The sequence below is a fragment of the Urocitellus parryii genome, chromosome 10 (assembly GCF_045843805.1).
Source record: "Urocitellus parryii isolate mUroPar1 chromosome 10, mUroPar1.hap1, whole genome shotgun sequence".
NCBI lineage: Eukaryota > Metazoa > Chordata > Mammalia > Rodentia > Sciuridae > Urocitellus > Urocitellus parryii.
Window position 1 is genome coordinate 54,801,883 of NC_135540.1, and position 144,179 is coordinate 54,946,061.

The 144,179-nt window shown below is 40.7% G+C and overlaps 1 protein-coding gene and 1 non-coding gene across 3 annotated transcripts; both read right to left on the reverse strand.

Moving 5' to 3' along the window:
* Positions 1-1,418: 1,418 nt before the first annotated feature.
* On the reverse strand, positions 1,419-113,884 carry Lef1 (lymphoid enhancer binding factor 1). Of its 2 annotated transcripts, XM_026403194.2 has the most exons (12): positions 113,665-113,884; positions 111,469-111,535; positions 110,010-110,143; positions 36,749-36,881; positions 31,044-31,134; positions 29,324-29,407; positions 26,952-27,074; positions 25,888-26,050; positions 20,552-20,659; positions 15,970-16,018; positions 15,276-15,316; positions 1,419-1,503 (listed from the first exon to the last, which is right to left on the reverse strand). In XM_026403194.2, exons 1-11 carry the CDS (start codon positions 113,875-113,877, stop codon positions 15,282-15,284), a joined length of 1,200 nt encoding a protein of 399 aa, XP_026258979.2. In that variant the 5' UTR covers positions 113,878-113,884; the 3' UTR covers positions 1,419-1,503; positions 15,276-15,281. The 2 variants fall into 2 exon arrangements, with proteins under 2 accessions (XP_026258979.2, XP_077659291.1); XM_077803165.1 differs by lacking the exon at positions 15,276-15,316 and having other exon boundaries at positions 1,424-1,503.
* A 17,738-nt stretch (positions 113,885-131,622) lies between these two features.
* Positions 131,623-131,695, reverse strand: Trnav-cac (transfer RNA valine (anticodon CAC)). Its single transcript has one exon. It is a non-coding gene; the product is annotated as a tRNA-Val (tRNA).
* Between the last annotated feature and the right edge of the window lie 12,484 nt (positions 131,696-144,179).

Genomic DNA, 144,179 nt, shown 5'->3' on the forward strand with positions numbered 1-144,179 from the left:
GGGACCCCATGATTTGGGGAGCCCAGGCTGGAAACCAAAGCAAGTTGTGAAGAGGAAACAGCTTGTCTTCAGGAAGGGACTCACTACCATCTGGATCAGGTGACTCTTCTTTCTGCTAACCCTGTTTTATATCTATACCAAGCAACGAGGGGAGGCCTCAGTAGTACAACTGCTCTTGAGGATGCAGGCCTAGGAGATAGGTGAAGCCATGCCAGCAACACCCCTCTGACATGGTCTGCTGCTGTAGATTTAGTTCATTACCAACTCTGATCATCAGGAACTTTACTCTTAATAAAATGACACTTTTAAAAAAATGTTTTATTACAAAGCTTCTTTTAAAAAATGCTCAGCACGTTAACTCAAACTGGAATGACAAATGTTAGATGACAATTTGGGGCAAAGGCTGTGCCTTGCTATTTAAAAAAAAAAAATGGGTACATCAATGCTCATTTTAACAACTGGCATAAAATCCCACTAATTGGCTAATAAAAACAGATACAAATACAGAACATTTAAAGTAATAACAATTCAAGTGCTGGGCTTTTTACAACAAGGGAGTGAAAAGGAAAGAAATAAAAATTCACTGCAAACCAGTCTGCTGACAGTATCTGTTAAGGTTTACCATTTAAAAAAAGAAAAAAAGAAGAAAAAGTGAGTGAAATAGGATTGCCAATTGCTACCAACAGTGGATTTGGCTATTATGTTTATTTAGCTCTATCGAACACCTTACAAGGACAGAGAGGCCATTATTCATTACAGGCAATTCACAGAGAAGCCACTTATTAGACAAGATGTCTCAGAAGAGGCTTCTTTTCATTTTGTTTTTATTTCAAACTTTTCCAGACCTTTGAATTTTTTTTAAAGCTCATAGCTAGCAAAATATACAGGAAAATTAAAACTAAGAAGTGTAATTTTTAAAAATTCAAGTTTAAAAAAAAAAGAAGCAAACATAAGATTGATCTTTTGCACTGTTAAATAAAAGCTTTAGAAGAAAGGAAGAGAAAGAAAAATGAAGACAGAAACAAAGGGGAACTCTTCCACAAATTCCTCCACTGGGGTGCTGATGGATGTGCTGGTTGCTGGCTCCAGTTGCTCATGGCAGGCACACGCAGCCAAGTTACTGTCCTTGCCAAAAGGTACAGGTATGGACGCAAGATGCTCTGGGACGTGCACTCAGAGACGAGGGGAGAAAAGCTGCTCAGCTGACCAGGGCCTGCTAGCATTCTCATGTGCTTTTTAATTTCTTTTTCTAAAAAACAACCTTTTTATGCTTTCTTTTGGAAATTGGCTCTTGCAGTAGACAAAAGGTGAGTTGGCAGTGATTGTCTCTATGGATCAGCGTCTCTAGCAATGACCTCAGGGTAACATTGGTGTCAGTGCTCCTTTGGGGTCGACTGGGCAAGCCGTGGAGACAGTCTGGGTTTTAACAAGCTTCCATCTCCAGAAGAGGTCCTGGGGTCGCTGCCTTGGCTTTGCACGTTGGGAATGAGCTTCGTTTTCCACCTCGGAAAGAAACAAATGAAATGCTATTAATATGAATTTGCCACTGGCCTTTAAAAGACTGTTGTAAATAATTTTTATTACATACAGCATATGTAGGCTTTGATTCATTCATTTTGTTGCTTTGATGATGGCTAAAATGGATTGCCCTATGGTAGGCAAAACCCCTCAGAATTATATCACAAAGTATAGTGTATTGAACATTTTACTTTAGCTCCACGTATGTGTATGTACAGGGATGTGACTTGAGAGGTATTTAATATGTTGGGTCATGGTTACATATCACATTTAAAAACACCAATAGGAAGGGGCCAAACATGAATTGGAAAGGTGGGCAATACAGCCAAACCAGGGAAAGGTTAGTCTTTCCCAAGTGTTTGGTGGTTTCAGTCCACTGAGGGGAGCCATTGTAAGATACTACGCAGGACTAAAACAGATTCAAATTATCAGATGTGTCACCAACTCCCTCAATAGCAAGCCCAACACAAACTGGATGTACTGTGTCCACTCGATCACAGTTCAAGGCACGTAAACCTCTCAACTTTTCCTTCAGGTGATGTTTTTTAAAAAAAAAACAAACAAACAAACAAACAAAAAAACAGTCCTCAGGACTGTTCCTCCCCCCACCCCAACCTGGAACTTCTCTAATGTTAGCCTGGGAACAGACCCTCAGCAAATATTTTAAAGTAACTGTTGCTAGATACTGGTAGCAATGATGACTTTCAAAAAGGAAAACCCCATTCTCAAAATGATATAATGATTTGAGATGTTAAAAAGTGATGAAAAGTAAAATTTAACATAAGGAGAAGAGATGAAAGCAAAAGAACAGAACATTGTGGCACAGTGCAGAGCATTCCCCCACGGCTCCGTCTGGCCACTGAGGTCCAGAGAAGGCAGAGCACTTCATCCAGAGTCCGCAATAACCTCACATGAGCCCATCTCTCACTGTGGTGGCATCCTCAGTACAAGCACAAGTTTCCTCTCAATTAATTCTACATAAGACTGGGCTTCTGTATGCTTTGCAAGTAAAGAGAAATTGGAGGAGAAAGAAAAAGGAGCTGTGATTTTGTTTAATAATGAACACACAACTCTGGAAGGCTCTTCCACAGGACAGTGATCTACAGATGGGCTGTGGATCTGTTCTCGGGCTGCTGTTAGCAGTAGTTTGCCCCAGACATTTAAATACCTTAAGTACACCAAGCCTGTGAGCATGTTCTCTAATATTACTGCAATTACTACCAGCAGTGTCTCTAAAAATGCCTGATCTGAAATGTGAAGACACTATTTGTGTACCTGGGTAGCTACTGAAATAAAAACAAAATGAATACTACGAGAAAGTAGTCTCAACTGAGGAGGTGAACTTCAGTGACAATTCTAATTCCTATTCTTTAAAATTAACCTTTGTTTAGTCAGAAAACATAGTACAGCATTTTTTTTTCTTTAACTGAATAGGGGGTACCTATCCCTCTTCACTCAGGAGGATCAAAGAGCTCCCAAGGACCCCACCTTTCCAAGGACTTCAGCAGAGCTTGAGATGGGCGGTGGGGCTGCCCAGATTCCTATTTACACTGTACTTTTTGCATCACAGATTATCAAAGGCTTCGTCCAGGTTGTCCTTCCTGGGAAGGCTGTCCTCTCTGACATGAAAATGTTGAGTTTCCAAATAAGGTATGTCCTTGAAGTCCTGGGCTTTGGGCCTGAAACAAGCTGCTGTAATTCAAAATTAGCCACTCACAGTCAGGAAGGCCTGTCACTGAAACAACTTGTCCCTCCATGAGGGTCTGTCCCTTCCCTCAGCTGCAGGCTGACTGATATTTCTGCGGTAGACTTGCTGGGACCCCCACTCTGAATCAGAGCTTTACACTTCCCAGTCTATAACACCAGATACTTCCTACTTACCCAGAATCCTCCTGACTCCTTGCCTCACATCTAAAAATGCTTCCCTTCCCCCATTCTTGAGTATAAATGATAACATAATTAAGACAAACACGGCAACTTGCCTAGAAAGTGATTCCTTTCTACAATCACATTTTTGCCCCCATTATTTCATCATTCCATAGTGTCACCTTGCAAATCCTCATGAAAAGTTGGCTTTGGAGAACCTCTGTTCCACAGCCTTCCAAAAATCACCTCATTCCCTCCAGGGGCACTTTGCTAGTGGTGAACCAGTGCTTAAAAAGCAGTGAAGAAATGTGCTCGCTGTCCAACAGGCAGTTTGTCCTTGGTCACTCTGTGGAGACACAGGGTCCTCACGGTGGACTCACTCTTACCTCCAGATGGGGGAAATGGGGCTTTACAGTATTGTCTGACAGATACAGAATGGCTCAAACCAAGATTCTTTTCAAGAAACCACAGGCATGAGGCTCGGAGACTGGAGACTTCCCACATGTAAGGCTTCAGTAGGGGGCTGTGGCAGGGGCTGGGCAGGGCCAGGCAAGCCCCAACACAGCCCAACCTACCAGCAAAGTCCACGCCATCAAAGCCATCAATTACTGCTCTGGCTGCAGGTTGGCTTCAAAGGGGGAGCAGCAAGTCCCATCCTCTGTATGTTAAGGCCCAGAGTCCTTCCACTAGGAGTCACCATGTGACCATCTATGCAGTGGGTTAAGCACAGGTCCCCAACCCAAACTGGAACCCTACTGCTTTTGGACCATGCTCCAAAACTGGCAAGACAGCTCACTAACCAACTGGAACCAGGAATCCAAGCATGGCCTGAATGGTGCAGGCAAATCCATATACTTCAAGGGTAGACCCGTTTCGAGGAGGTGAAGAGCACTGACCCCCAGCTTTCAGGCCTTGACAAAAAAGAAGTGAAGAAAGGGGGAGGGGGGAATTCCATCAAAAGCTGAGTAGCTGGCCAGACCATATTATGGGGGTCCTGTAGCCCAGCCTCCCCAGGCTGCCTTCTGCTTACCAGTGAAGCCTGAGGTTGAGAGGGGGGCAGGATAGGGAGGTCTCCCTGCATGCCCCACCCCCTAGGGCTCACTGGGTCAACAGAGGCTGGCCAGGCCAGGCCAGGTGCAGCAGAGCGGGGCTCTGGAGACAAAATGCAACTTCTGCCACAATATTGTATAATTTCACTTGTTCAGAATTGGTGAGGAACCAAAAAAAAGTGAGTTAGAATAAAAGGCCTTTTCCCCCTCCACCTCACTCCCAGTTGCTATTAGCAGGGAGCAGGAACCTGAAAATGTTCTTAGCTATGACATGGAATTTGAGGAGAGATAGAGATTAGTTTTGTGAGAGGTGAAGAGACAGATTTTAACTGCAAGAATTGGTTCACAGCAGCACAACACACACCTCATGCCAACTGCCTGTTTTTCTGCCTTGGGGAAAACTGACAAAAGCCTGTTATCCAAGGGCGTGAACTCCTCTGTTGCACAATGTTATGTGTGTGTGAAGAAAGGGAAGCACAGGCTTCCAGAGTGGGGAAACAGGCATGACAGAGCCAGTCTGATCTTGTCCTTTTAGTGGAGGCCTAAGGTCATAAAGTGATTGGCCCAAGGAGACCCATGGAATGGCAGTGCTGGGCCAGTCTGCAGGCCTCCTGGTTCCACTTGGGCCACTTGCCTTGTTGACTTCAAGGTGGCCTCGTCTATGAGAAGCTTGTAAAGAGGAAGAAAAACAGTGTCTGCTGAGTGCTGATGCACCAGGCATAGGGACACAGACTTCACACAAACTATTTTCATGTCATCACCAGGATGGCTCTGCATGTTCATACCCATTTACAGGTAAGGAAATCAAGCCTGCATGCAGCTGAATAACTTGCTAAGTCATCCATCCAATAGGTGGTAGATCCTTGCCACCATATCTGGGAGCTAAATTATCATTCATTTTCCTCTTTTCTTCCTCCTACCTTCCCTCTGTCTGTCCATCACTAGGCCACAGTACCTTGATGCTAGTGGAGGTGATACATATCTAGAACACTGCAGCCACCCCCAGATATCAGGATCTGATCAAAAGCCAGTGATAAAGAGAACCAAACACTTCAGTAAATTTTGAAATATAAATCTCCTAAGAGTTAAACCATAACCTACACAAGCCAGCTTTAGCTCCTTGGCAGTAACATGATCCAGTGGTTGACAAAAGGAAGAATGAAAACATCTAGTGATGCAGGTTAAAAAAGTTTTGTTTCTGCAGCTGATTTAGTCCTTAGCCCCATGTTCAGGACCAGTCAGTCCCTAACCACAGAGCTCTGAAGCAGATTTCCAGAAGCCAGAGGAGGGAGAAAAGCTGGGACTATTAGCCCTGTCCTTGGATTCAGGTCAGATGGAAACTTAGGTTGTACAAAGCTTTCTCCCTGTGATTACTCACAAGTGAATTATGACCATCAGTGATGTCAAGATGACTGAAATAGGCCTGTGACAGACAGACTGTAACTCCAGGGCAATTTCTGGTTTCCATCCATATCTATGATAGTCCTGATCCATCCATAGGATGTACAGCCTATGAGGAGGCGAGGGTTCCAGGACATCAGACCTACTACCTTCTCCTACCACCAGACACGGAAGCCATGTTCTTGAGCAGACTTCTGAATAAGACAGCCTCAAAGCATATCAAGAGGACAACTAACTAGGCAGACGCACCTCCAAATTCTTTATCCAGTCCACATTTCTCTCAATGTAAGGGAAGTTCTCCCACAGGAAAGACGCTAACTACACTTCCTAGAAATGAGGCAACAGGATCAGAACATTCTCACCTTTTATTTTCAAAACAGTATTTCCGCTTTCATGCAAGTGCACATGCATATGTGAATGCACAAATAATGTAGGGAGGGGAACCCTTAGGGCCGATGGTCCTGGGTCAGGTGGGAATCCTGGCTCTACCAGGTTATCTTGGAAAAGTTACTCAGACATAAAACCCCAGTTTCCTCATGTATAAGATGGAGATATTAAGGGCCTCAATGCATTGAGGGGATGAAGAGAGACTGTACCTAAAAATGTAGAAAACTTAAGGCTAAATATGAATTAAGTAAAAAAGTAAGCACTCTTGTTCAGCTGAACTGCTTTCAATTTTTCTTTCATTCTGTCAAAGGGGATGAAATTCATCTGCTAAAGCTCCCACAAGTTCTGGGTGGCTTCAGTTATAGAGAATGTAGCTGAGAAAAAGGAAGCTAAAAAGCCTCAAGGTGTTAGTGACCTCATGAAATTCATGCACAACATAGTAGCTCATTTTACCCTCTTACTAGAGTGCGCCCTATGCTGTTTAACTTACATATTAAGTTAAGCTTCATTTTCTGGTGCCTAAACCTTCAGAGCAGATCTGAGGGAACAAATTCCTATGTGGAAGGGGAATAGTACCAGAAAGCAGAGAGACATAGAAAAATTACAAAAAGTCATTTTTTAAAAATTCTTCATTATCTGAGGTATTTTAAAACAGTGGCAACCCACCACACTCCTTGTTAGAATATACTATAGGTGTATTATATGCCCCATAAATTGAGGCATGAAGTATTAATACTTAATTTCATGTGCTCAAAAGTTATGAGTTGCATCCAAAATTGTTTTTTAAAATTCCATGTTTTGATCCAGCAGGAAATCATTTTCCCAGAGTTCCAGTCATCAGCTCAGCAATAAAAACATTTTAATGAACAAAATTCATCAAAAAAACTTTTTTTCTATAAATTATATTAATGCATTGATCTTAATTCACTTTTAGGGAGTTCTGAACAATACAAATATCCTAAGTCTCAAGGAGGGGGTCTTTTGTGTCTCCTGCACTTTCCTCCCTTCAGGTATTTTTTTTTTTTTTTTTAATGGTACCTGATCAGCCTTGCCTGCTGAGTGTCTGTTTCCCTATTTCTGTTTCCGAAGGCAGGTGAACCACACTTGATCATTAAGGAGAGAAAAAAAAATTGACAGATACTGCAGAAGACATTTAATAAAAAAGAAACTTTCACCAATATGTATGACTCTCCCTCAATTCCTTCATTAACACACAGCTATCCAGATACAACAACTGCCTTGTTGCTAATCTGACAGACCCCAACGATCAGTTCTCAGTAAGCCATCAAAGACACATGCTAGGAACTGCCCAAGTTCCCTCTAAGTTATTCCAACCTCAACATACCCACGGTAGAAGTAGTAAGCCTCTGAGAGCCATTTTGTACAATGTGACCTCTCTTCTAGCAAGTTGATTCTGGACTGGGTGACAAGTTTGACCCAATCTGGGTTCATGAGATTCTCTTCTGTGAAATTTGAAAGAGTCATCCTCTCCCAAAGAGGCATTGATATTGATTCCCAAGCAGTATTGATATAACAACACATAAATGTGGGAACTCAGGACATGCAGCTCCAAGAACTGAGAAAGTCACTTTCAGAGAGTGGCAGGAACAGCTTTCCAAGCCTCTCTCTAGCCCAACTGTATTGTCCTTGTCTGCAAGATGTTGTGTATCCCTAAAATCAATACTCCCATCTCCTTAAGCTACTGTGGGTAAAGGTTTCTGGTACAGTTACCCCTTGGCTTCCACTGCTGAATGAGTTCCAGGACCCACCATGGATACCAAACCCACAGATGCTTGAGTCCCACAAATAAAATGGCTTATAATGTTTGCATACAGCCAATGCAATACCCTCACATAAACTTGAAATCGTCTTTAGATGCTTTTAATACCTAACACAACTTAAATGCTATGAAAATAATTATACTGTATTATTTTGGCAATAATGACAAGGAAAACAGTATGTACATCTTTGGTATAGATGCATTCATCACTACATAGTGATGGTAACTACATAGTGCCCAAAGGAGGTGCAAGGCAAATAATGCTCCAACAATGAGTACTGAATAAAGATGGAGGACCCCTGAGGTGGTGAGAGGCCACAGCACATCAACCTCACAGATTCCACATGGTGCTCAGCATGTGGCAAGTTCAAGTTTTGCTTTTTGGAATTTTCTGCCCCACTCCCACACACGTTTAAAATCCACCATTGGTGAGACCAGCAGAGGTCTGGTTGAACTTTCTATCCAAAGGCTCCATCATAGGAGTGCATATACAGCATCCTCAACAAACTTCCAGAACTGGAAAACATAGCCTGCACATAATTTAGTCTAGCCATACTGTGTTGTTATGCTGCCACCTCTTTTTAAGACAATGTGATCAAGTCTGACCTTACTTGTCAGATGTCCAAATTTTCTAAGGCACATTTAATCAAGTGTCATTGCCTTGTGGATTCTCTACAAGTTTTCTACTAATCTGTGACAGGTGTAACAACAAGGATTTATAAACACAAGTCTAATAGGGAAGATACAGGTAAGCTACCCTTCAGCCTGGAACCTTCCCAAGGAAGGAGTCATTAGGGAGCCCTCTGGGCTAGGAGACCTCCATCTCTTGGGCAGAGTGAGCTGGCAATCCTAAGCAAGGCAAAAACATACCAGCAATCTCTTGTAGGATTTAACTACTATAAGAAAGTGACAGGAAAAAGGAGCCCTGTGGCTGGGCCTCTACTTAAAGGACATTGCTGAATAGGGTGCAGATGTGTTCCCATGAGATGCCAACTGGGCCCCATAGGAGCTGCTGCTACTGCATGCCACACTGGTTCTCCCTTACGTGACAGCCAACCATCCCAGACTTAGGCTCCCTTCCCCAAAGTTCTTATCCACTGAGACCTTCTGCTTTTTAGTAACAATTCCACATCAGGCGCTCCGTGTGTTCCAAAAAGAAAAATGGAACACAGGATGTCATTTTTTCACTTTCTAGTTGGGACAAGCCTTAAGATTTCTCCTGTTACCTCTAAATTCCTTTCAAATTTTACTGTTTTTAAGAAACTTAGCTTTGTTTTCTAACTAAAGATACCAACTCAGAAGCAGACATGCAGGAGCTTATTGATACCTAGTGTGGGTTATGACATTCATACTAATGGAGCAGAATCCGAGCAAAGGTTAGGAAAAAGTGTCAAACTTACTAGGGTGGGCCTCAAAACTTATAGAAAATAAACATTTTTCTCAATAAGACCACTGGAAATATTTTCTCTCTTTAACTCTTTGGGTCCAGGGCAGCTCCTGGCAGACCGTCAAGGTTAGTCTTTCCACCAGTGCAGATGTCTGTCTCGACTCTGCAACTGGTTTGCTCTGTGGGAGGCTTCATGGAACCCAGGGGCCCCAAGTTCCAAGTCCCAACCACCTCATCAGGTTCTCAATCACCATCATCAAATGGAAGCTACAAGCAATTTTTTTTTTTAAAGATGTAAATCCAAGCAAGGCACAATTACCTACTGTATTCTATACTGCACTCAGCAATTAGCTCTCCCACACAGCTCTCAGCCCCAGGGCAAAAAAGGCTCAACTTTTTACTTAGTAAAAAACACCTTGTAGTTCTTCATTTAATTTAACAGGTCTACAAAGATAAAGATTATGCCAAAGCCAAAAAACACAGTGTGAAGGTGTGTCTGTGTGTCTCTATGTTTAACCAGAGGATTTTTCTGCCTTCCAAACATAGCTTCTTTCTACTTTTAAATTAACTCTTTGATATTACATCATCAAAGGTAATACATCAAAGTATCTGAAAATATCTTTTCAATTTATGTAATTTTGAGATGATAGCTTTTTGTATTTGCTTTGCTAGAGGAAATATTTATAAAGTGATTTAGAAAGTTGTTTTTTTACTCAAGTGGTCATTTTTCTCAATGTTTCAAGATCTCTAGTCTTTGCTTAATTCCTTATTAATCTTAAGTCGGGGAAAAAATGGAATTTGAAAATTGATAATCATCTCTGGCCTCTGACAATCTCTTGAGATGTTATATGTTCCAAATCAAACATGTATCAAAATACTAGAAACTCATAGCAACTCAATCACTGTGCTATTGAACCCAACAATCCCTCTCCAACCTCATAGCCCAGTGCCATCTGCTCTGGGAAGCCTTCCTTGATCTCATTGACTTACATACTACTAATTCTCTTTATTTCTATATGAGGTGCTGTATAAAACTCATTCACAGGATGAAATGTATTATTTTATAATGATCCATTCATATGTCTGTATCTCTTAAGAACTGGAGGATCCCCCAAGCAGGGTAGGGTCTCACTCACTTAGCAGTATTCCCCTCTGCTCCCCTGCCTAGTGCAGTTTTTTGTTTTTGTTTTAATTGCCTGTAGTGCTAGAGATCAAACCCAGAGCCTTGCACATGCTAAGCAAGCACTTTACCCCTGAGCTACATCCCTAGCCCCCTAATGCAGGTCCTTACTTGCAGGAGGCCCTCACTGGTTGTTTGCAGAGCTAACAAACAAATGATTGGTTTCTGTGATTCCAATAGACACTGTGGAGTGTGTGTACTCTCATTCCCTAAGGTCCTGGGCTCCCAGCATCCCATGATTAATCCAAAATTCTGAAAGGATGAATCTGGCTTGTTCAAAAGATCCCACAGCTTGGGGAATCACCTACAACCTAGGGGGTGATGTTTATGGAACCCATTATCCTACAGGTCTCTCGGAAGTTGAGGCTGGGCTAACCGGAATTTGTTTCAACCTGACTTCACTTGAGTGTCTATTCTTCTAGTGCAACAGAGTAGAAACACAAGGAGATAGGAACAAAGGTGGATGTCTGAGGATCTGCTTGACGGGCCAACTTCCACATCGGGCTGCATGAGGCAACGACAACAGCATTTCCCCCCAGAACCATGAGAGCATTAGATGAAAACCAGATATCTTTAAGGCATGGAGACCCAAGTTTTTAGAGGGTTTTTTTTTTTTTTTAAGAATTTCAGCTATATATACTGAGATCTAAGCTCAAAGATCTTTCTCATTTAATAGGAATTTTCTTCAAGGACACAAAGATAGAGTTAAGTTTCGCTGTGTACATAGAAGGATAAACTCTCTCAATCCCGTCTCCTCCCTGCTGGGCCCAGGACTCCCTTAGCTTCACCTCTTTTTGCCATCTTCCCCCCAGAACTGAAAACCAGCTATGTGAGATTCACCTCACTCTTCACAGGACTCATTCTGATCAACCATTTTTCTGTCCCTGGCTTTTTTGTAAGGTGATGTCAGCTCTAGAGGTACTGTAGGTTGGCAAACAGGGAGCTATATTCCATAGTGAAAATCAAACCTCCACACTAACACTCCTGAGCCTCCAGGACACAAGGCAGCCACTCTGGAGGGGAAAGGGCACAGATGATCTGTAGAGAGTGAACAACACCACGTCTGAGCCATTGCCAAGACCACCAATGCTGGAAGATTATACAGAACCACTCACAGTGATGACCACAAATAGCCATCAGGGAGACCTGCATCTCCTTAATTGCACCAGGAGGCAGTGCAGACCAGGCAATGGGACCTGAAGGAGGAGCAGCCAGGGATCTCACCCTCCAGCTCAAGCCCAAGAAAGCCCAAGCTTGACGGCTGAGGGCCTTGCTCCCAGTCCACGCAGTCCATGGCAGGACATTGTCTCACCCTTGTCTGTCAGTTTTTTGCCCTGCTCTGTTCCAGAGGAGAATGCCCTGTCACTGTCCATGGTCATTTCCAAGTGTTCCCTCCTCAAAGGAGCTTTTCCTGACCGACATAAAGCAAACCTCCAGGTCAATCCCTTTTTTAATCTTATGCCACTTAAAATTTCCCTGTTTATTTTTGATCCACTATCCTCACAGCAAAGCAGTGAGCACAGGGGGTGCAGGGCCCTTCTTTGACTCATCCAGCGCTGCATTTCCAGGACTTCAGATTCTACCTGGAATTTACTAGATACTCAGCCAATGCTGAATGATGACTAAAAAAGCCAGACACTACACACATGGAAAAGCTTCTGAATTCCTAAAACAAAGAAAAGGGCAGAGGAACAATTGTCATTTCCAATTTATTGAAATCTTTCTAAATGCAAATCTGAGCTCCTCTCTGATTCATCATTCTTACAGAATGACTGCCAGTCCTGCTCTTTACAACAGGATGGTGTGGGGACAAGGGTGCATAACTGACCCAGCAAAGAGAGGGAGAGGAACGCTAGAGGTCTGACGAAGGGAGGCCACAACTGGAGCCTCACCCAGTGGCTGCTGGCTTGATGAGAACACTTTGGGGGGGTGGGACTTTGTATTTCTGTGTAGAGAGGACACCGTAACCTTTAGAAAAAGTGAGTAACCCCCCCCCCAAAAAAAAGCACAATCATAGCAATGACTTGTTATTAAAAGAAGAGGTATGTGAGCTAGGGGAAGTGGGCCATGCCTGTAATACCAGCTACCAGGGAGGCTGAGGCAAGAGGATCCAAGTTTGAAGCCAGGCTGGGAAACTCAGAGAAACTATCTAAAATAAAAAAATAAAAAGGGCTGAGGGTGTAGCGCAGTGGTAGAGTACCACTGGATTCAATACTAGTAACACACACACACACAGGATGTAGGATAGACTCAGCTGAAGCTTTTGCATCAAAATAAATGATGCTATTTATGAAGAACACCAAATCAAATACAAAACTCTCAGGAACTGAAATATATTTTTGCATGGTTTGTAAAAGAAATAGTTGGCTTTAAAGATTCTGGTGCAAACAGAACATGGAGTATATCACTAAGCAGCAGCCCTTGGCACATGGCACTGCTGAGGGTCTTCCATGTATAGGCAGGACACAAAAAGGACTAAAAGGTCAGTAATGAAAAGGACAACATAAAAAAAAATACAAAGTGTGTGCTTTTTACTAGATTGACTCCTTTTGAGGTGAAGATGGTAAGATGATCTTACCATAGCCCTGGGGAGGGCTATGGTAAGATCATCTCTGTGATCCTAAAAACCTGAGCTAAGTAAGCCAGCTCAGCAGAAGACCCCAAACAATAGCTGTAAGTTAAATTCAATGTGGTCATCATTTGTGATCATTTTATTTTTTGAATGTGTTATATGGACACCCAGGTGAAGAGATGGTATTTTCACTGGGAGAAAAGTCAGCTAACTTGGTGTTAAGAGAGTTTTGCACAGTGAGGGTAGATAGAAGAGTTGTGATAAGGTAATGTGACGGGATTTGAGAAACCTGAGGAGACAGAATGGAGATCAAGAAAGTTTCTCAGAGGAGAGGGCCACTGACCCTAGGGAAGAGGAAGAAACTGTTGGGCTCCAGGTGTGTGCAGAGACATATTACCACCAGAGGCATTCGTCACCCATCAACCACCAAGGGTGGGAGGTAGCATTATTCCCATTTTACAGATGAGGGAAACAAAAGATTTAAAAAAGTATATGGCTTAGACAGATGATTTGAAATGCAGATCTATTTGGTACTGAAATCTCTGTTGGGAGACTTCTAGGAGGAAGTTGTTTGAAATGTCAGTACAGGATTAAGTTCTAAAAGCTTAGGCAAGTTTCACCTTGTTTAGCCAAGAGCCAAATGTTCTGCGGGCTGATGATCTCCTAGGGTCCTCTGCACAGGTCTGTCTATTCTTTGGTAGAGGCAACAGGCCTTTCCAAGTACGGGAGCAGCAAGGGGGCAGCTCATGCCTTCCATGTATTTGGAGAACTGCTAATAACTATGGACAGAGCACAGGTCTCACGAGCTATTTTGGAAATGAGGAGAGAGAACAAGAGTGACCAAAGGCAAGACCATGGAGGTGGGTAGTGGTACAGCCATGCTAAGTGGCATATGCTGTGTCCCTCAGGCATGAAATACTGATGGTTTCTAAGTGGTTAGTGATCAGTTTGTGTTTCAGGAAATACCTCTGGTAGTAATATGGAGGATAAAAACTGGCAGATAAAAAGTTCCTGAGGCAGGATAATTCTCCAAAGGCTGTGACCATGGTCCCAGTGTGAAGTGTGAGCACCTGGTGAGGGCTGTGGAGTGACAAATCAGAGAGACCCAAGGAAGGCCTGGAAGGGAAGCACCCCAGGACCTAGAGACTGACTAGACGTGGGTTTCTAGAGACTAGAATCAAAGGTGACTTCTTTGAAAGGAACTGCTACTCTGAGAAAACACAGACTTGCTGCAAGTTCAAAGCGTGACAGAGACCAAGCCTTAATTTGCAAAGCCAGATTCCCTGGGTGAGTGGTCATGTGGATAAAAATAAAAGAATTATAGTAATAAGAAGTGAAATGAATATTATGTATAAACACAAGAGGGAAAATAAGGGTTATTAATAAAGAAACACACTTGACAACAGAAATACAGTTAATCAAACAGGTGCCCATGCCATAATTTTAAATAACAACAACAACAAAAAAAATAAAGCAAATGAGTCTTTCTCACCAGCAACAGATAATCAAGTATATGCATATCATTTCAACTGACAGTCTCTACTGGGAAACAGCTTTGAGCAGGGTTAGTATGGTGCTCCTCAGATCTGCCTCGGGCTTGCTGAGTAGGGTGGCATTTTGCTTACTGTTTAGTTTTTATTTTCTTGGTACTGGGGACTGAATTAAACCCAGGAACACTCTACCACTGAGCTACATCTCCAGCCCTTTTTATTTTAAGACAGAGTCTTGGTAAGTTGCCAAGACTGACCTTGAACTTTCGATCCTCCTGCCTCAGTCTACTGAGTTGCTGGGATCTCAGGTGTGTGCCACCTCTCCTGGCTGCTGTTTGTTCTTTTTTTTTTAAACATACAGATTTGCCACTAGTCAGTAAGAAATGATTGGGAATAAAGAGGGGGAAAGGGATGGAGAAAGAATAAATGGGACAAAAAGGATAGAAAAGATCAAAAGCACACTATATTGCAAATATATAGCCGGTATAAAAACCATCACACTTTTAAAAGCATTAATTCGATTTTGGTGGAGTTTTCCTCTTTCAGGAGCAGTGCTGAATGAAATTGGTATGAGCAAGAAGATTCATAAGCAAATGCCTCTTTTTATAGCTAACGTCAGCAGTAGGACCAGAGAGTCGTTCTTACCATGTTTCAGATGTAGGCAGCTGTCATTCTTGGACCTGTACCTGCAGAAAATTGTGTCTTTAACAAATTTTTATGGAAGAGGGTTCTGTACATTCCAAATACGTAGTAGCTACAACATCATGTGGACTTGTTTGCTTTACTTTTTTGGTTCTTATACCAGCCATTTTTATTTGTACGGTACAAGTAGTGGCCTTATTTTAAATGGAAGAAAAAAGGGAACTAAAATAGGATCTCATTGATGCCGTGAATCAATGCACAAGAAAGATAAACCCTATCATCATGTTTTCTAGTCTTAAAAACCCAAATCACAGCAAAGACTCTCAAGGGAATGTAAGGTAGTATAATCATCATAAAAAGTTATGTTTTTAAAGAGTTATGCAAATATAAATAAAGCGGAAGTGTTAAAGCAAGAACACAGACAACAGAGGCAAAAGAAAAAAAAAAAAGGAAAACCAACCACAATTCCCAAACAGGATTCCAGGTGACAGGGCTGGGAAGGAGTTTTTACATGTACCTTTACGTAGCCACATTTAAAAGAAAGGCCTTTCTAAATATTTCAAGAATTTAAGGAAGAAAAGCAGAGTTAAAGAATGACACAGGACAGTCACAATAAAGCAGTGTGTAGGAAGACGCCCGCCACTTTCACAAGGGTCTGCCAGGAGTGCGAGGGCGACGGGAGAGCCGCGGCACCTACCTGATGCAGACTCCTGCAGCTTCTCCCTCTTCCTCTTCTTCTTCTTACCCTGGAAGAAGAAAGCAGGTGGTCAGGTCATAGCACACTGTGAACACATGGATGAACAGCATATGAAAGTATGAGCAGGCGGCCAAGAGTGGAGCCAACTCATTGTCTTTCCTGGTGTCCAGAAGAGAGTCCAAACATGCAAGATGGAGAGAGCCAGTGCTGCATAAATGACTTCCCTACAGCTTCAAGTTCACCCCCATCAGCACTGACACTGAGTGGTCTACAGTATGTCCGTCTTCATCTCTGCTTTGTGTGTGTGTGTGTGTCTCTCTCTCTTCCCCTGAGGTCCTAGGGCTGTGGCCACAGCATACTGTCCAAGGAAGGGCAGCTTCCTGAGCATTCTTGCTCCTGCTAACCATCACACTCAGAACCCACTTCTGGCAGTGCTGTGAACTGCACTGTACACCTGAAAGACCCCTGGAACTCAGGGCCCTCAGCCCTGTGGCAAAGGCAGGGCATAATCAAGGTCAAGGGTAGAAGAGAGAACCTCAGAAAACTCAGGAGAATTTTGAAGACTTACTTCCAGTAACCAAAGACCTGGCATCTTAAGACAAACACAATAACAGATATGTATGCAATTTTAAATACATTCCAAAGTCAACTCAGTGACAAATTTCTAAAAATTATACCCCTCTTTACAGTGGTTTTCTGTTTTTCTTCACCACTACTTTTCCCTTCAAAATATAACTCATAAAATAACCAATTTGTACTAGCTATTTCAATTAACTACCAAGGAATACATATCATATTCAATGTCTCTACCTGTGTCTCCTATAATAATCATATTAACTAATAACAAAAAATAAAACTAAAACTGTACTGAATCTACTGTGTGGCTCTATAATAGTGCATATATACTATATATTTATTTACCTCAAAATAGTTTTTCTTCTAGTCACCTGGCCATTGTCTTAATCCTTTAGAAAGTTGACTAAAACCTATCCTCATGAGCACTAAGGCCACAATCAGTGACCCTGGAAAATGGCTTATCAAAAGTAACAGAGTCATCCTTAATATTATTGAAGGTGTTCTGGGAGAGAGAGGTGCATCTTTTTAAATGGAATTACTTAAGATTTTAAAAGTTGCTATAAGCTTGTTTCCTGTATGGAATCTTCTTCACTTTCTTCTCCAGCTTCCATTTGCTCTTTGACATGCATCCCAAGTGTCACCTCTTGTAGGGAACTTCTCTGCCCTACCCTCTCTCTTTCCCTTTCTGGCAGAGAGCTGTGACTCTTCATCTGAAATGGCTCCCTGACCACCCTGAGCTCATGATCATGACCTCCTCACAGGCACTACAGTGGGTTCTGCCCTGGCCACTCCTGCCCCGACATGGCCACGGTAGAGAGCAATCATCTGAGGTTATGCCTCTAATGCCCAAGTAACATCTAAGAGAACCTGCATTTACTGTAGACAAAAAGAACTTAAGTTGTTTGGATGTACTAATGTCAACTTACACGAAAACCAAAATCATTTGTGATAAACACAAAAATATTTTTTATTATTACATAAGATATCCAGTACTGGGAAGCCTGGAGCACTGAATTTTAAGTTCTAATAAGATAAATTTTGGCTACTCTCACCCAAGAAAATCTATGCACTGTTGATTCATGAAAACCTCATTTATTAGCCAAAGCCATAAAAGCAAATTGTAATTGTGAAATCTCTGATCCCACAAAATAGGGCATTTTAATATTAAGTCACTGAGGTATATGTTTAATATGATATCAGTGAGGATCAGGATAGCATTCTGGCTCTAAATGCTTTGTTTTTATCTTTTAGATTCTGTTTCTGTATTGTTATTTTTAAAACAATACTGTTAGCTAAAGCATTATCACTTGATTGATTCTGATGACCCTAATAATTGATAGGTTTTTTTATTCCATAAAAATCATATGAAAGAAGCTGAGACTTCCCTTCATATGTAAAACTTTTAAAAATTATATAGGGGAAAAAAAAGCTTTAAAGGTAAATTACATTACATTAGCTTTCTTTAAAATACTTTCTTTTTATCCCTGTACAGGGAGAAAAGAAAAGAGAGCAAGATGGGGAAAAAGAAGAGGGAGAGAATATGTGTGTTTCTTTTATGTTAAAACTCATTACTTAAGAATCAGAACAAAAATTTAAAGACACTAAACAAGCAATGCAAGTCTACACAAATTCACAGCATGGCAAACTCTCAGACAGGCACAGGGGAAGGCCAGCACTCCCCCACTAGGCAAACCACATCGGAAGATGTCCAGGACAGGATTAGAAGACGACACTTTTGCAGCCCTTTAGGGTTGAGGATTGATCTTCCCACTTCAAGGGCATAGAAAAGGCTCTACACAGGGAGATGGTAATTACTGCTCAGAGAACAGAAGCCCAGTTCAGGGGCAAAAATTCTTCAACTAAGCAGTCTTCTTAAGAAGGCACTGAGAGATGGAGCTAATCCACTCAGGAGGAGGGAAGCTGTGCAGATTCTCAAGTCAGGGAGACCTGGGTGTAAATTACAGCTTAGCCACCTACTACACGGCCTTGGACAAATTACTTAACCTCTCCAACCTCTCATTTCCTCACCTGAAAAATGGAATAATGGTATTTATGCCACTGGACTGATGTAAGGATTAACGAGTAACAGAGGGAATTCCTGACGATCAGCATATGGTGGTTATTAAAACAACTCAAACAACTCAGTGAGCTGACCGCGCTATTGCTCATAAGTAAAGAACAGTAGGACTCTTGTTTCCTGTGTGGAAGTTGAACCCAATGTTTAAGCTCCAAATCCTACCCAGTCAAGTGACTTTTTCTGCAGAGCACATTATAGAAAGCAAACTAAATGAAGCTGAGACTTCATGCAATCCATTTCCACAAATAAGTTTACATGTTTTTTCAAAAAGCTTTGGACTCTCTTATGGGATGTATGACCTTAGACATGCATCCTTGTCATCTTCTCTGTGGGAATCAAGCCCCACAGGAGCTTCTGCAGCAGTGACCACCAGTTAAATTATATACTGATTAACTATGTCCCTGCTCTTTTCTGAAGGGACAGTTCCACTTACAGTAAGACTGTCCTGATGGCATTCCCAACAGTAGCCTCACATGGAACATTCGACTCGCTATAGACTGAATGTCTGTGTTCCCCAAACTCATAATCCTAGCCCCAAAGTGATAGGATAAGGAGCTTTTGCAGGTGTTTAGGGCACAGACCTCAAGAATGGAATTAGTGCCCATATAAAAGTGACCTAGAGCATTCCTTCACCTCCACCCAGCACAACTATAGCAAGACTATTACAGCGGCCCTCCCCAGACACGGAACATGCCAGCCTTGGTTTCAGACTCTCCAGCCTCCAGAACTATGAGCAATACATTCTATTGTTTTCAAGCCACCAGCCTACATGGGGGTACATTAATATGTAAGAACAAATTTTTACACAGTCCTAATTTGTCTATGGGAAAATAGTCATCTGAAATAAAATGCTTATAAGAATTATAAAATAATATAATCCTTTGAAAAGAAATCTGACAGTATGTATAAGAACTTTAAAATGTTTATTTCCTTTGCTGGGTACATTGCCCTAGAAATTGAGACAGGAAGATTGCAAGTTTGAGTCCAATCCCAACAATGTAGCCAAGACCCTGTCTCAAAATAAAAAATAAAAAAGGACTGGGGATGTAGCTCGGTGGTAAAGTGCTCCAAGTTCAATCACCACTACCAAAATATAAAAAATAAAGTTCAAGATAAGCCTGGGCAACTTGGACCCTGTCTCAAAATTTTAAAGATTGCTAAAAAACCAAAAACAAACAAACAAAACAAAAAATTTGGCGTGGCTCAGTGGTAGAGTGCTTGCCTAGCATGAGTGAGGCCTGGGTTCCATCCCAGCACCAGGGGGAAAAAATGGAATCCTTTAACTCAACATTTACACTGCCATGAATCTATCCTACAGAAAATAATAATCCTATATACGGCAGGGAAAAAGCCTATTATGCGCAGACATGTTCACTGTAGGATTATTTGTAAGGAAAAAAGCAGCAATTTAAATGTCTGAAAACAGGATAAATGATTATTTAAACTGAGACACTCATTCAATGGAAAACTGACATCCATAAATGCTATGCCATAAAATAAAAAATGCTTTTTATATATAACAGTGAGAAGCATGACACAAAATGTATGTACACACACCCACCCACACACTTATATCCAAGTAAAAAAATAAAAACTAGGAAAATATACTAGAGAATAATGTAAGTAGTTATTTCTAATCTTGCTTTACATGGAAAAATCATGGGCTTTTCTTTTTTTAATCTTTATAATTTTAACAATAAGTTTATATTTTTATTTTAAAAAAGGCACTAGCATCCATAGCAAAAAATATGATCCTTCAAAGCTTTCACAATGCAATATGCCATACAATCTTCATTATAAAATTCATTACCTTCCAACATAAGAAAGAGTCTCAGCATTATACACACCCTAAAACACACTCCTTCTCAAGCACAAGACAGAATGAGCGAATGAGCGCCAGCACAGCCACTGGCGGAGAGAGGGGCTTACATAATTGTCTCTTGCAGACCAGCCGGGATAAAGCTGCATATGTAGCTGTCTTTCTTTCCGCGCTAATTCATAATATTTAGCCTGCTCTTCACGGGACAAGGCATGCCACTGAAACAAAAAGGGGAAGGAGGAAAGAACAGAAATAAGCCAGAGAGCAACAGTATATTTCATGTTTCAAACTCTGAGACGCGCTAATATTAACCACTTGAACTTCTATTTATTTCTAAATGGCAGAAGACCAAGTGCCGCTCAGATCCACTTGGAGTCTGGTGGCTGCAGTGAAACTCAAGCTTTGGTTTTTCTATCCTGTTCTCCAATATCACATGAAACACATCAAAGTTCATCAAAGTGTTCGAAGTACAGTCATCTCTGTCACCCACCCTTTCTCTTTACCAATATAAATTAAAAGGACTTTCACTGGTGAACCTCAATAGCCGACTTCCCCCTTATTCATCGTTTGTAGCATATTCTGGTATCCAAGCCCAACTACCATTTATTTAAGCAAAATGTGATAATTTCCAGATGTCTCCTCAGACACACCCTCTCTTCAGACTCTCCCACTCTGTCCTAGGGAAAGTCTGGACCAGAGTCACATGATCCTCTGTATCAGGCAAGACATCAAAAGTCAGCCTGTCTCCATCTCCTCGCTGTCTCCTCACGCTCGCACACATGCCCACTGTCTACGCCGAGAACACTGACAACATTGTGCCTTGCCCAGCACGCTTTGGGCTGTGGGTTTGAGCTTCCTCTGATGGGAGGCAAGAGGCCTCATCTGTTTATTTTGCCATCTACGATTTGGTTGAGATTGCAGGTTCTAAGATGGAGAATGAAGCTGCTGATAATCCTTTATGCATGACTGATATGCTTATATGTCATAAAGCAACAAATTTATGTAGGCAAGACACCGTTTGGGATTCCAAGGGTGGGCATCTGCATACGGCTTTGTGTACATTTGCACACAGCTTGCCCCAGGTCCCCAGCAAACACCATTAAAGCATTTTCCCTATTTCCCCAGAGGACAGGATCTGCCAGCAGAACCTTCTGCAGAGAAGTGGCCGGGCCCTGGGGCACCCACTGTCAGTGGGGTGAAGCCACAAAGGCAATGGCGGCTGTAAGAGGAGACCTCCTGAACCCTGCCCACACACACACGTCCTCGTTGACCAGGGAGCCTGCCGGCCTGCTCTGCCCTGCTCTCAGATGGGAAGCTTCCAGTTTGCTTCCTTCCCATTCATAGCTATTCTGCTTATTAATTTTAATCTCCCTGATCTTATTTTTTTAAATGGTTTTAAAAAAGGGGGGAAGAAAAGGAAGGTATGGGTGGGCTAGGGGAAGGAAAGAGAAGTTGAGGAGGCTTTTTCGAAGTCCTCAACAACCTGGATTCAGCCTTACAGTATGACTAAGAAGCTTTCCTTCAGAAAAAGAAAACACACCTGCTGCCCTGATTTGACAGAGCAAGAAGCTGATCTCACAAAACACATGAGAGCGCCTTCCTGCCACACCCACTCCCGTCTCCAGAGCAGAGGCAGCGGGGCCCACGGGCAGCGGGCCCACGGGCAGCGGGCCCACGGGCAGCGCCAGGAGTTCACTTGGTTCGAAAGCCCCTCAAGAGCCAGGCCCTCTGTGTTGGACAGAGTGGATGATTTATTCTCTAATTGCTTTAGAAGTGCAGAGGGAAAGTTAAAAAGCAGGACAGAGTAGGATCTGGTGTGAGCCTGAAGGCAAATCAGACAATAAGCTTTGAGAGAAAGAGAGACAGAAAGAAAGAGAGAGAGAGAGAGAGAGAGAGAGAGAGAGAGAGAGAGAGAAGAGAGAGAGAGAGAGAGAGAGAGAGAGAGAAACCTTTGAGGAGGTGGCAGAAAATAAAAAACAATCCTGAAAGAGAAAGTTCCACGAAACACAGATTTTTGCAGCAGTGGACTAAACAAATTCGACCAATCCAGCCCTAGAAGGCATGTCTGGGGCAGGGGTGAAGCCAAGGCAGCTGACAGCTTTTCTAAATCTGAGATGCTGACCTAGTGCTGCAGATTCACAGGAAGCAACGACCAAACTGGACACAATAAAAAAGATCATCTTTGATTTTTTTTTTTTTTGAGAAAACACTGATCATTGGTATTTATACTATTAACTCTCTCACTAAATAAATGTGATCTAATAAGACACAAAGTGTCACCAAAAAGGGGGGAAAAGACAAGAAAGAAGTCTTCCATTTTAAGTTGATGAATATTATTTCCCTACATACCAACATCATTTATTACTGCAATATAGTAATAGAGTTTTATATAACTTATGGCAGCTTTATAACTCACTGAAGAAACCTGGGATTGTAAATAAAAATCAACTCCCAAAATACATACTGAGGTTGGGTCTTCTACCCAAACAATCAGCTATTTTTCAGTTAAAGCAGGAAATTCAGGTTGACCAAAAGACTCCAAATAATAAAACATAGGAGAAAGCAGCAGGGCACAAACTAACCTATCTGTCTGCATTTTAAATTGTTTTTAGCTTCCTGATATTTCTATTGCACAAAACCTGCTCACAAATAAAAGATAATTTACCAGACAAAAAGTGGGAAATAAAATGCTGTTGATCCTCAGCACCACATAAAAATAAAGGCATTGTGTTGTGTCCATCTACACCTAAAAAATAAATATTAAAAAAAAAAATGCTGTTGAGCCAAGTGCAGTGGCACGTGCCTGGAATCTCAGTGCCAGGAGGCTGAGGCTGAAGGATCGCCAAGTTCAAAGCCAGCCTCAGCAAATTAGACAGGCACTTAGCAACTCAGTGATACCCTGTCTCTAAATAAAATATAAAAAAGGGCTGGGGATGTGGGTCAGTGGTTAAGTACCCCGGGTTCTATCTTCAGTATCAAAAAAAAAAAAAAAATGGTGTTGAAAATAAAGTCCAGCACAGATTAGAAAGATGGTCTTTCCTTACAAGAATTTCTGAAACACAGTTGACTAAAAATGCTTCTTTTTCTCTTGCTCTGTTTACTGAAAAATATGAAGTATTTTTAAAGATCAAAAAATTGTCCAAGTTTGACCAAGTTGTGGGGAAAAACACTCATTTAATTTTAAGTCACACTGAATTCTGATGATAAATGTGTGACAAATGGACTTTCTGTAATAGCTTGAAAGGTCTGAGAAGTAATAATTTATTTTAAAATAATAGTTGTCCAATATTTATTTACAACATGAATTAGGAGAACTCTGGTTAATTCATATGAATAAACATTTCTTAGAGATATAGTAGAGATGGATTTTTTAAAAATCCAAAGATAAAATATTCTGAGATGGATTTCAGATCACTTTTAAGAATTCCAATCACCCCAGTGTAAAACTTCATGATTTTAAAGCCAGGACTTTAAAGAGATAGCAAGAACGGCCCTGCCAGAGGGGAGTTATGGAAGAATAGAAAACCTGATCTTAATCAAAGAGCTCAGAGGCCTATAAATAGAAACAGGTGTCCAAATCAAAGACAGAGAAAGTCCAAATGACAACCATCCCTTCAGATATAATGCTTGGGTCTGGGGATCGTTCAGGGAGCTGAGAAAGTAGCAATTTTTGGAAATGTGCATTAAAAATAGGAAGCATACCTCCAGATTATATCCTTCCTTATTCTCTTGAGCAGGAAAATAATTCTTACTAGAGGGACAGGGGTCCTTTAACTCAAAGAAGAAAAAAATAAAAATCTGAGCGTTACATGAGCTGAAATAAAAATGTTAATCCTTCTTTTCCTCTGGTTTCTTCTTTTAAAAAAGAGGGAAAATGGTCCTCGGCCTTTAGGCTTTTAAGGCGGAGTTCTTCAAAGATGATGGGGAAATGCTCATTTGCTATGAACTGGCTTGGGAAACCATCACAATTATTGTCTTTAGTGTTTAAGATTCCATAGGGAAATAGGATATTCACCCAGGACACCAAAGGAACTATAATCTACCACTGTGCCCTACCCGGGAAACCCTGGAGCCTGGCAGATTGGAAATAGTTGCATTTTAAGGTTATTCAGTGGGAATCGATAATGCAAGAAACTTGCTTCCCTCCTGTTCACATGCACTGCTAGTCTCCTCAACATTCTTTTATGAATGCTCAAATGTGATAAGTTTGGACAAATCCAGTAAAAATTATCATCAACAAAGGCTAACATGTGATCCTCTCTGCTTCACAAGGGTGGATAGACTCTCCTGACCTGGATGTTCGATTAACCATCGATTTCTTGAAAAGTTGTGAAAACAAACACATAGGAGTCATAAATTAAGAAGCTACCACACTTACATAAAGAGCATCAACAAATTAAGATGAAGTGTTTCTAAAATTATAATGTATATATAGCGAAATGTAATTTGAGTTAGATAAATTCAAATTTGTTCCACTGTTCTTCAGACACCCAATTAAAAACTTTCAATCCTGCAAAAGGTTACTTGGAAGGGCTGCCAAGTCTTTTGGCTAGTATTGGCTAAAGGATGTTGGAGCATCTAGCCTAGTTATAACCTACAGGCTCATTCATAACAGAATGAGGGCTAAGAAAAATAGCATACCCTGGGTGGAAAAAGGAATGAAAAGCAAAGAAGAAATCTGGAAACCTGACACATTAGCACTTTAAGAATCAGAGAACAATCTTTCTAAAAACAGGTTCACATAAATTCTCCCATTTAAATCCTTACAGTAGAATGGATCTGCTTCTGTCTAGGAAGGAGTGGCCATTCTGTGGGCCTAGTCTCCCATGGGTCCTGCTGCTGCTCTCTCCAAGGGCTTGAGCTATCTGTCCCCTGCCACTTGTCACACATGCTGCTCCAGCAGGGGAGTCCCCCCATTTCTACTAACTGCTACTCATCTCTCAGGTTTCAGATTAAATATGATTTTCTCAGAGAGGCTTTCCCTAGTGCCTGCTGTTCTTTCTCACAGAATCTTGCCAATAATATTTACAGTATTTATCACAATTTGAGTTATAGATTTATTAAGTGACTACTTGTCCAATGTCTATATCTTTGTCACAAAACTTTATGCTCCAGAAAGGCAAGGACTGTATCTATTTTATTCAGCAACTGTTACTTAATGCCAAGCATCATGCCTGGCACATAAAGACACTCAATAAATATTTGTTTAAAGAATGACAGTAAAAACAGTTATCCGTTCCAGGAAGTTTCCTGCGTGCCAAGTACCCTCTAAGTTATTTACACCACATTATATCACTAAATCCTCCCAAATGTTATCACTTCCTGAAATGCCTGCTCATTATACAAATACACTCTGTGACTACCTGATATGTAACTAAATTGGGGCCGATTCTATGAAGCCATTCCATGGTCACCATACACATTTATATACCATCCTGCCACTTACCCTTCTGCCGAGGATCTGGTTGATAGCTGCGCTTTCCTTTAAGGTACACTCAGCTACGACATTCGCTCTCATTTCTTTCATGTATAACATAAAAGCATTCAGAGGCTTCTTAATGTGAGGTCTTTTTGGCTCCTGCTCCTTTCTCTGTTCATGCTGAGGCTTCCTGAAAGGTGGTTGTGGTGGTGAGTAGAGGAAGAAGGTGGAAGGAATAAGGAAGACGAGAGAGGAGGAGAGAAGCAGAGCATCTGTTCCCACTGCTCAGCTCAGGCTGGGGATCCCCCACCCCCACCCCCTGCAACACCAGTGCACCGTCCACTTGGAACAACAGCCTTGGCTCATTTGATGCAACACTGAGTAGCAAATGACCAAACTATGGAGCTCTTTATCCACTTAGTGACTCTTTGTGAATAAGGACCTTCTGAAGTAGATGTATTGAACAACACAAATGGTAATGGACTTGGAATTGTGAAGGTGCTCCACTCAGGGACCTGAGGCTCCATTCCTCTATCACCTCAGAAGCTGAACTCACATTCGGGTGATCTTTCCTTTTGTGGGTAGGCTAAGGACCACTTTGAGAAGCTAATCAAAGCTTCTGACCCTACTTCCAAACAAATACATATTGCCTTTGAATACATCTAAGGGGCTTTGTGGAATATCACACACCGCCTGCCACTAGCACCCGCTCCTCTGCAGACCCTAAAAGAAGATTCAGAAGCACAGAATGGAGATTTCTAACGTCTCCAGGGGAAAGTAATTCAGGCCTGCTCTGACAATGTGCACAACCGTGGAGCAGCAGGGCCTCTAGGGCTTGGCAGCTTTCCCCTTGAATTCTATACTCTCAGGGTCTGCAGTCAGGGTCACTGGATTTCCAGAAGGCAGTCCATTCAACCCCTCCCTCTACTTCACTGGTGGGTGAGTGGCTGAGCAGCTCAGGATTCTTCATGCCTGTGTTCTGAATGTCCCTCCATTCTGGGGAAGTCTCCATGATCTTGTAAGGCCTCGGCAACAGACAGGGAGCGAGTGTTCAGAGGCTCATCCACAGATGAGCCCAGAAGCCTACTTACACGTGCATTAGGTCACTGTCAGTGTGGGGATGCTCCTGTTTGACCTGAGGCGTTACAATGGCTGGATGAGGGATGCCAGTTGTGTGGGGACCAGGAGGACCAGGAATCATATGATGGGAAAACCTAAAAGAAGGGAAAAGAAGAAGAGTATGTTATGGCTGGCTGCTGTAGCCAAGCTAGATGGAACTTCACAACATTCCACCAAGTGTAACGGGCTACATGGCGAAATAGATCTTTATGCACAGGAATGTTAAATATAATTATTAAAGTGGGCTGATAATTATTTTTCTCTTCCTGAATTCACATGGAAAATATTACTATTTTCTGTAACTTTTTTAAACTAATAGCAGAATGTGACATTTTTCTTGGGAGGGCAGTAAGCCATTTGATAAGGAAAAAAGTAAATCATTTTTCTTGCAAAGCAATTTTCAAATAAGAATTTTTCTTTTTTCATTCTGTTGTTTTTTATTCTTTTTTAGTTATACATGACAATAGAATGTATTTTTGACACATCATACATACATGGAGAATAACTTCCCATTCTTGTGGTTGTACATGATGATGTGGAGCTATATGCTGGCTGGGTATTCACATATGAACATTCGAAAGTTATGTCCAATGCATGCTACTGTTTGTTTTTCCCTTTTCAAATAAGAATTTCGGTAACAGAAATTATTAGAAATATGACACTTTATTAAGATTTACTTTTTAAATGCCATTTAAATTAAGCTAAATACATCACATTTTTAAAAAATCTCTGCCTACATTCTTAAGCAAATCATCACATGAAGAGTTTCTTATATTACTATCAGAGGACACAACTGTGAAAAGGGACAGGAAAACTTTTTTCTGTACCCTATTTAATAAGGTTTTCATTACTGTCATCCAAAATTATCTTCTATGCAAAAATTAAATTATGTTTGGGAGATCTAACTTTGTTGAAAACTGAAAAATATTAAGGGAAAGAATTTAATTAAAAGTAAGGACACAGTTCTGTATCACGGTAAAAACTACACCTGTAAAGGCTTTTTCCTGTGTACATTTTCATGGCATTAAAAAAAAAAAAGTCTTAAAGTAACCACCATCATCCAACACAAAGGAGGGAAACTGCCATGCCAGAAAAATAAAATAAAGTACTCTGAGCAAGCACTTTGAATAAATTTGGATGTTTTAGAATTTTTTACTTTCCAAACTGTTTTAAAGTACACATTAGATTCCATAAAAACAATGTTCTCAGGTCTTTCATAGTAGCTGGTAAAATTAATTCTTTATCTGGAAAAGAAAAAAGGAACTCTGCTTGAATATGCGGTATTCCAAAAATATTTTTTTTAAATATTAAGGAGGCACGATAAAATTGCAAATATTTGACCAATATCTGTACTTTTTACAAAAATATACAATACTGGTTATTTGCCTGTAAGAAAATCCTGTCATCAAATAGTGTTAAAAAATGTAAAAATGTACTTTAGGGGGAGAAATATTAACTCCATTCCCCCAGACCAGCCAGCTAAATTTATAATTTACTGATTAATATATAAATACATGTATATATATGAAATATGTATACATATAACACCCACACACATATATTCAAAGCTGAAATTCACCAAAGAAACTGCAAATTTCGTACCCATACAAAAAAAATTAAAAATAAAAAAAGCCAGACAGATTCACAACCAGTTAATAGTTTGGCTTCCAGCATGATAATGCTAGCTCCCTTGAAAAAGCCACGTGGAACACACAGATGATACACCACAGGTGTGTACATCAAGCACAGGGCACAGAAGCCATCCTTTCCAGAAGCAAAAGCATTACACAGAGCAGCCTCAAGTGTGGCACGGCAGATCTCACAGAGCTTTGCTTGCACTAACATGTCCACTCAGGGCCTGATTCACACACTAGGACGCACACCCTGGATGGCTGGACAGCCTGGGAGCGCTGTCCTGTCTGTCCCAACAGCCTTGGTCCAGGAAGACTCTCCTTGGTTATCGGGGCATTTTCGAACACCACCATATTAAATGGATACAACTCTCCTCAAAGGAAGCAAATAAAACTTAGACCAAACTAGTTTTTGTCCTCCTCCCTTACCCCACCCCCAGCATATTTTGCATCAAATAGGCTCTTTTCATGTCCACTCTGGGGACATTTCTCATCTCAGGGAGGTGGCCATCAACTCTTTAGGGGGGCAGTATTCCCCAGTGTGGCTGGTCCTGCTGGGCACGGCCTGTGGCTCCTACCTTGGGTGGCCCAGACACCTAGTGTGGGAGCCAGGCACACTGCACAGACACGCACCCTCCTACCCGGCGACCCAGAGGCAAGCAGGGCACAGGATGCAAGCACGAGAAGAGCGACTGGCCTCCACCTCCACCTACCTGGACATGGAAGTGTCGACTGACAGTGAGGACGGGTAGGGCTGCCTGAATCCACCCGAGACCGGGTATACAGGCTGACCTTGCCTGAGGTCGAAGAAAGGAGCCCGTCAATGACAGAAAACCAGTTACCAACCAGCAGGAGCGTTTGGTGAGGGGAGGAGGGAGTATTCAAATGAGTCTTGTGGGAGGATTACAAACCACCGGATTTCTTCCGATGCTTCCCCTTCCTTGCCCTCCACCCAATCAAAGCACCCTTTGCCCTGAAGAGAAGTCTCCCTTCCTCAACTGCAAACCAGCCAGTCAATTATCCTTTTATCACTTCCCCTCTCCCAGCCCGGTGGTTAATGCTTGGAACAAAATAGGAACTTAATAAAATGCTTATTGAATATAACATGACCCAGAGAATGGTGAAATAAAAAAATTCCTTCAGAGAAGCAGTTCAATGATTTTTTTTATCAGAATCTTTGATAATTCCAAAGAAGGGAATAAAGGAGGACATCATATTTTTTATTTTAATAAAAGTGCATAAACATTCCAGAAACACTGCACCATTTCCCCTTTGAATACCTGTGTTAAAGTCAAGAAATAAAAGATCCACCCTAAGAAGTCCATCTATCCCTGTGTTCTTCCTGAATCTCACACTTTTCATTTACACAGTCTTTATTTCCAGCTGCCAGTGATGCCACTCGGCACAGGATCATTGCCCTAAGTAGCTAAGTTCGGAACAGCTGATCTAGGCTTAGAAGCATACATATCATCAATTAGAAGGAGTTATTGACCCAAAGGTTCAATACTAAAGAGAGATAGGGAGGAAGGGCGAGAGCAAGCAAGCTGACACTTCCTTGGCAGGGTGGCCCTCTCTTGGTAAAGAAGAGAGAACGTCAGCATGTCCAGGCAGGGAGACAGAGGCCATAGGACATGGTTGTGGTGACAGCAGGCTGGTGGAGAAAGGAGAGAAACCTCTGCTGAAGCTCAGCACTGTTCCCACGGAGGGCGGAGGGAAGGCTGAGAGGGCTTGGGATGGGAGGGAAAGCTGTGTGCTAAGGAGAAAGTCATCAAGATAGTCGATGTCACACACCTTTCTTCCCTCAATACATTTCCCCCCTTTACCTTTATGGTCTAAAATATCTGAAGGGAGCGGTAAGAATGTTTTAAGAAAATTAATACCACAAAAGAAAGAGCATTAGTATTGGGAATCTAAACAAAATAAAAGCCCCCAATTTTGGTTTTGTTCCTCTGAACTGAAGTTGGATGTTTATTTTATTAACATTCAAAAGATGTTTTTATTTTGTTGAATTTCTCTCTACTTAGTGCCACTTGCCAAATTAGAAGCAAAGGTGGATACTCAGTGTCTAAATTCATGTTTCAAAAAGACAAGTTGTTCATTAAGAAAAAAAAAAACTAGAAAGCCACACTTAAAAACTAACTTTATATAGGCATAGCAAATGCCCAAAGCCACAAATTGAATCCATAAAACTGTAAGCTTCAAAGCAATTGCTACACAGTCATTTTCTACACATATTAGCAAGCCGATTCAATTCCTTTCAAAGTCTGCACATTTTTTAATCTTTTAAATTGAAATGAAATAAAGTTAGCACCTTGCTTGTTGTAAATTTCCTCAACTCCACAAATGTTCCCATTCACAAAGCTAATTTCCGTGAATAAAAAGTGGGAGAAGATGTGTTCAAAGTCTGGCTGAAGGTTGCAGGGAGGATCTTACCAGCCAAGAGGTGGGGTGATCTGGCCAACACCGCCAGGAGACAGCGGGTAGAAGGTGGGGATGTCAGGAGCTGGCGGGTGTCTGGACATGCCTGGGAACAGGACAACACAGAGGTGTCATTTTCAGACTCACGGCACACGTGACCAGAAGAGCAACAGAAAGCATTAAGAAGTTTTATGCCATTAATACTTATGATCTAGAAACAGCATTTATTAATCAGAGCCAATGAATGCAAGTCAGCTTCTGAACTTTTCTCCAGATTTCAACACAATTTCAACATTTCTCCAGATTCAGTATGTCTTGAATTCCTAAAGGAATAAATGTGCTGCCAGGAAAGCAGTCATCCAAAGAGACTTTTAAATAATTTATTTTGCCCTCATTATTTCACTTTGCTTAAGAAAATGGCAGGCAATTGTTTTTGTGTAGAATGGAAAATGACGCCCTTCACAAGTAGATGGCCTGCCATGGGCTCAAGGATTAGGTAAATTGCCACTTTCATATTTTCACTGGTTCCCTAATGGACACACAGATTTGGGGAATGTGATACCTCAGAGGATCAGAGATTAATTAGGAATCATCTTCAGCCCCATAATGGTCACACTTGATATGATTCATTTGGTCTCTGTCTGCCACTTCAGCTCCCTCTAAGCTCTTCATCAAGTTGAGTCCTCTGCGCTCCAAGGTCAGGCTGTTCTGGATTAGTTGTATTCCACAGAAAAGGAGAGTGCCACCAAACTGTTTCTCACACTCACACTCCCTGGAGCACACTGTCCTAGGGCTGTGCAAACCACCTAACGATTACACCTAATCCTGGTCCCAAATGACATCCCTTTGTTTGTACCTGACCTTAGGTACAGGAAAAAAAAAAAAAATTCAGACAGGACAAGACAAATGCATAAAATGTAAAGTTTAATATATTTGGGTGTAGTGATTCTGAAGAGAGCCATTTAAGTTGCTTCACACAGCTAATCATAGCTTTAAAAGGTCATGTTCATAGTATAAACATGTATTTCAAGCTTCAACACCAGGCAACTGTAAATATATATACTGGCTGATATGTAAAGTCAGGTGAACAGCATGAAGATGCTCTTTAAATATTCTGCCTTTTTTTTTTTTTTTTTTTTTTTTACTACTTAGGATGCCTATGAATTTCATTTGGATCTTGAAAGAAACTGAAGGCCTTGAATATATGGCAATGACTTAAGAAGTGCCGCCTTCAAAGTTTATGTTAATTTGACTTTGAAGTTAAAACAAACTATCTCTCCATTCTTACAGAAAGTAGGTAGGGAGGAGAAAGGTCTTCATTTCTCTCAACAGAGTGCTTACATGAGATCAGCTCACGTTTTGCTGTTTTTACAAGTGTTATCTCAAATCTCCCTTTTATAAACAATATATTTTTGCTAGAAATACTGATCCTTTTGATCCCAGTGGACCCCAAATTTTATACCCTGACATTTCTTTCTTTAAGTCTGGGAAGTTTTGGGTGGCAGGGTGGTTCTAAAAGAGCCTGCTGTGGTGCTTCATAATGCCTCAGGATCACTGGGGAAGTTTTTTCACTTGCTGCTTTTCTCATTCTGAGATCCAGAAATCCCCAAACCTCTGCAGGGAGACTGCTCAGGTTTGAAAAAACAAAAGAAAAAACAACATAGCTAGACCAACTCAATAGAACGTTAGAAACTTAGTTGGAATCTGAGTATTTTATTACAGTAACTTGGAAATCAATGCTTGAAGTCTTAAATGATATACTTCAACCCTATTATTTTGCAGTAGAATTAAGGTCTTAGGGGGCTAAGCCACTGTTCATGTTTGGGTTCATATAAAGTAGGTGTTGTGCTGGGCCTCTGACTGTCACAAGGACGCAAAGAGGTAAGCTGCTTGCAATCACTTGGGTCTCCACATGAGTCTATACTCCAACTCTGCTTGGGTTCTGTGCAAAAATGATTCAGCAGAACAGAAATACAAACTAGTTGGATTTGGTTTGTTGCTGGAAGGAAGGAGGAACGAACCACTCTTTATGTAGCACCTGCAGCATTTCAGGTCTCTCATAAGGTAAGTTGACCCTGTCTATTGAAATCATACTCATCTTTCAAATGTCCCACTGCCAGGAAATCTTCTCAACTTTTATAAGTAGGTACATGACGTGGCTTAGCTCATAAATAAACCTGGGTCTTCTAAATGGCTTGTGGTCCCACTAAGATCCTATTCCCAAAAGATTCCTATAAGTCTATGCCTTATGCCTCTCCTCCAACTGCCCTGCAATCGAAGATATAGTTCTGTCATCTGCTCAACTAGTATTCACGGAACACTCACTATGTACGTTGAAGGATACACTCAGCAGAGCCTTAAAGATTTTTAAGCTTTTATAAGTAACTTCTACATAAATGTAGATAAAATAATTCTGGAGTCAGACTGTGTAGATATGCCAGTCACTGGCTACACGTGTTTGAGGAAGTTATTTGTTTTTGAATACTCAAATGATAACAGTAGAGAGGTTGTTGTAAAGGATAAATGCATTAACACAGGTCCTGCAGCACAGTGCCCAGCACAAGTATAAATGCTATGTGAGTGACTGTTGTTATATATAAGGATAAAATGGATAACACATAGATATAGGTAGTATTTTGTAAAAAGCTCTTTCCTTTTAACATTTCAACCATACTTGACTACAAGTTAGACAAATAAGTGGTATGAACTTTCTTTCCCTTTCCTACATATACACAAAGGAAGGGAGGGAGAGGAGGAGAAAAGGGCAGAAACTAATGTGGTCTCCAACAGGAAATGAAACTGAACTTATTTTATTTTTTTACAAATGAGAATGGGTATCAAAGACAAACCATTTATATTTACTGAATAACTCTGCCTAGGGTAAGAATAAGGACATGCTACTCTTTAGGGTTCCCCAGTCCCCCTTAGATAAAAGTTGATTTGCCTACTCTGAACAAAGAGATCAGCAACTCTGGGCCTCAGTACCATCATGTTCTAACCAGCTGAACTACACAATAGACCCAAAAGGGAGGCAGCAGCAAAGAAAGAAACCAAGAGGCCTACTGAGCTTATTTTTTTGGCAATAAAAATACCCAAATGGGATATTATAATCTCAATATCATGTAAATGAGTGCTTCCCAAACCAGAGTTTACATCCCCAGAGGTACATGATGATGAGGTACATGAAGCCCTGGACAAACATGAAATTAAAAACAGGATCTTCATATTAAAATAAAAACGAAGAGTGTAAGGAAGAAAAATAAAATCACAACATTTTTCAAACAAAGACTAAAGAAACTACGCAGAGAACTTCTGGTCCATTCTCTGTAGGTCTGCAGTTTGTTAAGGGAAAAAAAAAAGTTTAAGAAGCAATGATATAAATTACAATTAGGCAGAACAAGATAGGAGGGCAGTTGAGATGAAAACAGAAGAGAAAAATATAAATGTAATTAGTAGCCAGTCATAAACCTGTCTTTTTTAAAAAAAGTGAACTGTCTTAGAATTCTCGAGAGAAAAACTAATAAACCATGACGTGTTATTAGTTAATGTTTCAAAGTGCTTTGAACAGGACCTAGGACATAGTAAGCACTATTTAATTGTTAAATAAATAAATACAGTGAAATAAAACACACTGTGAGATTCTTTTTGCTAGTTCTTAGTTGAAACTTTTGCATCTAGGTCTGTCCTCCACATATTTATGCTTCCTAGATATATGTTCCAACTCAGTCCCTGGCCGGAGGTTGTGACCCACATGTTTAAATTTGCCTGCCTGCGTCAAGTCTCCCCAGAGACATCTCAAAGACACTTCAACTCACCATGACCAAGATCATATTACTGATCTTCCCTCTCAAAGTCAGCCCTCCTTCTAAAATCCCTTAATTCTCCTCCTCACTATAGACCCACAGGCCTGTCTTTTTGAAGGTTTGTATTCTTGGAAGCTGTTAACAAAAGGAAGCAGGGTGGAGAAAGGACTGGGAAGGAGAATTGGAACAGGCAGACCTAGAAATGTCCACACAGGTGATTTTGGCAGCTGGCCTCTTTATTCGAGTTCAAGTGCAACAGTAACAAGTCTTCAACTAAGTGTTGTGGTCTAAGGACAGAGAAACTGAAAGTGAAGGGTTTCATCTAGATACGATAAGAGTGGTAGAAAGGACAACTGCCTTCTGAATACTTTTTTACACATTTTAAATGTTGTTGCCCACAACAGGGCAGAGCCTGGGCGGACACACAGGTGAAATGCAGGTGGAGAAAAATTTTACCCCTTCATATTCTGTTTTCAAGTGGTTTTAAAGGACTTATTTTGAACCTTCAAATACCCTGCTGAAGTCCAACTGTGCGTATGCTCTCAGAAAGAGGTACAGGCTATCCTGAGAGCAAAGCCATTCCGAGGCTGGCCCTGAGACAATGGGACCAGAAGGCCTGGAGAACACAGCTCAGTCCCACTCCCAACCATACCTGTACACACTGGGTAAAAATTGGACATTTTGATTTTTCAGACCTCTTATAACATGTCTGTTTTTCTGAAACTGCAGCAGAAGCAGAGTTTGGTATGGGAGCCAAACAGAATGCAGCTGCTTTTTCTTTCCGTAGATGATTTATTTATGATTATAAGCTAGTGCTAGTGCACAGAAAGGATAAAATATAATAGGAATATAGCTGAATAATAAATTCACAAGAGGCTCAGAAAAATATTTGAAGTGAAAATCTCCCAATTTTCCCCTTTTCTACTTTTTAATAAAAATCACCATCAACACCTTGTATAGTAGTCCCCTGAACCCCCCAGCCACAGTTTCCTTTTCTATGGTTTCAGTTACGCATGGTCAACCAAAGTCTAAAAATATTAAGTAGGAAATTCCAGAAATAAACAATGTTATGGGTTTTAAATTAAGCACTGTTCTGTGCACCAGGATGAAATTTTGTACTCTCCCACTGTCCCTGCCTGGGATATAGATCATCCCTGGGTCCCATAACCATGCTGTACTAACCCAATTACTCACCTAGAAGCTATCTACCATCATGGTACTGCAGTGTCTGTGTTCAAATAACACTTATTTTACATATTTAAGTGAAAAATAATAGTTTTTAAGGAAAGAAAAGTTACGCTGACAATTCAGACAAAGTCACAAAGTAACCCCTTCAAGTGAAAAGGTGAAAGTTCTGCACTTAAGGGAAATCAAAATAATCATACCATGAGGTTGCTGTGATCTACAGTAAGAACTAACCTTCTGTCCAAGATATTCTGAAGAAGAAAAAAGAAATCTGCACTAATTTTGTTATCCTGCCTCAAATTGCAAAAGTTTCAGCCATAGTTTGTGATAAGTGCTCAGCTGTGATATAAAAGGCATTAACTCTGCAGCTCAGTGTGACCCACTGTATAAAGCACCCAGAGGAGAATGGAATATATCCCCTAAGATATGGTGGTGGGGGACATGCTGAAATAATGACCGAACATTTAGTCTGTTTGTGTGACATACTGGTTTATATTGTGACTCTCAGATTTTCACAGCTGTCATGTGGAAAATCACCCTACTAAGTGTTTCTTGTTTCTTAACACTGAAAAATTAAAGAAGCAACAACAAATTCTTGCTAACCAATAAATTATTCTTATTCTCTACAAATGTACTTTGGTCCACCCAGTGACCTGGAGCAAAGGGCCACTGAGACTCAGGCAACTTTGACTCCTCAATTAGCAAAGAGGCTGGGCAGGCCTGGGCTCTCACCTTGTTTGGAGCTGACATCTGATGGGATGTGTGACGGGTGCGATCCTGGAGAAAAGTGCTCGTCGCTGTAAGTGATGAGGGGGGTGAGCGGGTGGACCGCATGGGACGGCTGCACCACGGGCACTTTATTTGACTGCAAAAATAATCACAAGGTCAACCGTTAATATGGATGTCCAACTCGTGTCTCCTCTCCCAAAGGAAATGTCACACAATTACAGTAACCAGTCATCGGTATAACCCAAGAATCATCTGCAGACCTTGACTGAAGTCACCTCTTTGATTCTTTGCAGTTTTCCATGTTAAACACTCCTGGAGTACATCACTATCCCACCATGAGACCATGCAGTTACCTGCTTAGAGGGGCCCTTAGAAACTGAGGTGGATCACTGATTCCCTATGCCACGAAACCCAGTTTATACATATTTATCCTCCCTTTTGGATTATATCCTAAGGTTAAGGTCAATAAAGGGTTAATGGAACAAAAGTTATAAATGTTTTATAAGCTCTTTATTGACAAGAAAAAAGCATGCAATAAAAAATTCTTATGAACATATAAATGAATAAATGTTGCCAATCTTAAGGGCAAATTTTTAAATAACTCAACAGCTATAGATTTATAGTTTATAAATTCATAATTCTGTAGTTGTGCATCTTTAAGAACCACGTGACACCATTTTTTCACATCTTACAGCTCTGTCAGACATCAATGTGCATCACGCTTCAGCCTCTACTCAAGTTTATCTTCTGTTTCTCTAGTTTCCAGAAGTACTGATAAACTCCTCCTTATTTAAATAATATATAATTTGAAAGTACATTTTTAAGTTGGTGACATTTTATATTTTAACATACTTTATAGATCTTGTGCTTTACAAATTTTTAAATTTAATTTGGAATCTCAAAACTATACAACAATAACACATGTTCAAGGTTCAGATTATCTCTTAGGACTCCATCAATTTGGAATCTATGACTGTTCTGTCTGCAAAGTTGAAGCCCTCCTCCATCCTCCAAGAAAGAACTAAGTAAATCAATAATGTAAACCAGACTTAAGCACCTATAACCTAACTAGGGGATCATTTCAGTGAAACTCTAGTTAATGACAATATAGTACATTCTTGAAAAAATGTTCAGTGTTTTCACCATAAAAATAACTTGGTGAGCTAATTTACACATTAGCTATATTTCCATTCCACAATGTAATAGTCAAAACATCATGTTCTACAGGATAAATACATACAAATTTATCTGTCAACTTCAAAAACAATAAAGAAGAGAAACTCCCCCCTCCCCACAAAGAAAGGAAGCAGCAGTTATAAACACGTGCACGACGGCCCTGACTTTAAACCCATCTACTAATTAAAGCTGTCTCAGGAACAGTCTCCATTTAGAAACACTGCTGTAATGAGTAATGCGGATTTAAGAGGAATCGAATATAATGATTTCACTAGTTCAGGCATGCCTTCACCATGATTAGTTTGAATTAGAGATTTTACTGTACTATAGTCTAAGATATATGTGAAATTAGTTTCTTCAAAAGTGAATATTCATGTTTAAAAAAAAAAGAAACTGAGGAAGAACATGAAATGCACACAACGTGAATTGCCCATGACACAGGTGTATACCAGAAGGTTAAAAGACCCAAGCACACCTGTGTATGGTGGCTGCACTGAAGGTGCACAAAGGTGCACACTCATTTTGAATTTGATGGTTTTTTTGTTTGTTTGGTTTTTTTTTTTTTTTTTTCCAAATTAGATGTAAAAAGTATGTGGTTCCAGTGGAAAAGAAGTACCCTCAGGAAAATTAGGAACAATCATCCTAGCAATACTTAATTTTCTTTACACCCTATCATTACAACCTCAGTCCAAAAGAAACTGGGGGCGGGGGGTAAAGGGAAAAAAAATCGCATGTTTTTGGACAGTGGTATAATTTCCATACTAGATTTTCTCTATAATTATCAGCTTCTGTCTAATGGCAAAACCTGCATAGCTTATATAGCCACTGGCATTTATTAAATAGAGTGCCATTATCAAAGCCGCACAGTTTTTCTCTACACACCTCAGCACACAAACATCTATGAATATAAATGTTTAAAAAGGTTTAAAAAGACCTTTTAATGCTTTTCAAGTGTTAATGATGTAGTTTGCCAAGTATACAGAATGAGCCTCTTAAATACATGGAATTTACAATGCTAGAGGAGGTGGGATGAGGGTGGGAGTGGGGATATGAGGATATTATTATAAACCCTTTTGCAAATGAAGAAAAAAATTCTCAACACCCAAATGCTAAAATGAATACATTTCAACTGCAGTTTAGAATAACCACTTTGACTCATCTGAAAGTCTCAAGGGAGGTAATAATTGCCAAATAATTCACAAAGATATTTTCTTAGGGTGGTCATAATAAGCACTGCAGAAATATTCTGGAAGGGTGTATGTATTTTTTACATGCCTTTCCTGTTTCCAGAGCACCACCTTAAGGAACCTGCATTAGCAGGCAGCATCTTCTTAATGTCTGACCTGTCCCTCCAGTCATATAGCTCAGAATCTGGTGCCATGAATTTTTGCTAAATTATGCTATCCTTGCTCTCCTCTTAATTTTACGGTTTTCAACACAGATTTGCTTTCCTGTGGGAAGGAGATAAGAAGCTGAGGATTTTAATTTAAGCTCTGGCCTTGTCTTATATTTTGCAAGATGGATAGCGAAAGCAATACTAGTAGGTATGTTAAAGCCAACAAGGATTACGTCCATTTTGTGGCCAAATAATAAGAGTAATATGAAATCTCAGTAATATGTGCGAGCAGAATTCTAAGGGTTATATTTTGCCTCCTGCCGACCATTTCTACCATGTATATAGACGGAACAAAGTGGATTCCAACCTACGCTGCAGATACTTGGCACGGTGCCATTATGGTCAACTGTCCTCAGCCCTAAGCTTGTGGGCTTGCTCTGATTTTAGGAGTTAAAACTGTCCTTTGATAATACATGTACACACAGGTGAGAACTCTGGGTCTGCTACTTTGGTTCAGTTTTAAGACAGTACGACCATTCTTAATTCAATTCTTTAAATCTCCAAATAAGAATGTGGTATATTTTCAGGTGGGGAATAGAGAAGAATAAACAACCCACTCCCTAAATCTCTGTAGACAAATTTATTTAGCTACATTATAATGCAGTCTTACATGTCTATATGTGCATGCGTATATTTATTAAGCAACTAAAATAGTCCACACAAGGTCCCTATTCTCATGCAGTTTACTTTCTAGGGGCCCCAAAGTAGGGACAGGCAGCAGGGGGTGGGTAAAAAAAATAAAACAAATAAAAACTGAACAGAAAGCATCAAGTATTGTGGAGAAAATGAACTGGGTGATGGGAAAGACAGAGTGGGTCTAATTCCATGTCCTTATATCATGGTAAGGCTGTAAGAAACCTAAAGCTCAGTTAGTCCAAGCTCCATATTCTGTAAGATGGGAAGGCGAGAAAGAGAGGTCACCAGGGAATGGATTGTCAAGCCAGGACAACTGACAGCACTTGTCAGAGTGCACAATCACTACCCAACTCCTGTAAAGTAGGGTGCTGCAAGTATCACAGGAACAGAGCCCCCGGGTTGCCCAACACACTGGAATCCAGCAGTAGAGAAATTCAATCTTTTTAGCTCTTACTCTGGGCTGGGTACCCAACACACACATCCTAAGCAGGTGCTTCTCCCACTCTCCTCTAAGGGAGGGTGGAGAGAAAACCAGTAAAAGTTGTCTGGATTCCTTTTCACTCAAAGGTATGGCCAGGTCAGTCTTTCTTTCCAGTGGAGAATCACCAAGTATTTCCAATTTGTTTCCTTATGCCAGGTGAATAGAATGCATGATCACTCCACCTTTATGAGACAGTCAGCAGCTTTGTGTATCCCAAATTCTCCACTTCTGCTCAAGGAGGTTCAGTAACCTGTTTATGCTCACATGGCAGCAAGTGGCTGAGCTGGGCTGATAACTGTGGTTGTGCAATTTTAACTGCACATCCTTTGCTCCTGGGCAGGGGACTGGTGGATAAGCAAAGGAGATTCAGATAAAAAGAATAGGTATTGGGAAAGGAGAGAAAATATAAAGAATAGACTCTGGAAGACAACTCTCTTGCTCACACTCAGCACTCACACATGGCTATTTAGTAGGATGACTGAAATCCCTTCCTAAACTTGACAGACTCGCCATTAGGCCATCGCACCCATATACCACCCAATAATTACAACAAGGAATACTGACCAAGCGCTTACTGTATGCAAAACATTTTATCTTTACAGCTACCTTCTAGGCAAGTACTACTGTCATCCTCCTTTTCCAGATGAGGCGCAGAGAAGCTGAGTAACTTTCCTAAGGGTGTGTTGCTCAGGAGTGGCAGAGCCAGGATTCAAATGCACAAAGTCTGCCTCTAGAGCCGAATTTCATTACCAGCACACCACGCAGCCTCCTTGAAGAGCCAAGTTTGTAAAATCTTGGACACTGAGTTGACCATCTGGGCCATACCTGATAGTATGTGACATCTATGAAAGTGTGTGGTCTCTGTCACAGGCACAGGAATCACATCAGACAAAGAGGCACCTCAGTATAAGTGGTCAGAACTGCAGAGACTCAACAGCCGCCTTCTTCTCTGGGACTAGAAAACATTCCAAGGAGCTTGGTTGGCTGCCACCCAGGCTGGTCCCTGCAGGTAAGAACCTCCTTGGCATCACAGCCAATAAAACCCACACCTCCTGTGGACACGAAGTGGGTGCCACTTAGGGATCCTGAGAGCTATCCCCAAAGCCGCGTTCCCAGAAATGACCCACTCACCACTGGCAGGATCTCAAAGTATCGTGAAAGTTGTCAGCTTCTGAGGATGTGGTTCTGGGAAGGACTGAAGTGGTTCAGCTCCCTCCTGGCTAAGGCCGTGGGCCTGCTGGTAAATAGAAGACCTGGGGGAGCAGCCTGCTGACCTGACAGCCAGTCCCCACTGCATCTCCAGACTTGAGCGAAATCCACAGCACGGGATCTGGCTGTGCATAAGGGTCTCAAGTTCCATTTCAATTGGCTGTGCATTTTATCAATGGTGCTCTTGGGAGTAACCTAATACATGGGAATTTAACACTCTGCCCACTAACTGAGATGAGGAATTTCATCTGGCCTCAACCATTATGATAGCATTTTGCTTTTTATTAAAATATGAAGATGTCTGGTCTTCATAAAATAAAGCCATGAAATGTCCCTTTCCCTTCTCAGAAGAGAACCCTTCTGAAGCCTTCTCTCACAGAGGGGCAGAATTACATTATCCAAAAGGATGTCCTTATGTTTGCATCCACTAACCTCAAAAATAACATTCAGTACTGGAAATATTTACTCCCATCCACCAAATCTGAACACCTGGTTCAGGTGTGACCTGGCTTTCCAATCTGAGAGCACCCCTGGGTAGGATGCTGCAGGTATTTCCAGGTCATGAGGAAGCCTTGGGCTCTAAAGGTTCCAACATTCACAGGGCCCGACTCCGGAGCGAAGGGATGGTCTACAGACCTTCAATAGCAACTTACAAACACCATGTCCTCCTAGGAGGGGGAGGACCAGTCACAGGGGAAGGAATTAATATTGACTGGACACCTGGTAAGTGCCAGTCATCACAGCAGTGCTTTCATATGAGCTCTGGCCCGCCTTCTCACAGTGGGTACTACTACCCCGTGTTTACAGACGAGGAGGCCCAGGCCCTTTGAACGCAGAGCGAAGTAATCATTAGTGGGCAGATGGGCTGTGCTGGTGTTGGTTTGACACCAAGGCCCCTCTCGTACTGTCCACACTGTGGTCCCTAGCTTCTCTCTCCACCTCTGTTCCAAACCATCCTGCCAGCCAAGTGTGGCCTGTCATGGACTCAACTATAATGAAATAGCTAGACAGAAACAACTGACCACTTGGAGAAGACTGATGTCACCAGCAGGACTCCAAACAGACTGCTGGAGAGCAGCTTTCAAACAAGAAACCACAGAGTGCCCACTCCTCTTATTTCTCTACAAGGCGATGATTCTACACATCACATCAGCTAATCATGAAACCACCCCTAAGTTAGGCATTGTGAGTTTTGTTTTATAGAGAACACAGAGCTTCTGACTGGTTAAGTAATTTATGTAGGTTTACATAGGATGTTAAGTAGCAGAGACAGGTTGTGAACCCAAGTCCACCAAATACACAGCTCTGGTATCCTTTGGCTGTCAAGTCGAAGACACCACCAATAATAAAGAGTTTAATACTCAAATACATAGCACCAAGGCCAAGAGTTCAAATCCTAAACATCCAAATGCTACTTAGTTGCTAACCTTATGTAATCCACTTACTTTTTTAGGACCTTAGTTTCTTCATTTGTCACATGGATAGAATACTCACAGGATTAAAATGAGAATTAATATTAGTGAGTAATACAAATAAAACATGTAACTCAGGTCTTGCCATATGTGCTCAATAAATACTGATAGAATGGATAAAGGAGACCGGGGAAAGAGGGCCTGCAGATGTATTATTATACTCTAATCATTTAACATCACTCATCTCTAAGACGCATATTAAGTTAGGGAGCCTCTGGGACTTAGGGGTCTAAACCACACTTTGAGAACTGCTCCCTTATAGCAAAGTAATAATATATAAAATAGCTATTGATTATGGATGATCCCAGCCAAATAACTGAAAAGAATTTTTTCAGTTGACTTCGGAGAGAAACAGATGTATGGGTTACAGATACAGAATGGTTGCATGATACACTAATCTATCATTTCTTTTTGCTCTTATTTGCTAGGACACTGAATGTATAAATGAAGATAAACCTTAAAGATAAATAAAAATAAGCATATATACCACATCCATTTACATGATAATTAAAGTGTTTTAAAACCTTGATTCATTTAGCTTAGTACAGAATCATAGAGTTATATTCTTTTGTGCAATGTTGAATATTTTTTTCAAATGTATTCTTGACATTCAATAGCTGGAAATGTGGATTTGTACCCGTTGGCACTAAGACGCCTTACTTCAGTTCCCTAAGGTAAAGTCAGCCATAATCTTCTCTGTCCTTACAGGCCCCAGGCCAGGACTCTTTATGCATTTACCATATAGTCTTGTTGCTATTTGTGCATCTGTTTTCTCTCACTGGATGGAGATTTTAACTTGGTGACTTGTCCCCAGCATCTAATACAGGTCCTGGCAAAGCAGAGACATTCAATACCTATCTCTTATGACTCACTGTCTGAATAAGTTTTAACACTAGGAAGCCAGCTGCTTTTAAAAGAATTCATAGCCTTATATTAAAAGTAGGGAGTGATGGCATTTTCTTTTACTGCATGAAAAACTCACTGCAAATTTAGGAGCTTAACGCATCCCAGTTCATTGACAGCTTCAACTGGGCAGGATTCTGGCACAGTGTGACCAGTTCCCTGTTCAGCGTACCTGTCACAAGGCCCAGATCCAGGTCCTGACTGGTTGGGTTCCGTTCCTGTGTTTGTTCCCATTTTGCTGCTGGCTGTTGGGTGGGGGGCACCCACAGTACATGACAAGCAGTCCCTTCCACCTTAAGCCACCAGTGGCCTGTGGAATCTTCCTGCGATGGGAACCTCTGACTTCCTCTTCTATGTCAGGAGAGAAAGCTCTCTGCTTTTGAAGGGCTCATGTGACTGTCCCAGGCCCACCTAATGATCCATTTTCCTCTGTCAAAGGTGACAGTAGGGGAGGCGGAGGGAGGGGCTCATGATACTGCAAGGCTACTCTCATCTGTTAAAACAAAGATAAGACATTTCACTCGCCCATTTTTTTCTCTCCTTGACAAAAAGTTATCACCAAAGACTCCTCTGCGGGTAAGATTTATTATTCTGATTGCCCTATAAGGTTCTGAGTCTGGCTCGTTTTGTGTTGTCTTTTCTTTCCCCAACGCTGTAACATCCTGTGTGCAGACTCACACCCAACAGAGCTTCAGTTCAGAGGGAAGGACCCCAAATTTAGCACACTGTGCCCTTTTCTCCTCCCACATCAGGGAGACCAGGGAGAATCATGTGGAAGCAAAGGTCCACAAAACCTCAGGGGCAGGGCTTAAGAAACTTCAGAGGGCAATCATTCAGTGGAGATGAGGAGCAAAGTAAACTTATTTTGAAGAAAATTTTGAAAGAGTTTGCTTTTCAACATTAACAATCAATAATTCAAAGTTTGGACAATCACTTGCCTTTTTAGAAAAGTTTTCAGATAATAATTATTTTAAGTACAATTATTCTATTAAAAATCATGAGAACCTTAAGCTTTATTTTAACTTAATTATCTGGCCTTTTGGGGTAACTAAAGAATTCTTTAATTGCTTTACCATTTGTTAGTCACTAATAATAATGCCCCAAGTGTTCTATGAAATAAAGATGCGAGAAGGGAAATAAACCAAGGGAAGATAATTAGAGCAAGAGAGAGGACCAAGACGTGACGGGAGAGTGAAAAAGACAAAGGAGGGACATTTGCTGAATATCGACTATTCTAGAAACAATGAATGACAAATTTGTGACCAAATTTATTTCCCCATTTTCAAATAAAGAAACTGGGGCTCAGAAAGATTGTTTTACCAAGGTTACCTAGGCTGGACTGTCAGAGGGAGAACACGCATCAGCTACAGATCTGTGTAATTCTGAACACTTGAGCTTTACACAGTGAACTTCTGAAAAGAAATGATAACAATGGGGAACAATTCCTCTGGGAGCCAAAAGGGAACCCACTGTTTTCAGTAACTGGACTCTAAGTACAGAGATTGGGTCAAGGTCAAAAGCTGAGGAAAGAATAGAGGAAAAAAAGAAAAAACAAAATGACACCTAATGGTGTAAAGTTGCAATATTTATCATCCGACTGATTTCAAAACACCTTCAGCACACCCCGAATCCCTATGCACTCCATTTATTTTTCATGTTAAAGACTGTCTTTGAAAACTAAGAGAAGGAACTGGAGTCAGTCAAGATAAACAAGCCCAAAAAATGGACCAAAACAGATCTGTGAGGTACATTTTACCCCCGTGGTAAAATGTTACAAGTAAGGTGATGCAGCGCCTAGTGGAGGTGGAATAAGGGAGGGTATATTGGTGAGAGAAAGGCTTGCCAGGTTCCCAGAAGGCAATAAGCAGGAGAGAGGCCTGCCTGGGCTGGCTGAGGAGCACAGGGGCTCCACCAGGCACAGATGTGTAAGCATTTTACAGTAGAAGTGACAGCAGGCAGAGTCCAAAGGGTCACACACTTTCTGGATTACAGACACTGAAAATCTGGGAAAGCTGTGCATAGATCCACAAACACAATCGCACATCAATGGACTGGCTACGGTGTGTACTGGGGAGGGCAGAGCACTTAATGGTCCATGATCCCTAGGAAAGAGCTGCTGCCCTGTTCCAAAAGGGCAGAGCTTTTACCAATCACTGCGTAACTTATGTAAGATCCACTTCAGTCAGTTGGTGAAAGCAGTATTTGTGTGGATCAGTGGGTGTGAGGGTGGGTGAGGAGTCAGGGGCAAGTGCCTTCTTTGTCTGTCACAAGAGTGCCCAGAGCAGGGGCAGCAGACCAGTTTCTTCTATAGTCCAGAGACAAGGCTTTATGACGAGGCATCAGGAAAGAACGGAATTGGAGGCAACTCCACAGGCTCCAGAACCAGAGAGGAAGGGCCCTGCTTGGAGATGGGGGAAGGAGTTGGAGCAAAGTCTGAAGCTCAGCAGCCATCAATCCTGAATAGACCCACCCAGGTATCCTGGTGCTGGTCTGAATACAGGTTTAAAAGTGGGGTAGGGGGACTCCCTCCACTGTCCAGGGATGGCACACTTGAGGCAGGGTCATCCTGCAGCCACCACATTACCAGTTTCTATTACCCAGTTTCAGAGGTGAAAGATATCTTAAGGCACTAGCAATGTACAGCAGGAAAGGAAGAATGTTTGGGGCTTGAGAGATGGACTTAAGATCCCCTGGGGCGGGAGAGCTAGCTGAAGTCTGCAGAGGGTCAAGGTCAGGGAAGTCCCACAGCTACCCAGATGGGGAGTGCCAGTTCATGTTTATATCCTCAGACTGCAGAGAGATGGTGCGAAATTCCATGGAGGCAAAGCCAACAGACTTACACCTAATTATTTCGTATTGAAAAGGGACCCTTCCCCCTTGACGTGAAGTAATTGTGAAAAGCATTTGCCTATTTTAGTTTAAATAAAATTAATTTTTAAGATCAATGTGAAGCATTTACAGAACAGTACTGGGAATGCTTACATGCCAATTTTGTTCCGCTAAGCCTTTCTGATTTTAACAAGTGCTGCTATGTGTAAAATATTCTTTGCTTAAAACTAGGTGTTCCAGTAAGCGAAAAGAGTAACATCAAGTCTTTGGGAGCCCTCATTTTGCTGAAGGAGTTGCTGAAGAGCCTTTCAGAAATTGAAAAGGAAAAATACAACAAATAAACTATTTTGGGTTCAACCCTTATCAGTAAGATTAGAGCTAAAAGTATAAATAATTGTGAGCTGAAGTTCATTGGGAAATTCAAATTATTTTCCATCAATGTATAAATGTGACATTTACATACATACATACATACACACACACACACACACACCCGTATAGCTCTTCTATAGACTTGCACTGTCCCGTATGGCAGCTTGAGCCCTTAATGTCGATAGTCCAGATTCGGATGTGCTGTAGGTGCAAAACACTGGATTTCTTTTCAGTATGAAAAGAATGTAAAATATTTCAATGTTTTATACTGGTTAAATGTTGAGATCATATTTTGATATAGTATATGAAATAAAATTATTATTAAAACTAATGTTACCTATTTGTCTTTACTTTTTTATTTTTATTTTATTTTTTTTAGTTGTAGATGGACACAATACCTTTATTTTATTTATTTATCTTTATGTGGTGCCGAGATTGAACCCAGGGCCTCACACGTGCTAGGCAAGCGCTCTACCACTGAGCTACAGCCCCAGCCCCTGTCTTTACTTTTTTGGTGTAGCTATGAGAAAATTTTAAATTATAGACATCATGGATTTGTGACTTGAATTTTACACCTCTCAGAAAATTATTCTTAAAGTTTAAAAATTTATGAGTAGGACTGCTCCCTTTCTCTCCTGAACTCCAATTTGATTAAAATAAAAAGTAGGTATATAACCCTTTTCCCCTCACATTTTTTTATTGGTATATTACAGGCATACATAATGATTAGAGTTGTTACATATTCGTACATGCACAAAATATGTCATGTATAATTTTGACCAATATCACTTCTCTCCAGTATATGACCTTTTATATAACGATTCCTTTTATGGAAAAGAAAACTATGTATAAAGAAACTTAAAATCAAAAAAAGTGGGAGAACTGGCACTCCAAGTTGAGTTTCAATAACACATTCCGAGGGCCAAGTCAGTAAGTTTAAAACCAAATATTTATATAATAAGCAGTAATGAAACTCAAAAATATTCATTTTATGTTGTGAAAAAAATTACTAAATGATATCAGTGTTTTATAACAGGTTAGAATCACCCTTATGAATAAGTGGTATGTTGTAGAGCAGTTATATATAATTTCTTCAACTTGTCAGCTCGATTTTAAAATACCAATACACACATATTGTGTGTATTGGTATTTTAAAATCACAAGTTACTGATGAACTCATCCTTGGTAGCAACCATCTTTTCCATTCCATATGTTGTTTGGAAAGAAAAAGCAAAGCTTATCTCAAGTGAAAACAGTGCTGTAAGACATCACTATCCGCAGGACATATTTATATGAGTCAAGGAAAAAGAACCTTTTGTTTTGGATTTAAAAAACAAAGTCCTGAAATGAGTCGGAAATTGAGGTTGAAAACTTAAAATGACAAAGCAGATTACATAAATCAGGTTCAACATAATTTTGCACATTTTGATCCATTTTAAATGCCGAAATAAGTCAAGCTAGAAAACTTTCCTTGAAAACATTTGTTTCAATGGTACAAAAAGAGGAAGCAAAATGTAAAATCTTTTTAAAAGACTTTCAATTCTCTTTATGTATTATGAAAGAGAAACTTTCTATATCCTGTGGAAAGTTATAGTAGCAAAGATGACAATATTATTCTTTGCTAGTGAAAGGAACACTTACGTGAATACAAAAATCAAAGATAAACTGAATTTTGCATCATTTATTGTAGTGGGAAATTTCCTTCCTGAATTTTACTTTGCATTTCCATCCTTCATCATGGGAATGCGCTGATGAACTCCAGGCAGATACTGAAGGCCTGACCTACATATCTTTCCCAAAAGCAATCTACATGACCCTGAAATTACCATAATGTGTTGGAGCTGGCTTGTTCTAGCTTGAGAGTTGATTGCAAGATTTTCAGGTACTTTGAGAGCCTGTTATTATGGGTTGGTAGCTTGAGATTGGTCATGGTGGGATTATTTACACCATGGAAATTGGTAAATGTGAAAAGTCCCTCCTCCCCAAAGCTGTTTGGTTGTTAAACATGTAACAGCACACCACTGGCAAATACAGAGTCCCTTCCTAAATTACTAGGGAAATACTCTTTTTCTCCCTTTCTTATTTCTCTTTGACAAGCAACAGAGCCATAAACTTGATCTTTATCTGAAACCATTTCAGAATGAGAAATTTCAAAGATGGTCATTTTGCATGATCTAGAATGACCTGATTCATGACCCACTTCTTGCTGACGCTGAGGGATGTGCGGCCATCAGTCAGTAATTATTTTGCCTGGTTCCTTGCTGATGGGCCTAAACAGCAGTAGGTTTGAGTCACTGGGTGGAAGGAGCTCAACGCACAGCAATGAGAAGAGATGTGCAGATTTATGGGCTTTTTCTTCCTTTTTTTTTTTTAACTTCTCAAAAAAAAAATAGTTAATGCACACAAAAAGTGTAAAATACTTGATGGAATGATTTTAGAAAGTTATCCCTAAGAAATGATTTTTACACAGAAAAACTAACAATCGAGACAGTTTCACATGTGCGCTGAAGAATGGATGAATGCCACTTTCAACATGGGGCAGTATATCGGAGGGCAGCTGTCCAGGCCATAGGCAAAACCCTGGCATGGGGCTAAATATGAAAAAAGAGAAAGATTCTCTGTTGTTCCACATACATTCCCTCCAGAAACATAATCAGTTCATTCTATGGAATATGAAAATTGGTTTAGGGATTTTTTTTAAGCCAATTTTGGATTCTGGAAAAAAGAATAAAAGATCCAAGGGCCAATTCAAGAATGTTAGTTCTCCAAGCACTTTACTCCAACAATACTCTTCCTGGGTTTCTCAACCAATGCTGCAAGAGAAGCCTGGTTCTTAAGAAAATAATAGCATTCTGGATTTCAAGTCTAAGGGCCTGGGTCCCGCCTGCTACTTGCTATGTGCACTGGGTAAATGACTTACCCTTTCTGTTTCAGATTCTTCACTAAGATGGGTAAGCATTTTCCCTGGCTAAGTTTGTGTAAGGATCAAATAAGATCATGCATGGAAACACCCTAAGCAAACGGTAAGACACTGTGTAAATACAATGTTAATTCCACTTTGGAATGACAGAAGTCATTAAGTTTACTTATTCCATTGAGAGTATTTTTACCAGAGTCAACATGTATGACTTCAGTGAACACCAAATGAATGTAACTGAAATCTGATGAAACAGTTATAATGACCTCAAAGAGTCCTCTGAATCCCTGTGCTTCACTATTGACCTGCTGCCTAGAAGAAATCTCTGCTTTCTTACTGAGATCCCTTCAAGCAAGAATGTTTTTCCACTGGGCGCAGTGGTACACGCCTATAATCTCAGCAACTCAGGAGGCTGAGACGGGAGGATCAAAAGTTCGAGGCCAGTCTCAGCAACTTAACAAAACCCTGTTGCAAAATGAAAATAAAACAGACTCAGGATGTAGCTCAATGGTACAACACCCCTGGGTTCAATCCCCAATACCCCAAATTAATATTTTTCTTATGCTACAATATTGTCCACCCTAATACTTGAAGGGATATTTCAATTTACTTCCCTAATATGTATCAGCTGCTCTATCTGAATTTCAAGATTTTAATGGTGTTTGAATGGAAATAGGTCAGTGGATGATTGGCCACGTAAGCTTATCCAGAAAGTGGGAAAAAATATAAATACTGAGGGCCAAGAAACACTGAAATGATCCACATCCGTAGGCAGCAAAAAGATACAGGCAAGTGAGAAGAATGGGCAGGCAAGACCCTGTGCGAAAACTTGGCCTTTGTGACCCCCGAGCGCTGGATCACTGCCACCAACAAATGACATAGTGTGGGACTGAGTAGGCCCTTCAGGGCCCTTTTCAGCTCCAGTGACCCCGAGATCCCAAGGGTTCTAAAGCTCTGAACACTAGCATGCTCTCTTTCTGACACTACATCTAGAAGTGACTTCAGAAGTAGGAAGTCAGGAGAGCAAAAGAAAAAAACTGCCTATGGCCAAAAATGACTTATTAGTCAATTAAATTTTTAAAAATCATCTTTCAGACGGCTCAATAATGTACTGCTGATGGTGGGTAATAGTTTGGTGGCCCGTGAGCACTGGTAATCTGAAGTAACATCATTAACGTTTACAGAGTAGATGTAAGCAGCAGAATTTAAAACATCATTAAAAATATTAGTAATCAGGCGGGGCACAGTGGCCCACACCAATAATCCCATTGGCTCCAAAGGCTGAGGCAGGGGGATGGAGAGTTCAAAGCCAGCCTCAGCAACTGAGCAATGCCCTTTCTCTAAATAAAATACAAGAAAGAATTGGGGATGTGCCTCAGTGGTCGAGCAACCCTGGGTTCAATAGCTGGTACCAAAAAAAAAAAAAAATAGAAATATTACTAATCAGATTTCTTCCAGTGCAAGGATCTACCTGCCTTGCGTCTCCAAGGCTAAATTAACCTTCACCAACCAACGTAGTTGGATAAGCCTGTGACCAGGGAAGAGACAGATGGTAGCCACCAGAGTGAGTTGCAGAGGTACAGGAAATCTAGCCTGACATCTCCCACGAGTGGAAGGCACTGATTTTCAGGGTCTAAGCCCCAAGACTTGTATACAGAAACTGTGGAGGAACTGTCCTGCCATCTTCCAGGAATCGGGGTTCCTGGTCTTCTCTAAGTACTTTGTTTCAAGGTAACACATTGTTGGCAGCTTTCACTAGCTATGAGGAAGCTACCCCAAGGAAAGACTGATATTTTGGGAAGAAAACCAGAACTGAACCATAACAAAAAAAACCCATTTACATTAGTTTACAAAGTGTTTTTATACACCGTGTCTCAGCTGAATTTCGCCATCCTTCGGTAAGAAGGTACTAATTAAGGTATTTCAGAGAAGAACACGAAATTCAAAACATCCAAAATCATAGAGTAAAAACACAAGAACTCAATTTTGTCTTCTTTTCACCAAACTATGATGCATCCCAATTTCTGGCAGGGCCCTAGAGCCCTTCTCACTACGCAGGTCTCGGAGTTGAGCTGGAGCCAGCCACAGGCTTCAGAGGCAGATGTGACAGGTGTCAACTGAGCTGATGGATCAACAAGTTGTGGTATATACGTGCAACGGAACACCCAGACCAGCAAGAACTTCCACAAGCCTCCTTCCTCCTAAAACGCCTTCATCGTCTGTGTTTTTCTAACAGATGGTTGGACAGTATCATTTGAACAAGCCAAAGAATACTAATAAGTTACGCAGAAGTCTCACAGTTCCCAAACCAGACTGACTGATGCAGGAAAGACCGTAAGCTATTCTTCTTCCATACTGAGTAAACCCCATCCATAAAACAAAAAAATTATCGTTTTAAGGGTGAATCTATGTGCCTGTTTTTTACTTTCTCCTTAATGCTCCAGTTTATGCTAATAATGGCCTTTCTTCAGGTTTCCAACTTTTCCAACTAATGACAATGCTCAAGATAATCTTGCCAACCTTGACTATAATTGCTAATCGTTAAAAAATAATTCAACCTTTTTCACCAGAATTTGAATGTGTCTATGAAGAGAATTTATAGGAATTCATTTTTTTCCACCCACTCTATATAATCCAGCTTCAATCTGTAAATGTGATATGCCATGAATCAATATACATATTTTCTTTCATTTAACATGATGTGATATTTTCCCCCTTCTGCTTATTAATAATTTAGTTGTTTTCACAACCAAATGAGTTAACTTGTTGAGCCCCTCTGACCTTTCAATTTAAAAAAAAAACTAGTTGGTATTTAGGGCTTTCAAAAATTCAAAAGAAACAGGAAAACAGTTTTGTAGTTCCTCAAAAAGTTAAACATAATGTTCACAGAAGCATTATTCATAATAAACAAAATGTGGAAATACCCCAAAAGGTCCATCAACTACTGAACAGTTAATAAACTGTGGTATAAACATGCAATGGAATATTATTCAGCTGTGAAAAGAAATGATACTAACACACAACAGATAAACCTGAAAACATGCTAAATGAAATAAACCAGACACACAAAGGCCACATATTATATGGTTCTTTTCATATAAAATTCCAGAATAGGCAAATCCAAAGACAGTGTAGATAAAAGGTTGCTAGGGACTGAGAAGCAGGAGAAATTGAGACTGACTAATAATGGATATGAACTTTCTTTCTGGAGTAATGGGAATGTTCTGGAATTAGACAGTGGTGACAGTTATATACTTAAAAACCACTGAATTGCACACTTTAAATGGTGAATTTTAAGTTATGTGAACCATGTTTGATTTTTAAGAAACAATCTAAAGGTGCAAAAACGAATATGGACTAAACAAGGAAAACAATGTATGAGGCAAACCCAGGTGACATTTCACTGTGTTCCTTGTAACTTTATATGCAGTAACAGGCTGCAACTGGGATTAGAGACAACTCTCAGCAAAAGTGTGACATGCCTTGTTTAGGGACATGGATGGCACCCACAATGTCATATGGATGACATGTCTAGGGGCTCTCCTCCCCCCTCCCACCTTCCTGGGCCTGTCCCAGTGATGGCACAAAGGCAGTTCCACCCCTCCTTTTGCTGCTTCCTCCCTGGCGCTCTCTGGAGTTGCTCCACCGCTCTGACCCCCTGGGCCTGCCAGCACACGGCCTGAAGGAGTGGATGTGCTGACCCAGGTATCCTCCAACCTCTGGGAGCCAGCACTGTGTTCTCAGCTTACTCGGGGCTGTCAGGTAGACAGGTGGGCATGTGCCATGGCTGCTGAAGGGAACACTCCTTGCAGACTCTAAACCTAGACATGCAAGGGCATCCTGCTGGGCTTGCTACCAGGCTCATATTTTCATCAATAACCTGGAAATTACACATATTTAACTGAATGCTTGGGACTATGGTTTCTATTTTCCTATACTTTAAAATAACAGCATTTAAAAAAACGTTTCCACATTTATTTACTTACTTAATTACTTATTTATTTATGCTGAGAATTGAACCCAGGAACAATTAACCACTGAGCCACATCCCCAGCCCTTCTATCTTTTTATTTTGAGAAGGGTCTCATCAAGTTGCTTAGGGCCTCATTAAATTGCTGAGGCTGGCTTTGAACTTGTGATCCTCCTGCCTCAACCTCCCAAGTGGCTAGGACTACAGGCATGCACCAAAATGGCTGGTAAATACAGCATTTTTTTTTAAACTAAAAAGTGCACAAAGAATCCACTTCAATGTGATATCCACTCCTTAAGAGGACTATGAAGTTCTAATAAAACATTTAAAATCACTCTTAGAATTTCAATAATTTTTTTCTTAAATATTTCCATTTTCCCAAATGATTTCAAAATTAACTTCAATATTGTTTCAAATCATGTGTTTTATAAATTTAAGTTAAATTTTTCAATCCTGTCTCTCATTTCTCTACAGAGGATGTTGTGGGAAGCCATTCTCGCACATGATTGAGCACCTCCCTGACTGGGCGTGAGGCGTCCCGGCCAAGCTGTGTCAGAACTAATCCCTACCCTTTTTAGGTGCAAGAGCCCACCCATGTGGGGGTATGACTGACCATTGACCCTGAGACCAATCACTGACCCTGACCTTGGAATGCTGTCCCCCTCGAACTTCATTGGATAGAATTTTCCCCTGAATTTCTTATTCCCCAATAAAAGGCCACTCTCTGGCATGCCCTGCCTCTCTCTCTCTCCTGCTAGTCTCTTGTGTAAACCTCGCTACCCCACTGGGTGGCACGAGGCAGGAGCCAGAGGGGGAGTCGTCTCAGACCTGGTCAAAGAAAAAGGTAAGTTGAGTTTATGTGTGTTTATTTTGATCCCACTAGTTAACTTCTATGCTTAGAACCTGTAGTATGAAGCTAGCGTGCTGGTCGCGCGGTTGAGGATGTGGCCAAAATCTTCATATGACAGAGCTGTGGTTACAATCCCATTGCCTCTTCCTTTTGTGGGTTTGAGATGGGATGCTCATTTACTTCATATGAAAGAGGGAAAACTGCCACTTCCAAGTGAACAAGAACAAAGCAGTTTATCAGAGTGGACTCTGCAGGGTTTGACTATTCCAGTCAGCCAACGAGGAGCACGGTGTTCAGAAGCCAGGCTAACAGGTCTGCAATCCAGCTCCAGATGCTGCCACTCAGAATCCAGTGTCCCACATGGACTCCAAGCTACCACCACCTAGTCATAAATGCTCAGATGTGAGCCCACATCTGGTTCGGAGAGATTAAATCGTCCAATCAATTCAGTTTGAGTCTATCCAACTCAATAAACACTTCAATGAATGTCTTCTGAGTAAGGAAGGAAAGAACAAAGATAAGGAAAATCCCACCACCAATCCCAAGGAACAGAGTACCTACTCAGGGAGGTAAGACGAACATACAGATAACTATAATCTGGAATGTTAAAAGCAAAACCAGGCAATTGGAAGACAAAAGGCTAGGCTGGAGATAGGAATGATGGAAGGAGGGCAGTGATGGTAGGAATGTTCACAAACATGAGTGCTGCTGGGGAAGCAGAGGAGATAGCACAACTGTGTGACACTCTGGACTTGTCAGGGAGGGGGAAGTCCAGGAGAGCAGTGAGACTGCCCGGATGGACTAGCACAGGGAAGGCAGATGGGAAAGCAATGCCGATGAGCTCTTCTAGTTCAGTGTGCAGTGGAAGCAAATCAGCAGTAATACTACTATACATCCATGTAAATAATTCTTTTTAAAAAAAGTTGATGTTTCTTGCAACAAAATTAACAAAAGTGACTTATACAAGGTCAGTGGGCTACCAACTGGTAGAATCAATGCCAGACTCCAAGGCAGTGCTTCTGGTTCCAGACCATCCTAGAGCTCCATAATGCTAGCAATCGTGGATATGTTTCAAAGATTAGTCACAGAAATTTATATATTTTTCCAAAATCTGAGCAAGCTGGCTAAAAATATATAAGAAACAATGACATTAGATGATCATGGAAAAAAAAAAACAAACATTCTCTGTGCTGATGAATGGGAGCTTACACATTTATATTCCTTTGTGGTTTTTTTTTTTTTTTTTTGGGGGGGGATGCTCAGAGAGGCAGCAGACAGGCTGAAAAGTATGTAAAGACCGAGGAGGAGGAGAAATCAGACAGCCAATGAGACACGAGCTGTGTCACCCAGAACTGGCTGGTCACTTGAGCATGACTGGAGGCCCTGGCAGCTCACAGGCCTCTTGAGAGAGAAGGGCCCACTGATCCTGGTGGAAAGGACCTGGGCCTTTGGATAACTCCCTCTCTGCCCCTCCCATGACTTTCATCATCTCTGTTCACACAAACACGCCTTGGAAGAAGGGCCAAGCTCAGTAACCTCTGCAGGCAAACATGATGGACTGCATGAACCCAGAGGAGAAAAGGGGATTTTTTAGTTTCTGTTTTTATAGATAATACAGATTTAACAGACTTGGTTGTGATGAAAAAAAAAAAAAAAAAAAAAACTACAAAGAGTAAAAGGGCTAGAAATAAATACACCAAAACGTTAACCACAATGTTAACTTATAAGACGATGGGTGGTATTTCTCTCCTATGCTTTGATGTATTTTCTAAAAATTTCTGCCTAGAATATTACACACTCTTATAATCAGAGAAAACGTCTTATTTGGAGAAAAATAGAAATGGCCATGCTATCCGAGATGGCTTGCATGAAAGAAACTGCATACTTTGAATCTTATTTTTGGATGGCCGCTGAAGTTAGACCCGCGGGTAGGTTTTTTGTTTTTGTTTTTTTCATAGCATTTCCCCATGTTGTTGCACGGAAGAGAATATGTTCACACACACACTCAGAGATACTTTAGGTACACTGAAGGGAAGAGAGGGGAGCGTCTTTGCCTCCAACTGGCATGAAGTCACGGAGGACTGCTTCACTCCTAGCCACCACCCTGCTGCTTCTCAGTGCCATGGACCCTGTTCCGGAGAAGGGAAAGAACACCACACAGAAAACCCAGGACAGGAACATAAGGGTAGGGACGATTACCACAAGAAGGCTCCTCCAGTGGGAGGCAGGAGCTCCCTGGAGAGCACAACTCTGAGCGCTAAGCTGGCTAAATGGGAGCAGGTCCCCTGGGAAGGGGAATAACAGGGAAAGGCAATGCCAGCCATGACAAGAGACTCATCTTCACTTTAATTCAAGAAAGGAATGGAGGTTTCCACCTTGAGTCCCAGCCATCCTTTGGAAGGAATGCAGCTGCAAGGGACCTTGGCCTTGATACACAGCTTCATGAGGGTGTGCTTCAACTCTGAGGCTTCCTCTCCAGATTGCTCAGATTTTCCATATCAACCTTTAGGTGCTTTGCAAGAGATGAGTGTTTGAACCGAGCTATGACACTGTGCAGGTATGAGAAGGTCTTCCTTTATCATTGTCTTATCTGCAATCAGTTTGTCACAGCACCTCTTTCTCACTTTCGGCTTCTTCTACATTTGACTCATTCATCATAAACCCTTTCTCCTTGCAATCTGACCTGGTTAAGAGGTACAGCACTAATGATATTTTTGGGGGAACTCAGTTTTTGCAATGCAGATTAAAACATGGCATGGATAAAGACTGCTGCTTTTCTTCTGTATGTGTGCAATAAACTACATTAAAATGTCAGAGATGTTCAATAGCCTTGGAACTGGAGACGGCTGCATCAAAGCAAGAGTAGCCACACTGTCGGGAGAAGCCCTCAAGCACTGGAAAGGTATTTTCTTTGCTCATTTTACCAGATCTTTCCCAAGTAGTAAATTAGGATCACCTGTGAAACCAATAAAAAATATTAGCTTCTCAGGTCCCCTATTTACAAGGTACACTTTGCTGTGGGTTAGGATCAAGTTAAATATGAGGTTTACAAATAAACAGAAAATAAGCAAACAAGCCCTGTTTCACTGCAAATTTCTCCTCTCCTCCCTCGATCTCTACCCCTATTAACCCTTTTAATTACATTATGAAGAATCTGAAGTGAAGATCTTACAGATAATTAGAGTTGACTTACGTGGGTTTTCTATTTTCTATCTTCAACCAGGAATACAGGATTGGATTCAGACCAAGTATCAAATTCAATGGGTCTCTCCTGTGTCACCAGTTTAGCAAGAAAACTCAGATGTGTCAAAACTTAACATTTCCACCTAAGGATATAGTTTTGTTAACAAAGGAGTTTGGCAGGCAAAGGTAATTTGTTAATCTGCTAGAAACTACTTATCTGCTGTGGGCATGCAATCTGTAGGCACATTTGAGTTAGCACCTGTGTAGAAGAACTAATTAAACGGGAGGCAAGAAGCACGATCATCATAAGGCCATCCATATTAGGCCTTGGTGTTCGAGCCTGAGCACTCCCCTGGTGCTCAATTTGTTTCCATTATTAACAGACTGAAAACTAAATGCTCTTGACTTGCTGGAGGCTGCAGTCTTCTAGAAAGGCTTCTAAAACTGAAGAGGGGCAGGGCATTTTTCAGAACAGAAAGCACAAACTCCAGAGCCACGCTGCCATGGTGTTAAAGTCATTATGCCACTTACCAACCGAGTGACCTTTGGCAAATCACTCTATCACCATGTGCCCAGTTTCCTCCTTGGAAAAATGGGAATAACAACTGGAGTATCCTCAAGGGCTATGTGAGGAGTACATGTGTTAATATTTGCAAAACACTTGGAACAGTGCCTGGCACATGGTAAGAGTTAAAAATAAAGATTATGTGAAGTGCTAAGAATGGAAGCCAAGAAGCATTAGTATATTACTGCTTTTGACTAATGTCAATTTTAATCTAGAAAACAAAGCTCAAACTTCCAGGGTCCTGAATACTCAGATATCCTCTGAGGTTCCAAACCATGGCCTCCTATAGTATCTCCACCCCCCCCCCCTCACACACACACACACAGTGTTGAAAACCCAGAAGTTATTTTCCATCATCAATTCCAGGCTCTGCGGGCAGGGTGCAGGTGCTGAGGTCCACAGAAACACACATCTGCCCAGCCCCATAATTAAAAATAAGTCACCACTAGAGGACACAGATTCGTTTGAAGTTCACCGGAGCTTTACCAATACAAATTACTTTCTCCCAATATTTCAAGCAATTATCACTTTTAAAGTCTAGTGGGGGAGGGGTGTGAAAGGGAAAGTAATGAGGATCTGCACAGAACTGCTCTTCCTTCAACCGTTAATCTTCAGCAAGGGCCAGCAGCCTCTGGTGGGGAGGGGAGATGAGGAAGAAAAGCAGGTAGCACTGCTGGCTGAACAGTTTTCCAAGTAGAAAATTCACATCCTCCAAACAATACTTAATTGTTAAGATTTTCTATCTCTGCTGTTTTGAGTACAGCAACAGGAGTCGCTATGTATTACAATAATCTCTGTGCCAGCATGTCTTCACTTTCTAAAATTAACACGTTTCTTTATTTTATACTCATGTCTCTGAAGTCAGAATTTTTCTTAAGCATCACACATTACAGGCATTAACTCTCTACAACTTAATAGCTTCAATCTGTCCCTAGTGAGACAACGGTCTGTCTGCTGCTTAAAAGATGGTTAATAGTATGGTTACAATTGGCTTTGAGAATGAACTTGTGCTAATGGCATATAAAACAACTCAAAGGAGACATTCTTCCCTGAATAAACAGACAGACGTATCAACATTTTTTATTTCCTGGCCCTCCTAAAGTGCCCCACTCAGCACTCTGCTGAGGACACCATCCCAGCTGCCATGTCCTCCCCCAGCACGGGCTGCTTGCAGGCCTCCTGCTGGGCAAGACTGACCATCTGGGTTCAAATCTTGGCCCTGCTTCCTTTGCAAACCTTGTCTGTGTACTAACCTCTGCTTCCTCAACTGTAAATGGGAGATACCTTAGGGGGATATGGTAAGAACTGAAGAAAATGTGTGTGAAATTCACAGCCCTAGCGCTTAGTAGGGATACAGCAATCCATATTGTTGCAAACCTTGGGAGGGTCCCATACCCATAACATCTCTGAAATCCGTCTAGACTCTGGGCTACAATTCATTTTGCAGCATTTCAGTGAAATCGAGCATTGATTAAATTGAGGGAAAGATGGGTCATCTTTCCATATGCTGAATTACTTAGCAACTGGGTAAATACAGTAATTTCTTCAAAGTGTTTCAAAAACAAAGGATTAATGAACAACTGTCCCTAAATTCCACAGGGCACACCAAACAACAAAAAGGAAAAAGAAAAGATTATTTGTGATTGGTGATCTGAAGAAAACTTATAAGATCTAATGAAGAAAGTCTACCTGTAAGTTGTGCCCAAGTGGAAGTGATTGTCCCTGCCTGCCTTCCAACCCCACTGATTTTTTTTCCTGAATGCATCTAAAGCAGTGACAACTTCACAGAACTATATTTTTATCTTGATCAGCAGCACACAGGCCTGTGACTAAATTTTGAAAGCAACACCTGCTGAGCGTAGCCAGGAACCCATCCAATAAACTGCACTGATGGTTAGGCCACCTTGCAGTGAACAGGCCATCCTACAGTCCCCACAACTCCTACCTGAGGAGAGCAGAGAAAGAGATGTCTGCAAAAGGTATTTTTCTTCCTTTTGTAACTGCCATGTAAATTTCCAGCCCTGACCCTGTCTTAGCAAGCGAAGGGAGAATGAAGACAGGATGATGTGGAGGAAGACATGAGAAGCAAGAAAGGTGCTGGCACAGGAAGTGCAGTCGCAGCCTGGGGACACAGCTCAGTGGTGGAGAGTGTGTCTAGTCCCAGCACCTCTGGGGGAAAAAAAGGGGGAAATAAGAGTGGCCAATGGATTTAGTCGTATGCCTTGTGCAGAGCTCAGAGCTCTCAATGTGGAAATCAGACTTGAGGTTTTGATTAAAACAGGACGAATGTGGGAGAGGTCCAGAGCACTAAGCATTGCCATGAGCATGTACCACAGAGGAGAGCCACGTGGGTTGCACTAAGGGAACTGTGTGTCCAGCCGGGTGTGTCCAGGTGAGAAAGGAACAATGACCAAATGACTGTCCTTTGATGAGTCAGGTGACAAACCCAAACACAAAGAAAGTGAACTGTTGTGGGGTGGGGCAGAGTGGGGACCAAAGTCAGGGAGCACCCACCCTGCCACAAGCCCACTGCCTGTACAGCAAGGCTCACCTAAAACATCCTGTTTTTGCCACAGATCATAAGCACCCGCAACCAAGTCTGCATTAGAGCTGTTAAAATACCAGCCTGCTGTTCGAAGAACTCAGCAGGACTTCCCTGGCACTCTTTCAGAGAAGAGGAAGGACAAATGCAAAACAGCACTTAGGTGTTGGGAGGTCAGGGCCTCGGAGAAGTCATAGGCATATGTGAGAGAGGCTTCTGTCACGGGGTCGAGGTAGCAGCCAGCCACTACCACTCAGACACCCACTGTCATTTTGAGTGGGGAAAAAAAAAAAAAGACAGAACCAGATTGAAAGTTGGTTTGTTCTGCTTTCACCTGTGGCCCCTAAACTCAATGAAGAAAACCAAAAAGACTGGGTGCAGAGACACATGCCTGTAATCCCAGAGACTCTGGAGGCCAAGGCAAGAGGATCACACCGTCAAAGCCAGCCTCAGCAACTAACAGAGGCAGAGGACATAAGCAATTTAGTGAGACCCTGACTCAAAAACAAACAAACAAGAGGACAACACTATGTGAAGACAAAGGAAGGACAGGCAGTAAGTTAAAAGGAATCTGGTTTCCAGCTTTTGTTCTTTTCTTTAACTGCAAATGTGTCAGAGAAACTTAGGAAATTTTAATTACTCAAAATCTTGGGCCCTATTTTTATTAAAAGTTATCAAAAACCATTCTCTTCACTGCAGAAATTCAGCAAATTTAAGTTGGTAGTTATAAGCATGTGATTCTATAATGGACCAGAGTTATTTAAAATTCAGGAAAAACAAAAAACACAAAAGAAAAACTTCCAAGATTTTGCTCTTCTATGGTCTGTCCACTTGGTAAACAAGCTACAAACCAGGGAGGAAGGCCAAGCGTTCTGCACGCCAAAAGCCATACGAACACCATCACCACCGCAGGTGTCAATCTAGCAACATGTGGACCATCGACTGGGCTCTCCCAGAATTTGGTATGGCAGAAAGAAGCTTCTCACTACTAACTACCCCCACTCCCAGGTCCTGTGTTAAAGGGAAAAAGTCACAGTGGGAAACCAACAAAGACTCAGTGTGCAATGGTGAACCCTGTGGGAAACCACCCGAGAGTAATGTGGAAACAAGCGTGCACTCTGAGCGTGGACATGATCTGGGGGCCTGTGAGCAAATCCACGGACTAAAGACACAGGATTTAATGTTTGGGGAGAGAGCACCAAAATGAGTGATGGACACCAAAGAGCAAGGAAAACACTTTGCCTAAGGAAAAGGGCTTAAAGGGGAGGTCACAACTGGGGTCAGGGGCTGTCCAATTATGTCAAATTGAACCAGATCTGCAGGTTAAGAACTACCTGTCCATGGGTTTAAGGAGAAGAGCTGACATCTGCAGAAACTCCAAAGACCTGGGCCCCTGACTTGCCTAGGATTCAGTCATCCCAGGCAGCAGTCCTGGGGCGTGGTGAGGGCAGGTGGCTGCCTGCCTAGGAAGAAAGGGACAGGAGGAAAATGATATGTGAACTGTGTTCCCACTCAACTTGCAGACAGCCGAAGAGTCCAAGAGGCTGAATTTATTGTCCATTTAGGTTAAAAGCCTTCAACTAAAGGTTCCTCTCCATATACTCCATTCACACGTCATTCCTGTGTTGGAGACGGAAATTTCGTATCTTCTGGCCATGAAAATACCAAGGCACAGTCTTATGAACCCATCAACCTGAGGACAAGAATGGAAGTAAGTAGAGCCAGTACACGGACCTGACGAAGAGAAATTACCTATAACTCTGTTTACTGTTGGGAAGCTACCCTTCCCTCGGTGCTATGATGAGCCCATGCCATTTCTCTGCAAATAACCCTAAGAAAATTTCTATTTAAATATTATTTCACATCAATTCACTTTGAAGATGTCTTTCTAGACACAAGTTTGCTAATAACCCAAGAATCAGTAACTCTTTCCATCAAAAGTAAATTAGAAACTTATGCCACGGTACAGATGAATGCTATCACCACAAACTGGCCAAAGCTGGACAGGAAGAGAGCTTTGGAGCTGCTGTTGTGGAAATATGTAATTCTAACTCTATGCTTCTGGCATGTACAGAAAAAGGAATCTAATGGAAAAATTTGACACTGAGGCTTTTCAAAGAATCAGAGCAGTGAGACCCTGGGAGTCACCCAATTCAGTGCTTCATTTTGACAGAAGAGGAAACTGAGGCCCACAAAGGTCACGATGTCTGCCTATAATGCACATGCACACACAGGTGTGAGACCTGTGCTCTGAAGGCGGCAGGCAGGGGTGCCCATTCCTCTTTGCTTTCTTTCCTCTACTAAGGAGCCATTATCTAAAGCTATTTTTGTACAGAAAATTGAAGTCCCTGACTATGACACAAGGAAAATAGAGGTTTTGATTCCAATAGATTCAATGCTATGCTCATACCCAGGAAAAGATTTTGATTCCCAGGTAATATTAGGAGTAGAAGCTGGTATCAAAGGTGGCTGTGTGGGAGTTGGATTAGGGTCCAAACTGTTAAAAGGATAGGGGAACACGAGGTCGATGCAGGTGACAGAAAAAGGGAAAAAGGCCCAAGGAGCCTTGTATCCGAGTATCAAAGATATTTGAGTATGGTACCCCAATTCATCTTCACCAGGGCTGCACATACAAAATTCAACTTGACCACTTGCTGCTCTGAGGGTTAATTGGAATCTTAGCTCAGGGAAGGAGGAGCAGTGCGTGGTGGGAGTGTAGATTCTGGGGTCAGAGCAGCCTGGGTCTGAATCTTGGATTTGCTTCTCCCTGGTGATGCGCCCCCAGCTGTATTCACCCCCTGCGTCTCAGTTTCCTATAAAATAAGAACACGGGCTGGGTGCCATAGTGTGTGCTTATAAATCTGGCAGCTCAGGAGGCTGAGGCGGGAGGATTGCAAGTTCAAAGCCAGCCTCAGCAATTGAGCAAGGCCCTAAGCAAGTTAGCAAGACCCTGTCTCCAAATGAAAAATAAAAATGGGCTGGGGATGTGGCTCCGTGGTTAGGTGCCCCTGGGTTCAATTCCTGGTACCAAATTCTTCATCATCATCATCATCATCATCATCATCATCATCCCAGGATCTGCTTCACAAAGTCGTGAAGAGGAATCAGTGAATCCATACGTCTAGACCACTGACAACAGCGCAGGTGCTTTCACAGTGTCAAGCCCACAAGTCTTCAAGGGTGGCAGTGCATAAGAACAGGAGCCCTCACCACAAGGCGGCACCGCACACATCCACACGCACACTTCCTCTCTTCTCTGAAGAGGTTACCTTTTTCCTGAAAATTTTGTTCTTAAAACAAAAAACAACATCATAAAAAAAACCCCAACAATACTTCTTTTTTTAATATTAGACCTCAACTCATGTAAAACATTTAGAAAATTCAAAAAAATAAAATTTCTTGCACTACCACTCAGAAAAAACCAACTGTAAGAGATGAATTTCTCTCCAATCTTGTATCTGTTATAATTTCACACACCCATTTATTAAAAACAAAAGCCTGTGATGTTTTTAAAATCTATCTTTTTTACTCAAAATGTTGTGAATTTTTCCTTGATTATATATTTTATGACATTTTTGATGGATGCTCCATTTGACTGTACTGTGACCATCTTTATGACAAGATTTGACCCCTACCTTTCTACATCCACCTTTTGCACATCCCAAAAGAAAACAAGAGCTTAACAAAACTTTTGACAGTGACCCCAAACAGGTGTCTTCTCTGAAATCCCCCACACCCCAGCTCTCAGAACACGGTTCCTAGAAATGACTGCTGAAGCTGGAGCTGCTGCAGCACAATATGCAAGAAGGGACGCCCCTATGGCCAGTCCAGTGTCCTGGTTCCAGAAATGCCTGACCCTCCCCAGGGCTTTGATCAAGCAACCTCCTGTGGAGTAATGACTGGCCAGGGGAGCTGTGCAGACAAGGGGAAGTTAGTGGGGAGGGACCAGGGTGCGTGTGAAAGACCCTCCTCGGGGCCAAGCTCCTGAGAGGATGGCTCAGGCTGACTGGCCATGTCCAGCTGGAAGACTGTTGGAGCTCACCCACCACCTCCCCATTTCAGAGATAAGGAAACCAACGCTCAGGAAGATAGCAGGGCTTAATTAGCACTTGTGAAATATAACTTCATATTAGCAGTGATAAAGGCCACAATTACTATTACTACCATCTGGGCATTTACTGTGACCAAGAAGTGTGGTAAATAAATGTTCAGTTCCAATGACAACCCTGGGAGATGGCTATCATTACCCCCATTTAAAGGAGGGAGAATGAGGAGGCTTGGAAAGATTAAACGAGTTGCCTAGGATCCCATAGCATAAATGGTAGGAGGAGGAGTCACATCCAACTCTCTTTCACCAAAGCCCACGTTCCAGTCAAGCATGTTAAAAGAGTGAAACGATCATTTTTATTTCCACTGTATCATTTTTAAAAGATAAACTTACCAGTACTTTTTGCTAATTCAGAAGGTAGCAAAGAATTTATGCTTTCGTCTCTAGTCAGCGTCTTACAAATCTGCATTTCTGCCTTTGTAAAAAATGACAAAAAATACTCAACACAAATCCATCTGCTGGTGGTCAACCTCCACATCCTTCACATGGAAAGGACTGTGGGAAAGGCCCAAGACGAAGCTTTGGCTGACTGTGAACTGGCAAGTGCAATGCCACAGCTGAACTAGCAGGGAGGCGGAAGACTGGTGAGGCACTGTCCAGCCGTGAGTGACAAAGCAAAGGACAGTTCTTCTACACCTCTCCATGAGACTGCTTGGCTTCAGGTTTAGAGAGGCCTCAGGCCAGGGACTCTCCCTGGTAGTACATAATTACAATGCTTCTCCTAGATGATTATCAGGTAGAAGACAAAGATTTCAAATAGTTTGTTTACTTATTTTTTTAAAGGCTCTTTCTCAGAATGACTCATGCAAACAATTTAAACAAACAGCTATGGCAGGCAGGAGAGGGCCACTGCTTCAGCGGGTGAAATGTGCTGAATCTGTGTGAGTTAATTAGATCAATCTTGACTCATTTTCTTTAATGAGACAGTGCAACACACAACATCCACCAGACCTGTTTTCTGGGTTTTGTTTTACATGCATTTGTTATTATGGTCTAATCCATTCCTGAGCTTGTTTTTGGCTGAAGTAAAAACTTCATGCTACTTTTTCACAAACAGATTTTTTGTGTGTGTGTGTGTATACACAATAGCTGTGCAGCCTTGTGAGGGAGCTGTACATCATGCATGTGCTTTGTGATCAATTATATTAGTAACTTAGACCTAAATAAAATTTTAAAAGGAAGATTGGAGTTGACGTTTTTCTATTTATTTTGCCTTCTGAACAGGTCAGTTATATAAATAAATTATAGAGGCAAATTCTGCTTAAAAGTGGGGTTAATAGTATTAATGTGGTTTTTCCCCCACTTTCTTGTAGTATTATGGATACATGGTAAGATGATTTTCTTTTTTCTCTAATCCTTCCCAACTGTGTTCTGTATAATTCTGAGGTCCAGAGGTCAAGAGGAAAAGTGATCACAGTCGATGTAAAGGCAACTCTCAGGAACAAGACAGAAGCCCAATACCAGGTCTCAGAGTACTATATACTAAAGAGAAAAAGCAAGCTTTGGGTTTGAAGTCATTTGTTTTTGTTTTCTCAGAAAATGAAGGAAAATTTTCTCTATATTTCCCCCTTCACTTACCATAGATCATTTCCATTTCTGAGTTCCTTTGTCTGAACAAACTGAAGTTTTGTTTTAATTGAGTAAGAGCTAAGGACTGCAACCACCTATAATCCCAGTGATTCTGGAGGCTGAGGCAGGAGGATTGCAAATCTGAGGCTAGCCTGCTTTAATTTATCAAGACACTGTTTCAAAATAAAAATTAAAAATGGCTGAGGATGTAGCACAGTGGTAGAATGCCCTTCAATTCAATCCCCAGTACTGGGGGCGGCGGGGAGGCTAAGGACATGACTGTTGTCATAAACGTTCACTCGGGAAATCTCTGAATCTACTTATAAACACATAATGGAGAGGATGTGGTATGCATGGTAGAGTGCATGCTTAGTACGTGAGAAGCCCCAGGTTCAATCCCCAGCACCAAAATAATGATGATGATGATGATAATAATAATAATTATTATTATTATTATATGATAAAGCTGAGATCTATAATGCTCAAATTGTCATTTAAGAATATCAGTTGGGACTAGCAGTGTGGTAGACCACTTGCCTAGCATGTGCAAGGCTTTGGATCCAACCTCTACCACTATGTAAATAATCATAAAACAATATTATAGCCATGTACCCATGTACAAAATGACAGTAAGAATCCCCATACTTTAAAATTAGTTTTACTGTCACATAGAAAAGAAGGAAGGAAAAAAAAAACTCAAAAGCTGTGCCAATCCAGAATCTGGGATTGTACTGATGATGTGGTTTGTTGCTTAAAACATTCAGAATAAAAAGAAGTGTGTCTATCTGTGTATTTGGCAGCCTCAAGTCTTAGGGAAAAGCTTTCCTAAAAGTCCAAGTTACTATAAGTCAGATTTTTTCATCGCTGGGACCAAAGTACTGGACAACAACAACTTAGAGGAGGGAAAGTTTATTTGGGCGCAGGATTTAGAGGTCTCAGTCCATGGATGGCCAACTCCATTGCTCTGGACCTAAGGTGAGGCAGCACATCACGGCAAAAGGGCAGGGTGGAGGAAAGCAGCCCATCTCATGGTGGTCAGGAAGCAGGGAGATGGGGGAAGATGTCACAGGAAAGATGCACCTCTCCCAAGGCAAGCCCCCAGTGGCCCTCCTTGTACAACCACACCAAACTGCCTGCTGTTAACCATGCAGTCTGTTCAAACAAGAATGGACTGATCAGGTTATAGATCTCACCATCCAATCACTTCAACTCCAAACATTTCTGAATCAACACAGGAACTCTTCTGGGGACACTCCATATTCAAATCACAACACTGATCTAGTAGTACTCAAATTTTCTGGTTTCAGGATCTCTTTATACTCCTCAAGTTGTGAAGGATCCCAGAGAGCTTTTATTTATGAGGATTTTATCTGTCAACATTTAACATTTGAAATTTAAACTGAAAAAGTTTTAAAATATTAATTTGTTTAAAATCAGTAATAATAAATTCATTACATGAGAATATAATGTGTGTTTATAGGAAGTACATAGCACCATTTTATATTTTTTTAAAAAATCTCTTTCACACCTGGCTTAAGACAGCTAGATCTTCATATCTGATTCTGCTAAAATCTGTTGTAAGGGATATTTAGAAAATCTGGCCTCATACGTTATTCCAAGAGAGAGGATTATATAGTAGCTTTTAAAGATATGCATATTCTTTGATACCACACCAGACAAAGCAATAATTTTTTAAAGATTGGCTGCAATGTAGAATCTGAAACCATGTCAGCAAATGTTTCCTGCTGTGCTGCATTAAAATCCATGAGTCTATCCTGCACTTTGAGTGGATCTCTCACCATGCATGATTTTGTAACTAGCCCTGACCACTTGAAGAATGTTGCTCTACTGAGTTATGCAGACTCCCAAATGTTGATAATTCATTATAAAATATCATAATTATATTTGTAAAATCACCATGGATCTCATAAGAAATGAGTCTTTAAGAATAAAAAAGCTTTCAAGCTTATACAAGATTTCCAAAATTCTAAATTTTGCTTGAAAGCCTGAATTTTATTCTTGGTGATAACTGTTTTCCTTAAAGAAGCAGGTTTATTTCATTTTGTTGTGTTTTTTTTTAATTTTTTATTTTTTTAAGTTGTTGATAATCCTTTATTTATTTTACGTGGTGCTGAGAATCGAACCCAGTGCCTCACACAGGCCAGGCAAGTGCGCTACCGCTGAGCCCAAGCCCCAGCCCTTCATTTAGTTTTGATAAGAATGTCAATCATTCCACAAAGTAAAAACTCAATCCCATGGGTGTTTTCCTGGATACAACCATGGTGCTTCTCTATACCACAAAGTGCTTTACAAGTACTTCCCATTTCATTACCAGAATATGAAAAAGATAAGTACTGAGAGCCTGGGTTTAATAAAACTAATACTTCTGCTACTTTACTAAGTGACACTAGCATTTTTTTAAGCAACAGTATAGGACAGTGAAGAATGTGATAAATACTACTACTAACTTGGTGCCATGATTTGTACTACATCACCATCTTACAACCAGTACAGATTTCAACACAAAGAAAATGGCAAAAATTGACTATTATGATGAAGACAGTTTTGAGCTCATGAATTCCCTGAAAATGTCCAAGGACCCCAAAGGTTCAGAGATCACACTTTGATCATCTATATATTAAACTAAACCTGCAATACTGATTCATTTTTACTTTCAGGGTCCCAGGGCTAGGGATGTAGCCCAGAGGTAACAGCCCTGGCCTAGCACATAAGAAGCCATGGGTTTGATCCCCAGTACTGCCCCCCCACCAAAAAAAAAAAGTTGCTGAGTGCTTTTGTTTGGTTGTTTTTTTATACTCTTTACAAAGAATTGGGATACCAAGTGCAAGGCAACCATGCCACAGTATGGTTCCCTGAATAACATTTTCTAAGCAAGATCCTGACTGATGTCTAACAAATTTATGAGGGCTCCTCAAAACATCGGGGCTGACGGCCGCCAGCAGCAAAGGACAGCTGCACCGCACTCCAGTCACTCCTCAAGCCTCAGTCACTCTTTAATTTACCCTATTTTTGCTCTACCTTTTAGTTTTCTTGTTATTGTAAACATTGATGGGTATAAATTACCCTGTAATAAGTACCCTTTTGGCTGCATACCACAAATTTTTACTCAGTCATGAATATTATCTTTGACCTTTGAGATCTTTTCTTTATTGATAAAATAAGGGTTTTTTTCCTAGTTGTTTTCTTGCAAATTAATGGCTTTGTGGTCCGAGAATATGAGGGGGTGACAATAAATCCTTTTAAGTTTGTTAACGCCTTACCCCATATTTTAGTTACATTCTGAAATGGTTCGATAGAGCAAACCATGTAATCCATTTAATCAAGCAGATAATTGCTATTCAAATCTTTTATATGCTATTTACCTTTTATTGGGGGGGTTGCTTGGGGATTTTTCATTTATTGAAGAGATAAGCTAAAATCTCTTAGCAGAAAGTAGATTTGTCTGTTATTTCCTAGTTTGTCTGTATTTATTCTGAAACTATATCATTATGTGGGCAACGTTTCAGAATTACATCTTCCTTTGTCTGATATTACTATAGTTCCATCAGCTTATTCTGTTTTTCTTTTTAAATACAACACCTTTATTTAATTTATTTTTATGTGATGCTGAGGATTGAACCCAGTGCCTCACACATGCTAGGCAAGCGCTCTACCACTGAGCTACAGCCCCAGCCCCTGGGTTGGTCTTGATAGGCAACATATCTTTATACCTTAGCTTTCATAATGTCCCTCTCTTTGCGTCTCTGTATGTGGCTCCAGATTTTTCTTCCACTCATTATTTCAACTAAATCTAATCTGCTGTTAAATCCATTCATTTTAGTTTTTACTTAGAAATAGTTTTTCCTCTCTAGAAATTGTTTGATTCCTTTTCAAAATGTATAGTCATTTTATTCATATTTTTAATTGCTTTTTCTACTTCTTAAGCATACATTCTAAACCTGAACAAGTAACAATTCTGTTTTCTAAAGCTGCACTAATACACTCGTTATTCTCTATGTGGCTGTGTGGCTATTTTAATTTAACAAAACTTAACTGAATTTTTTCAGTTTGTCAGGTGTACTAGTTAAGTGCTCAATAGCCAAATGCATGTCTAGCGTACTGGACAAAATACATGACAACATTGATTTAAAGACCTTGGCATCTGACTCAGTGAATAGGCTGACTCTATTTGTTTGTGGGGCTGTTTCTAATGTGTTGCAATTATCTCTGTCTCTCTTTCTCTCTTTCTGTACTACCAGTGCCCCCTTCTTACAAGTTACTCTACAGAAATTATTTGAGGCCCTACACAGAAAGTAAGTGCTTCCAGAGGGGATCTGTCTTTGCCTCTGCCACATGCTGGGAAATGTTATCAAACTAAATATTCATTATAGGAAATTCTCAGCTTGTGATCATTCATTTTCCCTTGGGAATTTGAGTGAAAGCCAGTTGTGGTTTCAATGCTCAGGAGTGTTCTTCCCCTTCTAGTCAGGGCCAATATTTGAAACAGGAAGGTTTATTTCCAGTTTACCTTTACACTAATCTTTGGGGTCCCAGATTTCTGCTGCGGTTGCGTTGTTTTCATCTGTTAGACTCTACTCTGTCCCTAGTACCCTGTGATATAGAAATCGAAGCCTGGTTCACTGCATTCAACAAAAGCCCACTCCAGTGGTCCCTTCATATCACTGGGCTCCCACTCTCACTTCTTTACTGGCCTCTGTATACCCCTTACTTTCTAGTCAGCTCATGGACACATTAATAATGTATGTTTTTGGAAAAAAAAGTCTCACAGATTGGCTATGTGAATACATACTAGCTCTCTGTGTGTGCATATGTAAGTCAAATACATCTCCATAATTTTTGTTTGGGGTATCCCATCTCCAGTGATCTGGACCATACCTATTTTTAACAAAACTTATGTCAGTTTAAAATCTAAAATTATCAAAGTCACCAAGAATTAGATATCTGGGCTTATCATCTATAAAATACTATTCTAGGAAATTTTAAAACAAAATCCTACAAACTAAGAATTATCATTTCAGAAGCTGAATAACCTGTTCACAGTCGTGCAGTTAAAAAGCAAAATCAAGACTCAAACCCAGATCTGTCTAATATCAGAAACTTCTCTGTTAGTAAAATCGTATGGTATGTGAGGTAACTAATATTCTGGTTCACATATTTATATCAAACTCTCAGGGCCAGATACTTTTCCATTTTCAAAACATTCAGACGTATGAAAAGTAATTCAGGATGAACTGTGTGTATTATGTAACACCCTCAGCTAAGTCTGGGGACTGTGCATCCCTTAATTAGATACTTGAACATTTCCTCAGTGAAATTCAGCAGCAACAACACTACGTGGGACAGATAAAGACTATTAAAAAGTCTCACAGCAATTTTGTTCAGCTCTGGCCACCAAATAAACTACAAAAAAAAAAAAACAACTTTTTGTCGATTTCCACATTCTTTTATCTGCAAGCCCATCTGTCCATAGTCCAAATTTGACCTAAATATGTTTTCTCAATACTCCTCTCTAGACATCACCAGATTTGTTCCATATAATTTAATGGAGTACTACTGGTACACCAAGCTATGGGAGACATTATTCTTGACTTGTTAAATCTGAACTGAATTTTCTACTGAAAAGCTAACCATAAGAATCTCAGCTCCCAGCCAGGTACACTGGCTCATGCCTGCAATCCCAGTGATGCAGGAGGCTGAGGCAGGAAGATCATAAGTTCAAGGGCAGCCTCTGCAATTTAGTGAGTCCCTAAGCAACTTATGGAGAGCCTGTCTCAAAAACAGCTGGAGATATGGCTCAGTGATTAAGCACCCCTGGTTAAATTCCCAGTGCTCAAACAAAAACAAACAAAAAACCTTCGCTCCTCCTGACTTAGAATTATAACAGTTATTTATCTTCCCACAACAGACTAGCAATTATTTCTTTTGGGATTAATGTACTGAACTTACTAGCATTCAGTGCCCTTATCAATTCAATAAATTCAGCTATCAATTTATCAATATTCATTACACAATACTCAATATGTATAACTAAAGCAAACAAACAAAAACACCCCTTTGATATTATTGACAGTGCTGGGACACCAATTCTTTTAAACATTTTTCTCTATATGCTATCATGTTCCAGTTTTCCCCATTAGAGGTGAAATGTTTTATTTAATATTTTAGAATATATCTAGATAAATGGGTGAAAATCTGTACAGGTTCAGAAGATATCTACAAATTACTGATAGCTGATATGTTAGTGGGATTTCTACAACTTTGGGTCTTACAAAAATTCATTTGTTGTATAGTATCAGTTCAGAGTTCCTTTTTTTTCTTTTTTTCTCCTTAGTTTTTTAAAGCACATGTGTTTGAAAAATAGTCTAGTATTCAAATTTTTGGAAAAAAAACAACAACATGTAACAGATTGTTTGAGATATAGCTCAGTTGGAAGAATGCTTGCCTTGCATGCATAAGGCCCTGGGTTCAATCCCCAGCACCCCCCCCCCCCCCACACACACACCCCCCCAAAAAAAAAAAAAAAAAAAAGAAAAAAACCTCAGATTGTTTGAGACAGTCTAAGTGCAGCTGTGTGACAGTCCAGACTCACTACCAGAAAAGAGACACCATGGTTGCCCAGGTTTTCCATAAAGATTGTAATTATGAAGTGGTCCTAAATGTTTTACTTAAAACTCTTTAAGAAGTCACAAATGTTAACAAAGTCTACATTCAGACTTTTTTTTTTCACCATCAAAATTCACAAAACCCACCACAGCCTACCAGTTAGAATGTTCCAGCACCTGGGATGTGCAGCAGACAACTATACGGGCAGGACTGAGGTAGTGCTTTGTGGTTTTGGGAAATGGTCTTTATTATGTTTCAAAATTCACTCTCATTTTCCACTAAGGACTTAAAGCTCCAATTTTAATAGGGTTTAAACTAAGATGCCAACTCCAGATTTTTGACAATAATGAAGAACAGAGATATCATGGATATTTTTAGTAAGTACTCCCAAGTTATTTTAGCCAGTTGTATCAACCTCTTCAATTAAAACTTTTCATCTAAGTCTCTAACCAGGACTTAAAATGAAGAGTGAAAATGTGACCTTACTGTGCCTTTTGATATGCACGGCAAGGATAAAGGAAAAGTGGATAAAAGAATCATAGTTCTGCTGGGCTGGGCAGCTGGGTGCTATACTGCACGCCTATAATCCCAGCATTTGGGGAGGCTGAGGCAGGAGGTTGGAAATCCCAGGTCAGCCTGTGCAATTCAGTAAGGCTCCATCTCAAAAGAAAAGCTAAATGGGCTGGGGATGTAGCTCAGTGGTAGAGGGCTTGCCTAAAATGTGCAAGGCTCTGGGATCCCTGAAAGAAAGGAGGAAAGGGAAAGGAAAGGACTGAATCACATCTACACATAGTCTAATGAGGGGAAAGAAATGTAATGAACTTTCAATAAAATGTGGAAAAGGCTGTGTGTGATGTGTGTATAAAATAACACAGAGCTGGGCACAGTGGCACTCACCTGCAGTCCTAGCAGCTCTGGAGGCTGACGCAGAAGGATCACACGTTTGAACCTAGCCCCAGCAATTTAGTGAGGTCCTAGGCAACTTAGTGAGACCCTGTTTCAAAGAAATAAAAGGACTGGGGATGTGGCATAGTGATAAATTAATCCTGGTGCCAAAATATAAACAAATAAAAAATAAAATAGCAGAAGTATAATTAAGACCAAACTGGGGTCCAGGAAGGGCTCTTTAGGACAGGTGACAGTGTAAGCTAGTTCTAAGGCTTCACAGGAGTTTTCCATATACATGGGGCATTTTGGCAGAAAGAACAGTGCAGGTCCAGAGGATGAGAAACAGGGCACAGAAACCAAGGAGAACCAAGGTTCTGGCTTAGGATATCTTATTTGAAAAGGAGATTCCCGGGGTGACATTTTGGGGAAAATCCCTATGTTACCCCAGAGTTCTGAGTTTGGGGGAGTTTGTAGAAAACTATCTACAAATTACTTACATCGTTTATCAAGTTGTGCACCCAAGGAAACTCTCCTCCTTGAAGACTGCTACTTCAATTACTGAAGCTTAGCTAACATGTGAATCTCCAGGGCGAGGCTGAAGAGAACCAGAGGGAGAGCTGGCAAGAAAGGACACCCAGGGGCTGGCTGATGATAACTTACTACTGGGTTGTCATAAATTTTGTTCTCTCTCCTCTGTACTTAAAAACTACCTGTGGAGCAACCTCATAGAGTAGTCTCCAGAACAGGGTGGGCAGCACATCTCCCTTATTGAAGCCAAGTATCTACTGTAGCCATTTCTTGCTGTTAAGTAGAAAATGCATTACTTGTCAATAAAATAAAAAAAGAAAATTACAGGCTGGGCACAGTGGCACACACCTGAAGTCCCCACACTCAGGAGACTGAGGAGAGAGGATCACTTGAGCCTAGAAGTTCAAAACAGCCTGGGCAACAGGCAACATAGCAAGATTCCATCCTAAATAAAAAAATCCATAAAATCTCGAAAAAAATCATTAAGTCACTTAAGCATGTGGGATTAAAATGCGCAAAGAAAGAGGACAGGATGCTCTTTTTTTCTTTAAAGGTCAAACTGGAAAAGACTTGAAAAAGTTGGATTTTCTTTTATGCTTTGGAAAGGCATCATTTAAGGCTAAATCTAAAGGAGTCCTTTTCTAAATGGTGAAATATGTTAATTTAAACTAGAAAAGTTAAGATTCAGCACCCATACTTATCAGAAAGATAATCTGTATGATCCAACAGATAACTGTAATCCTAGTCAGAAGGATCACAAAAATGTAAAAAATACATGTGTATATGGTCAAGGACTAGATTGTGTATAATGAAGAGGGATTAGTTTATTAGAGTGATAATGCTTTGTATGAATGAGCTAATTTATTGTTGCCTTAACACAGATTGAAAGATAAAAAAGAGGAAGAGAAGTCCATAAAAAATGCCTATCACAAATGGTTGTTTATAGCAATCAATTAAATATTATCACAGATAAAAGAGCTAACTTTCACCCTGGATACAAAAGCCCAATATAGCCCAAGAATACCCACTGGATACTCCCACCACTCAGAGTAACAGGACATTACTTCTGGTTCTAGTCTTTTTTCCAGTTCCTCATGCTACCAAACCTGCTACTTTAAGAGCCAAAGAATATTGAGAAATAAATCTCCTTGAATAGTTCTTCAAGATTCTGAACACGTCAGTCTTTCTGATTATATGGAACTCTAGTCAGTCCCAAATTGGTTCTACTATATATAAAATGTGCTAGTTAATCTAGTATCTAGTCTAGGTAAAATCTACCCGTCAACCAACTAACTAAAAGGAGGTAGAAAATACGAACCCTTCCCGTTTCCAAGAACCAGTGGCCAATTAGCATGCTTTCTTTACCTACAGCATTCCAAGGGCACTGGAATTTCAAAGAAAGTTATAATTTTAGGAAGAAAAAATATCACTGAATCATAGTTTATCTAAGCCTCAGAGTAATCATTTCTCTTGTAAGGAGCAGTTAGAAGCTCAAACCATGTATAGATTGCATGAATTTTGAAAGCTTTATTCTAAAAAAAACATGGTCCTTCATGAATAATGGAAAGGGAGAAGGACAGAGAAGAATCCAAGTTAAAACAACACTTTTGGGGAATTCTGAGAAAATTCTAGCTAGAGAACAAAAACCTGACCAGGATGCTCCATTTAAACAACAAAACTACCTATGGTTGTTCCCTTCATTATCTATAAGTTTTAACAACAAACATTTCTTAGTAACAAGGTCATACCTTACTATTCTGATCGTTTAATAAAGCTATCTCCTTCATGAAAGTTGGCTATAGCTCCTAAGTATAAAAAAAAATGATGTAAATATTGGGTACTTACTAGGTTTAATCCCATTGTAAATATACTTAGGAATCATGTTGTACATTCTTTGAACAATTTTTTTAGTGTTTCTCAAGTACCAGTAATAAATGGTATCTATTTAGGAAAGAAACATGGTCCTCTTATGCTGTACTATGGGTAGTGATGCTATTTTCAGAGTGAATAGTAGCCAAAGTATTAAACAGAGTTCCCTTTTTTTTTCATTTATTTTCTTCCATAACATCCTCAGTTCCAATGATCACTGATAGAAAACACTACTTCACACACTTCCCTTCTCAGGATGAGTTTAAACAGCTCTTCAAATCTCTCCCTTCACACACGAATTTTTCAAGCAGCAGCTAGAATTTAGGTTTAAAAAATTAGGAAAGACAGACTGCAATAATAGTACCAGAACCAATTATGAAGCCTGCTTATATGGTTCTCCTTAGATGAAACCCTTAAGAACTTGGCAGACCACTATCGGCCTGGATAACTCAGACGAGATCCTTGCAGCGGTCATTGGCCTGAGATCATGTTATCAACTTCTTGCAGCTCATCACAAGACTTTCCAGTTAGTTCTGCTGCTATGAGAAAATAATGTGTTCCTTCCCTTCCTTCCCATGTTCCTCCCTAGAGAAGCTTAAGGCTCTTCCTTGAGCAGGGAAAAAGCAAATTGATGGCATTTACTTTTTTTTTTTTTTTTTTGTCTGAAACAATATTAAACTATTTCATGGTGGTGATGCTGGTGAGGTGTTATACAGAAATATTTTTATTTAAACCACTCAAGAATACATCCACAATGCCAAAGTGCTGCACAGTCTCCTTTTTAGATCACAAAAACATACTTCTATGTATCAGTAAGCAATCTTGACCAAAGGAAAGACATTTGGAAGCAGGGAGAACTCTCAAGTAGCAGCATCAAAGTCAATCTCCACAAATTGCCTCTACAAAGGAGGCTGCTGAAGATCTGTGCCTTTGTTTTGGGTGGTAATCTGAGACAAGGAAACATAGGTTGTTGGTCACAATTATAGCTTCTATGAGGTGTGCAATCTTTGGGAACATGAAAAAACTTTGAAATTTTTGACAGGCTAAAAGTCCTACATAGAATTCTACCTTTAAGCAGCTTATCACACAGTGTAAAGTATATCTATTAATGAACAGATTAAAATGTGAAAAGTTCCCAGTTTTAAAAAACTTAAGAGTTGGCTTCTACACAAACCAGTTTTTTAAAACTACACAAGAAATCATGGTTATTTCTTTCTAGTTTAGAAAATGCACAGAAATAGTATTAAAATTTAGGTCAACCTGGGAGGGAAATTTCAAATGCAAGGTCAAGATTTTTACTAATGATTTGGATGATTTAATTAAGTGATGGGACTTGCAAATTCAGGAATCAAAAAATCCAGCCTGACATGGCTCCCCTTAAGAAGAATAGATAGGGTAAGGCCCTTGGGCCCCTAAAAAATTAATTTTATATCCACATTATTAAAAAAAAAAAGAGTAGTCTGGCTGATAGAACTGTTTTAGCTTTCCTACATTCATACTATATCCCACTGACATTCTAGAGACAATGAGGAGATAAAACTGATCTTTCCCTCACCCAGGAATCCTACCCATTCCATACCCCTCAAAATCCTACCCATCTTTTAAAGCAAAACAAAACAAAACAAAACAAAAGCCTCTTTTCTCACTGTCACACTCTTATTCTTCTCCTGTTGTCCTCCTTGCATTTTAAGCCTCACTTACAGCCCTATTGGGAGAGCATTTAGACAGAGGAACCTGGGCCTCTCTCCCAACCATGCTTTGAGACCCATGGCTTCCTCCAAGTGCTTCTTCATGAAGATGAGTCACTAATGCTGAATTTGCACGCCTGAGAATCACCTGGTTAGATTAATAAAGCACAGGTTTTTCAGCCCTCACCTAAGAAGTCTCCAGGTGATGCTGATCTTGAGAACCTCACTTGGAGAACCACCAGGTAAGATCAACTTCTTAAATGGAAGTTCATCATACAACCAGTATTTAAACTTTGCAGTGACTACATGAGACTACATGAGACACAGGTGATAAACAGAAAGTGATGACAGCTCCTACTCCATAAGGAGCCTGTGTCACCAGCAGGGTGCCTTATTGTTCAGTTTACATCCTAATTCTCAGAATGGGCCAGGGCTATGGTTCATTATCCCAGAGAAACTCCTGATGGAGCCTTATCTAGAGCTTATCCCAGAGCTGAACTATTTTTTAAGTTAATAAATGAAAGGTTGGAAGAGACCTTGGAGGTCCAGTTTCCTACTCAATAAACTTTTCTGACAACATCCTTAAATAGTTTCACAGCACCTCCAAACCCCTACCATGAATCATCTTTGTCTGAGAAGTCATCACATTGGAAAATAATCTCATCTTATTGTCAAGTATGTGAGAAAGTCTTTAAACAAGGCTGGCATTTGTCTTGTCAATATGTCTATCTAACCACTGATACTGGCCCACATAATCTCTCACCTGAAACCCTGGAAGCCATACATCGTAACTTAAAATTTCAGGTTTTAGAAAAGTAACACGACACACATTCTTTATATTATATATTGTCCCCATTGGGATCCAAGGCAGCACTCTATAATCAAACACATTTATATTTCAGGAGTGAAGCACGTAAGTACTCACAGTCAGAAGAACAGAGTATAAATAACTTCCCATTACAGGTGAATTTTGTCACCAAATTTTCAAGAAACTCCATTTCCAGGTATCTTTCAATTGCAAATTTATACATAAAGGACTGTGGACCTGTATTGTTTTGATTTCAGTGAATCTGCCAGTAAGTCTACTTTCTCCTCCACACCAGCAGTCAGTCCCTCAACTACCTGAAGGTGGCTCCCCATAGGCCAGTGTTCTATATTATCTATCAACTGATACGTAAATCCAGCATGAGGAAAGAGGGCGAGGGAAAAGCCCAACTACTCATCCAAATGTGCAGTGGGGTACAGGAGCCATCCAAAGAATGGCACTCCATACTAGAAAAGAGAAGACTTGTGAAGCCAAGGGGTGACATCGTTGCTGCAACACTTCAAAATTATGAGGAAGGATTCAAAATACAAGAGAGGGAGATCGTGTGGCCACTAGGATGTGCTGGGCTCCTCGGGATGATTTACTCATAGGAGGCCCCATCCCTGCGCTGCTCTGCGCAGTGAGATCGTTTTATACAGGAGGAAATTAAGACCCTGAAGTGAACTTTTAAGATTACAGAGCAAGACAAAGGCAGATTCAGGATTCTTAGCCTACGGTTTAACTAGAACACGTCCAACACACCAAACCCATCTGGGTGAAAGGCTCAGGAGGTCTGTTTTTAGCTCTGTCTCTACACACATTTTACATGATTACTTTAAAGAGGATACAGATGCCCCAATGACAAGAAAATAAGTGACACTGGGCTGGGGTTGTGGCTCAGCGGTAGAACGCTCGCCAGCACGTGTGAGGCCCTGGGTTTGATCCTCAGCACCACGTTAAAAAAAAAAAAAAAAAAAGATTGTGTCCGTCTACAACTTAAAAATAAAAATAAAATAAAATAAGTAACACTACATCACTGGATTCAGAAAGACCCCAAATGTCTAAACAACCAAGTGACTCTGAGGTAGGGGTATTTAATATGGGTTAGTGTAAAAACTCTCCCAGTTGATGAGTTCAATGATTAATATTATATTGGAAGAAGACAGAAGTTTTAGTTGCCCAAAATTTACTTTGAGTCCCAGTGTCTAGAGGCCATTAAAACCCTTAAACTTGCAGCTACATTAATTGAACTCTAGTGTCCAGAGGAGGGTCCCTACACACCAGTCTTCCCTGGAGTAGTCTGAGGAATCGGAAAAGCTAAATATAGTTCAAAACCCAAGCTTTTGCTGAACCCAAACAGAGAAAGACAATGAGAAGGGGGGATCAGAGAGTAAGTTTTGAAACCAGAAAGCCTGGAAGAAGTAAGAATGATAGTTCTGCCTGGGAAAAGTGAAGTGGGTGGTGGGGAGGAAGGAGACAGGGTAATATACATACGGAGCTGACTCCATTTATCTTTATTTTGGCCCTAAAATGCAGGTACCCTTACTAGCTGGGTTTCAGGATGATGGTGAGGGAGTTCCTCTTAGAACTGGCTTCATCCTGGGGTGAGGTAAAATACTGTCTACTGGTCACTCGGCCTCCAAGGCCCTTCCTGACCCTTCCTGACCCACGTCTATCATGCAGGCTTGAGCAGGGCCGGTAGTGGACAAGGCCTGCTCCAGTGGACAAGGCCTGCTCTGTCTATAGAGAGCCTCTCTCTCTCCCAGTGGGAACTGGGGGCAAGTGAGCTGGCTGAGTGACATTTCAATGAACTGCCAGCAGGGGAGATATTTTTAGGCAAGTGGAGACTTGTCGCCCTCCTCCAGCCATCTAGTGTAGGTAATTATCCACTGTGTCCTTCAGGGGCTCACCAGATTGGATCTGCAATTCCTTCAACCCTCCTCCCTCTGACTCCAAGGAACTTTTTTGGGGGGTGGGGTGGGGGTGGGGGAGGGAAGCTTCACTCTCCTCCCTCACCCTGCCCAAATGCCCAAATGGGAAATGTACAGCACATTGTATATGACTCAAACTGCTTGAGCTGGCTTCTTCCTTACCCTTCCTAAAGAAAATCCATCACAAAAAATGGCCAAACTGGCCAAGGGAACAAAACCTTATTTTGCTAGAGGCAGAACAACTGCTCACAGGAAGGTCACAATGCGGTGAAAAGAATTAAATCCTCAGGAGTTGAAGTTTAGACAGAAAAACAAAATAGACATGGTAGACAAAGAGAAGAAAAAAGGGAAAACTCTGAACTCAAGTGAAAAACAATTTTCAGGTTATGATATTTTAAAAATTTTAAATTATGAAGCATAGTTCATCTTTTCTAAAACCCATAAGCAAACATCATTAAGTTCCACAGGAACCCTCACCTATAAAATTTCCATGTAGCATTGGCATACAGCTGGGCACAGGTATAGACAACCTGGAAGGCTGACGCAGGAGGATGGGGAAGTTCAATGCTAGGTTAGGTCTTGAAAATAAAAAGTTAAAAGGGCTAGGGGTAGCGCTTAGTGGTAGAGTGCCCTTAGGTTTAATTCCCAGTATTGCAAAGACCTGTTATTTATTTATTAACAGGTATATATGTTCTATACAGCACATTATTGGGATTCCAGTACTTCTAACAACAACAAAAAATGCATCTCATGCATCTCCTTAAATTTCCTAATTTTAAACATTTTAATAACTTCAGTTATTCTGCTGCACAGTAACAATCCCATACTTAAGATACCCAACCCCAAATCCAGGAACTTCAGCAATACATATGATTGGATACTATAGTTTGCCTTACAGGGTTCTTAAAACTGCTCAATTAGAGTTATGATTTACCTGTTGTAGACAACATCCTATTTAATTCTTAGAATGCATGAATAATAAAATTAAATAATATAGAGTCATTTCCCCCCCAATAAAGTTTGTTCTTTAGAAAATATGAATATTTGTGATTATTTATCTTATTATATTTAAGATTTTGAAAATAGTGTTCTAAATACCAAATATCTGAGGGCAAAAGGGAAATAAACTCCTATAATTGATGAAGTTATTATATATCGGTATATAGTCACTGAAAATTACATTGCTACCCATAAGAGCTCTAAGTCTTCCTTTAAATTTCTGAGAAGTTCTCTGGTCCAACTTCCGTTAAGGATAAAGTCATCTAGACTAGGTTTCTCTAGGCTTGTCAAAAAATTTTTAAACATTTTTAAATTGACTCTAATATCAATTAAAATATATTTTGGTGCTCCTCCCCTAATTAATTAGAATTGTTCTTCAAAAAACACAGAATTTTGAAGCTAAAAATAAAACAGGTCTTTACACAGTTATTTTTCAACATTTTTTTTTTAAAGAGCCATTGCCTTTTTTTTTTTTTTAAAGAGAGAGTGAGAGAGAGAGAGAGAGGGAGAGAGAGAGAATTTTAATATTTATTTTTTAGTTATCAGCGGACACAACATCTTTGTTTGTATGTGGTGCTGAGGATCGAACCCAGGCCGCACGCATGCCAGGCGAGCGCGCTACCGCTTGAGCCACATCCCCAGCCCCATTTTTCAACATTTTTAATGAAATGACACAAATTATTAAAGGTAGTGATTTCTCCTATTAAAACAAAGCCCAAGTAACATTTTAAAGAGCATAAAGCTACATTCACACTGTAACTTAGATCTTCGGTCTGGAAGCTATGAGGGGAGAGCAGCAGCACTGACCCGCAGATTGGAGTCAAGGGGCTGGCAGCAAAGAACACAAGCCCAAGGGCCGAAAGGGAGATGTTGGTTCCTCTGCCGTCCACCATCCAGTTTCATCCCAGAGGCCTTCAATAATCTGTTAACCCGACTCTTGCTCATCTCCATCCACCATATCCCAAATATTATACATTTTAGGTCCTTAACTCATTTTCTTGTAATTTAAAATATTTGGCTTTCCTTTTAACCATTCCAAATGCTCTTGAGTTACATATGCATAGATTAATAAAATCTTAATATTATCTAGAATATATCCAACTATACATAATGTGCCAAAAGTTAACATTCATGTAATTTTAACATTTTTCTGATGAAAGATAGCTAATTTCCCTTAATAAATGAAAAAGGCTAGGGGAAATGTAAATTACAGTTGTACTGCTTTCCTAAATTCCAAATTATTGAAACCTAAGAGTTAACCATACATATTTCTCTTAGAGTCATGCAGCCCTTAGGACCTACCAACCACAAACCTCTATCTTCTGCTTCTACAATAGAAATACAGGCTTAGACGAGACATGCTGGCCTCAACATTTTCCCATCACCCTCTGAGACCTCTACTCTGGGATCAAACATGGAAATTAAAATACCCAACATGCATAAATAATTGAGGCAATATTCCAAAAAAGATCAGTAACAGGGGCCAGGGTTGTGGCTGAGTGGTAGAGTGCTTGCCTACCATGTGTGAGGCACTGGGTTCGATCCCCAGAAAGACATAAAAACAAAAACAAATAAAGTCCTCTTTAAAAAAAAAAAGTCAGTGACAAAGTGATAATTACATGATGAACAGATTTGTCTTTTTCAACAAGAACTAACATTTATTAGCACCTAAATATCAGGTATGCTTTGCATTTGCACAAGCCCATGGGTAGCTACTGTTATTCCCATTATACAGATAAGGAAACTGAGGATTAGAATTTGTAAATAGTTTGCATTAGGCCCCACAGCTATTAAGTGGTAGAACTGGGATTGAGTACAGGCAGTCCAACTCATGCACTTTAAACACTGTTTTATAAGTACAAGTGCATGTGTGCATGCGTACACACCCCCCCCACACACACACACACACACCCCAACACGGTACCTAGCATGCACAGTCCTCTATAAAAGGGACTTTAAAACAGCAATTTGGTTAGAACAAGGGATTAGATGTTATACCTTAAGAATGCTTAGCAGAGTTATTTATTGGGAGTGCTTGAGGTTCTTGCTCCCATCACCCCCACCCTCTTGGAGCTGCCACTGCCTGTATTAAGTTAAAGAGTTCAGAATTTAGGCTGAGAATGTCAGGAATTCAAAGGTGCTTCCACAGAGGACAGAAGGGAGCTTGCTGAGGCAGGGTACCTATGTGCCACGTATACTGCCTTGTCCCACTTCCTTCCTTGCATGTCAACATGAAGCCACTTACAACAACATCCTCTAAGCAGCCTGGAAGGATAACAAGAAGGGATTAAGGATAGGAAATGGTAGAGGGAGACTGGAGTGGAAATGCTAGCTGAACCCAGCCTGAAGGACAGTCAGAGGACAAAGACCTAAAAATACAGACGGAGATTTCCTACCACAGCTTAATTCTAAGAATCCAGAAAGAATCTCCATTCCACTTCTCTCAGGGGCCACAGTACATACTGCTAAGTTTCCAAGTTTACAGTAATGCACATTCATTAATAGTTGAAAAAACAATGTCTTAGATGTGCAGAACGGGCTCTGCCATTATTCTGCTCATTAATTCTACAGTAGGAAATAAAAGTTGCACTCAGCAGTGCCTGGTTGTTTCTCATTTGTGTTTATTTAATTTTCAAAACAGTGAGTCATCTGACTTTATGCAAATGAAAGTTACAATGGTTTTATTCAAATGATGAACTATAGTTTATATACAGAAGGGCAACTACTTCTGCAATAGTAAGCAAACTTCCTTATCTCCCATAAAACCTAGAAACTGAAATTCCATAGGGCTGTGAAGTTATGACCACGTCCAGCAGATTCACAGCAAAGCACAGATGGGGCTCTGCAGTGCTTACAGAGGTGGATGCAGAGCCCGTGCCCCCATGCTGGGTGGTGCACAGACACTCAGGAGCATTACCCTACCAGCAAGGATAATAAGGAAGAGCCAAAGGGAAGAATGGGAATGAGACCCACGCTGCGCTTTGTGCAAGACCTCCGGGAGGCTCATGAAGCAACTGGATCTTGGATAATCTCAGAAATGTTCACAGTTTAAAAATTATTGCGCAAAACAGTTACCATTCCATAACAAAATCTAAAAGTACAAGCCTTTTTTTTTTTTTTTAACTGTAATTTGGACTTAAAAAATTCACACTGGCTCATGCATCAAATTTTGGCCAAATTGCTTCAGATAGTTAATCTCCAGAAATATCTGACATAACCCACAAGAAACAGAGGAAAAACACAGACTTCTTACCTCAAAAAGAATGCAGGGGGCTTTCCAGTTCTCCTTAGAAATTTGGCTTGAAGAAAGAATATACACTATAGAGATTTGCCTTACTTTTCATGTAAATCTCAGCTTTCAATAAACATATATATATATATAAACACATATGCACACACCCCTCAATTTATATTCAAAATATCAAGGGATTATCAAAACCTCTAATTTGCTGTTGAAGTCTGTGGCAACTTTTATACCTTGAATGAAATGCAGTCTAATTCCTATGCGGTTATGTTTAAGGATGGGGAAAGGCAACTTTATTAAAGCCAACGCTCCAGGCAGCCCTGGAGCAGACTGGATCCAGTCTGAAAAGAACTGGCAACCCTAAAACTTTTTTGATAAGATAAAAATTCATTGATGTTGGCTCACATGAGGCCCACTTCAACTCTGCACTTGTCCTCCGTGTTTCCTTGGCATATCTGCTCCTCTCCTCTATCTGCTTTAGCATAACTTTATTTTTCTCTTTTATCTTTCGATAACTGCACCCAGGGACCGGAGGGGATTGATTTTTTGTTTTGACTTATTGTTTGAAGATCTGTAACTCAAAGCAGCTCTCACGCCTCTGATGTCTAAGCTGGAGCGGCATAAAAGGTAAACCCGGGGCCTGGGTATCAAACTGAGCAGCAGCGATACCATTTTATAATCAGCCATCTAGGTTTTCATCTTACACCACCCCCTACGCCCCCCCCCCCCAACACTCGGGCTAGCTAGCAAAGTGCGAGGTTACTCCTACGCCTTTGTTAGGTGACAAGAGCAAGTTAAAGCAAAAATAAATGCCTCGACAGCTTTGCGTGCCAGGGCTCTGAGATTAAATACACTTCTACTTGAAGCAAAAAGTTATTTCCTACCCAGAAAAAAAAAAAGCCTTGCTTTTATTCACAATGAAAGGAAACTTCAACACATTTCAGAAGCCTGCTTTAGAAAAATAACCCATGAGAACAAGGGAAGATGGTACAACTGACAAAAATCATTTCCCCAAAAAGATGAAAAACACATAAAGCTTCTATGCCACAGATTAACAGATTCAAAACAAAAATGTTGTGCCTGAACCAGAATATGTTTAACAACAGACCCACACAGATTAGGCTGGAAACTTAGATGTGTTTTCAGAGTTCGGTACTGGCAGTGTATACTCCAAATGAGCAAACGTGATAACCCAAAACTAAAGTCACTGTCTTCTTCTTTCCCAGTATGATCCTCAAATTATTTGGATAATTTTTTTCTTTAATTTAGCTAATGGCAAAGTCCCAGGCTAATCTCTGTATCTATACAAATATCCACAAGAGTTTTTTAAGGGTCTATTCCCCGAAGTTGTTCAGCTTGCTGAAATATGGTTACATATGCAAACATTATCTCCCAATTGTAACCTCATTTTCTGCTCTGCTGGACAGCGTGACCAGCATTTGTCATCGTGCCTCCCCCGCCCGCAACATCATTCATATGTCTATAATTGTCATCAAGATGTGGCATGTCAGCAGGACTCCAGTGTTCTCTGCTCCCCGTCTCCACACAGTCACTCAGGTAACAAACCCGTAATCTCGTCCTGTTTTCATGATGGTTGAATTACACATAATTGTTTCTGCACAGTGATTGATTTCTGCCTGAATAGAGACCTCTGCCTTTTTTCAATGCAAGCGAGTGGCAGCCAAGTCTCTCCATCTAGGAGGAGGCAGCAGCCTTTGAAGAGATCAAAGCCAAGGCCGCAAGCAGTTGTGCGCCCTGGGAATATGGAAAGCCTTTATGCTCTCAACCCCATTTCCAGCATCATGTTGGATTGCAGCTGCATTACATTCTGCCAGCATTCTTAATGCTTTTAGTATTGACTCTGACATCACCGATAGCTGTTTTAAAGTAACAAAAGCCGAAAGATGACTTATTTTCACAACTCTGTAATTGGAACATGCAAAGATGGGGGTGGGGAAGCAAGAACGAAGGGGAGGGAAATACATTTGCTTTTAATTTAAAGCAGCACAAAAGAAATCCCAGGCAAAAAAAATTATATAAGTTTCCACAAATGAAAAACATGTTTTTCATATGGAAAAAACCAGCAGGGGCCTTTTATAACTCAGACCACACAAAATGAACTGATGGCTAAATACACACTTTTTCAAGCTAAAAGGGTAAAATGAAAACGATGGGGTAAGTGATTCCAATTGGGAAAGGAACTCTAACCCGCATTTGGGCTGACAACTTTGCAGACACCTGATGCAAGGTGAACCTGCAGAGCAGCTCAAGACCTGCCCCTCCCCCTCACCTGCTCCCTTTTCCATCAACCAAGCAGAGAAGACATTTGCATTTTTAATAAATCACAGGTTTATCTGGGAAATTGTAAATGCAAGGTTCCTTATTGACAGGAGAGGAAGAGCAGAAAAGTCAAGGGAGGTTTTTAATTCTGGCTCCAGATGCAGAGATGCAAACCAAACCAGTCTGCCAGGATCACACCTTGACACATGAATCAAGCTCAAGCCATGAAAATTCTTAAGGACATAATAACCAAAATACATCAATACCAGTATTTTATGTTTTCTTAAAATGGAAAAATATGACTGCACTATTTTTTCTACAAGAAGACATGGACTCTATTATTAGATATACTATATAAATAATGTCACAACATTTAGAATCAACACAGAAAAGCAGGTCAACCATAAATCATTACACTTTATCTCTAGTGTTATGTTATTTATGTCCAGTTAGCACCTTTCTCTAGTAAGAAAATCTGATAATCCAATTCAATTTTAAATTCTTGCTTTTGAAAATGCCTCCCCCTTAAATGGAACATCTCTCTTCTCTCCTACTCTTAATGTCCTGAAGTAAATAAAACATGTTTTATTTTTAAAAAAAAGGAAAAGAAAAAGAAAATGCCAGCCCCAATTAACATATATAGCTTAGTACAGAAACTCCAAATATAATGAAAAGACAAGACTTTAGGATGAAAGAGCAGGAAAGAAAAATTTTAAAGGAATTTACCAAATTAAATGCACCTCATTTAATAAAAGTCTCCTTTCCATGTAGATTTATTATTGTTTATATAGACAGCAATCAATGAACCATCAGTGTCTTACTGTTCCAAGTCAAAAGTTCTAAAACTTACTGACATTGAAGAAATGACTGAAATAACTGTCTCTTTTCATTCTGTGAAAAACCTCTTAGTTCTGAAACACCAAGTAATTGGTGAACAAAAGCTGCCTTTGTTTGACAGGATTTTGAATCAACAAACCTGGTTGTAAGGTACCCAACTGTAAATTTTCTTTGAAAAATTTGTCTGTAACTGCATGAACCAGAAAACTTTTTAAATTATTTTTTTATTTATATATGACAGCAAAATGCATTACAGTTCACATCACACATATAGAGCACATTTTTTTCGTATCTCTGGTTGTATGCAAAGTATATACACACCAATTCCTATCTTTGAACTAGAAAACTTTTTAGCAGCCTTCCCACCTCAGTTTACTGGATTGCAGTTTTGATGTTTGTTTTGTTGGGTTTTCGTATTTTGTTGTTTTAGGGGAAAGGTGCACAAATTCAGAATTGCAAAAGGAAAATTCAGCCAGAAAATGTGAATCATGACATTTCAAAGTCTAAATCTTTTGCTGTTGGTAAAATGCCATCTTTCCTTAATTTTACCATCTTCAGAAAACACTGAAATTAGCTCCAGTGTTATTAGATACTTTTCTCTAGATTGCATTCCTTATAAGCTTATGACGTTTTCTATATCCCAGGGCCCCAATCTAATTTCACATTATCAGGCAAAAGCCATTTCTTTTGTGATTCTGTCATTAGCCCTCTTTCACAAAGTAACAAGCAAAACAGTCACTGGAAGAAGCATCCTGGGCTCTCATTCACACCTAAGGAGAGAGTTCAGTACACAGCTGGCTGAGCCTAGGCCAGGCCCCCTGATCACAAACAAGCCATCAGATTTTCCTACACCCTTTCCAGCTGGTGTTCTTTAGCATTCTCCTCACAGAAACCTGAATTTACAACTTGAACAGCATGTGAGAGAAGACAGCACCATTTGCTCAGCAACCAACCTTGAGAGAAACGCGGCAAAGCTAAGCAGAGGCAGACTAAAAGCTTCCAGAGTCTGAGGAGCCTTGGGCTCCACACACGCCTAAGACTGCCCCTCAGCAAAAATTGCCATAATTGAGTACGGAGGTGACAACACTATAATAATACACAGGAGACTCGTTATATACCATAATCTATATGCTGGCCCATTTATTTCTCCCTTCAGGAAGGAATATAATCTCTTGAAGGCCCTGGAGGGTTCCTATGCTGCTTACTGAAAAGAAAATAAAACTGCCTGGGAGGTGAGGAGTGGGGGAGGCAGGCTGGGCGGGGACGGGGGTCCCAGGCACAGCCCACAGTCTGGGGTCCCTCCAGGTGAGGCATTTCAATCACTTCACATAAGCAAACATTTATTCCTAAAACCTTCAAATAATCAGATTCCATGCTTTCCTTTGATAAACCATTCCAATGTTCATTAATCCCTCTCTCTGAAGTAATTCTTCCAACTTAAATTCTTGCAATAATTTCAGCCCATTTCCTTTGGTTATTTCTTCAGTGAAGAACAAAGCTGGTCACAGACTCCTGTTAAAGAAACAGTCCTTATAATTTAGAGTTGATTTCCAACTGCCCTCCTGTCTATTCCAAGGCAAGTGACCAGCTTCTCATGTGGCCGATCCTTCTGGGGACTAGATCATCAAGACCCACAAGGATATGTCAAGAATTGGACAGTGCCCAATTTTCAATATGCTCACGAAAGACTGTCTCCATAGCAGAGAGCTTTCTTTTCAAGCAGTTTCATCACTTTCACACACAGTACATTTTGGTTTAAAATAGCAAGCACCCTACTGCAGACATCTAATCCAGGGGGAAGGAAGGCAGCAGAATTCCCACACAGCTGCTAGGGGGCAAGACCACAAGAAGGCTAAGTAGGAGACACCACAAAGTCAGTGTGAAGGACAATCTCAGATGATGTAATCCAGCTGGGCTACCCAGGTACAGCCTCACAGCCTGCCATGCAGCAAACCCAGGTGATCCTATACAATCTGCAAGCAACCAAAACAGCAAAGAACCACCGACCCAACCAGTCAAAAAGAGTAGTCTTGTGAATGCTGTATGGTTTGCCGGTCTCATAAAAACCCTTCATATGAAACATAAAACAGCTAGATTATCATAAGTATCTTATCGGAACAAATAAGAATATGATTCTCCAACCACCAGTCTAGAGCAGTGGGCTGTAATATACTACACAAAGATTACACAGTATTATCCATTGGAGTGCAGGATGAAAATGCTACTATTTTAATATATATTTTCACATGAAAAATTTTAAGCTCCACAAAAATATGTAACACACAATTGTCACTGGGGCCCCCATTTGCACTTGATGTCTGATGGTCAAGGAATGCCAGACAAGCTGAAGTGATGTTAATAATGCAAACACTAACAACATGGCAAAGACAGACACTCTTCCTCTAATATCTTCTCATTAAGAGCCTGTTTAGCCAGGTGCAGTGATGCAAGCCTATAACCCCAGGGGCTGGGGAGGCTGAGGCAGGAGGATGGCGAGTTCAAAGCCAGCCTCCACAACTCAGCGAGGCCCTAAGCAACTCAGTAAGACCCTGTCTCTAAATAAAATAGCTGGGGGTGTGACTCTATGGTTAAGTGCCCCCTGGGTTCAATCCCTGGTGCTCCAAAAAAAAAAAAAAAAAAAAAAAAAAAAAAAAAAAAAAGCTTGTTTAGAGCTAAAATGAGACTTGAGGAGGCAAGAAGCTGACCAAAATAATTATCCACTTTCTGTGACATAAAAAATTTTAGCTTCCATTCACACCCATAAACATTGACATCAGGGTACACTGTAATATGAGTTAATAGATAATTATGTAGTTCAGGTATATAATCATAAGTAATTATAAAATGGTCAAACTTTCTAACTTATAAGGATCTACAATTAAACAAAGTTCTCATTAATGATTTCAATATGTGACATATCGATTGACTTTGGCTTTCCTTCCACCCCAATTCCTTTCCTCACTGCACTGATATTCCAGCCTGCATCAGAGAGATCTCACTTTGGGGATGCAAGGTGAAGCCATGAAGAGCCAGGAAGGTAGAAAGCAATGACATTCTAATTCACACAACAACACTGATAAACTCTGAATACATTGTGCTAAATAAAAGAAGCCAGTCACAAAGAAAGGTACATTATATGTACCTATAATTCCTAAACAAGGAAACCTATTGAGTTAGAAAATAGATTTCCTTAGGCCTGGGGTGGGCACTGAGGGAATGGCAATAAGGGTACGACTGCTAATGGGCATGGGGTTATTTTCTGAGGTGAAGAAAATGTTCTGAAATCAACTGTGGTGATGGTTACATAACTGTAAATAACCAGAACCAACAAACTGTCTGTGATAAATGGGTGAACTGTATGGCATGTGACTTGTATGTCTCAATAAAAATAAAGTTAAAAAAAATAAGTAACCACTGAAAAAGTTTTTACAGACTGCATAAGTGAATAACCAACTGCCCACCTCCCACCCCCCAAAAAGCCAAAACTCCTTAGACACATGTTGTTCTCCATAAGTAAAACTGCCCTCTGTCTCCACCCTTGTCCATGGAGCCGTCTTGTGACTCCCAAACACCAAAATGTTTACTCAAGAAAATGAAGCACGTGGACGAGTCCTGGGGCAAGCAATCCCAGGACTGCACTGGGGTGAGAAGAGGAGGAAGGCGGGAGGAGCTATAGTGGCTTCTCTGAAGGCAGACCTCCCAGGGCAAGCAGCTTAACTAGTGGATGGATTCAAGTCAGATGTCCAGATGGTGCTTGGTATGACACTTCCGGGGCCCCTGAAACGTGGCTAGTGGCAGAAGATGCTCTCTCAGTGCCAGGCAAAAGCAGTACTGGGTCAGTCTTCCACCTCTCCCATACCAACAGACCTTGCTTCATCTCTAGAGCAGAGAAACCCCCCTCTGCCAAAGCACTGAGGTACATTCTGGTGATGTGGGTACTGATGAAACTCACTCCAGAGATGCAGATGTGTTTCCTTATCCAAGCCAGCTCCAAGAAGGCCAAGGTTTTGTTTTGAATATATTTTAGTTGTCAATGAACCTTTATTTCATTTATTTATTTATATGTGGTGCTGAGAATTGAACCCAGTGCCTCACACATGCTAGGCAAGTGCTCTACCACGGAGCTACAATCCCAGCCCAAGCCCAAGGGTTTTAAACAGAGGCACATTGGCTAGACTGTACCTCCCTTAATCTATGTAAGAAACAACACTTTGTTATGAGCCCATTCCAGAGAAGAAAATGAGACTGGAAGCAGTTAGGAACTTCTTCAAGGACATATGGCTAGTCAATACCTTGTCTAATCATATAAGTACTTTTTTCCCACTGTAACATTAGGAACAGAAGTTCATTTTTTTTAAAGTTTTTAAATGTTTTTCTCAGGTAGTCAATTTTTAAATGGTAGTCAAATTTTACATTAGACATTACTGAATTCACTTAAAAACTGTTAATAATAAATTAAAACAAAAAATAAGCATTTCGATGTGCCTGAATGATGAACCATCTTCTCCTGTAGGTTAAATGTGGCATTTCCTCCACCATACAGAAGCTTCAGAATTATTTCCTGATACCAGCCATCTCAGGAGGGAACATTTCTTTTTGAAAAAAATTTAATCTCTGACTAATTATCCCAATTAGATACATAAGAATCCTTTATAAAAGCTAGTTAGCATAATCTTCATTATTTAACTTTGGTTTTAGCTTCACATTATTCACTAAATAGTATCTAAGACATGAAATCAAGTGTCCTCAAGCTTGCAATTCACAGACCTATGCGGATCCCTTACTCCTAGAAGTACAGTGATTCCCTGACATGGATCTTGACCAAATACCTGCTCTCTGTGGTAACCAAGTAATACTATTCTTTAAAAGGCCATTTCTTGCTATGTTTCCAGCTATGTTTAGGACATAAAACATTTTTCAAAATATTTTCAAATGAAGAAATGGAAACAAAAAGGTTAAAGTAATTTTCCCATTTTGCAGCTGGTATCTGAACTCTGGATTTAGGCTCCGGCATTGAAGACACAGAGTACTGCACAATATATGTAATTAGAAACCTTTCTACCTTCGTGAGATACCGTCTGCCCAATTCTTAGCCTGCCCAATTATTAGCATAGTCAAGTTTGACAATCACCATTAAAAAGGTGGTTTAAAGGTACACAAAGCAAGTTAAAAGTAAAGGTTTCTGGTGTTGGTACTAATAAACAGTGACACAATAGCTACTGCCAGTTAACTTGCAGTAATACTTATAACCTTGCTCATTCAAGTCTCTGCAAACATTTCTAAGTTCTTTAACAGTCTTAGGTTCCTTAATATTTATGGCCTTTTAAGTTAACAAAGTATTTATCAAGCAACTATCCTGGCTCAGCCGAAACAGAGTTGTGCACGCACCACTTTTCAACAAGTAAATCAAATATTCTCTGCTATGCTTCTAAAAGGACTCACTGAAATAAGAGCAAGTAAAGAACAAATGATATAGAAACTAGCCCTCTGAAACTGCCCTAGTAGGCTGCAGCACTCCAGGGTGACCTGGCTAACCTCCATCCCCACCTCCTGCATCCCTGCACTATTATGCACCTCCTGCTCGCTCTGCATTCAGCGGTGGGCATTTACAAAAGTCATCTCTTAGTATACCGTGAGCCCCTTGAGGGTAGAGACTGCCTTTATGGTCAGGCACCCACAATGAAAGTACTTATAAACAAGTACCTTCAACAAATACTTAAGGGATGAATGATAAATCATTCCTCAAATAAACATTCTTTGGTGTTTGTCTTCATTCTGCCAGGAACCTCCTTAACCCTAAACCACAAGGTTAATTCAGACACTGCTACAGCAACAGATATGCTCTTCTGATTAGTGAACTGGAATACAAGGGGCTTTCTGGTTATTGCATCATGCTACAAAGGTCAAAGAGCTTCACTACCATCTTCTTTCCTAAAATAAAATGTACATAATGAGCCAAACTAGCCAGGTGTGGTGGCACATGCCTATAATCCCAGTGACTTGGGAAGCTGAGGCAGGATTGCAAGTTGAAGGCCAGCCTCAGCAACTTATGAAACCCTTCCTCAAAATGAAAAATAAAGGGCTTGGGGATGTGACTCAGTGGTTAAGAGTACCTGAGTTCAATCCCCATTGCCAAAATAATAATAATAAGCCACCAAACTAATGATGGAAAGTATTATGTTAAGTATCTAGTTGTATACACAACTGATAGGTAGATCACAGTTGTGCAAGCAAAGAAATAGAGAAGTATCGTAATTTTGTTGTAGTTTTGAACCATTATTTCAAGAGAAGTTGATCAGAATTGTTTATAGTGTTATGTGTAAGAAACTGATAAATCAAAGATGATGTGAAATTGCAATTGACAGAAACATTATAGATAAATAAATAAATAAAATAAAAAATGTACTTATTTATTTATTTGTGTGTGTGCGTATGTGTGGTGCTGGGGATTGAACCCAGGGTCTTATGCATGAAAGGCGAGTACTCTACAAACTCAGCTATATCCCCAGCCACATAAGTACATTTTTAACATGGTTTCATTGTAACATTAATTAAAACAAATGATTAAAAAAATCTTAACATCCATAACTGAGGATAAAAATCTAATAAACTGAAGTATTCTTAAAATTGGATGGTAGTTGGACATTAAAACTAATGATATAGATCTATATTCACATAGAAAAATGAGCACACACAAAATATTTTTAATGAAAACAAAATGATTTACAATAGAATAGGACCCATATAAATGCTTGTATTACAGGTACAGATGCAGAAACAATATCTCAAAGTCTATAAATGTGTATGTCAAAATGAAACCATTATATCTGAATGATAGAAATGCAGGTACTTTTTATTGTTTTTTTTTTTTCCAATTCTACGATGGGTTTTCCCTTGACTTTTAAAAAAATGTATTATTTTAAACAATCCCCCCAAAGATATTTCCTTTTGAGAGAAAGAAGAAAAGATTATTTCTAATAAATGTGTCCTCAACAACAACAACAACAAAAAAAAGTTTCTTCATTTTTTAAAGGAAACTCACTGTTGCAACTTCTCAGGAAAGATCATGATTCCAGTCAGTACTAAACTAATTTCTCTTACTTACCCTAACATCAAGATGCCACAAAATTACCACTAACTGATTCTAAAAGTAAAGCACATCCCACATTTTAATTGCTTATTGTGCAAACAACACTCTTTGGCAGATTTTGCCTGTAAATGCTCAGTTCTTGTGGAATAAAAAGCATCATCATTTACCAAAAAGATTCTGGGAGTCACAAAACCTTTGGTCACACATCTGTTAATCTAGTTAGTCCTTAAGACATGGGGACACTGGGCCCCTAGAAGTGAGCAGAAAATTAGACATTTATCAAAAATATGCTGATACAATCAATTAAAAAATATTTCCTGAGAATTTTCAAGAACATATTGAGCAATTACATAGTTATGTGTTGAATGAACCAGAAGAACATTTTCAAGTATTCTTAGAATCTGTTATTTAACCCATCATTAAAACCTAGCAGTTCACATTATTTAGTAAAACGTAACAGTCACTTTTCAATCTTTTTTAAGGAAGCTGCCGGAGGATTACTCTCAGCAGTCTTATAAGGGAAGTGCTAGTTTATGAATTAGTTCTCAGCTCCTGAGTCAGGGATACCTGGCTCTGAATTTACCTTTTACCACTAACTAAACTTTAAGAGTACAAACAAGCAAATAACCTCTTGATGTCTCAGGTTCTTCACTGTAAACATGTGAATATTAATAGCATTCACTTCACTGTATTCTATTGAGAATTTAATAAGAAAAATGTATGTAAAGAACATTCATTAAACATATATGTATATGTGTGTATTTATTTGCTTTATTTATTGGCTGTGCTGGGGATCAAACTCAGGGTTTCACGGATGCTAGGCAATCACTCTATTATTGAGCTACATTCCCATCCCATTTTATTTTATTTTATTTTTTGAGACAGGGTCTTGATAAGTTACCCAGGCTGGCCTCAAATTTGTCTCAGTGCCTAAAATAGCTGGGATTATAGGCATGCACCACTGTGCCTGACTTCATTAAATATCATATGCTAATAATTTATTAATCCCATTATTCTCTTCATTTGTAGACAATGTCCTGGTCAAGGTCCAAGAATCCTCACCAGTAAGTGATATGACTTTCTTATTGTGGACTTATATCAAATAAGATATAGGTCAAAAAGAGGTGAAGTTTGGTGAGAGAGAGAGAGAATTTTAATCTTTATTTTTTAGTTATCGGTGGACACAACATCTTTGTATGTTTTGCTGAGGATCGAACTCGAGCCGCACGCATGCCAGGCGAGCGCGCTACCGCTTGAGCCACATCCCCAGCCCAATTTTTTTCTTATTTCTTAGCATAAAAATGAAAGCACAGAATAATGTCTAAGCTAATCTCATGATTGTCTATCCTCAAACCTACTCCTCTTTCTAAATTCACTAATTAATACTGTCCCCTCCTCATCAAGCTGGGACACTCACCATCTTTGATCCATCTCCTTCTGTGTACATCTAATTGGTCACCTTTGAACTTCACATTCAATACTACCTCAAAATGGCTATTAAAATTTCATATAACATCTCATTTTGTCCCCACAAAACCTAAAGAATCATTTCCATCTTACTAATGAGAGATCCACTGAAGCTCAGAAAGCACCCTGCAGTGGGAGTCAAGACTTAGGCCCCATTGATGGTACCACTACTTATCAGTCATGTGATCAGAGAAAATGGTCTACTTTATTTGACCTTCCATTTCTTGACCTGCTTATGCTCTCTATACTCATCTAAAGCTTTTGTCAACCCTCTTGGTGCCTCAGTTCTCTCATCAGAAACACAAGGATACTAGGGATACCCTGAGCTATTTTGAGGATTAAATGAGCTAATGCATAAAAAGTGTTTAGAACGGTTCTGGCATGTACTACATAGTCAAAACTAATAGCTAATGCCAATTCCATGGACTCTAATTAGTGCTCCATTTCTAAACTCAACTTCAGTTTTGTAATTTAGTGTGAGTTTATCCATTTTTAAGAGTGGCCATTTAAATATGGATTGCTAACTGTGTTGGTGATCACCTTACATTCTTGAGGTTTAAGAATTCTTATTTTATTCCAAACAACTAGTGAGGAACCTAATCCATGGCAGTTTTAAAATCCTGCAACAAGTTCTGGACAACAGAGTAAGGCAGGCCCTGTCCTGAAGAACTAATGGTGAGTGAGCAATAGATGTGGAACCAACTAGTAAGACATGTACGTAGGAGTTATGAAGGAGCGCCTGTGAGGACTCACCGGAGAGCACAGTTCCTCTTAACTGGAGTGGAATGGGAGTGCTAGGGAAGAGGTACCATCTATTCTGAACCTTTAAGGATAGACAAGATTGTGACGGCAGGTAAAAGAGAAAGGGCAGCTCAGAGAGCCCAAGCTACAAGAACCCACAGAAAGGTGTTCAAAAAGGGTTTGGGATAGAGGTCTGTGATGTGGATGACTAGGTAGTCAGTATTAGTGGTAATAGTAGTAGTAGCAGTCTGGATGGTTCCAGACTATGGAGAACTTTCAAAATAACACTAAAAAGTATGAATTTCATACTGTAGTTAGTGGAGTATGGCACTCATGGAGAAAACCTCAAAAGCTTGGCCTACAAGAGAACACAGTGTCAGTGGTCTCCATTAGTACAGGGACAGAGCTGAGTGAAGACAAAGTGGGCTTTGTGACCAATAAGTGTGACATGGAGTCCAAGCCCCATTCCTTTCCATGTCTGAGACCTTGGGTAAGTTATTTACATTATCCAAACCCTCAATTACTGGGTATTTACCCTTGTCAAGATTTTCCCCAAACTTATTTTATGTAAGAATCAGCTGGGAGCTTGGTCAAAGTACATCTATGTGACCGATCTGCACAATGATTCAGGACATACAGAGTGGAGTGGGGACAACATTCTGGATGAGGAAGCCAAGGTCCAGAGATGAAAAACACAGCTAGTCAGCAGAGCCCTGGAATCCAGGAATTCTGACTTCAAGAGGGCTTTGTGCAACTCCATCTTATTTATTTCTATACTTACTTGTTTTATCATTACTACTCATGGGCCACAGCCTCACTAATCAAGAATGATAACTTAAGGGACCTTCTCCTTTTCTCCTCCCTAATTGAAGAATTCTATACAAAGAAAGCTAACTCCACATTAGCATATGTTTAAATTCACTGGGTTTTATTAAGAGCAAAAGAAACTTCTACCCTTTTGGACAGTGGCTGTGACCCTTTTCCCTACCTACCTCTTCACTCACTCTCCACAAAGAAGATTTGTCTATTTGAAGAAGAAACTAAGGATGGGCTGGACTTTTTATTCTCTTTTGGGGCCAGCTTGTCTGAGCTGGCCTTGGTTCTACAGGAGGCAAGTCCCCTGCCAATGTTAGGGAAACCTGTGGCTGTGGTGGCAGGGGGTGGGGGCGGATGGTTCAACTTGGGGAAGTCAAAGGAAGTTCAAATTTGTTTAAGACACATTCTCCACTCTAGTCTTATGGAGTGTGTGACACTCTCCATCTGTCTGACTACTTGTCTATTATCTCTTTTTTTTTACTTGTTCTTTTTAGTCATGTCTCTTGAGTGAAAGAGTCATGAAAACTATCAGCCTCAAAACACCAACCATAAACAAAGCTGACTGTAAACAAATACACTTTTTAAAGTTCTGACTTCAGGACTGAGGATATAGCTCAGTGCTATATGACTTGTCTAGCATAAGTAAAGGCCCTGGGTTCAACCCCCAGGATCTTAATAAGTAAAAACAAAATTTAATTTAAATAAATATGAGTGAGTGTGTGTGTGTGTGTGTGTGTGTGTGTGTGTGAGATGCTGAGGACTGAACCCAGGCCTTGTGCATGTGAGGCAAACATGCTACCAACTGAGCTATATCCCCAGCCCCAAAATATGTTTTTTAAGGTTAAATTGCACTATTAACCCCAAATTTAAAGGTGTACTGCCTATCAGCAAGAATACAAATAATAATAAATGTTGATGAGCATGATGGGAAATATAAAACATTTATGCATTGTTGGTAGGATTGTAAATTAGTACAACTACTTTGGAAATCAGCCTGGAAGTTCCTCTAAAGACTAGAAATGGAACCATCATATGACACAGCTATTCCACTCCTCAGTGTTTATCCAAAAAAATTAAAGTCATCATACTATAGTCATACATGCATACCAATGATTATAACAGCATAATTCCCAGTAGCCAAACTACGGGACCAGCTTACGAAATCTGTCAACAAATGACTGGATAAAGAAAATATGGTATATATACACAATGGATTTTTTAAAATACTTTTTTAGTTGTTGGTGGACCTTCATTTCATTTATTTATTTTTATGAGATGCTGAGAATAGAACCCAGTGCTCACATGTGCTAGGCAAGCACCACCACTGAGCTACAGCCCCAGCCCTTAGACAATGGATTTTTACTCAGCCACAAACAACAACAAAGTTATGTCATTTGCAGGAAAATGAATAGAACTTAAGAACATAATGTTAAATGAAATAAGCCATACTCAGAAAGTCAAAGGTCATATTTTCTCTCATATATGGAAGCTAGAGAGCAAAAAGTGGGAAAAAGGGGGACTTAGGGGCTGGATTTATGGTTTGGTGGTAGAGTGCTCATGTGAGACACTAAGTTCAAGCCTCAGCAACACATAATATAAATAAATATATATAATAAAGGTATTGTGTCCACCTATAACTAAAAAAAAATAAAATTAAAAAAAGGGGACCTCATGAAAATAGGAGACTACTGAGTAGAGAGAGAGAACAGGCTAGGGGGACAGGGGAAGAGGGAAAGGAAAGATACTAGGGAATTTAGTTGATCAAATTATGTTTTGTGCATGCATGAATATATCACACTGAATCCCACTTATTATATATAATTACAATGCACCAATAAATTATCTTTGCATTTCTGACATTTTCCAAAGAAATAATGTAAAATGAGTACAAAGATTTTGTTAGAAAATATTTCATCATAATATTTACATGAGAAAAAAGGTGTCAGTATCTGAATGTGGGAACCAAAAAATTACTAGCTAAATAAATTAGGCAATCCATTAAAGATGTTACAAGACAATGCTTAACAGAAGAAAAAGTCCAATATATACTGGTGAGGAAAAAAATCAACTTACAAAATGGCATATTATGGTCTCATTGCCATGAGTATATAACAGGTATTTGTGAATTTATGTACCAGTTATATACATGCCTAGAGAGAAATCTAAAAGGCTGTGTAGCAAATTCTAGGAGTGATAATCACTGAGAATAAGAGCCTGGGAATTTAGTATTTGTATTCTTTTTGCTCAACCAAATTTTCTAATTTTTTCTACTGAACATGTTTTGCTTTTTTTAAATGAAAATAATCTTTTGTTTTCATAAAGTTAAGCATTTTTAAAAATGTCTAACAGAATCATCACTGTAACTGCTTTTCTGCTTTACATTTTTATCAATATTATAATTAATTTAGTAAGTATTTTATGTTCTTCAAGGCAAATGTTGATTATTTTTAATAAAAACAAACAAAACTATAGACCTTAAGGGAGGACTCTGACTCTACAACTTATTAGGCTGAGACAGATTATTGATATTCCTGAAGATGGTTCCTTTCTTTAATGCTGAGTTTATAACACACACCAGTTTTTACCTCAACTGAGCATTAAATGAGCATGTAAACTGCCTTATAAGTACTGAACACAATGTAGTATTTAAAAAATAAATAAATATCAACTACTTTCCCTTTAAAAAAAAACAAAAACAATGAATACTAATTTTAAAATTTTAATGTATGCATAAAATGAGCAAAATATTATTTGAGCAATATTTGGGAGACTTGATTTTTTTGGAGGGGTGTGGCACTTGGGATTGAATCCAGGGGTACTCTACTCTGTCTCCAACCACTTTGTTCTATTTTATTTTGAGAAAGGATCTCAAGGCCTAGGCTGCCCTCAAACTTGCAATCCTCCCGCTTCAGCCTCCAGAGTTGCTGAGATTACAGTGTGCTGGGCTGGCTACCTGGTTAGCCCTATTGTAGCAAATATTAAACATTTATCACTTTGATATTTTTGGTTTTTGTCTCAGACTTTAAAAATCTAATTTAAAAGTCTAATAACATTTGAGATGAGATTACAGAGCCTTTTTCTTTTATTTGCAGTGCTGTGGATGGAACCCTGCGCTCAGGCTTGCTGTGCTCTACCACTGGCCACACCTCCAGTCATGCAATACCTTTTTCCTTGATCCAAGTCTTTTGAAGTAGTATACCAAGGTGATGGGATCAAAATTAATATGAGGTGCTTTATATACTGTTCCAAATTGAGGTATCCTATACAAAGAAAGCTGACTCCACATTAGTATATGCTTAAATTCACTGGGTTTTATTAAGAGAAAAAGAAAAAAAAAAAAGTTCTAAAATGATGGAAGCAAGAATTTTCCACAAGGCTAAAAAGACATCAATTTCACCTTGCTGCCTGCCTAACAGATCCCTTGGATCTTATCTTTGGAGAAGAGAAATATAACTTGCCTGTTATCTTCAACATTCACAAGGCTTCAAAAGTTCCTCTCTCCCTAGTTTTGGTGGCAGGGAAAAGAAACCCAGCTCTTAAACGATAGGGGAAAATATTCTCCTAACCACAAATATATTTCTGCCTTATCCACAAAGTTTTCTGGCAACTTCTTATCAAATACTGGAAGATTCAAACTCTTCAACTAATGAATCTGAACTGTAGAAACCCGTTCCCTCACACCTCTCATTCCCTTGGCAGAGAAATGTGGTGCTAAAGGGTAAAATCAGATGCCCTCCTAATAGAAGAGTAGAAAACGACCTCGTAAAAGATGTTCTGACAATCCCCCAAATTTTTATTCACACTTTCCAAAGGTGAAGGAAGTCCTTCACCCAGTTCAAACTGCAGGTCCTCATCATGGCACAGAAAGAACAGTATACGTCTTTCTTTTCTCCAGAGCCTCTTGGGTCCAGACACACCTCTCTTGAATGCAGAAACCCCTCCAGGTGGGAACCAGAGCCCTGCCTCACACCATCTTAGACTCCAGCTTTACTGCTGGAAAACAGTGCTTGTGCAGACTTTTTGCCGTCAGAACTGCACATTCACCAGGTAAGATGGGCAAGCCGGGCAAGCCAGATGTGAATGTGACAATTTGTAAATGAGGAAACAAAGGCTAAATATGGAGGTTAAATACCTTTAGAGGAGGGTGATGGACTTGGGACTAGAGCTTGGGTTGGTTAACATCTACCCTAGTACTTCACAGACTCTGCCTTCTTAGGGGCTGCCTTCCTCCCCCTGATAAAGTAAAAACTCTTGTTCTCCATATTGCCAAAAGGTGTGATCAATTTACAGCACACACTGGCTCAGAACAGTCAGCAATGCCACTGCCACACGTCTTTAAAAAATACACAGAATTCTCTGCTATCTGAAAATGCCTCAAGTGTTACTGGCGGGGGAAATGTCCTTTCTAGCTGAGAGAGAATAAAAATGAAAAGTGTTAGCTATATGATACTAACATATACTTGAAGAGATGATTTTCTTTTTATTACTATCATATTCCATCTCAAGCACCCTTCTGAAAAAAGTATTTCTGTCCTCTCCATTGCTGCAATTAGGTTACTAGGACCTAAGTAAAAGACAAGTGCATCTTACTGATCCTCACAACAGGGTCCAGTCTCATTCTTTCTCAGTCTAGCAGTAAGTTCCTCTGGCTGTCTACTTTCGGCTGGAAACTGAACATTGTATAAGGAATGACCAACGTCCTCCCTAAAGACAGTGGTCTAATGCTCCTTCACTCACTCATGCAATAAGTCAGACAAAAAACAAAATAATAAAATACCAAGGATTAGTTTCCAGACACTTCCAAGTCTTGCCATTCACATAATATTTGGTTTGATAAAGTCCTTTGGATGTATCCAAAATTCACATGAAAACTTCCTATGCACTCTTATTGATTCAGCAAATATATTGGGGTTTCTTTTCTGTGCTAGGATGATTGTAACCCTTTCATAACTCATCAGGGACGATCACCTATCATCAATAGCTGGATAGCTATAATTACAAAGTTTTTCAGGATTATAAAAAATTAAAGGAATTATAAAAATGTCTTAGTATGTCAGATATTAAATTCTTGTTTTGATGACTGATTCAGAAGCTTATAATAATAAAAGAAAACTGAACCTATTCCAGAGCCATCCCTATTTATATTACAGAGCCTCCCTACATATACCCTTTCATTTCAATTTCTCTATGTTGAGTGACAGCAAACATTTTAATAAAGTGAACATAACATCATCACAGTGACAAATCACTATTTAGATCAAAATTCAATCATGCAAAACTGTCATCCAGTTCCACATAGGATTGTTTGTGAGTATGGGTAGAACAATAATCAGAAATTCAGTTTTTTAAAGGCTCTATGTTCCCAGTTAGCTGCAAAAATTTCTAGACCTTCTGTGAAGCAATATCTTTGCCAGTCATATTCCTCCCACAAACTGGGAAACAGGAGAAACAACCAAAACTCTTCCTTGCTCTATACTGCCCTTGCAATTTCCCCACACAGATAGAAGGCATGTGAGTTCCATCTCCCCAGTAAACTTTATAAGTGGTCTATCTGTACAAATGGATAATTTCAGCAGATTTAGAGGTTTAGCCAGAGTTGGTATTGTGTATAAACGTACTCCTGTGCAGAGATTTTATAATCCTCTTCACAGCCTCTGATAATAGTCTGTAAATAGTCCCAACTAAATTATCAGAATTTTTGAGTCAACAATCCCTATTTCCCAAGCAGCCCCCTGTTCAACTCTTCCCTCTTTACTACCCAAGTTTTTGTCATTGGTCTCTTAAGTTAGTATCAGGCTTTGGGCCTCCAAATTTTTGCCAGGATCGACATTGGCACTCATTTATATCCTTAAAATGATTTCAGAGCTTACAGCAGAGTCTATAGATCCCAGCCTGTGACTTCATAAAATCACAATTTAATATTTAAAAACTAAATATGAACTTTAAAAAGAGAAGGGATCTCATTTTATTTTAAGAGATAGGATCTTGCTATGTTGCCTAGGCTGGCCTTAAACTTCTAGGCTCAAGTAATCCTCCTGCCTCAGACTCCAAATGCATTTTTTAAATGATTTAAAGAAAGTCCAATGACTGCCTTTTCTAAATGAGTGAGGACTGTCAGGAAAGCAAGAAGCAGTCCTAAGTCTCATGATCACTACAATATTAGTCCTGCAAACTAGCTCAGCTTGGCACTGTCACCCAGTTCCATATAGGATTATATATAATTCAGCTTGGCACTCAACTTTGCATTAAATCGATGGCTCCAAAGGGGACAAGTTGTAAATGAACACTCCCTTGTAAAAACAACCTTCATGACAGTAGTGCCTCTGATATGTTCAGCTCTACTTTTACCTGTAAAAAATTTTGACTGGCCATAGATAACACTGCACATTTTATCTTTAAACTTCAGTTCTTTCTCCAAAATCAAAGGGAAACCAGTTTTGTAAAAGTCCAATCATATCTATGACAAACAAATGAAGATCAAAAAAAGTTCAAAGGAGGATGGAGTCATTTTTTTGCTCAAAAAACTTTTAATCACATAAAATCCAAAATGGTTCTGCCTAAAGAACAAACAAAATTAGTTTTAAAACATTCAACCCAGTAAACATTGGGGAAAGCACCTGTGAGTCTCAAGTTCAAGTCCAGACAGACACACCTGTAAAGTCCTATCTCTTATCAAATTACACAAGAGGTTGGGTCCATAGGGTAGACTGAGTCAGAACAATGGGGTTGATGAGAGCCCTGTATGGGGGCCCAGCCCACTCCTTCAGAAGCATGAATTTTCACAGGTTGGCTCAAAGTTTTGTTTTTAGTAAAGTTACTAAATATCTTGTATTGTTCTCATGTCTTTATGAATGAACGAGAAACTACAAGGGTCATTTCAAAACATATCTGAGTAAGGATCGGTCCTGTAATTACAACAGTAGCTCCTGAGTCATGTGTATGACTCTCTGGGATACCTGAACAAGCAAACTGTTAGTATATTTAAGATATCTGATGGAGGGATGGCAAGAGCTGCCAATTCTTCTGACTGTGATCCTTTCCCAACTTCACAACAGTGCAATTAAGAAGGGATCAAACAGAAGAGTTGGAGGTCTGGGGCATTTTCCCCACATTCTCCTGACATTCACATATAAAAGTGACCTAGAATATACTTTATAAAACTTACCCTACATCTGAGGTAAAGGGGAAAACTTAGCTTCAAAAATTAAACAGCCGAGAGAAATTAAAAATGATTTATCAGTAAGTCAAATTAAGTAGTTTCTTGCAGTAAAATGAAGAGAGCCTTTTAAAAATCTTGCAAGAGATAAGCCAGTCTCTCTCCTTAAGTTTTTCATTTCAAAAGCTATGTAACAGTGATATGCAGTGCCACTCAGAAACTTATCAATTAGTCAAGTCCTTAATTCTGGATGTGAACAATGAAAAAATCAAATTTCATCTACTTGTATGTAAATACAAACATGTGGGGTTAAGACAGTTATAATATGTATGTTTCTGTCAACCAGAAATCAAAATGTTGATTCCCTATGGTAAAAGGCACATGATGTAGGGCTGGGGTTGTGGCTCAGAGGTAGAGCCCTCGCCTAGCACATTTGAGGCCCTGGATTCGATCCTCAGCACCACATAAAAATAAATAAATAAAACAAAGGTATTGTGTCCAACTACAACTAAAAAATAATTTTTTTTAAAAAAAGGCATACAATGTAGCTGAGCTAATCTTAAGTAATCAAAAACAAATTCCTACAGCATTTTCATAGCAACCCCAACTTAAAAAAAAAATTCTGAAATGAGAACACAAATATCTCCCTTTCCCACATAAAAATTCACTCTGAGGATCACAGAGAACCAGAAACAATGAAAGTTCTCAGCACTACACTGACCAGGTGGCTGCTGTGGTCTGAGGAGACTCAGCAGCAAGGGGGCTCAGCTTCCTGCATTCCCTCCTGAGCATGAGAGAAACATGAGGTTTTTCTTCTAAGGTGTTAAACGTTTGGCTGCTAAGGGACAAATGGAAGTCAGACACCCAAGATGATTAACCATAGGACATTAAACCAATGGGAACTTTTGCTACATTAAACCCAGGCAAGCTCACAAGGTGTTCAGGCACACAACTGCCAGGACCGACCTTGGGGATATAAAGACCTATTATTTTTTTCTTTTAATACTTTACCACTGGCCTACAGGGATTTTTCATAAATAAGGTTCAGAGGAAAAAAAGCTTTGGGAGAATGCTTTTAATAAACCTTCCATGTTCCTCACTCTGAAATATTTAATAGGCTTCTGCATCATCCTTCTCTGTAGATAAACCAACTTAAGCCGAAGTTTACTGTGCCTTGGAGCTCACAATGACACCAAATGTGTTTCATAGGTGCTTTCTTAGGCTCAATTTAGCTGAATGAAGAATTCTTATTTAAAATTCCATAGAGACCCATTCATGAGATTTCTTATGCAGATGATCATATCCATAAGAATTCCAAGTCTAGAAAGAGGTAATCTGCCAATTAAAACTTCCCCTCAAAAGGATAAAAGCTGAATGGGTGAAGACAGTTCTCCTGAATAGATAATGCAGTACTTAGGTCCCTGGGTGAGCATGTTTATGCCAGTGTTTGTCTAAAAAAGTGCAAAAGCATATAGAATTGTTACAATGAGATTCCAGCAGAAACATTTCTGTATGTGCTAGTTGGTCATAGCTGCAATTCTCAGGATTACCTAGTTATATACAAACACAAGACTATGCAGAGAAGGGGTGGTCTGGTCCCTCCCCTACCCCCAGATGTTAACTCCAGTCTGAACGTGTCCAGGGACCAGAAGCAGTAAACAAGCAGCTGTTTGTAATGCAAATTCAAGTCACAGAGATGCTCCCACCCTAAGTCCCAACACAAATGGTCACTCGGTTCCTCACACTCTCCATGTAAGTCTGTCATTGTGGATGTCAGTGATACACTCAAGTCCTGTTAGGAACAGAATTAAAGACCAAGAAGGCAGAGTGTGGTTAGGGGTAAAGAAGAGAGGCTGCCTTCCCGTTAAAGTGTTTCTGATCTCAGACCATTAAAAACAGCCGTTAGGTATTAGGGACCAACAATTATAACTTTCATTGTACTCTGCAAAATAAATACAAAAATAAAAATCAATATAGTCTGTGGTTTAAACTGAAAAGCTTTGGAAGTGGGCAAACTACAGAACATCTCAAGAAAATACGCCTAAAAAATACATTCTAATAAGCAAAGCATGAGGTAACAGGGTAAGATAAGCCTTTCTTCACATACTCTGTTTCTCTACCCTGTATCTATAGCCATTTATTTTGGCCACCCATCTTTCCAAAGCAATGAATGACTGATTCACAGATCTTAAAATTTTAAGATCTACACTAACAAAAAAAAAAATACCTTCCATTCTATCAAATTTTTTAAATGATGAGTACTCTGGAGGATCAGGAGAAAAGTCTGCAGAGACATAAGGCAGAATTCTGGCTTAAAGAGGAAGAGATGCTTAACATACAATATTCTTAGGGATTGTTTACAAAGACCAATAAGTATTATTATACTGACTTTTCAAAAATTATTGCTCAAAAGGAGAAGTAGCTGATCTAAGGAATATATTTCAAAATATGTACTGTGTGCACAGATAAAATTCAGAGGCTATTTTCCATTATTATCAAGACTATAATTTGATTTGGAAACATTATTCTAAAAAGTCTTTAACAGAAATATTCAATCAATTGTTATCTAAGACATATTTTGTTTCCTCTCTACCCCACAAAACAAAAAGCCTGTGCAACTATAAAATAAATATCTGATATATTTGCACATCTAGTCCAACAAATATAAACTCTACAACTTTCTGAAACTCAGAAGCATTTATTTGGTGCAGTCTCTAAGCGGTAAACTACATTTGTTTTATTAATTCATTCATTTTTAGGTAGAAAATTCATATGTACTACGCAGACATTAAATATTTGAAAAGCCTTTTAAAATAAAATACAAAATAGCTTTTTCCTATGGCAACCATCCCAAAATCGCCAAGATTACATCCCCAAGATCTCCATTTTAGCTACAGTATTAAAATTAGAAAAATCTTATTCCAAGAGATAAAATATTCCTTGTGATATTTTTGCAGTGCCCATACAAAGTGATTATATTTCATATACCTTTCAGTTTACATTGAGGGCTACAGACAATGAAGACAATCACTACGCATGGTGTTAACAGTTGACTACCAGCCATTTCCCTCAGTTACTTTGGTGAACCTTCTCATTCTCTTATTCTGTTTACTGAGGCATCAATGCCATCAGTTTTCACAGATGTTTGTGGCTGATTTTTTTCAGTTTGTAGAACCAATGGGCAAAGATCACAGGCTCCATTTTCGATGTAGATCTGGATATCAGGAGAGCCAGTGAGACTGAAACCCTAAGCCCTAAGCTGCATACATAAGTGTCTTTCATTGGAGGCTGAGTAGTGGAGGGATAGTAGGACTGGAAAGAAAGTTTATATATTGATGGATCACTTAATATTCCATCCCCACAACATACATCATGTTCACATACTATATAAGTTACTACCTAGATATTTTCTCATTACACAAATGAGACTTCCACTTTGCAAGAAAAAATAAATATCCTTCAGTACCAAGCATGAAATTGTTCATAACGTTATGCATTTGCATAATGCAGTGATAATGCCAATGCATTTTTAGAACTTCAAAAGTTAACCACAAGACAGAAGAATAACTTTCATTAGGTTATCTTTAAATGATACTTCCTCAACAATCGACAAAGGGTAAAAATAGATTATCAGCCATTCACAAAATATATTAAAACTAATAGTTAATATAATAAAATAAGGCACTTTTAAAAGTCAAAGAAACAATGTGAATGTCCAGCTCCAAATGAGCCTAAACCATTCTGATTCTAGATATCTTAAGAGCATCGACAGCTATTTGGTCCTTGGCTAACTCAAAACACTGAATCAAATTTTCCTGTCCTCAGCACAGAAAGCACAATAATCATAAAATAGTAGATTTGTTGGTTTAACTTCATTTGATTTTGTAACATGTGATATGTTATTAATCTCAAACCAATAAACCAAAAGCTAAAATTCCAAATGCAAGACATCAAACATGGCACTATTTTAAGGCAGCCAGTCCCTGTAACAGCTCTTATTGAGCAATGACTGGTCATATATAACGAAAGCATTTGCAATGTGTTTGAAAAAATAAACATTCTGCCAAAATACCAATTAATTTGCACTTCAGAAAATAATTTGCAACATCAGCATGTTACTCACTGTTCTCGGGATGGGTGGAGAAAGGGATCCATTTGACATGTATGGGTCGTTATTCATATTTGGCATCATTATGTAGCCAGAATAACTAGAGTAGGAGGGTCCCTTGTTGTAGAGGCCTCCATCTGGATGCTTTCCTGAGAGAATCCAAAGAACAATCAATGATGTATTGACTCCCTTTTTATAGCACAATATTTTTCATCAGAAAATCTAACAGTTCTAAGGCAAATCAGACTTTCCATAAAAGATTTGTTTATAAAATACTATAACTGGATTATTATGCTCTATTTTAGATTGACAGTATTTATTCTCTTAAATGACTTAGCAGCAAACCAGATGTTTAAAAAACATGTGTTTCAATTTACTTCCACAACTGACTGATGTTTTTATAATAATAAGTGTTATCCATCTAACTTAATTTGTTCTAATACTAACAAACTAGCCTAAGAAATACAGAAACATGAAGGAAAACACACAAACCTGAAACTGTGATGTATTAGACCATCTGTGTATATACATGTATATATTGATACACTTGAAGTTATCCTTTTTCTTTTAAGAAAATTCTACCTATGCTTCTAGATTTCTAGAAAATTTCTAGATTTTTGCTGAGGAAGAGAGTTTTATCTAGTATTTGAGCGATGAAAGGAGTAACTCTGGAAGGCTTAATTTTATGTGTTACACTTACATCATTCTACCAAAGAAATCTGTGTGTTCAATTTACAGATTTCTTCCTTTCAATTTGTACAACTATTTGTCACTGAGAAGAACCCTAATATGTAGTTCTCAACCCTTCTTCTCCAGGTTAAAATACAGTATGTATTTTAGATTCCCTTCTGATCAGGCCATTTGTTAAGTAATTAAAGGACTTAAGTAATTAAAATGCAGACTGGGCAACAAGTAAACCCTACCTGTTATCTTATTCCTTTCCAAGTCACAGGAGCTATCCCTAAATTTCAAATTATGTATATATGAATCTTTTAACAAGAATCAGAAATGGAGAGAAAGTCTATCCTATCTGCATAGTCCCTAGCTGTAAGTTTTATATTTTAAAAGCTAGATTCTGTTTTACTGAGCCATGTTCAGTGTGTTCATTCACTGCCTGCCTTCTCACTGTAACAAACTAGAAACAGCAATTTTGCAAGCAAAAATCCATTCAGAACTATTTTTGTTTAAGAAAAAAAAAAATCCATTATAAACCCTCCTTCTTTTCCAAGAATCTGGAAGCTAGTTGAAATCCGAAGGTCCCCATAACTCAAAGATAGTTCTTAAATGATGTAATACACATTAGAGATAAGCAGTAACTTTCCTGGGTTTTCTTTCCTATTTTGTTATGATAGTGGGCATTATAATCTTATCACACCTGGTCCTGGTCTCCTAAATGCAAAAGCAGCAAAACAAACTTAAATACACAAACCACAGGTTCTATGATAAAGCTGGAGGAAGTAGAATTCAGTCTTACCATCATCAGGGTGTTCTCTGGCCTTGTCATGGTAGGACTCCTGAGAGGTCTGTGCTTGTCTGGCCACCTAATAGCAATCCCCATCCCCAAAAGAAAGAAAATCACCTTAGAGTTTGTGACAGTAAGTGTGTCCAATGGAAACTCAAAGAAAGAGGTTTAGGTGCAATTCAATCTACCTGTTTTATTAATCTAAGGATAAGCTAGAGTTGGGTACTAGGGAGTCTTTTTCTTTCCCACGTGTATTTTTGAGAGATTATTATCTTCTCGGGACCAAAAAGTAAAAAGAACAAAAATATAGTAAATTTGAGACCAACTCACAAGCTGTTCTGATTGCTGTTTATTAAAATCTGTCAAGGTTCCTGTATGCCTAATAGGAGAGGAGTTGGAGTTAATGGCGTTGATAGTTTTGATAGCCTCTTCAACCACTGTTCATTTCAATTAGAGCTGATTAAAGCAGGCTGAAATATCATTTTGCAACTGAAAATGGCATTTTTAATATGAACAAGTCAACCACTCCAATGGGGTCTTAAGAAAATAGCCCTAAGAGCAGTCCCAGCTGGAGTTCCACTATGGCTTAAGACCTACTATGGCTGGCTGACTGCAGGCTTGCAAGAAAAAAGTAGAACTGATCTGTGGTTAAAGAGAGGAAAAATTGAGAGTCGGGTTATAGACATCTAAAAGGTAGCCCAGTTAATATCAGTTCTGGTAACCACCATCCACCTTGGCTCAACCACGTGCAAATCAGTGGTATTACCCCATCACCATCTTTCTTGGGTCGGTTCACCAACTTACCGCTGCGACAAGATTAACAGAGCCCTAACACCTGGGGTTGTCTGTTTCCAACACAGTGTCCTTCTCCCCAGACCAGACGGATAAAGAACACCCTTCCCTTCTCCTCCTCGGAACCCAGCCCCCAGCCTTCCAAAATGCATACTCACCCCTGCCATTGGGATAGAGAAGGTAACTCTGAGGTGTTCTTAAAACGTGTTGTTTAAAACCCATAATGTCCCCGCCCCCAAAACCACGCGCTTTCTTTTTGGGGGCAGAAGTAATGCCATTTAAGGAAAAAGGGTATACCCTCCAAGTTTCTCTGAAGGGGAAAAACGTTGGTGAAATCATTTGGGTGTCAGGACTTTTCGACCGGATTTCCTCCGGAGGATTTCCCAGTTGTTGAATGAGGGTGGCCAGTGGAGTGTCGAATATCAGGGTCCATCCCCCCACCTCATCTGAGCCTCTGGGCGCAGCCCGAAATAGCCCTCCCGCGCAGTCCCGCTGCGGCTTTCCCTCGCCGGCACCCACGTGTCTCTATTTACCCTACTCGGGTTACCAGTGCTATCGCCTGCAGCTGGCCAGGAGATCTGATAAAGCGCTTTCCACCCTCCCTAACCGGTGCCCGATTTCCGCCGCTTCTCTACTAGGGCTGGCCTTTCTTCTGCATAGATTGAAGGCCTGATGTAGGCCCCAACTAACCCCAAATAAAGTTTTGTATTTTTTAAGTGAAGGGGTGCAGGCGGTCGAGCGGTATCTGTCCTCTTGGGGCGGCTGGGCTCCGCGCGCCCACAGCTTTGTACAGCCTGCGCTGGGGCTGCAGCGGCTGCAGGGACTTGGCCCCGCACCACCCCCGCAGAGCCGGCGCGCGCCCACTCCACGGGCCGGCTTCGCGCGGGCCCTGCTCCGCGGCGGTTGGGGCCGCCCCGCCTGCCCCCGGCCCACGCCAGCCTCTTCTTCCTCCCGCCTCTGGCTCGGCTCGTCTAAGCCTTTGGTGGTTTAACGCACTTTTGCAGACATGTACCGAGAAAGATAGCGGGTGTACTTTGTTTTCCGTCCTACGGATGATTTCCCAGTAGTACTGTTCAGACCTCCTTTAATTCATTGCACTCCTCACTCCACCAAAAAGTCCGGAGGCAAAAATTATGGGTTAAAGGAAGCATTTCCTGCCTGTAAACCAACCGCTTGGCCACCGAACCCCTAAACCGATCACTGGGAATAAGTTTCCCTGCACACCCTTCCACCTCCGATCCCGCACACCCACCGAAAATATCAACCAGGGATCCAGCCCTTCCCCGACGCCCCTACAAACAAGGAAACTACTCGGGAGCAGTCACCCGGGACTGCGGGCGCCTTGGCTCCCTCCCTCTCTGAGCTTCTCCGAGACCCACCACGCCTCTCGGGAACTTGGGGCAGCGGCCCGCTCACCTCGTGTCCGTTGCTGGCGGGGATGATTTCGGACTCGTTAACCAAGGAGGACTTGATGTCGGCTAAGTCGCCTTCCTCTTCGGGGTGACTGATCTCAGCGAAGATCTTCTCCTTCTGGGGATCGCCCTCGTCCTTGAAAGGGATCATCTCGTCCGTGGCGCAGAGTTCCGGGTCCCCCCCGCCGCCGCCGCCTCCCCCAGAGAGTTGGGGCATCCCGACGAATCTGTAATCTCCGCTCCGCTGTGGGAGCACCCGCGGCGACAGCAGGAAAGAGAGGAGGGTCAATGCAAGGGTGGGGGGAGGGAAAGGAGAGCTGGATGCGTGAGGGAGGACTGCGGGCGGAAGCGAGGCAGGCGAGCGCGGGGCCGCCGGCCGGCAGCCGGAGCAGCTGCGGCGGCGCCCGAGCTCTGGCGGCCGCCCGCGCTTTCCCGCTTCGCGGAGATAGACGCCGGCGCCCGCCTCTGAGGCCGAAGGGCACGGGAATGCGAGGGCAGCCGCAGCTGGCGCCTCTGGGGGCGTCTGCGCGGCTCCACGCGCGCTGGGCTAGCCTGCCCTGGCCCGGCGGGCCACCCCACGCCCCCCTCCGGCCTGTGTGCGCGGAAGACACCGGTTCTGGAGGGGTCAGCACACCCCAGAGAACAGAGGAGAGTCCGGCGGCGCGGCTCCGCGCAAACCTCCCCACCGTAGATTCCTCGGATGCCGATTTAGTAGTTTGTTTTCCGATGAAGGAGAAGCGAGCTGGGCCAAATGGCTCCGTTTGCCCCAGCGGAGGTTTAAAGAGAATCAGAAGATAATGAAAAGTCCACTTCCTGAAGGGTAAAAAGATAAAGTAAAATAAAGAGCCACCGAACTGGAAATGTCCGTCTTAGAGCTTCTTATTTGCTTCCCTTTTGCTTCGGTTTTCCTTCTTGCGGAGCATTTAATCTGCTGGAAGAGGGGGAGGAGGAGGAGGCGGAGGTGGAGGAGGAGGAGGGGAAGAGAAAGACAAGAAGTTTGCCAAGAATAAAGTTTGTGCCGGCGAGCGCTGGGAAAAGGCCTTAGAGGGCTCGGCGGGGTCTTGGGGAGTCACAGCAGGAGCCTCGGGCCCAAAAGCTTCTGCCCGGAGCTCGAGCCGACACACACACACAGCCCGATCCCTCTTTGTTCCCAGCTCGAGTTTCTCAGCCTGGCTTGCTGGCTCTCACTCGCCGCTCTCCACGCCTCCGCTCTGTCAAAGCAAAGAGCTGCTTTGCCCCTCGGTCTCGCCCGGCCGACGGGAGGGGTAAACCCTGAGCGTGATCGCTGGCGAGGCTCCGGGCGCGTCCTGGCCCCTCGGCCCAAGAGCTCACCGCCCGGGTCCCTCCTCCGCGCCCTGCCCCGCAGGTGAGCGCAGCACCTCCCCACCGCTTCTCCTCCTCCCGCGCCTCGGCGGCGCTGAAAAGCTACCCACTTGCGTCGCTTCTCCTCCCCCTCCCCTCCCCCGCCTCCTGCTCTCCTTGGCTGCCCGCTGGAGTGTGTGGAGGTGGGGGGGGGGGGCAGTCGGCGAGAAGGAGGTGGTGATTGAGGGCTCCCCCCCCCCCTATTGCTTTTCCCAGAGCCTGTAGAATGAGTCCTAGTTTTGGGGTATGGGTGTGTGTGCGTGTGCGCGTGTGTCCGCGCGCGCGCCACTGGAGGGAAGGATCAGGCAACTCCTTGAAGGACCAGGCGCTGTTTGTAACCCACGGAGAGGCACTTTTTCCCCGCGTGAAATTGACAAAAAAAAAAAAAAACTCTGCTAGAATGGCTTAACTTCATCATCTGAGTATCTTGCCCACACGCGCCCACTCCTCGTCCTCTGCCAGTCTCTCTCCTCCACCTCTTTTCCGCCTCCCACTCTCCCTCCGTGGCTCTGGCAGGGGGAGAAAGATGAAAGAGAAAGCCGCCGCCGCTGTGATCCACACCACATTGATAGATGCTCTGACAGAGGGGATGAGGCGGGAATTGGGGACTGAGAGAAGGAAAAGGGGAAAATATAACTAACATTGCTCACCTAATAAGCGAGAACAGCAGCAAGAAAAATAAAGAAAAGAGAGCTCAGGCTTTACTAAACATACTATCACACACGCCCGTTGGAGACAAGGGATGAGGGAACACACGCTAATGAAAATAAAATCTCCACGCTTACCGAGAAAAATGGGACGAAGAAGGAACTGGAGACTGGATCTTAATTATCGCTTTTAAACAGTATCTCTTTCATTGCGTCTTCACTATGGGATGCAGGGAGAGTTAACTCAGATCTCTGGAGGGTGTTCGGATATACACGCAGCAGTATGTAGATACCTCCTAGAGAATGAAAAGACAGCGCAAGAAGGGAGAAAGGAAGGTAAAGGAGAAGAAGAAGAAATAAAACCTAGGAGAGTGAAGCCAGAAGAGGGAGGGAGGACAGGGCAGTCCCTGGCACCCTGGACTGTGCGCTGAAAGGGACCCTTGAGGATGCAAATCCGAATCCAACCTCAAAAATTCCCCAAGTCTTCACCCTCTCTTTGATGCATTTTGTACAAGGACAGGACTTTTAAGGAGATGCTTTGTGAAATTTACAGTATAAGTGTAGCTGAAGTTTGAAAACACATTACATTTTGTCCCTTGGCTCTCAAATCCCCAGTTAAAAATCCAGGCAAAATTATTATGCCCAATGAAGTTGCCATCTCTAAAACCTCAGAACAGTAAACAGGGGCCAGGAATAAATGTATCTCCATCTCCCTGAAATTGAAAATAAGGAAAACACTACAGAATCAGACTTCTGTTCTTCTATATATGAACGATCAAACAAAGATCACTTTTCTTTTCCTAAGGGTGAAATTGTAGGCTACTGGACATTGTATAAGTAAAGATTTTTAACAGAGATTTAAATGAGCATTTAAAACTTTGCTGATAACCACTACTTTGAGGGGGGCATGAACTGGAAAATAGTTTTTAAAATTACCATTTAAAGGGTTCAGTTGTCCCACAGAAGATGGCCAGTGGTCACATGTAGATTCTACCTGGTACCTTTGGGCACAGTCAGAAAAGTAAAACAGTTTTACTTTTAAATAGCTGACAATGCCTTAGAGAAGAAAAACAAAAATAATATTCTGCTACATGGTGTTTGTAAGGTAATAATAAGTTTGGGAAGATATCCAATTTTGGGGTTTTGGATGATGGTAGTTATGTAACTTCCACTGAAGTTAGGCACCAGAGCAGATGAATGTCCCAGAGATGTGAATGTGTAGCTGTGTCAGACATTTATAGCCCCTTTTGTAAAATAAATATGACAAAACAAAGTCAAAATTCCTCCTATAACTGCCAATCTGACTGATAGGAAAAGAACTGGAAGATGCAGTTTCATCAAAGCAGCCAGAGTAGACGTTCCTTTTCATCAAACTCGGGAGGGGGAGGCGGCACGCAGAATGGCCAGAGGGTATTTTCTGGAAGCCAAGGAGAGATTAAATGACGACTCCTACATCCCCCCTGTTTAAGTGTTGCAACTAATTCGAATTCCCATTTTCTCCTTCATGTTAATTATCCGGACTCCCTGAATCATTTGGAGCTCAGCTCCAGGTGTCCTGGAGATTAGCAGCTCGAGAGAAGATGGGAATTTTTGGAACAATAACTAGTGGGAATTGTTTACTAGATGGGCTGAGGGTAGGTGGCTGCGTTTGGGATTTTCCTGTAACCCTCTTCTTTGGAAACATTGTTTCTAACGAAATCACTTAGCGCCTGGCTCTATTTGCGTGGCTGTTAAGTTACGGTGTGTGCGTGTATTGACTGTCTCTAGCATTGTGGCAGATTTTCTGATGGGCTGTTCTTAAAAATGGCTTTATTAAAAATCAGGCGCCCAATTTTTTTTTAAGCTGTCAGGAAAGGAGGTTGACATTCCCACGTGAAGTCTCTCTCCTGAGGAAAAAAGCGGGGGCTGGGGGGGGGGGGCGGTAATCCCGGGAAGAGGTTCCTCCCTTCCCATAGGTTCGGTGTAGCTCCTGGCACAGGCATTCCGGTAGCCAGGCAGTCTCTTCTAATTGGAGTGGGGGTTACTATTAACACAAACAGCCGCCTCTTCGGGTGCAGCGAGTGGGATCCTAGGTCCGGGATGTGGTGGGTGCGGCGCAAGAGAAGCACGGCCGCCCCCTTGCCTCGGAGGTAGAGGCAGGTTGTTGTGTGAACTCGAGCGAACGACTGGAGGTTGGCTGTTGGAGGTTCGCTCCTTCAGGATGTGGGTTTCAGGGGGCGTTTTGATGTGATTTAATTCCGACCGTGAAACAATTGCTAGGGCTGGCAGGATTGCTGTTGGTTTTTCCCCTCCTGGTGGCTTGGGTTGGTTTGAGTTTGGGAGCGAATTTGTTTTATATCAACACTTCCTTCTGCACCGGGCGCCTTCGCCCGTGTTGCGCTTAGGGGCCAAGCGCCCATTCCGCGCCGGCACCCAGGATAGGGGGCAGCGGAGCCTGGTCTCGCCGCCCCCGGGGTGAGCGAAGACCAGCCCCACCCCCTCCCCCGCTCGGGGGGCGGGGGATCCCGGACAGTGACCCACACCCACCCCAGAAGACCCCTCCCCCCCAGGCGACTTTGCTGCCCAGTAAGTCCGCTACCGACAATCCAGTGAGTCCTTAATTACAGGGACCAGAGAAAAGCACGGTGCCCCTCACAGCTCTCTCCGCCCCCTCGGTCCTAACCTCCCGCCCAGGCCCCGGGTTTTCCCTTTGTGTGGCCTGGACTCTCTCCCAGCTGCAACTTTTGTGGGATCCCAAAGGAAGGAGGTGGCGGGGGCCTACGGAAGAGGATGCTCGCACAGAGAGAGAGAAGCAAGGGATCAGGACTAGAAAAACGAATAATGTGACTTTAGGGGCGGAACTATGACTCCCTCGATTTGCCACCCCAGTTTCACCAGGAGACTAACGCTGGGGGCATCTTCAGTTTAACGGACGTCGTGGAAAAGGAGAGAAGGGGGCGAGGGAAATGGTCGTTTGTGTCCCACGGGGCTCTTCCGCCTCTTCTTGCCTCCTCCTAAGACAAACAGACTCAACCCCCTACCCTGCAGGGTAACGGAGAACTCGTGGGACCGTGAAAATGTCGTTCCCAAATCCGGCCAACTGCGGACGCCGGGCTTCCGCGGGGCCGGCGCCCGTTGGCGTCTGCAGCTCCGCGCAGCCTCGCGGGGCTTGAGCCCAGAGGGGTCTGTCTAGCCCTCGCGCCCTCCGCTGACTCCTCCCCAGCTAGGGGGTGCGGGGGAGCCCCGGTCCCCGCCTCGCAGGGTAGAGGCCCGAGGAGCCGCCGTCCAGCGGGTCGGGCCCTCCCGCCACCCGAGAGGGAGGGCCACAGTACACCCTGCGCTCTGTGGGCTATGCCAACCGGAGGCCAGAGCTTCTGTCCCGACGCTGCCCAGAGCGAGAGGAGTCAAGCCGGGGTGATTGAGGACAGTAACGAGGGGACCCGGGACAGGCACAGGAGAAGGGATCGAGCCAGAAAGAGCCTCGCCACACGCCCTCGTGGTACGACTCCGCTGCGGGAACCCGAGCTCCCACACAGACTCGGCGTCACTTCTGGACCGGGGATGCCCGCAATGGAGGTGGGCACTGGAATAAATTTGCGGGCCTCGTTTAGTAGGCCGGACGTGACATTCTTTTCCCTCCTTTCTGAAAACTTTTCTCTGGAGCCTTAATTTGGCCTGGGCACGGGCCTTGAGAAGCCAGCGGTAGGACTGGGGCGGAAGCCCGCCCCTAGGGCCCCTCTCCGCAGAGGGTCCTCCATCCCCCTCCATCCGCCCCCGGGCCGGGGACGCGCGCAGAAAGGCCGCCCGCGCGCTCCAGCCGCGTCTTATATCGGCGGAGGGCGGCGCCTGCGCAGGGCCCGGCGCGGCGGCGCGGCCTTTGAAGTCGCGGCGGCTGCGGCTTTCATCCTTTCTTTTTTCCCTCGCAGGCCCCTTTGTGTGACTAAATTTGGCAAGAATATGGATCCGAGCCAGTCTTTCCACGTGTGCTCCCAGCTCCCAGCTGAGAAGGCCAAGGGTTCTCTTCCGGGTAAGGAGACAGGGAGAAAGATCAAAGAGTTTGGGGAGCTGGATCTGAAATGTGAATTGAAAATAAAAATCAAGCCTGGACACATTCCAGTTTCTAAAGCAAAACCAACCCTCTGCAGAGGCCGTCTCGCTATGGCGCTCTTTTTCTCTGCTCCCTTTTGGTCTCTTCTCTTTCCCGCAACCGTTCTTGAGCACATGGAATAAAATAAAGAGAACATAGGGAAACACTTAGTTTCTCCAAATTTTGCTTCGCAGTAATTTTATTAGGGAAAATTTCTTATAATTACCGTTATGTGAAGCCGAATTTCTTCAGCCGTAAATATTGCCTTGTTTCAGCATGCTTCGCACTTTTCTTCTGCAGCCACTTTTGCGGAGAGACCGGTGATACTACACGTGTGCACGTGTTCATTGTGCACAGTACTTTTTTTCCCCCAAAACGATACTGTGCATAGTTTTCTTTCACAGAAATTAGAATCTAGAAAACCGAAGTTAATGCCTTTTTAAATCAGTGATAGTATTCACTATCACAGTTGATCTCTGATTTGATTTGTTGATGGAGTGCCCAGATCGTTTCCTACAGGGAACTAGTTAAAAACGTTTCTGTCTTTATGGTGAAAAAGCTGCAGGGTCCCTCTTGGAACATACTTGAGCGTTGTTCTGTTGTTCAGAAAGTAATCAATATAAAGAGACAGCTTTGAAATAGTGGGATGCAGAGTCAGAAATCCTGGGTTGGAGGAGTGCTCTGCCACTCCCCCTCATGTCAAGGTTGAACCGAGGTAAGCCATTTAACTTCTCACAGATTCACTTTCCTCTCAATAAAATGGGTGCAATAATAAAGTACTGTTTGGTGAGATAATTCATGTGAGCCTGTGCACAAATGTAAGGTATTAGTCCAAGCAAAAATGATCCTTTCAAGGGGACCTGTTAATTGTAAAACCAAAAACTTCTGAAGTTCTGGGAACCCTTATCACATGAGCAAATGGGCATGGTGTCACTTGCACATCCACTGCTGTGACCAGCTCCATATCTCCAGCACTGGTGTTACAAATGCCACCAAAATCACCTTAGCACTTGTTGCCCCAGGAGTGAGTGTAATGAGGGACAAAACATGCTAAAGATAAAGAGAATGTGTATTAATTCTTGTTTATGATGTGAATTCTTAGTTCATAAACGGATTAAGAAAAATGACACAGAAAAGAATATATATCTGTAAGGCATTTGACACAGTTTAAAGTAACTCTGAAAACAGCCTTAGTAATGGGTTGGCCTAGAAAAGAGATAATATATTGATGGATAAGACACTAGCGAGAACAGCAATGAGAAGTTGGGGCTGGGATGCTGAGGTGATTGAAAGGGTTTTTTTTTTTTTTTTTTTTTTTTGAGACTCTGACAATCCTACTGTTACCGCTGTTGGCCGGTGACGAGTCCTTGCTTCCCCAATGTTGAAGAATAACACCAAAGTACCAATGTTGAAGAATAACACCAAAGTAGCACGCCGAGGCAAGATCAGAGTAGAAATTAGAAGTTTATTAAAGGACAGCAGAAAAGACTTCTCCCGGAGGAAGAAGGGGACCCAAGAGGTGGAATCCGTGGAAGCACGGTTGTCTCCCCTTTTTATAGTTTTGGTGAGGGAATGTAAGGGGAAAGGGTTGGGACACAGGTGGGCCAAACAAGTAATCTGGGCAGGAAGGACTTCATTATCACTTCTTTGGGATGGGCTATCTCCAAATCTGTTGGGGGCTGTTTCCTAGGTTTCATTAACATTTCTTTGGGGTGGACTTTGGCCTAGGGCCTTTCCAGGACTTCATTAACATTCCATGAGTTGTCCTGAGTTTCCATTTCCGGAATCATTATCAGCATGGCCTCCATTTTGGATTTCACTCGATATGATATTAGACCCGATTTACCTAACTACACTGACTACCTAATTTTAAATCTGGTTTCACTACCAGAATATATATTTTAGAATAGAATATGATTAGATATGCCAGGCACAGGCACTTTCAAGTGTACAGTGCAGTGAAGATTATGACTGAGACTAAGTGTAAAGTGACACATTGGTGTAGTACTCAGGGTAGTTAGTGGAGTGTACTTCACAAGTGATCCTTTCTAACCTAAGGTAACTCTACCAGTGGAGTCATTTCCTGGGCTCAGCCTTCCAGTACAAACTTTTCAATATAACCTGTATACAGACTGATAAATTTGGGGGATGGGTGTTGGTATCAAGCGTTCCTATCTCCTTTTGCCATGACCTGAGGCTGCCTAGATGCCCCATCTCCTGCTGCCCCCTATTTGCAGCAGCACCCAACCTTTGCAAATCATGTAGCAAGGACACCACAGCAGTTTTGATTGGCACTTAGGAGGTACCTTCTATTTTTAACAAAACTTTCCCCAAATTCCCAGATTAGAAGTAGATGCTGATATACCTGGTGTGGTGGCATATTCCTGGAATCACTGAGACTGAAGCAGGAGGATTACAAGCTTGAGGCCAGCCTGTACAACTTAGCAAGACCCTTCTGAAAATTAAAAAGTTAAAAAGTACTGGGGATGTACATAAGTGCTGAAGTACCCCTGTGTTCAGTCTTCACTACCAAAAAAAAAAAAAAAGTGGGTGCTGATCAAGTTCACTGGTCAGTTTCAGTTCTTCTTTTCACTTTTCTTTATGATGCAGCCTTTTTGAAACTTATTCTTGGCCAAAAAAGGAGTAGGACTAAGGCACTGAGGGCTCTCTTTTGCTTTGGGGAGGGGCAATGAAGAGACCCTGAAAATACAAAGAAAAATCTGGGACCTCTTTTGAAGAAAATAACTCTATAAATAGGGAGTCATGGCTAAGGGATTGACGTATCTTTATAACTGTTTACTCCGCGAGTATGGTAATGGAGGTGTTTCTTGAATCATGGAAAGTACACCTCATAACATGGATGGCCTTGATTGTATTCATGGCTTCCTGGACTGTATCGGTATTATACAAGCACCTAATCCCTGGTTTGAGGCTAGAAGCCAAAGCCACAACCTTCTTGCCTTAAGGCAACAGCACTACCGACTGAGCCATATGGAGATTAATGCAGAACCAGGTCATTAGTCTCATTGTTTATCCAGTTACTTGCAGCACAGATTTGTGTAAATTTCAGCTACAGTGGTTGCAGCCTGCCTTTGATGTGTGTAATCTGTACATTTTAGTGCTCCAGGAAAGTCCCTGACTGACAGGCTGTACATCCAATGCCCAGAAAACACAGGCACACCGAGCGTGGAGTTGAACAATTTTCCAGTGAGTTCCATCAAAGTAAATAAGCCAACCTGGAGGGTCAGGACTGAACCTCTTTTTTTCTCATGACATGACTTTTGGGGGTCCTAGTGATTGATTTGTATTTGTTTTCATTTGAAATTGGGTAACTGCTTTAAATCTTTATTTGCCTCTCGAGGAAGAGGAATTTGCCCTACATAACATTTGACTTTGAGGATGCTTTCTTTTATAAAGCACTTCTATCTGTAAAACAGACTTTTTGGGTGAAGTTATAGTTACTAACATATACACTTGTCTAAAACACAGCCAGTTTCTAGTTTTTTCCTTAACTCTGCCTTGCAAGGTTATGCTTAAACTTAAAGTGAACCATTAGGGGAGTGGATTCAGAAGGTTGAGAGAGCCAATGCAAATAGTTTAGGCTAAGAAATTTTTGTCTGGCTCAACTAAGCACTTTTCTTTGGCAAAAATAAAACCCATTTGCCTTATCTGAATTGGACTTAAAGGTCCTACAGTCCCACGCTGCCAATTACAGATCTCAAGCCCACTTCCCTTAGGTTAAATTGGCAGGGAGCAAGGGACAGAGATTAATTGCTATTCTGTGAAGTTAGAGAGTAATTTTAGACTGCCAGTTGAGATAAATCTCCAGACTCTTGAATGTATTTTGAAGCTTGAATTCTACAGATTTGGTCTTTATTCTTCAAGTTCTCTAGATAATTTTTAGATTGTTTTACTTTGCACTACAAGAACAAAATTTCATTGTTGCTGAGTCAGACCTCGTTGAAATGGCAATTCTCCAACTGTAAGCTCTCCCTTGCAGTCCTGCAGTAGACTCCTAACTAGCCTCCAACTTCTACTCTTGCTGGGTTCCTGCATGACCCCAGCAATCTATGCTTTATAGAGTAGCCTTTAAGATTTCCTAGTTGTAGCTCCTAAGTTTCCATGTGAACTGGTTTCTGGCTTCCTCTTACTCACTGTTCTTCAGCAGAGCTGGCTGTCCAATTCTTCCTCCAGTACAGAGCACATGTGCATGTATATGTGTGCATGCATAGACCCCTTAGTCCTTTACCTGTTGCTCCTGCCCAGAAACTCCTGGCCAGGTAGGTGTTTTCAGGGCTCACTCCCTGGCTCCATCCAGGTTTCTGCTCAGATGACACCTCCTTCTTGGACAGTGTTATCTAAAACATAGCCTCTTCACCCCTTTACCCCAATCCCAATTCTGGTCACCATTCCTTTAAGGGCTTCATCTATTTTTTACTGTCACTGCCTGGCATGTTATTGTACTTATTTGTTTATTAATTCTGTTATATCCCCACTGCCATAAACAGCTCTTAATGCATAGGGAAAAAACCTATCAATATATGTGGAATAGTAAGTTAACATAACCCTTACATCTTCAATTTCCTCATATATAATAGTTTCCCAGTAGAAGATTACAAATAATTGATAAAATCTGGCCTATAGTAGTAGTAGGTGTCAACCATAACTGTATAGACAGCACTGCTAATAGAAATATAATGCAAATAACATGTATTTTTAAATTAAAAAGCTAGAAAGCAACAGATTCAATTACTTTTAATAATATAGCTTATTTAATGCAAATATTCAAAATATAGTCATGGGGAATTGGTTCAGGGGAATTGGGGAATCAGTTCAGGGGAATCGGTTCTAGGATTCCTGAGAAACCAAGAGGATGCTCAAGTTCCTTATATAAAATGGTACAGTACTTACATGTAACCTATGTATAGCCGTCCAATATACTTTATTTTTTAAATTTTTTATTTTATTCATTCTTTTTAGATATACATGACAGTAGAATGTATCTTCCAATATACTTTAGATCATCTCTGGATTACTGATAATTTGTAATGTAATTGTTATGTAAATCATTGTTATATTTTATTATTTAGAGTGAAATAAGAAAAGGTCTGTGTATGTTCAGTACAGACCCAACTTTAAAAAATATTTTGATCCATAGTTGGTTAAATCTTTGGATATGGAACCCACATATACACAGGGTCAAAGGGTCAAGAGTATTACCATTTTAACTTGAAATCATTATAAACACTTTTTTTTTTTTTTTCTGTCAGTTCTGGGAATTGAACACTGAGCTTCATGCATGCTAGGACTCTGCCAGTGACAGATTCTGGTTTAGAACTTGTGATGCTTCTGCCTCAGCCTCCTGAGTACCACTAGGCCCAACCATTATAAACACTTTATAATGAAAGATTTTATATGTTTTAAATATTGTCTTTGAAGTCTGGTGCATTGTTCACTTACAACACATCTCAGTTTGGATTGGCCCTATTTTGAGGGCTCAATAGCATATATTGCTAGAGGCTGCTATCTTAGTGTGTCTGCCATCAATCAACTCATTAATGACAAATTGTTGTCTGATTCATCTTTATAATCCCCCATAGTGCCTTGCACAATTCCCTAAAAACAGTAGATGATCAAAGATGTATCAAAGAATATTATAACAATATGTTGGGTTGGGGGTATAGCTCAATGATAGTATGCTTGCCCAGCATATGCAAGGACCTGGGTTCAATACTCAGCACAGCAAAGAAAATAATATCCCCCAATATGTTATTAATACTATTTCTCTTAACTTTCAACTTCATTGAAAAGTAAAATAAGTCTTGTGAACTAGCTTAAGATTGTAATACTCATTTAAAGTGCTTCCCCCATGATCAGTGTTCAATGAATAGTTTTGGTTCAGTATGTTCCTAAATTGTTTGAGTATTTTTTCCACATTCTAATAATAGAATTACCATTGAACTTTAGGAAATATATAACTTTTTCTATATTCTATATTCTAGGATAACTTTCTCCTCCCCACAAAGCTGCCACACTCAAAGCTCTCTGAATCATTCAGGATCAAAAGTTTCTCAGGAAATCTATAACAGCAAGCACCTATTCCCTCAGTCCACTTCATTTTCAGCTGTACTTCCTCAAATGCATCTTGGTACATGCCGGTCAGATGGTGAGTCTCCTCTGGCCTATGCCTGAAGTTTTCACCAAATTCCTTATTTAACCACTAAATAAGGAATTAGGACTAGGCTTAGGCAAATACTTTATAGTTGCAAAAACCATTCTCCCCATTGCAGAGATTTAAAAGCCCTCATGAATCAAGAGGATGAAGGTAAACAAAAGAAACCAGGGTTATTTCCTGGAAGAAATGGGTAAAGAATCTTCTGGTGAAAGATCTACTTCTAAAGCCTCTGTGTTACTTTTTCCAAGGTGTTGATGTGTCTCTGTGATAGAGAAGTATTACTGGAACTAAGTGTATGAACGCATTATCCTTTACTATGACTTAAAAAATGACCCATAAGCCTGTGGCAGAATGCTTGCCTAGCATGTGTGAGGCACTGGGTTCAATCCTCAGCACCACATAAAAAATAAATAAAGGTATTAAAATTACAATAACATTTTAAAAATGACCTATAGATTATTTCATGAAAAGTACAGAGATTTAAGGATTAAGTTTATGCTACCACTAAAGTAAAGGGAATTTAAGAAAAGAGTTAAGTATGTTTACAAAAATTGTTGAAATTATTGTGCCAGTAAGAAGAACAATTCAAAAGACTCTCAATGAGATGTCCATAGAAATGTAATTTGTAACTTTAAAAGGTCCAGTGCTGTGAAAAGCTATTTATTTATTAAATAAATTCTAATATAGCCATCCAGTAAAATACTATGCAGCTATGAAAATAATGTTGCATGATTATTTTTATTTTTTTTTATTTTTTTTAAAGAGAGAGTGAGAGAGGAGAGAGAGTGAGAGAGAGAATTTTTAATATTTATTTTTTAGTTCTCGGCGGACACAACATGCTTGTTGGTATGTGGTGCTGAGGATCGAACCCGGGCCGCACGCATGCCAGGCGAGCGCGCTACCGCTGAGCCACATCTCCAGCCCCTGATTATTTTTATTCATATGAAAAGTAGTAATGATACCTGGTTAAGTGAGAAAAGCAGGTTACAAGAGAACAAGTACAATCATGCTCAATTAAAAAAAATTCTCCTCTACTTATTCTTTATTTGAATGTAAGCTCCATGAGATCCATGAGAACAGGGATATTGTCTTTACCAAAGCATATCCAGTGTTCAGAACAATTTCCTGGCACAAAGTGAATACTCAGTCAATAAGTGTTGGCTATATCTGGAAGGATAGACATTAAAATACTAAGGTTAGTTTCCTCTGAGTACTGGAAGCATGAGTGATTTTTACTTTCTTTGTGCTTTTTTAAAAACATATGCAAGGAACCAACATTTTTAAAGTAATCAGAATTTAAATGTAATATGATAAAAAGATTTTAAAAACAAATGAGCCCATCCTAGAGAATTTTGATAATAACAACTATTAAGGTGTGTAAACAAGTCAAGATGGCGCTTGGCATTTTGCCAGAGGGAGTGGTTTGTGAAGTAACGCCAGCAAGTCATTAAGTGTGGATATTCCTTATTGGTTGACTGATGTATCTAGTTTATGTTAATTAAGATAAGCTGTGTGTAATTATGTATATATACCCCTCCTGTCCTACAATAAAGGGCTCCCACTCCTGCTGTATCAATGTACACAAGTTGTTCATCGCCCCCTGGTTATTTTGCTGCAGCCGGACTGCGGCAAACAACCACACACACAAGAAATTAATAATTCGTAAAGGAAGAGGAAAAGGAGGTAAAGTCAGGATTGGAGCTACTACATCACAGCAGGCACAATTTCTGGGCCACCTGGTGCAGGCAGAAGTTGGTACAAAAGGGTTCTGATGGTATATAGCAATCATCAAGATGGGCTTTTTAAAAATTTTTAAGTAAAATTTAAACACCAAAGTGCATAGGTCTTCAGTGTACCATTCAATAAGATTGGAAAATACTACACACTTATGGAACCATTGCTCTAGTCAAGATAGTCTAGTCACCCCAGAAATTTCCCCTATGGAATGAACACATTTTAAAGTCACTTTCTGGGGGGGGGGGAGGGAAGCCAGGGATTGAAATCAGGGGTACTCAACTACTGAGCCACATCTTCATCCCTGTTTTGTATTTCTTTAGAGATAGGGTCTCACTGAGTTGCTTAGCACTTTGCTTTTGCTGAGGTTGGCTTTGAACTTGCAATCCTCTTGCCTCAGCCTCCCAAGCTGCTGGGATTACAGGCATATGCCACTACACCTGGTTCAGATCACTTTTCTTTTTTAAAACAGAAACAACATTTTTTAGACCTTTATTTTATTTATTCATTTTTATGTGATGCCAAGGATCCAACATACATGCTCTGGAAGCACTCTACCACTGAGCCACAACCACAACCCTCAGGTCACTTTTAAGCTCCCCCTTTCCCCCCTTTTAGTACTGAGGATTAAACCAAGGGGTACTGTTCCACTGATCTACATCCCCAACTGTTTTTTAAAATTTTAAGATAGGATCTTGCTAAATTGCTGAGGCTGGCCTTGAAATCTTGTTTTCTCCAGACATGGAAGTTCTAGGGGAGGAGGCTGTAGGAGCAAGTGATAGGGTAATTTCCAGAGGCAGTCCTAGAGACTTTGGAATACGAGGCTCTTTGGTGGGTGCAAAAACACAGGTAAGCAATACAGTGGCTTCATGCGTGCCCCCAGCACGTGCCTTCCAGGCTTAGCATTCCTCCTACTGCTGTCTGCTCTAGTCCACACAAACATGCAATTGAACACAGGAGTGTTTTTTGGCTGTGGCACAAAATTGCACTCCATGTGAAAAAAAGAACATTTTCTGAATTTCCCTTAATGGAAGTATTGGACACTACTGATGGGACATAATCTGATGTTTTCCCCCTTATTGTGAGATAACTGAAGTTTATCTCTTTTTCTCTTTCCCTCTCTCAACATGAACATAAACCTGGATTTCAGAAAGGGAAAAATGTAATCAACTTAAATATAAGCCATGTCAAAATAATCTGATCAATAAATAGGTCAGAATTGTCCAAAGGGGACTATGGAATGTGTTGAAGCATGGCTAAGGTCAGACAATTTCTTAGCTAAGTGTCAGAGCCTCTTGGATGACTCTCTCCAAAAAGGCATTGCATGCTGTGAGGGAAATAAAAACAATAATGTGAAAACAGCATTAAGGATTTGCTCCAAGTATGGCCTGTGAAACCCTCCAGAGCTGCTGGCTCTTTTACCCCTCCGCTTTCTTCCCAGGTCCTGCAGCATGTGGGGTGTGAAATCACTTGATAAACTGTTTCCACTGGTGCGCTATGAGAATTTCATAGTCTGACCCCTGAAAATGAAGGGAATTAGAACAGATAGGAAGGACGATTTGGTGTCCAAAGTGGTGGATTGGTTGCCAGGAAGTCAGCAAGGTGAGAAACACCTTTAGAAAGTGGCTATGTAAGTTAGAAATAGTAAGTAAGCTGAGACTCAGATGAAATATTCATTTCAATGAGGAGAGCAATTGGACAGACAGCAATGATGTAAGTTAAATTATAATCTTAGAAGTTAGCAGGAGAGGAAGTTTACATAATAGCTAACTACTTCTTGTCTCTTTCCTTTACCTGTTAACCAAGGTGGGTGTTTTTTCAATGCAAGAATTAAAGCTCAATGATTAGTTATTAATTATATTAATTACTCCAACAATTGCAGCAACAAAAATGATCTTTAAATGAAAATTACTATCATTATATTTACTTATTTCTTGGTTCCTAAAATTGGAAGAAATGTTGAAAATCGAATGGACATTGTACATTAGTTACTGTATTTCACTTACTATGGATGATTAAAAAAAAAACTCTATTCTGTTTCACTTAATGCTTCAAGTAAATTACATTTTCTGCCTCTCACATTTGAATACAAGGCTGTTATCTTAGAGTTTCCAGCACTGTGGAAGAAACATTTCATGGAAGTAACACTATTTCAACCATAATGTCTCTTTCTACTCTTTTTAAAATTATTATTAAAGAGAAAGAAGAAAAAGAAGAAAAAAAAGAAAAAGAAAACAATAATAATTATATTTGTAGCCTAGGACTATGATCCTGTGAATAATACTCTGCCCTCACTTCCAGTTAATCAGAGGATGAGTGATATCCTATTTCCTCAGAGTTTCTTCTAGTCTTAGAGAGATGAAAGAGGAATTTGTAATCAAATAAAAAATTGTATTGCAAACATTGCAACTAATTTATATAGTTAAAAACAGGGTTGTATTAAGATCTAACCAGGAACATGACACAAGATTTAATTTAAAAGGAAGGAGGGGGCGATTTCTCTTTTCTTTTTATTTTGGTAACTCAGTTTACATTGTGCCATGATTCGGCAATTATGCTGCCAGCCTCACTGTGAACACTGATGAAGTGAGTTCGTGTCCATTAATTATGTTGATACTGAATTAAAATAGAACTGACTCCATCATGCAGGTTGGAGATAATTCAGAAGTATTGCTTATCCTCTTTTTCTTCTCTTTTTTCCTATCTTCCAAATCACCAGTCCCTCACCAGAGAATAAAGAAGAAAGGACTTATTATTTTATACACTATAAGACATTTACTTACTCTATAGATTATGTATGCAGTATATCCATCATATATATTATACATACTATAGTATAACCAATATTTTGTTCATGTAAAAAGTAAAGCAGAGAATTAAACCAATCATTGAAATAACTTAGGGCCAGGGGTATCACTCAGTGAGAGAGTGCATGCTTAGCATGTACAAGGTCCTGGGTTTAATCCCCAGCACTGGAAACTACCTGCCTAGGGCTGGGGATGTGGCTCAAGCGGTAGCGGGCTCCCCTGGCATGCGTGTGGCCCGGGTTCAATCCTCAGCACCACATACCAACAAAGATGTTGTGTCCGCTGAGAACTAAAAAATAAATATTAAAAATTCTCCCTCTCTCTCTCTCCTCTCTCACTCTCTCTTTAAAAAAAAAAAAAGAAAGAAACTACCTGCCTAAATAAGTAAATAAATAACTTACACAAAATACTTTCCCATTGGAAAAAAAAACTTAAAAATGAAATTAATTAGTTAAAGTTGAGTGGAACTCTATTCAATTATACTTCACTTTGCCAGGGAAATAATAAGACATTCTTTAGGTTCTAAGCAGTATTGAAATCACAAGCCTACAGAGGATAGCAAATGAACTTACATTCCTCTTATTCTCCTTGGAACATGCTCCAGATGTGCTCTTGGCCCCAGCTTTCCACCAAAACTGTTTAATCTGATAGTCTTTAATGCCCTTATCTGATCCATTGCTAGCATTTTGACACAGTTGATTACACTTTCTTCAACTACTCTCTTCCCTTGCTCCCAGGATGCCATCCATCAGCTGCTGCTTTCCTGGTTTCCTTGCCCCTTCTCTGTCTCCTTTGCTTGCTGCTCATCTTCTCCCTGACCTCTAGTTGGTGGAATGCCCCTATGGCTCAGTCTCTCAGCCCTTCTCTTCATTCCCCCAAAGACCTCAACAATTCTCCCTTTAAGCAGACCATACAGGCTATTAACTCACAGAGTCATCTGTGGCCTAAACCTAGACCTTGATTTATGTAGATTTGCATATTCAGCTGCCTGTAAACCTGGCCATTTGGATGTATAATGGGTACTTCATGTTCAAAATCCAACAATGGAGAAATTCCTGTTCTGTAGTCATGTCTATTTCAAGAAATGGCAGGTATGTTTTCTAGTTGCTTGGGCCAGAAGCTTTGAAACCATCCTTTGTCCTCCTTTTTTTTTTTTTTTTTTTTTCATTTTTGGTGGTGCTGGGGATTGAACCCAGGGCCTTGTGCATGTGAGGCACGCATTCTACCAACTGAGCTATATCCCCAGCCCCTTATCCTCCTCTTTATCTCTCTGTCCACATCTAATCCCTCTACAAATACTTTACGTACACAACACCACCCAAACCAACTACTTCCCTCTGACTTAGCTTAAGCTACCATCATCTTTCATCTGGATTTTGACAACAGCCTCCTCACTGACCTCCCAGTTTCTGCCTTACCTTTCCTGCCAATCATCTGCAAAGCTGCCAGTATTCCTCTTAAACCTAAATCAGTTTATGTCTGCCCTCTGCTGAGAACTATTCTAGCAGTTCACCATTTCATGTTGGTCTACAAGGCTTATGTGATCCACACTTGCCTCCTACTTGTCACCTGCTACTATTCTTTTTGCTTACTCTGCCCTAGCCAAAAGAGTTTTCTTGCTATTTCTCAAAATCTTAGGCATGTTCTTGCTCCAGGATCTTTGCACAGGCTAGTTTTAGATTACTACTCTCTCTGTAGTAATCTTTTCCTCAGTTCTTCACATGGCTTACTCCCTCACCTCCTTCAGATCCTTCCAAATGTCCTTTATTGGATGTGAAGGCAATCTGGCTGCAACATCTGTCACCCCATTGATTTCCAGGGTTGATTTGGCTGACCTGGGTGGTTAGATGTGTCCCCTTCCATCCGCACTGCTCCTGTGCTTGTCTTTCTAAAGCTGTGTGCTCAAAGAGGACAACCTTCCCTGATAGAGGACAACTGTTTTTCAGTCAGGTGTATTTGAGCTGCTGCACTCCCCTCTAGAACCTCCAAAGACGTTCTCAAGATCAAACGTCACTTAATAGTAAAGTCCTCTCTGATCACCTTTGAAATTCTAACCCCTTCCCCAGCCACCAGTACTCTCTCTTTTCCTGTTTAATATGTAGTGCTTATCACTATCTGGCATCCCATATATTTTATCTATTGATTGACTCTCTTACCCACTAGAATGTCATTCCCTAATAGTAAGAGACTTTTTCTGTTTCCTTCATTGCTGTAAACCAGGCACCTAGAATTGTCCCTGACATGTAAGTAGAGTCTAATAAATGTTTATTGAGTGAAATAATATCTACAAAAATACATATACACATATGTGGTAGCAGATGGTACCTATGCACTTTTCCCCTGTGATCCTTAAGTGGGTGTATCTTCATTCTAAATGAATCAAGGAAGCTGTTACTGGAAGGCATTTAATGGGTCCTTTGGGGGGGGGGCAGGTACCAGGGATTGAACTCAAGGACACGTGACCATTGAGCCCCATCTCCAGCCTTATTTTGTATTTTATTTAGAGACAGGGTCTCACTGAGTTGCTTAGCACCTCACTTTTGCTGAGGCTGGCTTTGAACTTGTGATCTCTCTGCCTCCCTAGCTGTTGGGATTACAGGCGTGTACAACTATGCTGGCCTGGTGGGTCCTTTTATAAGGGTAAAAATTCTTTCTTTCTTTCTTTTTTTTTTTTTTTTTTTTTTTTTGGTACTACTGGGGATTGAACCCAGGGCCTCACACTTGCTAGGCAAGTTGTCCACCGGTGAGCTACATTCCCAGCCTTTTTAATTTTATTTTGAGACAGAGTCTTGCCAGTTGCCAAGGTTGGCCCTGAATTTGCAGCCATCCTGCCTCAGCCTCCTGAGTAGATGGGGATTATAGGTGTGCACCTTGGCACCTAGCTAAAAATTGCTTTTTGAAAATGATAAATTATATTCTGACTTGTCTGTGTCATTAGCAATAGCTTTTCATCATACTAACTTGCTTCTACAGAGGAGAATCTTAGAAACTCATTGGGCAGGCAGATAATAATAGGCCCGTTTCGAATGGATATCTTAAAAGGTCTTTCAGTGGCCTGATGTGGATGAGATTTAACCAGGCCTGGAAGTTTCCAGGGGTAGGGGGAGCCTTAACTTGGTGGTATGGAAGATGATTTTGAGTGATTTACAGGCCTAGCAATAAATTCCTTTGACTTGAATAATGAGAAAGCCATTTCCTTTCCTTTTCTCTGTCAATCTCAGTTTAGGCCCTAGAGCTAAGCCTCTGTTGGAACTTTGCCCACATTTCTTCACCTTTATCAAGTCAGTGTGTGTGCCTGCCAGGCCTTTTCTCCTGCCTCTGGGGTTTGCTTTGCTGCCTACAAGGCAGCCCTGGAATGCTGGGGAATTAATATCCTAGGGATCAGCCTTGAACCAATGGCTGACAGGAATTGGTGTATAAATGCCGCAGCTCTCTCACCCTTTGTGTAGCCCAACTCTGAGCTGTCACACTGTCTCCTAGAGTTTCCCCAGGGGGATTGTACTTTACTTCGAGAGTGATAGCTGACTTGATCCCTCATCATTTGGTGGCTTCCCCTTTCCACCTTACTTCCCAACTCTATTCATGTTTCCATGTTTCTTTTACCTTTCAAGTAAACTACTTGCAAATGAATTTATTATTTTTTTTTGAGACAGTATCTCACTAAATTGCTAAGGGTCTCACTAAATTGCCCATGCTGTCCTCAAACTTGCCATCTCCTGCCCAAGCCTCCTGAGTTGCTGGGATTACAGGGGTGTGCCACCTCACCTGGTTGCAACTGAATTCCTGTCACAGGGCTTGGTTCTGGGGAAATCCAACTAAAACAGTCCATGTAATCTTTAACCACTTCTAGTGCTTGTTAATCTCCCTTTTTATCAGAGATCAGGCCTTAGGCTACAAATGTTCGGTTGGTGAGGGCAACTTGTTAGAATTTCTAAGAACATTTTTTATTCCTTATATGTATTTTTTAGTTCTTTTCTATTTATTATGATGATATTTTTTTATTTACTATTGTGATACATTAGATCCATTTATTGTGTGTGTGTGTGTGTGTGTGTGTGTGTGTTCGCGCATGTGTGTGCGTGATGCTGGGGATTGAAGCTATCACCTCACGAATGCTAGGCACATGCTCTACTACTGAAACACACCCCCAGAACAAATGAATCCACTTAAATTTAAAAAGGGAGTTGGCCTAAATAGGATGTTTATTGGATCATAACTCTGGTGGTAAAGGGATTTGGTGAAAATCATAGACTCAAATGGCTAAAGTTGGGGGAGCACCCTCCTGGGGGAAGCTGAACTGGCTCTTTGGGATCTTTGGAGGAAATAGGGGATTTCCCCAGGTACCTTTACTAAATGGCAAGTAGTAATATCTAACAGCTGTATTATTTTATGCCCTATCCCTCATAAAGTTGGTATCTTCTCTTACAAGTTTAAATACTTGGGCATGTAAAATAAATTTGCTTCATCTGTTTTTAAATAGTTCCCTTTGAAATAGTGCATCTTCTTCCTCCCATATTCCATAGCTCTCTTCTAGAACACAATAGCAATCTCCCGTAATTTTAACAGGTAGAAATTAGTATTGCCAACCTTGTGCTATGTTGCTTTCCTATTCTTTTCTAATGATATATTTAAGTGACTCACTGCACTTGTTCGAGTTGCACTCTGAGAAAAGCTGGTTCCCTTGCCAGATACCTCATTCCCCTCACAGCATCAGCCACTGCTGTGCCTTCCTGACATCCTCCCCTGACCTTCTGATTTCCCTTGCTCTTCTCCGCCTCCTGGGTTTTCCTTCTCCGTATCCCCAGAGAGCTTGACAATCTCTGCTCATTTTTTAAATGCAGTCCTTCCTCTGATTCTCTTGAGTGACCTCCTTCATCTCATGAAATGTTCTCCCTGTCCACTTCTTTAAGCCCAGTTTTTCTCCTGAGCTCTAGACTTGGGTTTCCTTAGCTGGCTTCCCATGGCCTTGTCAAACTCATCATGTCTAAAATTATACTCATATCCCCTCCCCAAACCGATGTTTCTTCTGTGTTTACAGTCTCATTAACAGAAGCCAAAATCAGGATATCGTTCTTGACTTCCTTCTCCCTCACCTTCATCACTGCTGAGTAAACAGCTGCCTCAGCTCGGCCTTACCAAAGAGTTGTCCCTCTGAAGGAACCACCCAGTCACTTACAGAAGTTATCTCCCTCCCTCTAGTCACCTTATGCCCACAGTGATGTTTTTAATACAAAGTCTGATCATGGCCCTTTCTTATTCAAAACACTCTTCAATGAAAAGTCCAGAAGATGGGCATTAAAGCATACCTCTAGGAAATGGGGCAGGGTTATTTGCCTCCTTTTCCCTGACCTTCTATACTACTTGATTTTCCTTTAGCAATGAACATTTTATTGTTACAATTAAAATTAATAAAGATGAACATTTATCAAAGGGATCATGACACATGTGCATATCCCATAAATATGTACAATTATTATTTACCAATTAAAGATAGAAATATTTTTTTAAAATGGTGATCCAGCCAGACATGATGGCACATGCCTGTGATCTCAATGGTTTGGGAGGCTGAGGCAGGAGGATCTTGAATTCAAAGCCAACTTCAGTGACAGTGAGGCACTAAGCCTCACTTTTTGTATTTTATTTAGAGACACTATCTCTAAATAAAATACAAAAAAGGGCTAGGGATACGGCTCAGTGGTTGAGTGCCCCTGAGTTCAATCCTTGGTACCGCCCCCGTCCCCCCAAAAAATGGTGATCCAAGGGAAAGTGTGTCCAACTACAGCATCTTTTCCATCATCCCCAGCTGCTTACAAGAAGTCACTTTATGGTCTGCCTCTGATTCTCCCTGGATCCTTTCTCCCAGTCAGTGGCCTTGCACCATATGACGCAGGCTTGTCTTGCAGGCTCTGTTTGTTCAACTCCATGAAGTTTCCCAGTCCTGTGCTCATGCCTTCCCTGCATCTGGAATGCCTTTCCAGTCGTCATCATCGGTCCCATGTTTGAACATCCTTCACAACTTGGCCTGTCACACCTCTTCTGTGAAGGACTTCCTTACCCAGGGAGCATGATCATGCTTGCCTGCCACCCTGGAACTTCACCTAGGGAGAAGTCTGCTCTGCATACCTGTGATTTGTTTCCACATTGGCCTCCTTTTCTTGTATCCATAGGTCTCTTGAAAGGATGGATTGTGCCTTTCACCAAGGACTCAAAGGAACAACCAAACCAAACCAAACTTAGGCTTATACTGCCTCTCATGGAGTCTGGTGAAGGCAGGGACAGTGCCTGACAGTTCTCTCTCTCATATTAACTCCTAAAATAGTGGATCCATAGCCCATCGACAAATGTGTGTCTCAGAATAATTTAGTAGGATAGTATCCATCTCACCAAAAAGTGTTTATCCAGACTAACTGTCCGGAGTCCTCTCTTCATGTATGGTCTGAAAGATATGTCCACGGGCACTTAGAGGACTATGGCCTTTAGTGGTTTGTTAGTAGTCATTTTAAAGTTGTTTGCCAAGTTCATTACTCAAGAGTATGTCCCCAGGGACAAGAACTTTGTCACTTAACAAGGCACAGATACAAAGGCTTTAGGGTGGGGACTCTACCTTAGGGAAGCACAGCCCTGTTTTTTCCCACTGGGCAGAGGAAATCCGGCCAGCAGAGAGGTACAGATGCCCTGAAACTCTCTCTTAACAGCTGCTGGCTGCTGGTACTCTGAGCTAGGGAGTTGTGTGTGAGTGTATGTGCGTGTGTGTGCATGGCACATGCACAGGCATGTATGTGGGGAAAGGGTCTTAAAGCAAAGCTCAATTAATGGAGGCCATTTGTCCCATATTTGAACATCCTTCACTACTCAGCCTGTGTCCCACCTCTTGTATGAAGGACTTCCCTACCCAGGGAGGGAATGGTGAGGATGGTTTCTTCCAATCTAGCATGGTCTGGGGTTGGGGACCCCAGAACCCTCTTCTCAGAGGTCTTCATAGCCCCTATAAACTTTAGCGAGGGAGGGGAAGGGGAAGTAGGAATGAAGCAGAAAAGATGGAGGCTCTTGTACCCTCTTGCTGGGGGGCTTGATGGGAGCATAGTAGTGGTTTTGTGATCTCAAATAAGAACAAAATATTAAATATGCTGAAGTCTATACCTTTGGACCCTATTCCAAGGATACAGAGAGAAATGAGACCTAGTTCCTCCCAGGGGCGGGAGTTTGCTTTCCAATAGTGGGAGACAAATATGCAAATATAGAAAAACAACATGGTAGGAACTTTGGATTGGGCAGAGGTGGGGAAAAATGGAGGAGAGGTATGTGGGGGAAGATGGTGGAATGACCCGGACATTATTACCCTATATACTGGTATGATTGCACAAATGGTGTGACTCTACATTATGTACAATCAGGGAAATGAAAATTTGTGCTCCATTTGTGTAAAAAATAAAATTAAATTTAAAATAAAAGAGAAAAGAAAAACAACATAATGTGGTACCTGCGACTACGGACAGGACTGCTGTGGTCCAGCAGCTATGGAAACTGAAATTCAGCTCCTTCAACATCACAGCATCCCTGTGAAGTAGACTTATCAAGACAAAACTGTATTGTAGTCACCTAACAGTGGCTGGTGATAGTGACAGTACCTGGATTCAAACCCAGGTCTGATGCCAAATGTGTCCCATTCTAGCATACATGGCATCAAAGGGAATAAATGAAACTCCAGTTGCAAAGTGCACTATGCAAATGTGGAACGACAATCACATCATTGTGTCTTCACCTAGCGCTTAGAGATAAATGGAAACCAAACTTGGTTAAGTCGCTGTTGGGAAGGGTCAGGCTTCCTGTTGAACAAAGAGCATTACTTTTTACTATTGAGGATTTGGGCCACACAGTACTTTGATCTAAAAATTTTAGTAGACAAACAATGAATATTTATTGTTTTTATGAGCATTGTTTTATATAGAACAAATTTGGAGGAGTGGGAAGGAATAAATATTTGCGACAGCAAACATTTAAATGCCAGTGGTTAATTTACTTGGCTACCTTGATTTACAATGGTAACATTTGGGTGGAGAGTTGAAAAGAAGGAGCACTCTTTTGTTCTTGTTTTATTTAGAATTTCTAAAGTCTAAAAGGAATGTTTTTATTGCATGTACATAAAGTAGTGGAAAAGAAAGAAAGAAAGAAAGAAAATCCAAGGATTTAGAAGCCATTATAGAAGCTTAACCTCTGGGTGTCAAATGAACGAAGCATATTCTAGCAGATCTTTTGAATCTTTTTCTAACTTTATTTTCTTCTTAAAATGACTTCCAAGTCTAAATCTGATGTTACAAGGAAAATGGGGGGGAAAGAGTGTTAGAAGGGTGAAAGAGGGACAGGAAACCAAATCCAGGCAAGTAGACCCAGTAGTGTATCACTGAGTGAGAAAGGAGACACTGTGGGGTGTTTGTTTGGGGCCGTGGAGACAGTAGGTGGCCCACAAACTGGAGGGTTTTACTGGGATGACTCAGATAGTTCATCTAATACAGCATGGACTCTCAGTCCTCTTCCTGCATAGATCTGGCCTGGGTAGATAAGCAGCTACTAGCTTCGGAGTCCTAGGAACCTAAAATCCTAAAATCACAGTTAGAGCTAATGTGATATTGAACACAGGTCATCCAGAGGGAAAGCATCTGATGGGCTTAGGAGGTACAGGAGCTGGCTCTTAATGTTTCAAACATGCCATTTGCCTTGATTAGATGTTATTTTCAGGAAAGAAAAGAGTCCTATCTCTGGACTTCACCCATCCTAAAAATCATTCTGATATTTAAAAAATCTCCAAAGTTTCATCATCTCCCCAATGTTAAAAGAGAAGAAGAAATCCCCCTGGCTTATGTTCTGCAGAGTCTATTGTTTTATTTCAAATTTGATTTTCCCTATGTTTTATTTGTTTTACATCATTATCACAGGCAGAATGGTGTAGCTATGGCAATGCTTAGGGAATTTGTCTGCACTGCCCTGGGCAGCCGTGCTGTGGGAGGGCATCGCACACTCCAGAGCAAGGAGGAAGATGACATCAAAGAACCTGAAGACAGAGCATATTTACTTTTCTGATTCAAATTACTTTGTTTGGAAAAGAGTAAACACAATTACCTTAACAACTGAGCTGGGAGGCTTTGAGGGTTTAACACGGCATTGTTTCCCTAGCAAGAGGGTGGGGACTGCTTAGGATCAGGGAGAGGGGCCTAAAAGGCCAGGTGGTTCTATTTGTTTTCACTTTCTTTCCTTTTCAAAAGTGAATTTGGGTAGTTCCAGGGCATTTGATTGAGTTCCTTAGGAAAATTAACTTTGTTTATTTTTCTTATTTGAAATGGAATTAATGTTCATTATGTTTATAAAAAATGAGGCCCAAAAAGAAAAACAAAGTTCATCACCTCTCATGTTTGCCTCCCCATCACACCGTTCTCCTACACAGTCTGCATATCCATTTACACACACACACACACACACACACACACACACACACACACCCCAAATGATGGCATACCATTCCTTGTTTCATTGTTTGTCTTTTTAACTGAATCTATTCTAGAAGTCTTTGGCTCTCAGTCTAGCTCTCAGTTCTGATAGAGTGGCTTCATTCTTTTTATATGTACTGTGTATTCCCTAGTTTATTTAACTTGTCATTTATTGATGGATCCTTTGGTAGTTTTTAATCTTTGACTATCATGAACAATGTGGCAATTAATATTCTTGAATTTGTGTGACTTTGCAGTTTTGAGAATGTGCCCGAAGAGTAAATAACAGTCACAATGCTGTGTCAGAAAGGATAAGCACTGTGGTTTTTGTTTGTTTTTGTGCTGCTGGGGCTCGAACCCAGGGCCTTGTGCATGTAGGCAAGGCTAGTACCACTGAGCTACACCCCTAGCCCCAGTACTGTGGTTTTGATTGAAATCATATTGCCAAATTGCTTTCAATGAAGATCATACCATTTTATACTCCCTATAGATGAGAGCATTTGTTTCCTTAAACTCTTGATAACACAATATATCAGACTTCCATCTTTGCTAATATGAAATATTGCCTTAATATACTCTTCTTAAGTAGGAATGAACATCTTTGCATAACTTCAAAGAGTCTTTTGAATGAATTGTAAGCACACTTTCCAGTTTACTGTTTGTATTTTATTTATTTAGCTTTTTTCCTCCAAAGTCAAAGGTTTATATTTTTATGTAGTCATGTATGTATTTTTATCTGTTATGATTTATAGATTTTGCATTATATTCTAAGAGACTTTCCCCAAAATATATTATTTTTAAAAATCTTACCATATGTTTGTCTTTGTCTATGATTTCATATTTAATGCATTTAGAACTTATTTTGGTGGAAGCTGTAAGTCAAAAACCGGTGTTAGTGATATTTCCCATATCACCACCCACTTGCCTCAATATCACTTATTGAATAACATATCTTCTCATTAGTGCCTTGAGAATTAGCATTATATATTGAGTTCCCTTGTGAATTTAGATCTATTTTTGGACATTCTACTTTATTCCATTGATTAGTTTGTTTAGTCAAACACTAGTACCACTTTTTTTTGTTGTTGTTTTGTTGTTGTTGTTGTTGTTATTGTTGTTGTTTTGTTTTTTGTTTTGCAGTACTCAGGATTGAATCCAGGGGCATTCTACAGCTTAGCTACATCCCAGGCCTTTTTATTTTTTGTTTTGAGACTGGGTCTCACTAAGTTGCTTAGAGTCTCAGCTGGCTTGGAACTTGTGGTCTTTCTGTCTCAGCCTCTGAAGTCACTGGGATTACAGGTGTGTGCCACTGTGCCTGGCCCACTTTGCTTTTGAATCTGTACTTTTATTATGAATTTTAAAATGTGGCAGAACTTACTTTTATTACTTTTCTTTTTCCAAATTTTCATGGAGATGCTTGCTTACTTATGAATATTGAAATCATCTCATCTACTTATACAAAAATAGTTAGCCTTTTTGGGGAAACATTAAGTTTACAGATTGCTTAGGGGAAAAAATGACATTTTAAGATGTCAAGTCTTTCTCCAAGAAGATGGCATTTTTTGCTGTTTTTTTTTTTCAATTATTCTTTTGTGTCTAGTGGCAGAATCTTTTAATACCCATCGCAGCAAAGAGAATCCTTCCTAATGAAGTACTCACAGGAGAATAAGCTCCCTGGAGAGTTACTCAGACAAAGCAAGATTCTGGTCTAGCTGATGTGTATTTCTAATCTCTGAGAATCATTTTATATGTCTTTAAATATACCCAGTCAATGATTTTAATAGCTGTGTAAACCATATATATTTCAACATTTGCAAAACTATCTTTTATGGTTTACGTCTATGGATGTAATGGGCTAGGAAGATGATTTCCTGTTCTCGTTCTCATTTTCTATTTAAATCTTAACTTTAAAATCAAATATTTTATTTTAGAATAACTTTAGATTTGCTGAAAAGTTCTGAAGATAGTACAGTTGACACTTGAACAATGCAGAGTCAGGGTGCCAAACCCCCAGAGCAGTTGAGAATCCATATATAAATTTTGACTCCCCTCAAACTTAACTGCTGATAGCCTGCAGTTGACTGGTAACCTTAATGGATAACATAAACAGTTGATTAACTTGTATTTTGTATGTTATATGGTGAAAAATGCATAAGAACCGCAAGAAATCTGTTTTTATCGTGATGTACAATATACTAGACAGAGGAACTGCTCACATGGAGCTGATTAGGGTCACATGATGTTTTAAGCGTGTACTTTATTGCTTGAGCTCACCACAACAGCAACAGGAGGTAGCTATGAAACCATTACAGTACTACAGTGTGCACTCCAGTTAATTTTATGTAATTATGATTTCATACTGAATATTTACATTTGTTTCCATTTCTGTTAGCTGTGAATGGCACCAGGTATGGTCTGTGTGTGCAAAAGTGTTATGCATTTCACCTTTTAAAGAAAAAATTTCGTTGTCAACGGACCTTTATTTATTTATTTTTAACAGAGAGAGAGAATTTTTTAATATTTATTTTTCGGCGGACACAACATCTTTGTATGTGGTGCTGAGGATCCAACCCGGGCCGCACACATGCCAGGCGAGCACGCTACCGCTTGAGCCACATCCCCAGCCCAATGGACCTTTATTTTATATATTTGTACCTGGTGCTGAGAATCGAACCCAGTCCTTCACACAGCTAGGTAAGCGCTCTACCCCAAGTCACAACCCCAGCCCCTGCATTTCACTTTTTAATAATAGATTTGTGTATATTTTATGGTAGTAGATGATAAAATTGGTAGAATCTACATATATTACATCCTCTCAATTTTTTCAATATTTCCAGGCTATAAATTTTGTCTTCAATAAAAAAAAAGTAAAAAAAAATTAGCGTGTAATAGGACTCTGCAGTTCATTTTGTGTTATTCAAGGGTCAACAGTATAATGTTCTCTGCACCCAGTCCCACCCTACTGTGAATATTTTACATAATTATGATGTATCTGTCAAAACATTATTTACATTGGAACGTTATTATCAGCTAAACCCCAGACTTTATTCAGGTCTCATCAGTTTGTCTCTCCCTGTCATTGTTTTGGTTCCTAGATCTAGTGGGAATCCCACATTGCTTTTGGGTAGGGTTCTCTTTGATTAGCTCATGAGGGAGGCAACACTAGCCTCTCTCTTTTCAGCCTCTGGGTATAACAGTACGTGTTCTTGTCTGTGTGGCTGGAGGGAACCCCTAACACCCACAGAACAGACCATTGGATCACATGATGCAGCGTTCTGCCCTGTGTGCCTTCCTGTGTTTGTACCATTCCATTCATTTAACCTAAATGTGTGTGTATGAATATCTTTGTGAATATGACTGGTGAACACATTTTATGCCTTTGTAATTCCGTCTTTCAAATGCTGTTGAGAAGGTTGTCATGAGAATTTTTTTCTTCAAGTTTCTTTGTTGTTGTAGATGGACAGAATGCCTGTATTTTATTTGTTTATTTTTATGTAGTGTTAAGGATCAATCCCAGTGCCTCACCCATGCTAGACAAGCGCTCTGCCACTGAGCTACAGCCCCAGCCCTTGTCATGAGAATTTTGATGAAACCATTGCCAAATCGATGTTAAACTGATCCTTGTTAAATGAATAAATGGATTCTTTTCATACTGTCCACATTTGCCTTATCTACAAAATTAAGCAGTATAGTTTTGTTCACTGGTTAAAAGCACAAGGTTTGCCATGTGTGGTGGTGCATGCATGTAATCCCAGTGGCTCAGGAGGCTGAGACAGGAGGATTGTAAGTTCAAAGCTAGCCTCAGCAATGACTAGTCACTAAGCAACTAAGTGATCCCTTTCCCTAAATAAAATACAAAAAAGGGCTGGGGATATGGCTCAGGGGCTGAGTGCCCCTGAGTTCAATCCCAGGTACAAAAAAAAAAAAAAAAAACAGGGTTTTTAAAAATCTGGGTTTGAATCCTAGCTCAGATATCAGCCGTACAAATCTGGGGTAAATAAAGAATGTCTCTGAGCTTCAGTTTCCTCCTCTGTAGAATGGAGTAATATTAGACACTTCCAGAGATGATTTATTCAGAGACATTAGTACAGTAGAAATTTCTGATAAAGATAGTTTTTATACCCTGTCCATCCCCATCATTTCACTTCTCAGATAAGCTTTATATCAGGACCACATCTTGGAAATGAGCAACATAATTTTTGTGCAGTGAAAGAACAGGTCTAGGATGAAGTTTGGGTAATATGGG

Excerpts from the sequence above, each read along its gene's own strand:
- Lef1 (XM_077803165.1), bottom strand. The coding sequence starts at position 113,877 with ATGCCCCAACTCTCTGGGGGAGGCGGCGGCGGCGGGGGGGACCCGGAA. Across the intron at positions 110,144-111,468 it reads CAGAGAACACCCTGATGATG|GAAAGCATCCAGATGGAGGC; the intron begins GTAAGACTGAAT and ends GGATTCTCTCAG. Across the intron at positions 29,408-31,043 it reads ATCACCCCACCTCTTGGCTG|GCAAGGTCAGCCTGTATACC; the intron begins GTAAGATCCTCC and ends CTTCGACCTCAG.